The sequence below is a fragment of the Pipistrellus kuhlii genome, unplaced genomic scaffold (genome assembly GCF_014108245.1).
Source record: "Pipistrellus kuhlii isolate mPipKuh1 unplaced genomic scaffold, mPipKuh1.p scaffold_m20_p_7, whole genome shotgun sequence".
Taxonomy (NCBI): domain Eukaryota; kingdom Metazoa; phylum Chordata; class Mammalia; order Chiroptera; family Vespertilionidae; genus Pipistrellus; species Pipistrellus kuhlii.
The window spans coordinates 6,883,751-7,027,929 of record NW_023425573.1 but is presented as its reverse complement, the minus strand read 5'-3'; the positions used below and the strand labels follow the sequence as shown (position 1 = coordinate 7,027,929).

Genomic DNA, 144,179 nt, shown 5'->3' with positions numbered 1-144,179 from the left:
GTTTAGCCCAAATGAAAAATTACTGAAGCAGAAAGTTCATCTTTTTTTCTTTTCCATTTTACATAAACACCATCAGCAAATTCAATAGCATCGCAGTCCGGGTGTTACAGGGAATGAAAAGATGAATAAGGCAAGTTATCTTCCTAAAGGGGTTTCCAGGTTAGTTGGGGAGAATACGCGTCCATGGAAGGGAAAACAGAGCTGCAGGGCAGGTGAGCTCCAATGGAGAGACGGCTGCAGCTGTGTTCTGGCTGGGGCCCCGCTCCCGAGGATGGCTGCACAGAAACTCATCCTTCCCAAGGAGACGCTTCCACTGTGGAGCGACTGAATGAATAATAGCCTTGACCACTTAATCATCACAGACACTTCCTCCGTGAAGATGTGTTTCGTACAAGTTACAAATAGACTCACAGGAGTGAAAGTAAGAATTTGTTGGAAGAACCCATATGGATCTCATAAAACTCAACAAGCCATAGGCTCCAGGAAAAGGGACATAGGGATTGAACAATTCATAAGGACCAGGGGGCTGCTGCCAATTTTCTCTGTGCCTGTGGGGACACTTATCTCTCCTTCTCTCCAGGTGCCTACTTTATGTATATATATTTTTTATCTCTTAACACCAGCTTCTTTGGCACATCCTGGAATATTCTGGGCTCAGCCCTAGAACCACAGCATTTCCTGGCATGAAGGCTTCCAACTAATCGATTACCAACCTAGGTCCAAACCCTGGGCCAAGAGAAAATCTCACTGGCCCAGATTGGGTCCACTGTCCATCTCTGACCCAATGAGCTCTGACAAATATAAGAAGGGGTGTTATTTGGGTGATTGGATTGTCCCTAAAAAGGCGTCAAAATGGAGGCGGGACAGTCACATCAAAAGATTTTCTACTACAAAAGCTGGTTGCAATTCGTTATGTTAATTTTTGGCAGGTTACTGAATATTTCCACTGATGATCATTTCTGTGGCCACAAGCCCCTAAAAGACATCCTTATCTTTAACTGCAATTTATGATTTATCATTGACATGTACAACTCAACCTCTTGGAACTCTGTTTCTTGTTTCCAAAACCTGACAGCATGGCTGACACAAGCATGTACCAAAGGCTATAACCTCAGAGGAAGGGCCTATATAATAATCTGTATTCTTTTCAACTATTTTCTCTTTAAACCCCATATACTAGTACAGACTATACAGTAGCAATATCAAAGTTAGGCAGGGCCAAATTTTATCTGAAGGCTTAAATAGGGAAGCTTGGCAGGGATTGAAGCCATATTCTGCCAATAAGAATATCTGAAAAGTCACAAAAAGAGGGAAGCAGATGCCTGTGCCATGGAGAAGTCTGGTCAGGGACCACACTGCAGTCTGGTTAGGTACTTCTGCTGACACCTGATTATACCCAACCACTTACAGATCTTTTGTTCTGATTACTCTTGAATGTTTTGAGTGTTGCCAGAGGATATTGAAGAGAGCGAACGCTAACATTTCTGAACATTCAGGACATGAAGACTATGTCCTGAATGTTCATGCAACGTAAGAATAACCATGCAAGCCTCACATTAGTCCCATGAGGAAGCTGTTATTGTTATTTTGCAGGCAAGAAAACTAAAACTTAAAGAAGTTGAGTGACTGACCATAGTCCTACAGCTAGTCAGCCTATATTTGTCTAAGCTGACCACATCTTTTTCTTCCTTTCTTCCTTCCTTCCTTCCTTCCTTCCTTCCTTTCTTCCTTCCTTCCTTCCTTCCTCCCTTCCTTCCTTCCTTCTTTCCTTCCTTTAAATGTATTTTTGTTGATTTCAGAGAGAAAAGGAGAGGGAGAGAGAGACAGAAACATCAGTGATGAGAGAGAAACATTGATTGGTTGCCTTCTGTGGCCACCCAGGCATGTGCCCTGACTGGGAATTGAACTGTGACCTCCTGGGCCACCGTTCGATGCTCAGCCACTGAGCCACACCAACTGGGCTGGCTGACACATCTCTAAGTTTGCCTTCCTATCTTGATGTCTCCCTGAAGTTTAGATATGTTATATTTGATGGTCGCACATACAACAGAAGGAATGACAGAAAATGCAGAGGGCCTAGGCCCTATTTCTGAACTTAGTGGATATTCAGCTAGAAAAATGAGTTTACATCTCAAGCCCACTTTCCTCACTTATGACAACTGGACACTCACTGTGTGTGAAAGAGTCTCGGGTTGTAAGCACCATGCCAAAGCGCTGAAACAAGAGAGGTATTAATCAGTGTGCCCTCCTCAGGAACATCACAATTTTCATTCCTCTGCTTCCTTGTACTAATCATCAGAGAAGGAACCAATAATATAAAACAAAATCCTCCATTTCCCTTTACTTCCAGTCTCTTGGGAGACAATTTGGAAATTTCTATGCAAGTTTGGGTGGTAATGGAAGGGGGAATTTTAGCCCTATTTTTAGTAACTAGGTATTTTGGTTCTTGATGAAATCACCACTGTTTTCCCACTGCCAGCTCCTTCTTCAATATACCATATTTTTCGGACCATAAGACGCACTTTTTTCCCCCCAGAAGTGGGGGGAAAAAGTCCCTGTGTCTTATGGTCCAAATATAGCCTACACATATACTTTAAAAAAAAAAGTTTTTTTACTTGCCCGGCTCTGTGTGGTCTCTGTGTGCTTGCCCGGCTCTAAAATGGTTCTAAATGCTGCTGTTTACTTTACAGGGTTGATTACATGTGTTTATGACTGTGATGTTGGGTTTTAATGCACATAAAATACTTTAGGACACTATTTGTTTCAGAATCTTTTTTTCTTCATTTCCCTTCTCTAAAAACTGGTGCGTCTTATGGTCCGGAGCGTCTTATGGTCCGAAAAATACGGTACATGCTCTCCCTAAGCTCCTGCTGGAAGAAGGTGGAGTGGAGCCCAAGCTCTGCCTGCGGAGGCACTGTGATGCTGTGCAAAGAGCACTGTTGAAGAGCCATGTGGCCTGGATTCCACACTCCAGTCTCCCATCTCCAACTTAGCTGCTGAGAAGAGAGGCCCCATCTCTGGACTTCCATGGCCCCATCTGTAAGAAAAAAGGGCTGGAGAACATTATCTCCCTGGGCCCTTTCCAGCTCCAGTGTTTCATGACCCCGAGAGAGAAGACAGAACACTCCACAAAGTTTACTTGGTCTCCTCAGACCAGTCATTCCAGGGCATAAGGGCCACGAGAACACTAAAGTGAGTTTGCTCAAGCCCCTGTACTGCCTGCTTTCCAAACCTAAGAGCTGTGAGGTCAATGCAGAGTGGATGCATAGCACACTGAGTGATATTCACTTCCGGTGTGGTGTGCACATTTCATTGTGACATTTTGAGGCATGTTTTGCTGACTTCTACTCTACAGAGGCGTGCACTTTCCCAGGCTCCTTTTCATAGTGAACACTTGAGTCAGCAGGGCCACCGTGCAGCTGAACTCTAGGTCTGAACCACCTCTCTGGGTTGTGCAACTCAGGGACTTGCTGAAATGGTGGTGGGTGACTCTGTGACAGGACTCTGTCACCTTCGTTCATAACCATCACACTCAGGGAGACAAGGGGCACAACTGGTTCAGATATTTTATTTTTAATTCAGTGATTTCAAATTCCAACTTCACTACTTACTTGCCACTTTATCCAGGCCAGGTGTTTAACCTCTCCGTGACTCACTTTTTCATCTGTAAAATGAAGGGAACATTCATTCCTATTTTACAGAAATCTATACTAATAAAAGGGTAATATGCTAATTAGTTTGACTCAACCAGACAAAGCCATGGTGGTGGGGTCTGAGGCAGAGGCTGTTAGGGGTGATAAGGCTGACAGGGGAGCAGTTGAGGGCAATCAGGCCTGCAGGCAGAGGCAGTTAGAGGCAATCAGGCAGGCAGGCAGAGGGCTTAGGGGCAATCAGGAAGGCAGGCAGGTGAGCAGTTATGAGTCAGCAGTCCGGATTGCTAGAGAGATGTCCAACTTCCAGTTTTCAGGGTTGGGCCTAAACCGACAGACAGACATCTCCTGAGGGGTCCCAAATTGGAGAGGGTGTAGGCCAGGCTGAAGGACATCCCCCAGCTTCCCGCCCTGTGTATGAATTTTGAGCACCGGGCCTCTAGTAAAATATAAAATTTTATCCTTCATATAAAATGTTTAGCAGAGTGCCTAATACACAGTAAATATCTAAAACATGTTAGTTAACATTACTATCCCTAAACACACACATACACACACATGAGAAAAAGCAATGTTTTGATTATAAAACACAAAGAACATTTCCCTGTTGCATAATCAAAGCAATTATGGTTTTTCATTTCTTTGAATTTTCAAGCAAAACTGTGAGTATAAAATTCAGAGCAGGCACAAATTGAATTTCCAGGAAAGTGATATCTGAGAAGCTTTTAAGCAAGAGAGAGGTTTGTTGGCTGGAAGGCATAAACATATCTTAACTTTGGACTCAGAATGGGAGCAGACAGTATGACTGGCCCCTTATTACTTTCTGATGAACTTTTACCTGCATGAAGACCAGGGTATGCTGGCTAAATTTAACCCCATCCCATATCTCTGTTCCTTCTTTCCTTCTTTTTTTCTTTTCTTTTTCTTTTAGAGAGCTATTCACATGTCCAGAAGGAGCTTGGGAAAACAAGTGTATTCATGGACTATTGGTAAAGCTATCATGAAGAATATGGCATCATGTTATATACTGTGGGCATGTTACTTATATGTAAGATTATTAGTTCTCATTTCTAGGTTATATAAATAGCTACAGAAATCAGACAGACAACATAACTGAGTGAAATGGACTGGCTTGCGGCTACAGAAGGCCAGGAAACAAATATCCCCTCTAAAGACGGAAACCATTCCTCTGCTCCAGGCTATTGTTGCTATACTTATTGCGTGCTACCAGATCTTCCCATTAAAAAAAAAAAAAAATAGAAACTTTAGATTTTAATGTCAAACTTCTCAATTTTTTAATTGATGAAAACTCATGAAAAACTCTAAACCACCATTAATGTCAAAGTCTTAGCAGCTTAAGAACACCCAATGGTAATCAGGTCTCGAAATTTGCAAATGGTTGTTGTATACATGTGTATGCAGGGAGGGAGGCAGTGAGAAAGAATTCAGTTTCTATTGCATTGTTTTCACCAAGCACATGTGTACTTAGTCATAAGCTCTTTACTAAGGACACAAACAACTTTCAAACGTCTGCTCCCAACCCCAAGGGAGTAACTGGTACCAGATTTGCCCTTCCATCATAAACAAGAATCAATATGGTTAAAGTATAAGAGGTAGCTGTTTTCAACCATTGAACAATAGGCAATTATAATCCCTGGCAGAAAGAGGAACATACGAGGTAAATATCCATGGCTTTCTATGGGGGTGGGGGTGGGGAGAGATTTATTTTTCATTTTTTGTTATAATGTGGAAAAATAGAGCCCAAGTTGCTGATTTGAAAAGGCAGAGATCAGAATTTCAGACATTTCAGTAGTAACCTGCTGAGTCCTTGGAATTTTCAGGGCTGGGAGCTCTAAAGGAGATGTTCCAGAAGTCTGCATGGTGCTTCACCCTGTGTCCTTGACTGATGGCTGGGCTGAGACTGCAGAGCGGGAATCGACAACGTCTAGCAGAGAGCAGCTGCTGCAGGGCTGAGAACTGAATGCAGAAGTAGGAAGTTGGGCGGTGCCAGAACACATTGGAGCTCTGGTGTATCCAGAATGGAGAGACCTCACTGAGCACCTTGAGCATTCGGTTGAGAACCCTGAAAGACCACACTTCAAAAGTAAGGATCATATTCTAGAGTAAGGGCTATCCCACAAGATAAAAACCAAAATAGGCCTGTCCTTAAAAAGTAGATAGAACAAAGGCTAACAGAACCTAAAAGGTCCTCTAGTTATTCAACTGCTTCCCAGAACAATACTTAACATTCCTTAAAAGATGATATAATTCAGGTTCCTACAACAAATCATCCACAAGGTCCATCATACCGTACAGAATGAAGAAATGGGGAGGAGACAGGAAAACTTGACCCATAATAAGGAACAAAAGCAATGAAAAATAAGTTGACCCCTTGATACCCTAGACAAGACAGACAAAAACATGAAAGCAGCTATTATAAATATATTTTTTAATTATAAATATGCTTAAATATGTTAAAGAAAAAGGTCATCATTGATTTAAAAGGGGGGGGACTTCAACAGATAAATATGAACTGTAAGAAGAATAAAATGAAATTTATATCTGAAAAGTACAAACACTAAAATGAAAAATTCACTTGATAGGTTTAATAGTATATCCAAAAGTACAAAAGAAAGAGTTAGTGAATATGAAGACAGATCAAAAGAAATTATCCAATCTGAAAAAAACAGAGAGGAAAGATGAATAAGGATTTATTGATTTGTAAGACAATGTCACACAGATTAACACATGTGTAATTGGAGATATAATAAAGAAGAGAGAATGAGGCTGATAAATATATGAAGATATATATGCAGAATTAATAACAAAAGTTTCCTCAACTTGGAGAAAAATATCGCTCTATAAATTCAACAAGCTTGGCAAATCCAAGGAAACATTTTTTAAAAAGCTCATATAAGCACATCATAGCAAACTACTGAAAACCAAAGATAAAGAGAAAATCTTAAAATCAGACAGAAGAAACAAGAGGACATCTTAAGTTCCACTGAATAATGTGAAAATGGATATCTCACAAGAAACTATTGACATAAAAAGACAATGAAATGACATCATAACTGGTGAAACTACAACAGTGACAACTGTGCAGACTAATTATATCAGCATCCCCGAGGAATTTGTTAAAAATGCAAACTCTTGGTCTCTGCCCAGACTTACTGACTGAGGAACTTGGTGGAAGAGGCCCATCAATTTTTGTTTTAACAAACAATCTAGGTGATTAGAGAATCACTGCTTTGGTGCAACAAAAAGAAAAACAAAACAATTATAAAAGATGTGTTCCGAAGGCAATGAAGAGAAATATAGGAGCAAATGCTCTTCAACTCATTTAATCATGGCAGTATATCTCTGATGTGAAAATTTGACAAAGATATTACAAGTAAAGACAATTACAGGTTAACATGTCTCATGTGTACGAGTGCAAAATTCCTTAATAAAATATTAGCAAATTGAATTTCGTGAGATATAAAAAGAATAATGCATCATGACCAAGTGAGATTTAGCCCAGAAACATGAGGCTAGTTTAATATTTTAAAAAATTAAAAACAGTCAGCCCTGGCTGGTGTGGCTCAGTTTGTTGGAGCCTCCAGAGCATTGGAAGGTTATGGGCACACACCTAGGTTGTAGGTTTGATTCCAAGTCATGGCACATACAGGAGGCAACAGATCAATGTGTCTCTCTCATATCCATCCATCTCTCTCTCTCTCATTGTTGTTTCTCTTTTTCCCTCTCTAAATATAATATAATATAATATAATATAATATAATATAATATAATATAATATAATATAATAAAACATTCAATATAGTTCACCACAGTAACAGATGGACAAAAAAAGAATGTTTAATCATCTTAATAGAGGCAGGAAACTTTGACATAATTCAGCACTCATTCATGATAAAACTATAAGGGAAATCTCACCTGATTTTCATCTGCATCTACAAAAAGCCTGAAGCTAACATCATGTGCAATGGTGAATCACTGAATCTCTTCTACAGTGGGAGCATGCAAATTCCATCACTTCTTGCATTACTCTAGAAACCAAAGAAACGAAAAATAAATAAAGCGCATAAAAAATGGGACAGAAGGCCGGGACCAGTTTGGCTCAGTGGATAGAGCGTCGGCCTGCGGACTGAAAGGTCCCGGGTTCGATTCTGGTCAAGGGCATGTACCTTGGTTGCGGACACATCCCCAGTAGGGGGTGTGCAAGAGGCAGCTGGTCGATGTTTCTTTTTCATAGACGTTTCTAACTCTCTGTCCCTCTCAATTCCTATCTGTGTAAAATCAATAAAAAATATATATATAAAAAGGAACAGAAAAAAGCAAAATTAAGTTTATTCATATATTTACATGATTGTTTATGTAAAATATTCTATTGGAAAATAAAATTTAAAAAATATCAAATAGCTAAGAATAAATTTAATGAAAAGTATAAGACCTCTACCTATGAGAAAATAAATAAAACCTACAGAAATGGAAAAATATATAATTGCTCATGGACTGGAAAAAATCACTGTAGCTAAGATGTCAATTCTCTTCAACCAAATCTAAAGCTTCTGTGCAACCTCAAAGTCTCAGTTGGATTTTCTCTGTGAAAATTGGTAGAAAAATATTTTTTAATATAAAAGAAAATCTAAAGAACTTAGAATAGTTCAAACAAGTTTGAGTAGAACAAAGTTGGAATACTTGCACTACCAGTTTTAAAACTCCCTATAAAATATATTAATCAACAGTGTGAGATTGATATCAGGATAGTAGAATGTAACAGAGTCCAGAAATAGACACACACAAAATCAGCTGATTTTGAACAAAGACAGCAAGGCAATAGGGAAAGAAAATATTTTCAATTAATGATGCTGGATATCCATATGGGAAAACAAAAAGAAAAACAAAACTGTGACACTCCCATGCCTCTCCCTACATTCAAAATTAATTTAAAATAACTATAATTTATAACACCTACAATTTCAAATTTCTAGAAAGAAACAGGCGTATCATCAAATCCTGAAGTCTGCAAAGACTTTAGACAAAACACAAAAGATACCAACCATAAAAGAAAAAAATAAAAGATCAGATGGACTTCATCAAAATTTAAATTTTTCTCCTTTTCAAACACTACAATTAAGTAAGTGAAAAGGTGATCCTGGAAAAAATATATTCGTGTTAATTTAAATGACAAAAGTCGCATCCTTATAAAAATCTCCTACAAAACCACAATGTGAAAAACAAGCATGTGAAAAAAATGCTCGGTATCAGTAATCACCAGAGAAAGGCCTGAAGGAAATTTCCAGTATGATGGAAATGTTCTACATCTTGATTGGGGTGCTGTTCACATTGGTGTATATTTTGATAAAACTGGTTGAACTTTATACCTAAGATTTATATCTCACTGTGTATATATCTAACCTCAAGTTAAAGGAGTCCAAACAGCTTGTATATTTTCTAGCTGATTTGATGCTATTCTAATATTTGCGTTTGAGAGTAGACTTGTTTTAATTTGTTGTTCATCATTCATTCATTCATTCATTCATTCAGCATTTTCTATGTGCCAGGCTTTGGGGTTTAGAGAAAACAATAGGTCATCAATTTGAGCATGACTGGAAGCATGCGAGGGTAAGATGCAGAGTAGCCAGTTCATTTAGGATTATAGCATTACCACAGAGGACAAATCACTGGGGCACAAACCAAGGAGATGGAGAAAGGGAAACTGATTTCAGAGAAATGTGGAAAGTATACTCAATTGGATTGATTAGACTTGGGGCCAGATAAAGAGACACAGTAGAGAGAGAACTACAGAAGGACTTCTAGATTGCTGTCCTACGTGACTAAAGGTGAACGGTGGTATCCAGTGATCAAGAAGGAAATATATTAGAGGGACTAGGTTAGGGCAGGAAAGGGGTGTGGGGAACGGGCTGATGGAAGATGAAGGGTTCAGCTTTGCACAGATTGAGTTCAGGTTCCTTAGGGAGGCTCAAAGGAGAGGTCAAATTGGCAATTGGGTATTCAGAACACTGAATGCTAGCTGCTTTCTCCTTTGCAGGAGAAACATTTTCAATCTCATCTATAGAATGGACTTACTCCTTCACCAAAATGCTTCAAGATTAATAGCATAATTTTGAGTTGATTTGTATTTTAGAAAAAAAAAATAATAAAAAAAATTATCCCCCAACTTAAGATCAAGCTCTATTATGAGCTATCATGGTGGGTTTTGAAATCTGGCTGACCTTGAATCCTATCCTTGCTCTGCCGTTTAGAAGCCAGGTGGTCTGGAATAAATGAATTTATTCATACCAGCTTCAGTTTCTTCCCTAGCAAAGGGGACTCAGACTCCTGCTTTGCAGCAGTGTTGTGATCATCCTGAGAGACACCGTGAGGGAAAGTACCTCTCACAGAACCTGGCGCACAGTAAGAACTTAACGCATACCAGTAGCCTTCTTGATGGAGGGCTATTCCTCCAGCAAAACAGCCGTAGGTGAAACTGTGAAGCATGGTAAACCCTGGGCCCTGTTTCCCTCCCCCCAGCCTCCTTAAGCCCCGGCTTCTCTCTCCTCTTTTCTTCATCAAAACCAGCTCTCCCGAGAGGATGTGACATCAGTCATTTGCCTCTCCTTGGCAATGAGCTTACATCATCCCCAGCCTCACCAGGGAGATTTCACATTCCCAGCCTTTTATGTCACAATAGGAGAGAATGGCTTTGTTTCTGCTTAAAGGCCCCGTGCGCTGGGTAATAAGGCAGCTGCTCAGAGCAGGTCCCCTTCCCGAGGCTCCTGAAATCCTACCCATGAAAGCAGATAATCCCCTCTTCCCTGTCTCCAGGTGAGTAGCTTATAGCAAAGGAGAACCCCATTTCACTGTGCCTAGTGTACAGGTGGCCCAGCTCACCCTGGGTAGCTTCTCTCTTCACTCTCCTTCCTTTTCTGAGCACCTCCCTGGCATTGTAACTTCATTTGGGATTTCTATTATTATATTAGCAGTGGTTGTATTGATAATTCTCCATACGAGACAAATAAGAGAAAGGGGAGTACGTGTCCAGTATTTATGACTCTTGAAGCCAAATGTCTGCAGGTTAATTGAATTGAGAAGTATTCCCCCTGGTGGTCCAGCAAGGTAATAAAATCATAGCGAAACTGGAAGCGTTGTGTGGTTCTTTATGCTCCTCTGAAATGGCAACCAAATATAAAGTTAGTCAATTATTGTGTGTTTAGAAACAGGTTTTCTGGGAATTTGTGTGGGCATGGTGGGACAAATGAGCTGAGTTGTCCAAGGGCCACTGGTCTCGTGTCCTGACTAAACACATTTACCCCGAAAGTGACTCCTGAACAAAACATTCTGCTCTGGTTTGATCAAGCAAAGTGTCCACCACAGCAGCAAACCCTGTTATGGAAGAATGTACATATTTATTGAAGTCATCTCATTTTCTGTGTCTCCAACCTCCCTCCATTAATTCATTAGCCTTTGTGAGCATCTACAATTCCTCCGAACAATAGGACAGATGTTATCAGATCCAGCAGCAGGGAAAGCAATCAGGATTTTGGGAAGGAGCAAGAAGAAAGGTATACAGGGTAATAGCAGTGCCTCTGCCTGAAAAGCAATCTAACCCATTTTTAATTTAATTTGGAGTACCATTATTTCAGGATTCCAAATGCTAAGGCCATATTAATCATGCAGACCCCATGTCTTATTGAGTTGTGGCAGAAAATTAGCCTTTTTTGTGACCCCGAGATAGCAAGGGCATGCTGGGCAGGCAGCCAAGGTGCTGAAAGCTCAATAATAATAATAATCTATACTTAAAGTTAGCGTGATGGCTATTAGCCATAGTCTGTCCTGATGGGTAGAGTGTCACCTCTTCAGATTCGATAGCTGTTGGACTTAGCACTTTCTTTAGTGAATGAGAAATATTCCAGAGAAGCTTTTTTTTCCTGGATGGGTGAAAAAGAAAGCATAAAACACAGGATATATGGAAAAGCTACCAAATAACAAAAAGTATAAAGGAGATGTTGGGTGTAAGAGTGGGGAGGAATTTGGGGGGAAAATAAAAAGAGGCTGACCTTGCAGACAAGGGCAAAAACCTCCCTTTCCTAGAATTGTCTTAGGGCGTTTGATGAAGTAGAAATTTGTTTTGAATCCATCTGCTCTTCACCAAAAGAAAAATAATTTGGTGACCGACTTCCTGTAAAAGAGCAAATGATTTTTTTAAAATATTTATTGCTAAAAGTATTACATATGTCCCCTCTTTTCCCCCATTGACCTCCTCCACCCTGCCCCACCCACCCAGGCCTTCACAACTCTATTGTCTGTATCTATGGGTTATGCATCTATGTATATGAGGTATTTGGTTAATCACCTCCCACCCCCCCTCCCCCTCCAGATATTAAATCCCAAAGCATTTTAGCTGCATACTAGTTCTCTTGTTTAATAGCTATCATTTATTGAACTCATCTTGCATGCAGGGACTTCACAAGTTCATTGCATGCATTAGCCTTTTCTCATTTTTACTGCAAAACCTGCACTATGCATGTAGTTTCCTTATTTTATAGATGAGGAAACTACACCTTTAAGAAGAAATATGTAATTTGCTCACAGCTGGCAAGACATAGGGCTGGAATTTGGATCCGGAATTCCAAGCCTCCCACTTCTTATTCTGCATTACCAGGCTTTGTTCCACAATTTGTAACAGTATTTTGTTGTTGCTATTCCAACAAAGAGTTCAATAAAGAGTTCAGTCATGGCCTTCTAATATATGTTTTCCTTGAGTTAAATCAGTATCAAGGCTCTCACTGAGATGCACTGATCATTTGCTTTCTCCGTTTTAGAGTGCCCCAAATATTTTAGTTGGATTTTGAAGGCCTAACTAGTTAAAATGGGCTTTAGAAAATTGTCATGTGACCGTTTTTAAGACAGCCTCTCCACAGGGTCTTAGACATTAGCTGCCAGGGAAAGTAGATGGTGAACTAGAGGAGACTTGGTGTATCTTATGCTGGGCCAGTTTGTGCAAAAGGGTCTATGAATATCCTGAAATATTCATGTCCTCAAAGTCAGACACTTCCCTTCTCTGTGCCCAACTAGAAAGTGGGATTAGTGATTTTGGGCATTGCCTCATTCTGCAAAATGGTCAAGGGTGGATTAAATAATACTAGCAAAATACTAATTGTTAGAAAGATGTAAACCAGTTCTTTTTTAAGAAAACGACTTCCAAAACATTAATTTCTTCAGTTTAGCTTCTAGGGAATGAAGACACAAGACAGTCAATAATTCAAATTCCCCGGTAAAGTGGGGAAATATTATTGACCCTGAAGAGCAGTGAGGTTAATTTATTTGCAAAACATCACGCTCTGGGTAGAAATGAAGTTGAGCCTTAAAACAATCGCTTCCCTCCCTCCACCCGCCCCCTTTCTGTTTGTTGGGAGTGTCAGTAAGAAGGAAGCCAAGTTGGCGTGAGTAGATCAGAGCTTGTATGTTATTAGTGTGTCCACGAGAGAAGCCACAGGGATCCAGAGGAGTACTGGCACTAAGGATCATAGCCAAACACGTGTGCAGTCCCATCAGATTTTTTGCAGGCCTATTTGTTTACTTATGGTTTGCAAGACTGGGTAAGTTAAATTACTCAGAGTTGGTTATAAAGTAGGTTAATAGACAAACTCAGCAAGTCAACTTGTTCACTCTGGCAACTACTACCCTTTATCTCTACCCAAAATTCTTCTTCAGAAAAATTCCTCCCATCTTTAATCCAATTTATAAAGATTTTGGCATTCCCTCAAGTTATTCCCAATAATTCAAATAATAAGAGAACACTAAATATAAGTCATGACTTGTTAACATTTGAACTTTAAATTCATGAATGGACTTTATATCTGAAGCTTTCTGATATAAAAGACTTCTTTTAATTGCATTTTGGAATAACATATAGTGGGTAATTGTTCTGTTTTTTATTATCCAGAATCCATCCCACTGCCTTTTGGTAATAAAATCCCAGTTCCCCACCCCAAGGTATACAGTCTGGGTGGGACTGAATGAAGGCTCCTCACCTCCCCCTAGCGTAGTGATGGAAACTTCACTAAAGCCAGGCCAATTGGAGCCTCCCTCCTAAATACCTTGAGAGTGGCACATAACCATCCTGGCCACAGAGACAGGTGAGTTGGGTGAATAAATCTCAAAACTGAGAATTCTAAAGCAGCCTGGTCCCTTTCCCCACCTTTAGTCCAGTTCCTTGGTTTTCTCTTCAATTCTTTGAGCCTGCCTCAATGATACCCTCATCCTTTATAAATTCCCATTTTGTCATGTTAGCCAGACTCTATTCATTTTGCTTACAACCGCAGGCTTTAATATACAACCTCAAGACCCTAAGATGAATTAAAGGCAATAATGTTAAGACGAAGATCTAAATGAGCAGAGGATGTGGATGACTTATTTTAAATAGTTCTGGCTTTGCTTTCATTTCTCCCTTGTATTGCTTTAGAAACATCTGGAGGAGAGAAAAAAAATTTATAGCGGAATCCTTTAATTAGCCACCAAATTGCTTAAAGAAAAGTCAAGTCTTAACCTTCTCCAGTATTTGCCTTTTTGCATTCTGTACCTTGGATGATAGTCTCAGTAACCAAGCCAATTCTGATGTCAAAAGCAAACAAGATATATCACTTAACAAAAAAGTAAGACCAGGTTAGATTCCCATCTGACATTTTTCATCAGTGTCCCTTCAAAAGGCAGCATTAGGAAATTATGAATAAAATGAATTTTGAATACTGTCTCAGACCCTGCCAATTCCTTAGCATTGCAGATTCCAAAACCTGTTCCAAATTAAGCATTTCATTAGCTTTAATGTATCTTATAACCTGATTCAGACTCTAGGATGCATTTTGTAATTTGAGTTCATTCATAATTTACTCTTTAGGAAATTATTGTATGAATAACAGCTGGAGGAAATCATCCTACTTGCTCTAAGAATAGCTAATATAGGTAATATTATGAGGTAATAACAGCAAGTTAGGACAGATTTTCTCGGGTGCCCAGATAACAAGCTACTTGGGTAACATAGTGGCTGAGACCACAAAAATGGGAAGTAGAAAAAGGAACTAATATTTATTGAACACATGCTCTTTGCCAAGCTTTATGTTAGGAATTTATTATCCCCATTTTTTAAGATGAGAAAAACTGAGGTTTAGAGATGCTAAGGACTTTTTGTTTAATACACATTTATTGAAGATTTATCATCTGCCAGAAACTGTACTAGGACCTGGAGATAAGTGGCAGATCCATAAATTAAACTCATATAAACCATAACTTATATGGAAGATCTTTAGGTCAAAATCACTTCTCCTGACATGAAAATGAGACCAAGAACCAGAATAAAACCTATTTTTCTGTTTTAACATCAAGACAACAGATTCTTGGGAATTTTAAAAATTAGGGCCATCTTTAGATGTTATAAAATCTACACTAATAAAAGAGAAACATACAAATTGACTGTACCTCTGCTACACCCACAAGCCATGCCCACCAGCCAATCAGGAGCAAATATGCAAATTAACCCAACCAAGATGGCTGCAGTCACAGAGTGAGCAGGAGGCTTGGGCTGCCCAAGGTGATGGAGGAAGCCAAGCTTCCTGCAGCCCTGGCCTGCCCTGGCCTCCGATCAAGGCTACAAAGTTTCAATTATAGAAGATAAATAAATCCCAGATAACAGGGCCTCTGCTTGGGTCGCTGGGGGGGAGGGGGGGGGCAGGCCTGCAGGGGAGAGTACTTGGGGGGAACAGGCCTGTAGGAGAGGGCAGTTAGGGGTGACCAGGCCTGCAGGGGAGGGGAGTTAGGGGCAATTAGGCTGGCAGGGGAGTGGTTTAGGGGTGATCAGGCTGGCAGGCAGAAGCAGTTAGGGGCATTCAGGAAGGCAGACAGGTGAGCAGTTGGGAGCCAGCAGTCCTGGATTGTGAGAGGGATGTCCAACTGCCCATTTCTGCCTGAAGGGGCAGTCGTTCATCCCTTGAGGAGTCCCAGATTGGAGAGGGTGCAGGCTGGGCTGAGGGACACCCTCCTCCACCATCTTGTACACGGATTTGGTATACCTGGCCTCTAGTTTAAAAATAAATGGCACCACAGACCTGGCATCAGCAAACCAACCCTCAGCCTCCCCCAAGTGGGACATACACCCTGCTACCACCCCAGAGTGGAACCCCACCGAATCGCAGCCAATGCTCCCAAAGACCCCATGGGACAAAATGTGGCCCACAGCCCAGCCCAGCCTAGAAATGGTGGCTGTGGGTGCCAGGTAATGATGTCACATAGCAACACCTGGCTTTCTTCCCCTAGTGACTAGCCTTTTTGGAGTTTCTTCAGCCCAGGAACCTGACTTGCTTTATGGCCAGTTGCAAACATTTTACAGTGTAACCAAATGTTTGTGAAGTGTTTTCCTGTGCCTTATCTCATTTGAACTTCACAGAAGTCCTGGAGTAGGTACATGGAAATTCGGTAGAATCCTATTTTCTTTTTATTAGCAAGATGCGAATAGCAATATTAAAATATTTCATCTAATTAATTTCCTTTCAATGTGCATGAATCCATGCACTGGGACACTAGTAAAATAATAAAACAAAATAGTGGCCTTGCTAAGTTTATTTTGTAGTGTTTTGTGAATTGTCTCAATTTTGTATACTTAAGATAAAAAATAAACAGCAATTGGAGTTCCTCTCTACTTTAAAAAGTGCTGTGATCAGAGGGCATATTTTTAAGTTCTTATAGTTATGCAGGAAGAAGCAAACTAGAATTGAAAAAAAAAAAACAATGCCACTTATAAATTCTCCTGGTTAGTCATTCATTTATATGCAGCAATGGGATAGTGCTAATCTAGATGGATAATTATTCTACTGGTTTTGAAACAAGTTTGCAGAAGATGAGTGATTGCCGTGAGATATTCAGACTAAAAGTATCCCTACACAAATCAGGCAGCTCCAAATCTCTCTTAGTCTTCTTTTAAAACAAATAGGGACCCTGAGAAGGGCAAATAGGAAGTTCAGACTGAGCATCAAAGGCGGCACCTCATATAATTTTAATTAGTCATCTTCCGACTCTTCATAGGAAACAATTAGTGTAATGGGATGGCATTGCCCTCTTTATTTGGAACTTGTAAATGTGCTGTTTATTAATGAAGATAAAGGAGACCTATGCTGCAAATAGTGTTATGATGTGGTTCTCTCCCAAGCAGATCTTTAACATGAGTAAGAGCCTCTTCCGCCCTTGCTCAGGTTCTAATAATAATGAGATGAGGCCCTTTACATCTGGCTCCATTCTATTCTAGACTGCTTAAAGTACCAGCGCCAGCTGTTTGCCACTAGAAGTATATTTAGCATATTGGAAGGAAAACCAAAAGCAAGGATTTTACATAGGAGCTAATCTGATAATTACATGGGTATACAAAAGCCAGACAGTAAGGGAGAGTGAAGACAAAGTAATTATATAACTTGAATGAGGCAGGAAGGCTATAGAAGAGAAGACTGGATCCTGAAGACATTTTATCAAAGAAGGAAATTGAGCCCTGACCTGTATGGCTCAGTTGGCTGGGCATCATCCCATACACTGAAAGGTCCCCAGTTCTATTCCCAGTCAGAGCACAGGCCCTGGTTGCAGGCTCCATCCCTGGTAGGATCATCAGTGTTTATCTCTCTCCCTCTCCTTTCCTCTCTCTCTAAAAAATCAATAAAAATATTTTTAAAACAGGAAGTTGAAAGAATTTGATGCGGAAGTTGGATAGTAGTTAATAATCCCACGCCTCCTTCTTGACCTAATGTTTACTTTCAGAGAGAACTCAAACTGTGATTCTAACTGAAAACAGAACGGTAAGGAAGATGAGGAGGAGTTAAATTTTAACAACATTCCAGGCCAATTCTTCCAATTCCTGAGGCTTGAGAATGGGTATTAGCCATGAGAAATTTAGGGTCCCTAAGAATGGCATCCTATAAATTATTTTTAGTTAATGTTTTTGCTGTCAATGCAGCATTTCCATTTGCCAAAGTCTTCTAGTCATGTCTGAAGGCCCCCAAATTATGTCTCCAAGGAGCCAGCCATCATGGCCTCCAGGTCCCAGGGGTCGAGGCTAGGAGGTTAAGTGTGTCTCCCCAGGCCACACATTTCATTTTGAGGCAGCAGGTGCCAATAAAGAATTCTCTCTCCATGTTTCTGAGTATTTTTACAACAAGCACTAGTTAATCTTTCCAGGGTAAAACATATCATAAAGCATCTGTTATTTATATAGGGCAGAAACTCTCCTGAGTGGCAGAAATCTCTCAGGATGCAACATCTACCTTTACAGGTAACCAGCCCGTGTTCTCTAAGACTCTCCTTGATAATATGGGGAGTACATCACGTTTATTCACCAGCAAGGACAAGAGGCTCATCCAGAGAACCAGCATTGACTAGGCACCAGGCCTTCCAGGTCACTAACAAGATTGAGACATGTCATGAAGAAACAAATTGGTTCTTAAAAAGTATCCTGTGTCACTTAAGGAGTGAAACAAATTGCTTGCTCTCCTGAGAAGGTGGAATGACATGAATAAAAAGAAAGCAGACCTTGGAATTAGACTTGATTTGATTCTTGTTCTCCACCACTTCCTAGCTGAGTGACCTTGAGCCTCATTTTCCTCATCTGCCAAAGAGAGGAGGGGGTACCAATTGAAAAAGATTGTTCTAAGTGCCCCCTCCCAAACTCATAACCCTCAAAACCTCTGAATGTGACTTTATTTAAAAAGAGGGTCTTTGCTGATGTAGACAAGTTAAGCTGAAGTCATTAGGATAGGTTCTAACCCAGTATGACTGGTGCCCTTAAAAAAGGGGGAAATTTGCACACAGACAGGCACACACAGAGGGAAGACACTGTGAAGAGACACAACACCATGGGAAGATGGAGAATTGGAGTGATGAATCTACAGGCCAAGGAAGGCCCACGATTGCTGGCAAGTCAGTAGGAGCTAGAAAAAAGCAAGGAGGTACCCTTCCCTACAGGTCAGAGAGAGGTCAGCCTGGCCATCACCTTGATTTCAGATTTCCAGCCTCCAGAACTGAGAGACAACAATTTCTATTGTTCTGAGCCACCCGGTTTGTGGTTGTTACAGCAGCCCTGGGGAAGTGATGCGTTGTGAACAGTAAATGCAATTATTTATATAAAGTGCATAGTAGGGCCTCAATAAATTCAAGGTTTTTTTTTTTTTTTTTTTCAAAGAAAATAATTTATACATTGGAAAGCAGGAAAAAACCTGTTCACTTCTCTCTTGAACCTCAGTATGGTCTGTACACATGGCAGATGGATCTCTGTCTACTAGAGCAACCTTAAATTCTGCAGCTCAGTGCCAGCAATTATTCGGTTTCCTGGGGGGTCTCTGGGTTAGAAAGGACTGAGGACTGAGCCAAAATTCCTAGGTCTGAACTGGAACGGAGGAAATTCTTAACTGGAATATAAAGTGCCCTTTATTGGGAAGAGCTAGGATGCTTTTCTCCAAGGAACACCGGGACATAGTGTCAGGCCATGCCTAACTCCTACACCCTGGGTCTCACTCACCCTCAGGCTTCTCCATACTCACCTGTAGGCTCAGCCGTGGCCACATCTCAGTCTCTATACCCTTTAAAAAGCAACTGACCTGAGGGGCCATTTGCTGTGATAGTTGAGTATGGATGCTGGAATTGGACAGCCTGGGTCCCAATCTGTTACGTGTTGTGTGTTCTTGGGCTAGTTACTCTCTAAGCCTCAGTTTCCTTCTCTGAAAAAAAAAATGGTCATAATGATTATAGTACCCAATCCATGGGCTTATTGTAAGGGCTAACATAGCTAAAGCATACAGGTTGCTGCTGGGGACCTGGTCAGTACTGTGTAAGTACTGCATTATTGCTGCTATGTTGTCATTCAGATCTAGTTTCTGCCTGCTCCCTAGGGCTGGCAGCTGGTTCCTAACCTCAGGCTGGAAACCCTAGTCTTGATAGCTTGCCTAGTATTTGGTTTCTCTAGAATTAGAATCTAGACCAGAGTCCCTATAATCTCAACCCATTGTCCTAGCAGGGAACCCAGGGTCTGTGGCCCTGCTATCTCCCCAAAGACATTCTTGCTGTCTCTTCAAACACATCCCTGATTTTGCCCACCTACCAGGATGTCCAAATGCTTTGAATTCTCTATTCCTAGGCTCCACCCTTTCACTGTGTTTTCCGATGACCCTCTGTATTAACCCTCCAGAAATGGCAAATGATTGCGCTGGTATCTGCCACCTGCCAGCCAAAATGGACTTGTTTCTTATCTCAACAGCTGGACTCACCCTGAAAAATCTGCACAGACAGCCACAGGCAGGCAGGTTACCTCATTGTTTGCTCTAACTTCCTGTAGTAAATGGAGCCATATCTAAGTCAACATTGGATGTTCCCACACCCCATTAAAATGAAGCATACTCATTTTGACCACAATTATTTGCTGAACATTAAAAATACTAGAGGCCCAATGCACAAAATTCGTACAAGGGGCTTGGCCCTGTCACCACGGCAGCTGCCTCAGTCCTCGCTCGCCATGGCGGCCACCTCAGTCTAATTAGCATATTACACATTTATTATTATAGACTAAAGGCCCAGTGCACAAAGTTCATGCACAAGAGGTGGGGGGCCCTCAGCCCAGCCTACACCCTCTCACAATCCAGGACCCTTCTGGGGATGTCTGACCTTCGGTTTAGGCCCTATCCTAAACTGGCAGTCGGACATCCCTCTCGAAATACGGGACCACTGGCTCCTAGCCGCTCACCTGCCTGCCTGCCTGATCACCCCTAACCATTCTGCCTGCCTGCCTCATCACACCTAACCTTTCTGCCTTGGCTCCCCCCACCGCAACTTCATCGGGAAGGATGTCCAGAATGACCTCCCAGAAGGTCATTCGGCTGTCCAGTCTAATTAGCATATTATGCTCTTATTATTATAGATGTGGGGACAACATTGGCACTTCAGTTATGACAAAAGCATAATTACAAAGCAGTACATTTGATTATATAAAATCATAAGGTTAAGCCAAATAGGAAAGTCAACATTTGTAAGACTCTATACAATTTTCTCTCATTTTGCAACAGTCATTTTCTCTAACTGCCTTAATGGGTGGTATTTAGAAGAAAAAAAATCAAAAACAACAAAATACAAAAGTCAAAAGCAAAATCTTTTTCTGCCCTTATTTTCCGAAGATGACTATACCTATCAGATATCAAATTCTACAAATTAAGATACAGGGTGCATGTAGGGAATGAGGCTTGTTAAACTGACATTGGCAAGTACTAATTATGTTTCAAAATTTGTGCTAATTGCTTCACACAAATAAAATAATTGAATCATCATAATAAACTTGTAAATTATGTACTAATTCTATGTGTGATTTGTGCTTTTTTGTTTTATTTAGTTTGGTTTGTTTTACAGATAAAAAAAACAACAACAACTGAGGCACAAAGGAGGTGAAATAATTTGACTGAGATTCAAAATCTACTTGAGTTGAGTTCAGACCCTGTACACTAAGTTGAAGAAATAAAACACTTCTCCTTTCTTTCTTCCTTTTCCAACTGACAGTAGTGGCCAACTAGGCCTGCTCCTTCCAAATGTATTCAGTGGCATTTGCTTGCAGAAGCCACAGCCGGCAAACACTACCCTCATTGTCCCCAGCATAATGCAAAGTCACCTTGGCCCTCGGCAGCAGAGGCTGTGAGTTCCTTTTCAGTTTCATTAACTAACCTGGGGGGAAGCTGGGATGGGAAAACACTAGGACTCCAGTTCTCTCAGCCAGCAGCCAGCCTGGCCGGTGAGCAGAGGTGGAATGTGACTGGGCTCCCTCTCAGGGGATGGTTCACCTCTGGATGAGGTAGGCCTGGAAAGGTGATCTTGGGAAATTGCAAATACATTGATGAAAATGAGAGAGGAGTGGGCAGCTTGGTGAACATTTTTAGGACCGTAGGCAGGAAACTGGTGGCCAAAGCTTCCTTCCAAATCAAAGAAAGTGGCTTTAGGACGTTGAGTCTCTACCCGTCCTGTTTCCTCCTCATCAGTCTACCCCTGAGTTAGCTTCAGGGAATTGGAGTGGTTGCTTTGGCCCAGGCTGTAACGGGAATCCCAACTGCAGGCCAATTAGAATACACTGGAACTGCCAGTAAAATGTCTCACTGGCTTTATTGGTTTCATAAAACAAGTGAAAGAAATCAGACACAATCCAGAGCCTTGTCAAGATACGAGTCTCTTTATGAAATAGATTGAAGGGAGCCATATGGCTTCTGATCTCTCCTACCCCTCCAATGTGCAGTGTTTAGTTATTGAATGCCAGCTCACCACACAGACCTGAGCTGCAGTCCTTACTTCCCTGAATATATGAGCTGTAGCACTTGATCTGTGTCCCTTGTGGAGGAAAAGGGGCCACATGCTAACATGATAAGCTCAGGGAAGGCCTTGAAAACTCAGAGACCCAAAGTAACCACAAAGGATGGTCTGAAATTAAAACTTTAACTAAAAGCAGTTAATGGTGGGTAGTCATGTCCTAGGTCCATATCATTCCTGACAAAGGTCAATCTTTACCTTAACTGAGCCTGACTATTGTCTTTCTGCATCTACAATAACATACCATTGGGATGTCAGGGTAATTTTCCTTTTTTTCTGGACCCCTCACAGCACAGGCACCCCTCTGGAGAGACCACAAATCCCCTCACTGTTACTGAATAAATAAATGGCTAATTGTTTACTGTTAACTATTCCATACCTACTTATGTAAAAGAAGAGAGTGTCTATCATTTTAACTTTAAAAAAATATATTTTATTGATTTTTTTACAGAGATGAAGAAAGAGGGATAGAGAGTTAGAAACACCAATGAGAGAGAATCATTGATCAGCTGCCTCCTGCACACCCCCCTACTGGGGATGTGCCCGCAACCAAGGTACATGCCCTTGACCGGAATCGAACCTGGGACCCTTGAGTCCACAGACCACCACTCTATCCACTGAGCCAAACCGGTTTCGGCTATCATTTTACTTTTTATCCTGTCCCAGAAGTTTCTCCACTTTGCTTCCTCCGGACTCCCTAATCTATCAGTGGATCTCATGTAACCTACTTATGTCTCCTCTTTTTATTGTAATGCATAAAACAAGGTGCACAGCTGCCATTCTCTGGAGCATTATCTCCATCGTTGAGATTCCATTTCCTGGCAATTGCCTATAGTTTGGCTCAAATAAACTCACAAACATTTCCCACAGGTTTGAATGTTTCTTACATGAGCCGCTTGGAGGATCCAGTTTGGTTTTGCTGAGCCTCAGTTTCCTCATGTGTCAGTATCTGCTACTCCTTGTATGCCTGCCTAGGGCATAAGTATAATTTAAGATCATTGAGAGTGGCACATCACTTAGAAATGCAATGAACTGTCTTCATCCCTTTTCCCTTCCCCCCAATCCACCTCTGGTTGGGTTTCCTCTCACTGTGGCAAGCCCGGGCATAAATTATCCTGGCTCCTATCGACTCCCTATTGGAAGTGCTGTGTGTGTGTATTTGCCAACGCGTGTCCAGCATGTCTGTTTCCTTGTCATTCTTTCTTTGTTCTTTCCCAAGGCTTCCAGTGAGAGCAGCCAATGGGAGGGCATGTCCTTGACCAGCCCCTCCCCCTCACCAGTCTGAGGATGGACCACCTACCACCGCCCCCTATTCACCCCTCCCCTACCGCCATCCGCATCAGTGCAGGGGGGAGAAATGAGAGCCCAGGAAGAGTGATCCGTTATGTGCCCAACCTTTGTAAGTGCCGGAAAGCATGAAGCTACACCGACGTGCTTTCCTCCAAGGCCCCTTTGGGGCTTTTCTGAATGTGTCCTCCAAGGAGCACTCCTGCTGCTCCTTCCAATCAGCCTCCAGGGCTGGCCTTGGTTCAAAACCCTGGATGGACCCTCTCCCCCACCTTAAGCCACACAAGCAGGCGTTTCTCCAGCACGGTGTTCACTGCAAACAATTACTGACAGTAATTAACTGCTCAGAATAACAAGGACGTTATCTTTGCTCAGCTTTCCTGCAAAGGCACATGAGCAAACCTTATCGCGCTTGCATCATCAAGTACATTTGAAAATCCCCCTTCAGAAGGCTAGAAAACGCCACTCTGCCCGCTTCCTTGTTAGCAGAAGCCATTTCCTCTCCATCGGGTTGGATTTTGCTTTTGGGTAGAGCACAAAAGCTTGGAGAGAAAACTTGCTTAAAGCCCTGTCGCTTTGTCCATGATTTTTGACAATCTTATTGCTGGATTAGAACCTGCTTTCGGCACACCCCATCTTCGGTACGCATTTCCCCGGTTAGAAGGCTTCAGGTGGCCTTCAATTGTCAATATTGAGACAAAAAAGCAACAATCAAGCATGAAGCTAGAAGAAGGAAAGGTTGCAACGTGAAGACTCTAAGCCACGGGAGAGGTTGAAAAGCCAACTTACCAAAATAGCAGTATTAAAAAAAAAAAATCTGAAAAACAAATTCACCACGAAACCGTTCCAACTGCTCCATTTATTTCAACGGGCGCGGTATTAATAGAACGCCTAACAGCAGGGAGTTGGGAAATAAATGTATTCTCACTCACAGGGGAATGACTAAATGACTCACAAATGCAAAAATAAATAAATGGCTCCCTATGAAAACCTGAAACTATATTACCCGGGCTGAAACAACTAAGCTTTTTAACTGTAACCTACCATGTTAAACTCAATCAGTTTTATTTGAGGCCAGAGCTAGATCGAGCGATCAATCTCCATTATCCTGGGCTTTTTTTTTCATCTCCACAGTGCAATTTTTCTTCCTACAAGACATTTCAGTTCATTTCCTTGAGCCTTCTTCAATTTAATGGCTGCTTTTGGGGGCGGGGGTGAGGGAGGGGGTAGGAGAATGCTCCTCCTTCCTCTGCAGGAAACAGGAAAAATAGAGCAATGGGGGGAAAAATGTAAGAAGGGCATGCCTTCATTCTATGTAGTAAAGAGACGGAAGGAGGACACAGTGTGAGGAAAAGATAACAGGTCGATAAATAAAGTGTTATAGGTTGCTCCAAATGCTATGTTAAATGTTAACAAGTGCTGCCTCCTGACACTATAAAAAGATCAACTTTTTGTCTCCTTTGTCATTTGTGAACAGGCTGGCCCCTAGGACTTAAATGAGGTCATGCCAATTAACTCCCCGACTCCTGCAATCAGAGTGATAATGACATCCTTAGCAACGGTCCTATCGCTATGGCACCTGCCGGCTGCTGCAAAAACCCTTTTCATCTCCACTAGTTTTAGGTTCGGTGGCTGAAGCTGTGATCCTAAAACCTGAGGACTGAGAATTTACATTATTCACCCTTCCTCTATCTCACCAAGGGGCATGACATCTTTTTTTCTCTCCAAAGAGGAGCGTTAAGAAGAAAAATTTTCACTGGCTCCAAAAAGCTGAGAATTGGGGCTTTTCCCAAACACAGTACAAATCATCATGTGGTTCTTAGGAATCACCTCCTATTAAGGGAAGCTAGTGAACTTTATCTTTCCTTTATCCACCTAATTATACAGTGCAGACTGAAAACTGCTCGATACCGGACTGCCCTTAACAATAAAAATGTTACCGTTATTTCACAGGATGACAATTGATATCCCAAACACAGCTAAACAAAAAACACTACAATATTTCAGGGTTTCTTCCCCAGGGTACTTTAAAAATGTTTAGTTCTCCGGAGATAGACTGAATACATATAACAGAAGGAGACAGATCAAGGATAGTCACAAAATATATTGGGTGGGCAAATTTATCTCAACAACCTTCTCCAGCTATAAGCATTTTAGTTTGATCTCACATTTATCATACTGTCTCTCCTATATGCCCCTTGTTATATTGGGCACTTTGGGAAATCCATAAAAATCAAAGACCCTTGAGTGTGTCCTTATTTCAAGGAACTTAAAATTTATTTGGGAAGAAAGAGAGAGGCATCTGAACAATAGCAAAACAGAAATCTATTGGAGAAGTGTTTACAGTGTAAGATATTCACGGCCCTAAGATTTCCTTAAAAGTCCTCTGACAATATAAATAATAAACTAAAAGGAGGAAAGAGAGAGAGGGATTAAGGGAATGAAGGAATGGAGGAGGAAAGGAGGGAGAAAAGTAAAAAGTAGGAACAGAGGAAAGAAAGAGCAACCAGCCTGCGAAGCAATGGGAGACTGAAGAAAAACTATACGTTCCAGAAAGTAAAGGGAAGGTGGTTCAATATGCCTCTAGGGCCTTTGCATTGCTTTCTTTTTTTCTTTCTTTTTTTTTTTAAATATATTTTATTGATTATTTTACAGAGAGAAGGGAGATAGAGAGTTAGAAACATCGACGAGAAAGAATCTTTGATCAGCTGCCTCCTGCACACCCCCCACTGGGGATATGCCTGCAACCAAGGTACATGCCCTTGACTGGAATCGAACCTGGGACCTTTCAGTCCACAGGCCAAAGCTCTATCCACTGCACCAAACCAGTCTCGGCGGCCTTCACATTTCTTGATCCCCTCAGTGAGGTGCTCTTTACTCAGATTTCCACAGGAGTGATTCACTTTTATTTTATATGAAAACCAGAGGCCTGGTGCATGAAATTCATGTATTGGGGTGAGAGGGAGGGTGGGGAAAGAGTGTCTCTCAGCCCAACCTGCACCCTCTCCAATCTGAGATATCCCTCTCACAATCCAGGACTGCTGGTTCCCAACTGCTCCCCTGCCTGCCTGCCTGGTCACCCCTACCTGCTTCTGCCTGCCAGCCTGATCTCCCCAAACCACCCTCCTCTGCCAGCCATCTTGTGGTGGCCATCTTGTGGTAACCACCTTGTGATGATGTAGTTGAATGGCTATCTTGTGATGACATGGGGGTGGCCATCTTGTAGTGGCTATCTTGTGATGACATGAGGGCACAAGGGCCACATAGGCTTTTATTAGTAGAGATGTTTTACTTTATACCCACACACTGGAACCAGAGATTCCTTCCATTCTAAAATACAGCTAGTGCAGGTAGGTTCTCAACAAATATGAAATAATGAGTGAATGAATGAATGAATGAGAAGAGGAAGTTGCAGGGAATAGAAGTTGCTAATTGGAGGAGACAGTGTCTGACAAGAGCATCTGGCTCTTACTGAAGTAATGAAGGAAGATCTGTGTTCTCAGACAGATTCCCTGCACATCAATGTCAGTGTCAGGCAAGGCCTGTGACTTCAGAGATGATTTGCAGTTCTGACGTTATCTGTAATGTCAGCCACTACCATATATTTCTCATTGGAGGATATCAATTCCCCGTTTTCCTAATTGATTCCAGTAACAGAGATACCCTGAGTGCTGTATACAGCTCACTGATTGCTAGGCAAACATTATGGAAGTGTCAATATTTGCTCTTTTATCTAGAGCTTCATTTTCAAAAAGATTGCAATGCATTTGAGGACACTTCTAGTTTATGCGTGGGGCGGGCCAATACACACTAAATCTTTATTATCCTTTACCCCAGCTCTGGTCACAGGGATGGTTTGACTTACTAGCCACCATGGCTTGTCCTTAGGCAGCTCTAGAAATGTCCCCAGAGGATGCTCATATTGGAGACGGCTGCACAGTGCTATTTCCACCTCTTCTGAGGAGCCCTGCAGTTGAGAAGCAGAGACTCTAGAGTGGATTGGACCACCGATGGTCAACATTCTTGATTCTTCTCATCTGGACCACATGAAGTATGGCAGCTGGTTTTCCTCTCTGACCTCCTGGTCCTCAGCATCTTGGGTTAACTTGAACCACACTTTAGCCAAAAAATCATGCTGGGAACAACACGGGATCATTCTTCTGTCACATGACTGCATTATTGCAAGGCTAAATACATACAACATACTTGGAAACATTCCCTTCCATCATGACAAACAAATCTGTTGTCTCTTTTTTGGCTCGTTTGTTTTGCCTTCGAGAAGAGAGAGTTGGCCTTGGTAGAGACGATGACCTTGAGGCTTGGTCCCTTATAACACATATGCAAGGTGATTTTTCCTACACTTATTTCTAGATACATACAGAGCCCTACCCCAATGCTTTCTCTCTTCTGGAAAGTTCCTGAAGCTTGCTTCTTCTGGACCATAGGCCCGGTCACATCATTAAATTAGGGTGTCCTGTTCTAGCCTCGAGAAGTCCCATTCCACATGTGGAATCACACCAGACCAAGTCATTGTTATGTGTATGGGAGTTTGGAAGTTGTTTTGACCAGGGCCTTTGATCCTGATGTCCCTGGACCTTTGTGTGCTTCAATTCCTTGATACCCAAGTGGAAGATTTTAATAACGGGCTTATTACTTACACACACACACACACACACACACACACACTCACACCTGCCATGTTAGTAATAATCGACGTGCTTCTGGACATGAAAACAACCTGTGATGATCCTGAGATATGATCCGGTGTGATGTGCCAGGCAGTAATATTTCTGATTAGTCATCACCGGGCCTCAGTGTACTTCTAATTGTGTTTCAGATAATGTTATTCCCAGTTAGGCAGATGATCATTGTAATTTCTGGTAATGAAATGGCTAGGGAGCCCATTCTGTGCTGGGAAGGGTGCCAGTGCCTGGCACTTTATAAGAAACAAGTGTGATGGCCTAGGACAGAGAGATGAAGCTGAGGTGCCAGTTGAACATTTACAGCGTGTATCAGATTGAGTCTTTATCTAGCACCCTCTCTCTTAGTTAAGATGGATACATTCTCAAAGGGACATCCCTCAGCCTGAAAGCGACTCTGCAGAAAGCAAAGACTAACAATTTTTCTTTCCCCTTTTCTCTCTCTCCTGCACCAAAGCATCCCTGTTGGCCTTTCATGCTGGCAAAGTCACTTTCTCTCCCTGGTAAACAGTGGTTTGGTCACCCGGCATTGGTAAATAATAATGGAACCTTATTGGAGAAAGTTATTGAAACAATCATGGATAAGAGCTCTCTAGATGAAAAAAAAAAAAAAAAGACATTTTAGAAAACTTCACCCAAAAGGTGTGGGATTGTCAACTCTCCTCCTTTTCTGTGATTTTAACATCGTACCCCTCAGGTACGTTCATAACAGAACAATCACCTGGCTCCAAATTTCATACCCATTAGGTATTCCAGCTAAAAGCTGAAACCCAGCATCTCAGTGGCTTCTTGTCAATATATTCAACCTCATAGGTATGAAGAGTTCATCTTCCTCCAAGGTTGATTCTGCAGCCATGAATGATTCTGCAAACCGTGTTTCCAGACAGCCTCGTCTACAGGCTGCTGGCCAAGACCCGAGGGCAGGAGGAAGGGCAAACCCTGAAGTTCTCTCTCTCTCTGCTTCAGGGACACTTCAGAGCCCTGGTTGAACTCCTCGGTGGCTTAGGCCCCTTCCTTCCAGGTCCCCGCTCTTAGCGGGTAGTCTGGCTCTGGTGTCTGTAAAGTCACCCTATCCCTGTATTGCTTCTGTCTCAGGCAGCAGCTTCTTGCTTTTGTTAATCTCTGGGTTGCTTCACTGTCTCCTGTTTGGCTTCTTGTCTCTTCTATTACTTACATCATCAATTCTTATATTTAATTCCCTCCTTTTAAAATCCTTAGAATTGTTTCTCTTTTCCTGACTTGACCCTGATATCACAGCCCTTTCTGTTTTGTTGTTGTTGTTTGTTGTTGTTGTTGTTTTTCCCCCCTGAGATGTTTCATTAGCTACAGACACAGATTACACCATTATTAAGATTTCAGGTCATCTCAGCAATCATTAAGATGAATATATAGTCACAACAAGCACAATGGCATCTCTCTCCTCTCACCAGCCTGTGGTGTCCTTAGGGTCACCAGTGCTAGATGAAGCCCATTCTTCACATTAGCTCATCTAATGCCCTCAAAGCATTCCAAGGTTAGGATTCTTACCATCCCCATTTTCTAGATGGGGAGAGTGAGGCTAAGAGAGTTTAAGCAACTTGATCAAGGTCATACAGATAATAAGTATCAAGATGTTGATTTGAAAGTATGTTCATTTCAAGCCCCCTTTACAGATCCTCTGAGCATGGTGACAGCCAATGCCACATTGAGAAGGCACAGCACTCCAAAGGGCACACATGAAGGGCTCCCAGCAGTGACTTTGAATTATACTGTCCACACCCAGCCTTATTCTTTTGGGGTTATTCCTTCTGCTTAGAGGCATTACAATGGATCTTTTCAATATGTCAGGGACACAGGGGAAATAATGAATGCCCAAAGCTTAGGGCTACTAGTAATCTCTCTCAGGGCACTTGAGGGATGAGAAAACCTTCAACACAGGGAGGGCATCCTGGGCTCCTGCTGGATGCCTGCTGGTCTCTGGCTGCTGAGCCTCTTGCAGATCTGGGCTGCCAAAAGCGCCAAGGCACCCACTCTGATCGTCCCTTATCTAAGGGTAAGAGATAAGCTGCAGAGAAAAATTAATACGAGTGAAGGAAGACAGCCCTGAGAGAGGAGGGGAGGCTTTTGAACACAAAGAGGGATTGTCTAGACACATCCTTCCTGTTGGCTTCTCCCCTTCTCTTTCCATTTTTTCCGAAGCTCTGTTTTCAGACTAATTTGCCTAAGCATTCCTTTCCGTCTTTCCTCTTCCATGTCTAACTATGGGGGAGAGGGAAGGGGCGGGAATAAGAACCAAATTAGCCAAACATTTTTACCTTGGGGACTGAGTGATAAAAATAACAGGCCGGGTTCAGCTCTGAGTCATTTCAATAGCATTGGAAGCATGTGGAGGAGCCACGATGGGGGAGCTGGGGGAGAGGGGCTCAGACTCTCCGTTGAATTAGAACTTGATTTATTGCAGGAATCAAGTTCACAGTCTTCTCAGGGTCTGGTTTTGAGCAAAAGCAATGAAGATCTGCAAAATGCAAAGTCCAAAATGGCCACACCAAGAATGAGCATGCCTCCATCTCCTTCCTGGCATCAGCGAGGACCTGCAAGCCCATTGCTTACTGTGAAGCGTGCAAATCATGTTCCATGCTTCAGTCCAAGGGGGTGTGAAGAAATAAAAATGGTCAACTTTCTATTATCTGGGGGATGTTTACTCAGTTTGTGGTTGATGCAAAACCTTTTTATTTCCCTCTTTTTCACTTGCTATTTGCCATGAACTCCCCTTCCAAAGAGGCAGGGAATGGGAAAAAATTGAGAATATCAGCAGATTGGTTGACTATTGTCATTTGCTTCAAAGCAACAATGGTGTTGCTTGTTTAGATATTTTTTTTCCTTTCTTTATGGGTTTTTATATTTCTGAATGCACGAAAGTTTGTTTTGAATATCAAAAAATTAGGAAACAGCCTAAGTGCCCATCAGCAAATGAGTGGATTAAAAAACTGTGGTACAGCCGAAACCGGTTTGGCTCAGTGGTATAGCGTTGGTCTGCAGACTGAAAGGTCCCAGGTTCGATTCCTGTCAAGGGCATGTACATTGGTTGCGGGCACATCCCAGATAGGGGGTGTGCAAGAGGCAGCTGGTCGATGTTTCTCTCTCATCGACATTTCTAGCTCTCTATTCCTCTCTCCTCCTCTCTGTGAAAAATCAATAAAATATATTTAAAAAAAAACAAAAACAAAACAAAAAAAAAACACAAAAAACTGTGGTGCAATTCTACACAATGGAATAGTATGCTGTGAATTCTTACCATTTGCAACAGCATGTATGGAACTGGAGAGCATTATGCTAAGCGAAATAAGCCAGTCAAAGAAAGAGAAATATCACATGATCTCACTCATTTGTGGAGTATAACAAACAACATAAACTGATGAACAAAAACAGATCCAGAGACAAAGAAGCATTAATCAGATCGTCAAACTTCAGAGGATAGCAGGGGAGGGCGGGGGTAAGGGAGAGAGATCAACCAAAGGACTTGTATGCATGCATATGAGCCTAACTAATGGACACAGACAACAGGGGGATAGAGGGCATGAGTGGGGGACGATGGGGCGTGGGGGAAAATGAGGAGATAAGAACACATGTGTAATACCTTAATCAATAAAGAAAAAAACAAACAAACAGGAGATGTAGGCGATCTTTCCAATGGATTCTGGTTTCGGTTTCTGGAGGAGAATTTGGCAGGGGCTGGTATGAAGGACATGGTTAGGGATGCAGCCCTGTCAACAGAAAGACTTTTCATAGAGACATCCGTGAAGGAGAACATGACCTCTGCTTACACTCCAAGGTGGGAAGGAACAACAGAGCCACCCGAGGAGCAGGTGGCAGAGATGTGATCCTTCGGGGTGCATACTTGCCAGTTCTCCCATCACCCTCTTATTCGCATTTCATTTTGAGGTTTCTGTTCACATATCTGGTCTTACCTCTCCAGGTCAATGTGTTTCTTGGTCACCAAACCATAAGATTGTGTCCAAAGTCAAGGAGTTGGGCTATGAATGGTGCTCACGTATCCTGAAAAATGTGAAATTATGTGAAAGCCAATACACTGGCTGAGAGAGTAGAAAGGAACCACATTTCACACTTGCAATGTGTTAATATGGGGCCTGTCCTGGAAAACAGACAGCTCTTAAATTGTAGACTCTCTGGGACCTGGACTTCTGGGATAGAAGGGAAAAATCCATTTTTTGCCTATAACATAGAGCCTGAAACATAGCAAGAGCTCAGCAGATATTAGCTGCTCTCATTAATATTATCATTAACAATTCTCCCCTGGGGGAGGGAGAGTAGTCAGCCTAGAACAGTATGACCAAGGGGCCATTGATCATGACTGCTCAACCCAGTGCTTTCATGGCAGGACTTTCATGGGAAGTGGAGGGGGAGAGGGGAAAGGGAGGGAAAGGAGCCAGAAAGACAAGGGCCTGGGCTTCCCACTAATGAAGAGGGTCAAATTTATACTTTAATCATTTCACCAAATGAGGTGCTATCTTCAGCCTCAGAGTCCCCATGACAGGACGGAAAGTAGCCATTCATCATACAACCTTAAACTCTGCGCCAATTTTGGATCAGACTGCCTATGTGCTTCCCAAGAATTAATATTTTCATAAACTTTTAATTATCTTGTGAGATTCAATTTTATTGCAGTTTTATATTAAGTGTTATTAGGTTAACTGTAAACACAAATTATGGGATTCAAATGCATTATTTAAATGGCTTAAAGCCTCATTTGTCTTTCTCTTTATTTATTTTTTTATTACATGGAAGCTCCAAAACATCAGAAATGAGGCTGAGAGTTCCTTGCTAGAGATTAACCATTTGAGTGATTTTTTAACCGAAAGAACCCATCTGAGTCACTGGTGGAATATCTTGAAAAATAACGCCTCACCCACCTCAAGAGTCTGATTCAGGAGGTCTGAATGTGTCCAAACCTGCACTTATTCTAAAACGCTCCCCAGCTCCCCAGTATGCTGACCACATTTCTGAGTCATGTGCAAAGATGGGGTCCGGGTGTCTCTCCTGACTCAGCATCCAGGGCTCCTCCCACCATTCACAGCCCGCATGTCTTTTACCAACAGAAGCCCTGGGCCTGGGGTGGGCGTAGAGGTAGGGTGCCTTTGCACTCCTTCAAAATGAGTAAGCGAGTCCTTTGTTTCCTCTCATCCTTATTAAATCAGAGCCCAGAAGAAGGACACGATGTGGTGCCTCCTAAAAGCTATGAGTATCTATCTGGCTTCGAAACAATAAATTTAAAAAGCCACTTCTTTCTCTCTCTCTCTCTCTCTCTCTCTCTCTCTCTCTCTCTCTCTCTCTCTCTCTCTCTCCTTTCTCAAGAAATTTGGTTTGGGAGGCATATGTCCCAAAACTTGAATGACTAGGAAGCTTGCTTTATGAACAGGACCTCGGTCCCTTTACCGCTGGGCAAGGCAATGTGCTGAATTCCCCTCTCCCAGGATCCGGACTGTGTTTCTGGTTTCTGGCCCTCGGCACGCCCCCTGAAGAGGGGCTGGAGTCAAATGTCCCGGCTCCTCCCCTCCAGGACTCCGGGGACGCTGGGACAGCTGGTCCCTGGCGCTCCAGGAAAGGACTGAGCATTTGTTGCTGTGCCTTAGACTCCTGGGGGACTGTACAGGACACAGATGCTGCCTGGAGTGGAATCGACCATGTGTCATCTTTGTGCTTCCGGAGGGTCAAGGCACATTAGCCTTGGTCTTGCTGCCTCTTGGAGGGACAGGGCGTTCGGTCTCCAAATTTCATTCAAATTCTGGACGGAAATGTCTATACATTGACACTAAATCATATCCTGCCTCACGAAATCAATGGGCTTGTCTCCCGTCGCTGTCTAACTGCCTGTGAGTGCATCTCATCTCCCCGATTAGATTGTAGGTTCCTCGGGCAGGCGCTGTAAGTTGTTCATCTGTGTCCCCACAGAACGGGTTCACTGCTTTCAGATCCAATGAGCAGCAGAGTTCAGGAAAGGAGCCCCTGTCTAACTCAATGGGGCTATTTGTATTAAGTCACAACCAGAGGTGTGATCCTCAGGCCTTGTCCCTAATTGGCAGAAAGATGAAGAGCAGTAAAGCAGATCATTGAATACGGCCCTGTGGTAAGGGTGATTCTCTGCAAATAAATGGAATCATCTGTGGACATCACCATTTCAAGTTCCTAAAGTTCCTTGAATATTGGAAACACTGAGAAGGAAGATAAAAATGATAGTGGATGGCAAATGAGGTATATGGCTTTGGACTTCTCTTAGTGGAGGTATGGTTTTTCTCAGCGACGTTTAAGTAGATGATTATCAATTGCTGAGGACTGAGGGAGTGAGCACTCTGAAACATAGCTGGTAAGAGAGCAAGGCACTCTCACCTGCTATAAGCAGGACTAACACGCTTACATAATTCATCAATTCAACTCTAGGAACTTAACCTGAGGAAGTAATACAATGTGTGCAAAGATGTAAATTAAGAAAGTTCATGAAAATTGTAAAGTATTGGAAACAACACAAATGTCTACTAATGAGAGCTTTGTTGAATAATTTATGACCTGACTATAAAATGGAATATTATGCAGTTATTAAAAGGTTAAGGAAAATTTTAATACTGTATTTCATTATTTATAAGATACCTTTTTAATTTTTTAACATTTCTGAAATTAAGATGTGTTTTATAGTCTACAGAGCATACAATTTATAGTCTGAGCATTTTTATTCTTACTAGTACATAATCTTACAATCACAAGTGTCTTTCATTCAGTGAAGTATGACATATTGACATGGATATATGGCCATTCCGCATTCAGTTAAAAAAGAACTCTATCTTACATAGATAAGATCACATTTATGTTAATACCTATGCTGATTTCTGGAAACGTATTCATTCATAATAGTTATTTGTAGGTAGTGTTGTAAGAGCTTTAACTTTATTTGTGTTTTTTTTGTAATAATAATTTGCAACATTCATGTGTTATTAAGAAAAATGGAGATATTTCAAATTAATCAGTTTCTTTGTCTTTTCCCCCCACCCATTATGAGGCCCTTACTCTGAATGAGAATTTCAGGACGGTCTGCCCACAGATGAGTCAGGTGAGCAAAATGTTTCTCTTCTTCAACCACAGTCCGCCACAAGTTTATGGTTCTCAGCTCTTAATCCAGACAGCGTTCTGTGAAGTGAACTTGCCAGGCTGAGCCCCTATGTGACCTGTATCATGCTTTGTCTGACAAGATTTATGCCATGTTTGCTTATGATGAAGGCAGAGAGATGTCAGGGAGACTTACGTGGTGAGGGAAGAAAGAACAAAGAGACAAGCCAGAGAAAGAAGGGAGATATCCTCCTTGTGGAAAAATAAGAAGCAGGAGAGGAGAAAACAAGGCATTTAGAAGCTAAGTTTGCCATTTTTCTCCTTCTGACCCAATGGCTACATAGATTTAGTAAAGATGTAGGTGTAGCCATCAGGATATTACCTCCTTTGGACTATAGGACTGAACAGCTAACTGCTTAAAAAGAGAATTCAAAACACAAGGATAATCGCTTAAAATAATTAGGGCTTTTTTTAAAAAAAAAAAAACACATTTAACTGTATTACATTATTTAAACAACTATAATTAGATAATTACCAGAGTCATTTGAATTTATTTAACGTGTGGTTTTTAAATTTATAAGCCTTGTGCTAAGTAAAATGTTATCAATTAAATTAGCATTCATACCACTTTTGCTCTCAATAACTTTTCAGCTGCTGTTTTCTGAGATTTTAGTAGCATCTCATCAGTAAAGGCTCATTGTGGCTGGCCCGTCTGTTCCATTAATAATTTCTTAATTAAATGAGATGACAGCTGTCCCTCCTTGTCCTCACTACCTGTCACTGTTTCTTTCCAAAGTAATTTTTTTCTTCTCTCCCTTATGGCCCCCGGACACACACACACACACACACACACACACACACACACACAGGCTTAGTGCCTGGTGTCTTTCACAAATGGATGTGGAATTTCTTCTCTGATCCTCCCCGCCTACCCCAATCTGTTCCCTCTCTGTCTCCTTGATTTCAGTTCTATATATTTTTCTCCCCTAAAAAGCTTTTCTCACTTCTCACCATCCCTCATCGCTAGTTCTTTTGGTTGCCTTGGGTTTCTTTTCTGCTAAGCTCTCACTTTTTACCCTCAAACAATTTAACCACTTTACTATCCTTTTCTGTGCATTTCTCTAGTCTACATACTTCAGCTAGTGCTCTAGAATACCCAGTAATGATGACACAGTCCTTACGCAAAGAGACGAAATTAGTACCAGTTATACCAAAATATAACTCCCAGGAGAATATGTTTCTGAAGTAGCCCATCTTCCAGGATTGTCTTTGATTTTTGAGTCTGTGATGTCATGGTTTGGGTAAATAAAACAGCCAGAACTTTTTTAAAAATCCAGGATTATCTTCAGCTCAAGAATAAGAGAAGTGATTCAGGATTCAGCCTTATTTTATCCAAATGGACTTACCTGTCCCTCAACCGTGTATGTAAAAATAGAGAAAGGATAGGATTAGAAAACATCTCATCAATGTAGAGATGAGGGCCCTGAAAAGATAATGCTTTGGGGCTTGAGCTGTCCAAAATAATAGCCAGTAGCCACATGTGGCTATTTACATTTAAATTGATTAAAATTTAAAAAATAAAATGCAACATTTTTTTTTTGTTACACTATTCATGTTTCAAGTGCTCAATAACCGCAATGGCTGGTGGCTCCCACACAGGACAGCACACATGCACATTCCCGTGTCAGCAGAAAGGCCTATGGGACAGCCCTGGTTTGGATGACACAAGGCAGAGGTTCGGGAATCTGGGACTCGGCCTGCCTGTAAATTGAAACCCCGGTGCCCTACAATAGAATGTATTTTGTAATGTTGTCTTACATTATAGGAACCTAAGAGGCCGAGTACAGAGGGAAACTGAATGAAATATAATTTCACCATGGTTGGTCGCTCATGAAAAGATGCTTTTCAGCTTACAAGGCATTTTCACATCCATCATTATATTTGAAGCTCACAATAGCCCCGTGGGAAGGAAGAACAGGTGTTACATCTTTATTTCCTAGAAGAGGGAACAGCAGCTCAGAGGCATTCAGACTTGTCCAAAGTCACCCTTCTTTTGAACTAGGACATAAACCCAAGTCTCCTGCTCCAAGTCCATCATGCTGAAAATCAGCAGGGGAATGAGTATTATATTTTCAAATGAAAATTAAAAAAAAAAAAATCATGTACATTAGAACATTCTAGAAGCCAGGTGCTTTGCCAAGGGTTTAAGTGCGTGATTCTCCTATAATCCTCAGACTGAGCTTTAGCCTTCAATGTCCAATTGCCTACTTGACCTCTCCCCTTGAGGGTCTGATAAGTTTTCCAACATACAGTGTCTGAGGCAGCATTGCAATAGCCTAGAGAGAGAGAGTAACCTAAGTGAAGGTGGTGTTGGTGGACATGGATAGGAAATTAGAGGTTATGTTCACTGGATTTGTTGATAGGAAAGGAGAGGGAAACTGATGAGTCAAGAAGGACTCAGTTTTTCAGCTAAGCAACTAGATGGGTGTTAATTCTCTTTACCCAAGCGGGGTACTTGTTTAAAAGTAAATCAGGTAAGGGGACCCCCTCTGTTTAACTTCCTCAGTGGATCCCCATTGCTCTCAGAGCAAAGGCCCAACCCCTGACTTTGCCCTCCAAGGAAGGCACTTGGTCATCTGACCAATTTCCTACTTCATACCCTTTGGCTCAATAAAATTTTCTACATGAAGTGCAGGTGGGACAGAGAATGAATAGAAGAGTGGTGTTTTCACCTCTATCGCTTAGCACTTTTTCGACTTTGGGCAAGCCACTCAACCTCCCTGGACTTCCGTTTCCTCAGTCAAAAGACAAAAACAGGGTAGCGAGTTGGGCTTAGACAACATCTATCCTACTTACAAATTTACGATGACTATTAAATGACATCCCTGATTAAAGCTACTGACAAGCTATTAAAACGATAACCAAAAGAGGTGTAACTTTCACTATTATCTATTGTCTCGCCAGTAAATACTTGGAGAAGTCCTTTACTCTTCATGTGGTACCTATGGAGAGTTGTTATTAAAAAACTAAATAATTAAATCAATTCCTGCAAACCCTACAGCAGCTTTACTATTGGAAATACTCAACCGGCAATCGGTTGACGAAAACCATTTTCCAAGACGGAGCCTTTTACATTCATAACAGTAAGTTAGACTTGCCTGGCATTTTATTTTGAAGGAAATCTAAATGATTCAACAAGCAAGCATTGTCCTTTTGGAAGGGCTGGGGAAACAGCCCCGGGAGATGATGCACAAGGGAAGCTGCTGGTGAGTGACAGCCAGAGGGAAAATGCTGAATCTCCTGCTCCTATCATCCAGGATCGTTAACAAAGACACTGTTCTTTCTGCACAAAAATAACCGATGCAGGAACCCCTCACAAGGCTTTCCCGCAGCTGAAGAAGCAGGCCGGACATGAGTGAGCGCTTAATCACCGCTCCCCTCTGTGCTGAACTTCCTGCCCCCTCTTCCTCCTGGTACTCTCCAAGAATTGCAGGAAATCAGACCGCAAATATGGAAAAAATAACACTCAACAAAGAAAATGGCAAACATTTCCACCGGGGTTTTGTTGTCTGAAAACATAGCCATTAGCTTTGCGGGGATGAAGTCTCTGGAGGAAGAACAGGATTGAACCTGGGAAATGCTCCCCACCCACCCCCACCCCACACCCCTAGCCTCTCTGGCCATTGCACAATTAAGGAGAATCTGAGCTGGGCAAGGAATGGGGGGCTCACAATTGGGGTGGCTGCAAGAGAGAAGGAAAAACAGAGGAGCTGAGGAGCACGAATAGAGCTGCTCTCTCCATGGTCTTCCCTTCCCTGAGCTCAAAGCAGAGGCCACGAGTCCAAGGTTTGGAAAGCGTGTGAACAGCATGCCTATTTTCTCAAGGACTGAGATGAGACTCAGACTCAGGGAGTTCTCCCCTGAGGAACCACGAGAGCCAAGGTTGTGTTTTGCTTTCCAAGGGGCAGGTGGACTAATGCTGGATGGGAAACGCCTTGGAGAAGATTACCTGCAGAAACCAGAAAGAGGACAAGACCAGCAGGCCTGCCCGGGGAGCGGGCCTGGGGAGCGGGAGACCAGGGCTGCCTTCCAGACATCCCATGGACTCCGGGCCCAGCCAGCCTCGCTCCCATCCCCATCAGCCAATCAGCTGCTCCTCGCCAGCTGCATGGGAGATCATCAAAGAGATTTAATAACGGTTGGCAAACGTCAAATTACATTGAATCTATACCAAATTCCAGACATTTAGGGCTATGTAGTCATTAACAATCAATTAGTGAACTTGCTATTCAGTCAAAGCATTTGTTATACCCTCTCCTTCCCATGACAAGATAACACATGCTTTGCTTCCCCCCCCCCCCCCCCCCAGCTTGGCCAGGGAGGGAACAATCTAGTCCCTGTTCTCATTGCACTTTCCTTCCCTCGTGTGCTCCCCCAAAGCACTTTGAGGCACAGAAGGAAACACCCAGTGGCATTTGTACATCCCATCCTGCAAGCAGGAGCTCAGGAAAGGGCCATCGGTAATTTTCCCTCTCTTTTTAGGGGGCAGCATGAAGCAATGGAAGCTAAAAGGGATGGAGAGAATCACCAGCAAGGATTTGGCCTCCTGGACCTGGAGGAGCGATGCAGCCATGCATGGCACCAGGAGGCATTAGGTGACCTCGGTTCACCTCAGACCGCTCAGGTTCTGATGCAGCAGGATTACATTGCAGCCGCAGCGCGTGTAAACATTGACCACAAAGCAAGACATCCCCCTATTGATTGCTGAGGATCTGCTTCGTCCTCCCCTTTCCAAATTAGCTCAGATTTATGGCCGTTCCCTTCCTGCTCCTTGAGCCACCCCCTCATCTCTCAGTGCTGCGGGTCAGAGGAAGGAGATAAGCAGGAATCTGTAACCGAACATGTTCAAGATGAGCTTGCACAATTGGTCTGAAGACTCGTCCTTTGTGCCTGTTTCCCTGCTGGGTCTTCCATGGCCGGGTTTTAGAGTCACTCTTCCAGACTGTAGAAAAGGCCATATTGTCCACTGCCACATGGATTTTACGGTAAGACTGAGACATAAAAAGGGCTTTGTTGACAGACAACACACTCATTTGGTCCTCCAAGCTCTTAGTCCCAGGTAACTTTTGCTTCAAAGATGAACTGCAATGGCATGAAGGGGGCAGTGAGGAAGAAGGCAAGGCTTCACAAAAACAAATAGGACTTGACACAGAGAGGGTGTCTGAAGCCAAGGGCCAGACTCAGAATGGGGGAGTCCTTCAGGCTCCGTAATAGACTGGCATCTATGCCCAGGGTAGGGCCTCAGCCAGAGGTCTTCTCAGCACAGGGTCTGAGCCACCAAGGCCAAATAAAAAGACTGAATCAAATCAAAACAAAACAAAACTCACTGCCCCAAAGAGTTCCCACCAGTAATTTTTTCTAAAAAAAAAAGAAAGAAAGAAAGAAAAGAAAAAAAAGACACAGCCTGGCTGGTGTTGCTCAGTGGTTGAGCACTGAGTCATGGTTGAATTCCTGGTCAGGGCACATGCCCAGTTGCAGGCTTGATCCCCAGTAGGGGGCATGCAGGAGGCAGCTGATCAGTGATTCTTTCTCATCATTGATGTCTCTCTCTCCCTCTTCCTTCCTCTCTGAAATCAATATATGTATCAATATAAACATATATATTTATATACACACACATACACACACACACACACACACACACACACACACAGGGACACACCCTGGGAAGGTCCATGTCAGCCCACTTTGCAACGAGAATTCCTGGGACTTCACTGGCCAGCTACCTCCTGTAGGAACTGGTGATAGAGCGGTTCACATTGTGATAGATTCCACACAAAAGCAATCTGACAATCCTCACTCTGAGCAGATCATAAGCACATCTGAAGATCCACATTTTTACAGAGTAAAAATCAGAGAACACTTATTTGCATTTTAAAATGTTACTTTGTTTTATGTATGAGTGTTTCTCACACTATAGGGTGCTCTGAAAATGTCCCCAAGAGAACCTGCTAAATGCGGACGTCTAGCTCTTACTCCCAAAGAATGAGACTCAGAACACTGCACTTTTAAAAAGAACTCGAAGATTCTGATGCATGTGGTCACTGGTCCGCACCCTGAGAAACACTGCACACTGCGTGCATTTAGACGGGAGTCACTGTCAACCTGGGGGATGATTATGTCGCATAAACCAAAACCCACCTGTATTGTAGTGGACAGGACTGAGAGCTGAGAGAGAACATTTATATTTGAGGCTTCACAAGTTGCCTGGGATTAAGATTCACCACACAGTTATTTTATTATTGCTTATAGGTCTTGGTAAGACGCATTCACATGGGTATGTATGTGGCTGACACATGGTATATGACATGCACATCCCAGTGACTGACCACTCATGCCTGGCATATGACAGTGCTTAACACAGGAGGCTGTGCTGGGAGCTGGCATGCCACCTGCTGTTTTCTGTTTCTAACAGTACCTAAGGAAACCAGAGAAACTACTCAAACCATTCTCTTAGTAGCACCATCTATAATATATCTATAAAAAGCCAGCAGCCAAATAACATAACAACCAGAATAACCAGTGGCTATGATGCCCACTGCAGCCAGTGAACGGCTCAATCTGGGGGTGGGGCCAGCCGGCCAACTTCCTGCAGCCCCTCCCCCCACCAGCCAGCTGGGTCTCCTAAGACCATCAGAAAACACAAATATTTGCATTGCAATTCATAGCAGTAGCAAAATTACAGTTATGAAGTAGCAACAAAAATAATTTTGTGGTTGAAGGTCACCACAACATGAGGAGCTGTATTAAAGGGTCGTGGCATTAGAAAGGTTGAGAACCACTGCTCTAGACCATCCTTTTGATCACATAGGAGGCTTTGTTGGCAACAAAATATTGCTTCAGTGCCTTTATGAAGTCATTTGATATCCTGTGTCCCTTCAGTAATGAGCAAAGAGCTGCCTGCCTGGCTGCTTAGCCCTCCCCACCTCCTGTCCCAAAGTTGGCCACCTGCTTCTATATATTTTTTTCTATTCATAATCCCCACATCTCTCATCCTCCTTGTACTAAAACACTTTCTTGTGAAATGATAAAATAAACTGATTCGCATTATAGTACACATGATGAATAAAACATAAAGAGTTTCCTCTTCCTGGCTAGTGGTAGTTTTAAAATAGGGAAACCTTTCAGCTATAAAGAAATATTTAATAGTAGAGTATTGGGTGCCTGAAAGCTGGCTGGAAAAACACCTTGGGGTTGAGATGTATGTATGCGTGCATGTGTAGAGGGTGGCCTGGGGATCTCAGGAAACATGTCATAAAAGTGAGCACATTTTGGAAGCCATTTTATAGTATATGAAATGCATTTTTATAGCGTGTGTTCCTAGGCATTGGCCATTGATTGGGGGACATGAGGAAAAGGTGATTTCCTTGATGCAGCCTAATGGTCAGGGCTCCATTCCCAGAATAATGGCATGGCTTGGCCACATGCCCACCTACTGGGAGTGCCTTTCCCTGAGGGAAGATGGTTGTCCCAAGGATGGGAAGGCAAGGCAGAGGATGCATGCTCGCTTCACTTATGGCCACATTATCTTCTTCCTCCTGAGAGACCTCTGGGTCCTTTAAGTAACTTCCCAGTCATCAAATCAGTCTTTATTAAATTTTCACATGCACTTAGTTTTAAATTCAATTTGAAATGTGCTCCAAGGAGCATCATATGGACTAAATAATTAGCTAAAGAGAAATGGTACAGAATAGATTTTAGAGAATGGCACAGAGCAGTGCCTCTCCTGTACCACCAGTAGTAATTGATGTAATTTTAATGTAATATAAAGATAAGTATTTTTATTGTGAGTCATATATTAATTTTCCATTATATGTAAAGGAAAACCAGTCAAATGAGTGGTTTTAGGAATACATTAGCTTTGGACAAAGCTAACACAGGGTAAGTGTTTAGAAAGTAGGTCCATTTAAATAAAAATATTTTTAAAATAATGATATAAGGACTTTGCTAGAATTTTGAAGGCTATGCTCAAGTGGTTAAAGTTTAAGAAACTCATCAAAACTAGTAGATCATATCTGCATATCAATAACCCTTGGTTGATGCCTGTGATGAAGATGTACTGATGACCTTGGGCAAGTTGCAACCTCTCTAAGCCTGTTTCCTTCAGGTCATTGGTGGCCTTGAACAGGATCTCCAAGGTCCCTTCTAATGCTAGTATGTGGTGGTTTATCTATATTATAGGTTACCTTCTGTGGGTAATGAAGAAGAGATGGAGAAATTCAGTCAGTGTGGTCAATGGTGATGTCATGGCTAGACACACATAAGCATTGAGTTAGCTCCTGGTTAACCTCCCAGAAGCAGTGAGGAACAGAGGAAGGTGCACTAAATTGGGAGTCAGGGGACCTACAGGTGAGCTCTACCACTGACTACTGGTATTTCCCCTTGGCTTCCCCGAAGTCACATGCTTTCTTTAACCCCCTGTTTCTCTATCAGTGAGGGCAAAGGGGTCATTACTGTGCAGTCTTGTTGGGCAGCTCAAATGCAGTGTGAGGAGACAAATTCTGCACAGACATAACTCTTGTTCTCCTACTCTCTTGTAACCATCTTTGTGTCATTTCATACTTTTTAAATAGAGTGTGGTGGTATGTGTAATTATATTATGATCAGACAGAATTTTTTAAAAAAAATAGGTTATATTCAAGCTAGTCAGTATTGATAGTTTCTAAGAGTTCCGATAAGATGGTTGATGTTGGAGAAGGAATGGTGAATTTTGGCTCATTGTGGAAAACCCCAGAAACCATCACCTACCAGTCACCTCTAATTCTTGTCTCAGTGAAAAGTTGTAGCCATCTCCTCTTCTAACCCTATCATCATAAGTGGAAGATGAGCTAGATATACTAAATTATTTATCAACCCCACTGAGAGCACTGCTTTTTATGAGATTCCTTTCCATTAGCCAAGAATTCCCAATTGGAGAGGCGACCTCAGATTACAGCTCTCTCAAGGTTTGTACACTTCACTCCCCTAGAATAGCCAGGTTACACTTTCAGATTACTCCTTGTTAAATTCAAATTATGGTTATTTTTATGCAACTTACCAAGCTTGATTCTCTGATATCTGCTAGTTGATGAGGAGAAAAGCACTGTTAGAATGTGACACACAGAACTTGCAACTTCCAAATAGGGACAGCGCAGCAAAGAGAGTACAGCCCCTCAGTATTAAGTGTGAAGTGGTGTAGTGTGGGGTCAAGCAACCTCACCGCTTGGAGTCATCCCTGAATTTAAATTTTATTGCATAAGTGGGTGCTCAAAAAGGTTGTGAAGTGGGTAACTTCAGTCATCTAGAATATAGTGTTCACTTATATAAACCATCTCGTTTCCTTATTCCAAATAGGTTAGAGACTTACCACCCTGTCCTCTGAATATTTCAGCACAATACAGGTTGTCCTCCTCCTAACATGTCCAATTTGACATCCTTTTACAAGTCAGGCTTAATCAGCTTTGTTCTAAGCAGTACTACAAAGCTGTCTTATACTTTCTCATGCAAAGAAATTTCTAGGCGAACGACTTTGGTTTTGAGATGGTTCCATTACTCATCTAGTCACGGATCTACTAAAAGACCAGGTGCCAGTATGTAGAACTACAAACTACGGGACCACAGGCCTTCCCACCTGATCCCATGGTTTCTCGTCAGTTAATCTTTGGTTGCCCTGTTCACTTACCTGCTCGCTCACCTGCTTGAAAGATGTGACGGCTGATATTTACAATGTTCAAAAACCATTTTCCTGGCCCCTGCGGCATCCACTGTTCTCTTCACCTTAAGTTTCATTAGAGCGAGGACACAATCCCTCCGCTTCCAGGGCAAATCCACTGCAACACTCCTTACGCCTGCTTCCCTGTGCCCAGACATGGCCGCACCAACGCAGAGAGGCAGCCACTGCAGCCAATCTTGCGTGTAAAAATCTATTGAAAAGCTTGTAAGATTCATCTGATGGCAGTTAAAAGTGATTCACCACGGTACCCTTTCCCATAAGTCCGAAGTGTGACAAGGAAGCTTGAGCGGTACTGTGTGCCATGAAAATGACAGATGCGGTTATTGCCACTTTTCTTGGGGAATCGCCCTGCAAAGGATGCTGGGATGAGAACACTAGGTAGACTCCCTACTGTCCTCCTTATTTTGATGTTCTTTCCTGGAAGTCACTTGTGGGAGAGATTTTAGCCAGTGTTCTTTTAGTTCTCAGCCTTTTCCCTACGCCTTCCCTCTTCCTCTTCTCAATGCTCTGAGACAGCTTTTATTTGCACCTAACTTCCTGTGCCATGGACAGGCACCCGGATTCCTCTGCCTCTGGTTAGTCAGCTCTTCCCCACCTGGCTACCAACTGCCTCCTGTAAAGGGACTCCTCCCACCTCTCACCTCAAGTATCACCTCACCTGTGCCTTCTTCGCACCTCCACTCATGGCTTCAAGTCATCCTTTCCAAGTATACTTCCACTCAACACTATCCCAGGACAAACTCGACCCCTTGCTCACAAAATAAATTGTTTTCAATAAGCCTCCTCTAACCCCCTAAACAAATAACATCCCATAACCCACCCCGCTCTAAAATATTGCTTTTCATAACCTCCGACAATATGCTCCTTTCCTCCCCTCGAAGAAAGAACCGTCTTCAGTGTCCCATCCTCTCTGGCACCGAGCCACCTCATCGAAACCATAAAGTACATACCTCCCTCTCCCCTCTCCCCCCACTCCCTCAACCACACAAAACCTCCCAAACAAAGAAAAACGACCTCCCATGGTCTTTTGCCTTCCCGTTCTCTGAGAAAGAAAATTCTCATGAGGTATATAAGGATCCATTTGTGTCTCTGAGGGTTTTTCCTTCCCAATTAAGGAAGCTAAGGAGAGACAGAGTAAGGCATTCCAAGGCCAAACACATTCTACTGTTTATTACACATATTACATTCTTAAATAAAAATGCGTCACATAACATCTTTTGCATAGATATCTTACAATATACCAATTTAAAAAAGAATTATGAAACAGACCAGTAACAAAAATAAATTTTTTCTTCATTAATAATTTGTAACATTAACATACCACCATCATATAATACAAATAATAGTTTTAAATCTTAAGACTTTTGTACAGCAAAAAAACTCGACAAAGTAATATATTTATATTTATATATATATATATATATATAAAAAGCTTAAAAAAAATAAAATGTCAAAAAAAGGCATAACCGAGGGCTATAAGACTGGGTACTTCTGTGATATATTATAAATACCAGAGAAGGCCTGAGAGAATGTGACCGGGGAGGTGGGTGAGGGGAGGGGCTGGGAGTAGGTCTCTCCAAACACACTTGTTAGACACATCTGGCAAAAAAGAAGATGGATAGTGCAAAAATAAATATTTTCAAGCCAACTGTTAAGAGGACAATAGAGATTTGAAAGAAAAAATGGTGGTGGCTGGGAAGTCGAGTGGTGGGAATAGGGAGGGGATGGTGAAAGAGAAGGAATTTGGGGAGATTTGTGGAAAGGAAGGGGAGGCTCCAGAAATATGAAACATTTATTTTTGCCTCTGTGTTAGCAAGGAGATCGTGGCCATAACAGGTGTACTTTTCCTCCCTGGAATGAAGCAGAAGTGGAAGATAAGAAAAAAAAAAATTAAGTCTGAGTACAGGAAATGCATGCTGGGAAAGAAAAAAATAAAATAAAATAAGGTTGAGAACCAGCCAATGAGCCCCAAAGCCTCTGAGGACCTAGATTGGCAGAACTTACTCTGTCTGGTCCAAAGGCCTAGGATGACAAGTCCCCTCTCCCCACCCTCAGCCCTTCCCCTTTATGTGGAACTCCCAGTGTGGTTTCAATAGACTGGCAATTATAAGCATCCATCCCCCCAGAAAGATATTAGGCACTGGTGGCTACTCCTCTTCAACGTCAGTAGCCTGTTTTCCTTCCGAGAAGGTACAGCAGGTACGTGGACACACATCCAGGTGTGTGCAGACATACCACCCTCAGTATTCTGACGTGGGGTCCATTTTATGGCAGTAGACAGAAGCTGGAGTCAAAGCAATTGGCGATTTCAAAGCTCACAGTTGAAAAAAATTGTATAAACAGTCCCCAACAAAGAATGGATCGACCTTCCCTCATGGCCCTTAGAGGGAGCCCTGTTTGAAAAGAGTGTATCTTGTTTGGGATATTTGTGAAGCAATGGCCTAGGATTTCTCTCTCCATGTTTGATACCTGCTTCCCCAAGGACTTGTACTTAAACGGGAAACACCTGAAGAATACAGTACTAGGTCGGAAGGGTGCACACAGCAGTTAATTGCAGCGTTAGCATCGCCCTTTCTGGGATCTATTAGGTACCAGCAGAGGAGGTTGAAGAGAGAGTGTTAAAAGCAAGAGAAAACCCTGAAGCCTCAGGCAGTTGGTCATGGGATCTCACACGGAGAAGCAGCTTTTGCTTCCTTGGACACTTTTGTGTTTGCTTGATCTCAAGTATTCCCAATGGTTCTCACTGAGGAAAGTAGGCCGTCAAAGAGGCCCTGACTAGGCGCAGGCCCTCTCGTGTTCACACGGAGGCATCACCATGTTTACCGAAATTTAATCCAGACCCAGAATGCAAATTCTCTCCTCCCAGCCCCACCCCACGCTTGGCAGGTGGCCATTTCCGGAAGATGCCAGGGGACACTTCCGCAACCGGTTCTACTTAATGAATTCTCACTTTGGCAAAGATCTGGGTGCAAAAGTGGCCAGATGTGCTGGCCCTCCTAAAAATTTTTTTAAAAAGAAACAATAAACCCGATTTTTATAAATTAAGTATGTTGCATCTCTCTGACTTTCCCCTCCCTTCTTCCTTTATCTAAAACCAACTTCTGCAACAAAGATGACAAAAGCACTTTGCACTGTATTTTCTCTTTTAGAAAGTGCCTTGCATAGAGGAAACTATTTTGAACCAATAAAACCAATCACTAGGTTTTTTTTTTGTTGTTCTTGTCATTCAAGTTTTTCTTTCTTTTTTTTTTCACTTTGCCATAGAATTCAGGGCCCTGGGTGAGTCCCCCTGAAAGTCCCATGTCCCTTCTGATGCAAACAGACATGGCTCACCTGAAAGTTTGTCCCAAACTAAAGTCCTTAAAAAATCTTCTCTGGCTTCTAGATTCAAAGATTTTTTAAAACATAGGGATCAGTTCTGCTATCATGCGTGAGGTTGGCTGTCTTTTTTTACCCTGTAAGAATCAGGCAATCAAAGATGTAAAAAGGGCACAAGAGGTGCAGGAGGAGAGAAGGTGGGGTTTAAAGGGCTTTGCAAGGGAAAGCAGGTAGAGAGGAGAAGGAAACGGTCAGCACGAAGTTCATTTTGGGGTCTCCGATCTCTTTATAAAACGCAGCTTTGTCATGGAATCCGAACGTCCGAACGCAACAGTCATCACCACCAGGCGTTAAGTTGGGCGGATTAACCGTTAATGGGGCAGGAGGCGGCCAGTAGCTAGGAGCAGCTTATCATTTCAGGTTTCCAAGTCTTTGACTTACAGCCGGGTGGTAGGAGATAGAAGCACAACTTGAAATAAAGAAAATTGTCAAAAATTGTCAGTGGCTTGGAAACACTCCTGTTCTCTACGTCGAATTCTGAACCCTGGATGAAGTGTGCTCAAGGGACCATCACAAGAAACACCTCGCCAGGTTTCTCCTTTCCAATCTGAGATCCCCTGGAATGCCAGGAGGTACCAATGGAAGGGAGAAAGCAGCGTGATGTGTTTCAAATGTCCATTGAAGCACTGTTTTAAACAACCTTCCCCTTTGGGAGCAAAACATTGTCAGGCCATTTCTTGGGAAGCCTGCTCACTCCAGCAGGCTCTTACTAACCATCTCTGCCACTCTGGAGATGATGGGCATTGTATCACCAATCAGCTTCCAAATGATAGGGGCCGTAGCCCCGCTCCCGCAGACAGGACTAGTTATCCTTCATGGGTGTCGATTCCGCTAGAGAACAGTTTCCAAGCCATACCCTTAGCACCCACCAAATTCTCAGGCCAATTCTCACAGCCAACAGATGACTCTGAAGCAAGCAAGCAAGCCCGACCATCGCGGTTCAGCGCCCCCTGCTCTGAGAAAGGTCAGGGGCAGATTACAAAGGACTTCAGTGATACAAGAGAGAGAGAGGAATTCCAGAACAGTTCAGACACTGATGAGGACCAAAGGGCCTTTGTTCCGCCACATTCAAATAAGGTCTTTTCCAGACCGCTGATGACAACAAGGGAGCAAACAAGCAATGGGGACTCGTTTGCATTCTTTAACTTTCTTTTTCATAGAGCCTTGCATTGGTTGGTTCAAAAATTAAAATATTCTAAACCCTTAGTAATAGCATTTCGAGAGGCCAGAACAGCTCCCGCTGGGGAGAGAACATTTGTAAATGGTGGCAGCCATGGCCAATGCCATCACCAGTGTGTGTGGGTGCATGTGCATTCCTGCTAGAGGCTACTATGGGGAGGGAGACCAGTGAACCAACACAATCTGGGGTGTCTAAAGTTTCATCTAGTGCACTGACTGGAGGCGCTACAGTTTAATACATCTGAGGTTCAAGCCCCCCCTCCCCCCCCCACATCCTTCATCCAGAAAGGATGCACCACACATTCAACTATAACCCCATGGCACACCCCGATGGACTGGCCACAAAACGCACTCCGATGCAGTAGAGAACTACAGGATTGTCAGCAAGCAGTGCTCCGGAAATTGTTCCTAAGTCATGTCTAGTTTTAAATCTTTGGAATAAAACTGATTTTTTTAAAATAGCCTTCAACTAACATATACATCATTGCCTCTGGCAAATGGGCAGATTTTGTGTGTGTGTGTGTTTTAGGGTGGTTTTTTATTTTATTGTCGTTATTTTGTTGTGGGTTTTTTATTTATTTTTTATTTTTTGTTTTTTGTTTTTGGTCTAAATTGAAAAAAAGAAAAAGGAGAAAGTAAAGTGTAAGGGCCAGACCTCAGAATGCCCCATGTGTCCAATTGGCAGCTACCACATCTGTGACAAAGAGGCTCCTTTACCCTCAGATGAGTAGATTCAACATTTCAGTGAAACCATAGGTTGCAGAAAGCTGAGAAACCAAATGCCAAGGATCTTGAAGGTTGCTGTCATAAATGTATTTGTGTTTCTTATATTATTATTTCCTCTTAAAGACTTCAGTGTTGCATCCCACACAGGTATGGGGTGGCATTTTAACAGTCAATGAGTCAAACAGTCAAAGGAGGGCAGGGAGGGGAGCCAGCTGGTATGAAGGAGCAGCAACCATGTGTGGACCAAGTGCCATTTTTGTGTTTTGTTTTTAGACGTGTCTTGAAGGGATGGTCCCAGAATATACAAAATATACAATCTGTCCTAATAACCACCCCTCTTGCTTGCATAGGCCATGTTATGGTCCTAAAGGCAGTCTTTGGAGTTGAGGCCAGTGCCAGCTAGCTAAGAATGCGGGTAGATAGAGATCGATATTGGATGTGTGTAGGGGATGGAAAGGAAGGAATGTAACCCCTTCGGAGTCAGTTTGCAGAGTAAACGTGAGGCCTCTGTTGATCCTGGGTGCTCTAGGTCACAAGTCATGAAGGGCCTAGCCAGAAAATAAATTAGAAATATGTCTCTCCTTTTAGACAGACGGCTAGAGAAACATCTCAACCCTTACCTTAAATGTCCACCCTTCATTCCCACAATGGCATTTTTGAATTGTGTGTCTTAACAAGTGGAGTAACAGGAGCTCAGTGGGCATGAGAGGAAGATAGATGATGTTTCTGAAGTCACTAGACTTGGGAGGCATCTTCCACTTTCCCCACTCCTGGAAAGAGTGATATTTTTTGGCTTTTGGTCAGGTCATAACCCAGAGTTAGGTTCAATATGCAGCTGCCCTTGGAGACTAGCAACATCTATGCTGAAACTGGGTACAGGGCAGCGATGACACACAGCAAGGGGTTGACCACTATGAGCTGAGGTCATGAAGCTTCAAGGGGATGAGAGAACTGTGATGTCCCATCTGATTGGTTGCTTTGAGAGCTGGACATCCAGGTGCTGAGAGAGTCCTGGTGAGGTTTAGTCCATGGAGGAAAGATAAAACATTTAAGCTTCCAAATAAGCTTTTCAAGTTTTCGTTAGCAAAAACAGAGAGATTAAAAAGAAAAAAAAATCTAGCACTGGCAATAGGTGAGGCTCAAGGGATAGACTGTGATTTATCATCAAGGACTTTATTCTCTTGGCCACTTTGCAGTCATGCTAGAAGTTTCCAGAATCCCTAGTGCATATGATGTGCAAGAGTCAAAAAAGTAAGAAAAGAAAACTCCTCCCTTACGAGTGAAGTCTAGAGAAATGCAGGCCAGAAAGGTGTAAGGTGTATTCCAGAGTCTGTCGCCGCTAAGGCCGTTGGTATCGACTGGAAAGATCTCAGTGGTGCTAAGAAGAACCAAAACCGATCAACAGTTCTTTGAGGAAGTCGGACGCACGAAATAGTAGGACTTTTCACACACAAAGGACAAATAAACCAAGAGTTAATTTTGGCTACCAAACTGCAATTTGGTTTTCTAGGTCATTTTCCCCCAACTATTTAGAAAAGAACAGTGCTACACATATGCAACTTTAAGACGCTGTGTTCTCCTATCAAGTTGCACGGAGAAGCAAGTTAGAGATAAGCCCCTCTTACGGCTGTCCACCTGCAGAAACGTCACATCCATTCGCTTTGATTTCCATTGATCGCAGCGGGAAATAATTCCAATAGCGCTGGCGTGAGCAGCCAGTCTGCCTTGCTGAGTTCACCTGGTCTCCTTCTTCTTCGTCTTCTATCATCTGGCTAGGGCAAGGCATGAAGAATAGCCGTATATATTTTAAATATAGCTGGGTGCATGATAGTGAGTGTTTGCGGGGGGAGGGGGAGGTTTCTGTGCGTGACAGCATGTGTGTAAGTGTGTGACTGTGTGTGTGTGTGTGTGTGTGTGTGTGTGTACACAGAGGTGTAGAAGTGAGAACTTTCTTCTGCGAGGCAATGGGTCCCCGCCTGAAGTCCAGCCCCCTGCCTCATGGCGTTTCCTTCAGACAATGGCCGACATCATGGCAACTCTGGCCTTTAGGGTTTTGTTTTTTTTTTAGATATGTCTCTTCATGTGGAGGGCAAGATGGTCCGATCTGGAAAAACACCTAAGAAATATAAACAACATCAAGGATATTAGTAAGGAACGCAACTGCCATCACCCCTTAGAAAATGATTAACTCTAACCCTTAGACAGAAGGTATGTTTTGAGAAACAAGGCAGTGTATTAGGAAGGTAAGCTCAGGGGTCAGATTGCTTGGGTTCAAATCCCAGCTCACCCAAAAGTTGTGTAACTCTGAGCACATTAACATCTCTGGGCCTTATTTACTCCTCTGTATAATGGTGATAATTATAGCACTCACCTCATAACTTGGTTGTATGGATTAAGTCAGACCAACTATATAAAGTGCTTAATCTATTGCCAGGCATGTAGTAAGATCTCAATGAATATTAACTATTATTATCATGATTGTCATTATTAAAAAAATATTTAAAAATATATTTGTATTTTAGAGAGGAAGGGAGAGTGAGAGTGAGATAGAAACATCAATGATGGCAGAGAATCACTGACTGGCTGCATCCTACACACCCACATTGGGGACTGAGCCCGTAACCCAGGAATGTGCCCTGACCAGGAACTGAACCGTGACCTCCAGGTTCATAGGTCAGCACTCAACCACTGAGCCATGACCTCCAGGTTCATAGGTCAGCACTCAACCACTGAGCCATGCCAGCCAGACATAACTGTCATCATTAAAGAAGAAATAAATATGCAAATGCTTTGTAAACGTGTGAGAAAGAAACAAAGCAAAGACAAGCAATCTGCCTGTTCAAAAGGGAGACATGGGGATCTGAGATGGTAAGAAGTGAAAGAGAGGACTAGGCATTGGACAAAACCTCTCTCCTTTCCTTTCTACATTCTGGGAACTTGGAGGAAAATAGTATTGTTGATAGACCACTTCATTCGAAGTAACTGTTCAGTAATGCGTATGTTCTGGACTTTTATTCTGCCTTTACCAATTGCCTACTCTGTGCTAGGTATCTAGTAATATATGTACAAGCCTTCCATTCCTTTCAGGAAAAAGAAAGTGAGAAAAACAACAGATCTTTAACATAATATGAAATGTAATTGCACCATACCAGAATCAAACTAGCGTCATTATTTGCTCAAATTCTAAGCAGCACATGATACTTAGCATTAGACTAGGTCCCTCACCATTGAGGTTTTATTTAAATGCAATACACCAGCAAAGCTACTTACTCATGATTAATTTATAATTGCTAATTTATACTTACTCCTCATAGGAGCAGTAAAAGGTAATAGATAAACTCAGCATCGAGAAATGCAGGATCAACTAACTCTAAGGGTAATAGAACCCCAGAGGGTATTTCCAAGTATATAGCAGGCAGATGACCTTAAATAAGAAGGTCCTTAAGGACTGAAATTTGTTCATTACAGAGAACCAGTCGAAGCCCTATGGTCGTTTCTCTTGCCCATGAAAACGGCACACTATGGGCATGTGGGCAGTAAGCCAACAGCAATCCTCTTGGGCACCAACGAGCTAGATATGGGCTGATAATTTCTTACCACCTATAAGTGGGCTGATTCAATGATCAAAATGCCTCCTCCCCACTGCAGAGACCTTGGAGATGCTACCCTGGGGAAGTCTCCCTGGATTATAATATGTTGTGCTGAGTCGGCATGGCCCGCCTATGGAGACTCGCAGAAGCAGAGACCTTTCACTGCCATCGGCAGCTGCATGCTCTGGGCTGAGAGACAAGATCCATCCTCTAGCAGCTGGGCACTCAATGAGCTGCACGGCTCAGTCCAATGGTTAAGGACATGGCAGAGCTGTCCCCTTTCTTTCTCCCCCAACCCAAACATGAAGCCAGAGGTCATCAAACCCAATGTCTTATGGTAAAGTGAATGTGGGCAGTGGGTCAAGTGTAAGAAACACATAGCCCACTTTGGATAAGTGGAGTGTTCCCTAGAAGACCCCACTTTGGATAAGGCGAGGAAATGTTGCTTTCTGTGAGAGCAGACAACAGAGCAGGGGTGATGATCAACGTCAACGGACCATCGGTCTGCCTTCCTGTTGGGAGACCGCAGGGAGTGGTGGGAACTTTAGGAATTAGTGACCACACGGCCAGCGCCAGTGGGTACTGTTACTACTCAGCTCCAGGATATTATGGGCACATCATCTGCTTTTCCAGACAAAGCCAGAAATACAGAAATTTTTTTAATGGCATACAGCAATTTCAACTGTTAGCAAAACAAACAAAACACGTGTCTGTTTTACTCTAGCTTATACATGAAAGTGTACATGGTCCACGCTTTCAGGAAAGGAAACCCCAATCCTAGCTTAGCTTCTAAATAAGGCAGTCTGACTGCTCACATTAGAAGAGGCAAGAAGGAGGTCTCTCATGCTCACACACCCCGTGGTGCCAACGGGACCCAGTGTCCTGTGCAGGGCCACCGATGCCCTCTGTCTCTGAAGGTAGAAGTCTTCCTGGGAAGACCCCCCCGGTCACCCCAGGCTTTCCTTTCACCTGCTTTGGGACCCCTCCACTTCCCGGTGCCACTGCCCAGACCTGCTCTATTCTTAGCACAACCCGTGCAATGGAAAGGCAAGGCCCTGCCCGTCACGAGACACCAACGGGAGTCCGGCCCCTCTTTCCCGACATCGATAAAGAGGCAGGGCGGCTGGCAGCCCCGCAGGACTTGGGGCTGTTCACAGACTCTCCCAAATACCGCGTCACAGAACCTGCACCGTCTGCTTCAAACGTTTCTAGCTCGAATGTAGAAACCATCCTACATTTGGATGAAGAAAAGAGAGCAGCGAGACGGTCCATCTCTGACATAGCCTTCCCTGAAATATCTAGTGGGTCTGAATTATTTCTCACATAAATCACCCAATCAGACTTAACCTGGATATGTCAACGGCTGCACAGTTGTAAATTCCGCAGTGAAGCCAGTTGACTTGAAGACAGAAACACTCTCTGCCCTGTTTCCAGGATGGTGGCAATCCGTAATGCGAAATCTCCAAGGAACAGCCTGGTCACCCTTCCAGGATGGGAGTGGGGTGTGTGTGTGTGTGTGTGTGTGTGTGAGAGAGAGAGAGAGAGAGAGAGAGAGAGAGAGAGAGAGCGCGCGATTCTGCCAATAGCCAGTATTCTCCTTCCTGCCCCTCCTCCCCATCACCCACCTCGCCATCTCCCTGGCTGCCTGGAACCTAGGGCCAGCCTTAGGTGGGAGTTGGGGGCAGTTGTCAAATAAGGAGAAACATGGCTAAGTATAGAGATACTTTGAAGTGCGGCTGGGACTTCTGAGCAGTGGGATGGAAGTGAGAAAACAGGCTGAGTTCTTGGGTAGCAGGAGAAAGCTAAAAGAAAAGAAGGACAATAGCTTCTCAAAGGGGACTTCCTCAGGCCTGGGGTGGGAGGTTATCTCTGGGCTCCAGAAGGAGTGGGGGCTTTATTTAGCTCTTAAAGAAGGAAGATAAGAGGAAAATAGCCTCTTCAGGAAGAGAGAAAAAAAAAAAAAGGAGGAAAAATATGAATGCTCCTTTATAAGCATCTTAAAGGAGCACGAAGCCAACTGGCCACCTGGGAGACTTGGCCACCCCTGACCTGGCCTCCAAACAAACACACAGGACTCCAGAGGAAGGTGCGGGGGGGGGGGGGGGGGCCAGCACCGGCCCGGGAGGCAGGATGCGAAAGCGCTCACATTTCCTCCCGAGGAGAGCCAGGCCTCCGTGGACATCCCGCGGCCCCTCCTGCCACCGTGTGCGCGGCTGGCCGAGCCGGGAACCCTGAGGCTCTCAGGGCTTTTATCGCATTAGAAGCATTTTTCTCATCATAACCGAGACCTTTAGGATTGCATTAAAAAGATGGTTAATTTTCTTAAGCTTCCTTCTAAACACAGAAATAGGATTAGAAGGATAACACGCTCAGATGCAAGCCCGTTATTTGATTATGTCTCAACCTAATCCTGCCTTCACCTTGGCCTGCAGAGTCTCCGTTTTGGGGTTTATTGGTTGATAATGCCAAGGCTGTCAGATACTATTACTAGGGTAGTTTGCTGCTGCTGCTGCTGCTGCGTGCTCTTTCTCCCACTGTCAAAACGCTGGGGGTTTGAGATGGAATGACGGGCTACATTCTCAAAGCCTCAGGCCTTTGTGCCTATTTTCAAAGGAGGAAGAAGGGTACAGGCCCCCAAAGGGTGGGAACCGTCTTCAGTAAATTCATGTCTAATAATACTTCAGAGGAAGGCCTTCTCCCTCACCATCCTTCCGTTCAGCTGGCTTTCTGCTCTTCGCGTTATAAAGGATGAGGGAAAATGCTACTGATGTTAATAAAAAAAAAAAAAAAAAGATCAGAAGAACCAGCTACAGGTGACCATTCTCTATCCTATTACTTTCCACTCTGTACTAAAATGATCAGTCTCCTCGTTGTCTCAGGGGTAGGAGTCATGTCGTATGGATACCCAGGGACTAACACGGTCCTGGGCCCAACGCTGATGTCCAGGTAAATGCTTGTCTGATGGAACCAAGGATTCATAGTATCTGTTGACTGCACACAAGAAGGCACCCTCATCTCGTGGGTTTTCTCAGTAAAGAAGTAAAAGGCATCCCCAGATCCGAGACTCTGAGAGAGAAGCTTGAAGCTTGTGATGAATCCAAGAGCCCTGGCAATCAGTCCGCCCACTCCAACCCCCATCTCCACCCCCAGCCCCCAACCACCACGTCCAGAAGCTTCAGCGTCTCTTTACCTGTCGCAGTGGTTGCATTTGAAGGGCTTTGCACCTGTGTGTTTCCTGTAGTGCCTCGTGAGCTCATCGCTTCGTGCAAAACGCCACTCACACCCCTCCCAGGAGCACTTGTAAGGCTTCTCACCTGCAGGGAGAGAGGGAATGGCCATGGTCAATGGCAGAAATAACGGGGCCACATTGGAGAAGGGCTGTGCCCACCCCCCTGAAAGACCATGTCCTGAGGGCAGAGGGCCATGTATTTTCTGGTCTCCTGGTGTTTGTTGCTGCTGCTTTTTTTTTTTTTTTTTTTTTTTAACTTCAAACGTGGTTTTCCAAGATCCCCAAATCTGGGGCTGTCACTGCCATTCCCAGAGTCAGAGCACTTCCTTCGACTGGGGAGGGATCAATTTTATTTATTTTCTTATCCCCTGGAGTCCTCTGACCCCTGCAGCCCCAGCAGACAGGAAATGTGCTATTTTCATCCGAACCACAAATGCTTCTAATCTATTTTTCTCCAGAACCTACAGTAATTTACCATTTCAGCCCTCTCAGCCTCCTCCCTCCTCTTCTCTCCCACCACAAACTGTGCCCAGGTAGCTGCCTGCCCAGGCACACGGCCCAGGCCTCCCAGAACCCCCGCTCCTTCCAGTAAGTGTGTGTGGACGGATGGACGGGTCAGGAGAAAGGGCCACAGTCTGAGGGTGAAGCAAAAAATCACTCGGTGATTCCCGGCACTTCTGTGGAACACGGGTCCTATTTAAGGAGCCTGTCACCAATGACTCCCGCGCGCTCCTACCAGAGAGAGGCACACGTGGTTTGCAAAATAGGTCCAAGTCCATTTGAGGAGCGGGGGTTTTAGCCACAGGGAAGCTGCTTAAAAGCACGAAATTCGAGCTCTGTACTCAAGTGACCTTTTGCACAGTAAATGCAGAGGGAGGGACGCAGGAAGGGAAGTGTGTGGTTGTTCCTGTGCCTTTCCTTTTTTTTCTTAGCCCATCCATGCCCGTCCCCCAACATGACAAATATTTACCCTTCCAACTGCATGGTTTGTTGGCTCCAATTAAGAAGAAAAATGGCCTTTAAAGCCACATGGAATCACGAGAGCTGGTGACCGAGCCCCGGAACAGAGGCAGGTGAGCGCCAGGGTCAGGAGCTCCCACGCCAACCTTCCCCGGCTCAGCCTCCAGTTCAACCCCCACATCGTCTAAGCCTGCGGTCGGCAAACTACGGCTCACGAGCCACATGCGGCTCTTGGGCCCCTTGAGTGTGGCTCTTCCACAACATACCACGGCCTGGGCGAGTCTATGTTGAAGAAGTGGCGTCAGAAGAAGCTTAAGTTTTAAAAACGTGGCTCTCCAAAGAAATGTCAATCGTCGTGCTGTGGATATTTGGCTCTGGTGACGAAGGAGTTTGCCGACCACTGGGACTGTAAGTCAAGGAGCCTCTCTTTGCTCCTGTTTTCTTAGATGTGATGGGTTCGGAGAGGATACATTCATATTATGCGAATTAATATATATAATCTATTAATTAGAACAGTGCCTGGCACGTGGGAGGTTCCTGTAAGCTGTGATCGTTATAAACTGCCACCCCCCCACACTTCAGGGCACACAAGGGGCCAGAGGACCGTGTCTGGCGGCCCCATTATCTCCCTCTTCCATAGCTCAGCCTTCCCGAGGCAGCCCCGAAAGGGCCTGGCCCCAGACGGTCCTTGACTCACTTTCTTTTCCCCACCTTTTCTCTCCCCTTTAAGCCCGACTACAAAGTGATCACAATTCTGTATTTGTATCCCCTGGAATCAAACCAGACGTGACTGAACACTGTGTTTCATTACACCGGTGCCCCAGCGAGCCGCGCTCTGTGGCCCGGCGGAGAGGGAGGAGAAGGCCGGCTCTGAGAGGGAGCCCGGGAGCCACAGGCGCGGGCGCACAGGAGGGGACCATTCAGCGCTGGGAACCGGGAACATGAATCACCGCGCGGTGTCACTGGTTCGCCTTCGGCATCCTGAGAGCCGCGTTTTTAGAAAAGGGCACCTGCCGAACAGCGGGTGGAGAGGGGAGATGTCAAACCCGCGCCGGGGCGAGCACGCCTGGGTCTGTCGGAGCTCATTGTGCCGCGGGGCCTCCGTGTCACCTGTCAGGTGCAGGGAGCGCCCGCGGTGAGGGCGAGGCTTAGGGGAGCCGTCATGGGAAAGACACGTTTCCTGAGCCTGGCACAGGTAAAGGTTCAGTGAACTTGAACTCCCTTCCTCCCCAGGTCACCTGCGCGCTCAGGGGCTGAGGAGGAGACAGGGCTCGCCGGATGCCAATAGGAACATTCAGAGTCCAGTTCCAGGCAGCTGGCAACCAGAATATTGAGAAACAGAGTCTGTGTAAGCTTTCGGGACGCTCTCCGTGTGCTGATGTAGAGGGGGTCAGGAGAAGCCAGCATCCTTTAGATCTGCTCGGGGTGAGGAGGGGGCCGAAGGGGAAAAGGGAGCCCCGCCCGCGGGAGAAGTGCCCTCTCCGAGTGGCGGGTCAGCATCCTTCTTCACGCTACTGATTGCCCACAAGGCTTTGTTACTTCAAGGAAATCTAGCACAAGAAGAACGACACAAAGAGAGCATGAGGCACCAAAGACTTCAGAAATTCAAAACGCCCTCCACCCCCAAAGGCCTTCCTTCTATTGCAAGTGAAACTGGAGGGCGCTGGAGCCCCGGGGACCCAACAGCCCAACACAGCCAGGCGCCTGGAAATCCCAGGACATTCCACTGCAAGGAGCAGCGACATCCGGTCCCCGGTCCCCGGAATCAACCCACCATCAAACCGGCCGTCCCTCACAGGCCACCACCTCCTGAAGGACAAGGAAGGACACGGAGAACATGAAAGCAGGAGGTTCCAGCGGAGGTCTTCGCGTTGTTTTTTTTGTGTGTTTTAGGGTTTTTTTCATTTCAAACCGAGTGCTTTTTTCCTGGCAAAATCTTTTAAATTAGCTCTCTTTTGTTTTATTGTGACAACTGATAGCCAGGATTTAGTTACCTCCCGTGAAAGAATGCAGGCTCTTAGTGGATTCTGGCACAGCCCCGCTGTCCTCCTCAGGAGCCATTCCAGGGTCCCCCTGGCAACTGTGGAGACAGCCACTACACAGGTGGCTTGCCTGGACGGAGTCAGGTCACCAGCACTGCTTCTGGCTCACGGCTCCGTGCTGTACGGAACCTCGCTGAGGACAGCCCCTGTCCCTGACAGCTTAGCCAAGTCACAGTATAGTGAGTCACCAAGCTATTTCCCAGGGTCAGCTCAGTTTACCTGCAAGTTTCCATGTCTGCAAATACTCACTAATAAGAAATTTAAAATTATATATTTAAAATAATCACTTTCAGCCAAAGGAAGGAGTGGTGTCTGAAACAGGCCGAGTTAAGAAAGCAGAAGAAGGAGGGGGGGAGATTAGAAATATGGCTTCATATTTAGGGTTTAGGAATAGTGGGATGAGGCTGACCTTGTTTCCGGGTTCTATACCCACTTCCTTAAGCCAAGTTCTACTCACAAGGAGGCTAGAGAAATGGAAGTGTTTTGCATAACCGAGCATCCCAGCGCCTACTGCTTCACCTTGGGGGTGGAGCCACCTATTATCCACAGTGTATGCATTTTCATCCTAACAGCCTACCTGAAGACTGTGCTCACTTCATAAAAGCTTGAGGGCTTTTTTATAAAACAAAAGAAAGTTGTTGTTTGTTTGTTTTCAGAAACAAAAGAAGGGAGGGAGGGAAGAAAGGTAGGGCGGAAGAAAGGTAGGAAGGAGGGAGGGAGGGGAAAGAAGTAGGCAATTCAGTCATAACTGGAGCAGATTTCATGCAAAATCTGCTCTTCTCCCTCACCCTCCCTTCTCTCCTTGCTCTAGTACGGATACTACTCCTGGGTATAGAACAGAGAACGTCAGACCCCTGCACAATACTAGACTGCACCGCACCTGGGGTCATGCTGCCACTCAGCTCGCACACCTCAAGAGCGAATGAAAATGTCAAAAAGACAGGCAGATGGGACAGAGGCTTAAAGCATTAGGACTGCAGTCCCGGAGTGTGTGAAGGAGGGCGGGCACACCCCCAGAGCATGCAGGAGGGAGCGTGACAGCGCCTCCGTTCACAGTGCCAGAAGCAGAACACGCTCTTCAGAGCCCCCTGAATCTTAGGAGGAATGCCAACAACGACTTCTCCCTCCTGGAAATGAGCCCCGGGAACTTGTCTCCCTGCGAGAGTCCACGTCACCGCTGCAGTGACAGCAGGTCTAAGGAGGCATTCACAGATCCATCACCAAACCAGGGCTCTTGGAGGGAGTGAAGGATGCTCGAGAAACAGGCCTGGATCATGGCAAGAATTCACGCTCTCCCACAAAATGGCCCCTGAAAGGTCACGTGGTCTAAACCAGTGTGGCCTCTATTAGTTAGTTTCCTACAGAGTAAGTCTCCCTACATCATGATCATCAAGTTTGGTTGATCAAAAACACATAAATACTTTCTGGACACACGTCCCTTTGGTACATATATAGGTTTGTTCATGAATTATATGAATACTTATGGTGCCAGTATCCATATAATTCACGAATTATATGAACATACTGGGGGAACACTCTGTAAAACATATGATTATCTGCCACTATGCTATACACCTGAAACCAACACAAGTGAAAGTGAACTGTAATTGAAAGTGAAGAATAAAAGAAACGCACTTTACACTGGAATTCGCAACACGCAAGGGAACATGTATAGCCATGTTTGTGTTTCATGAGACAAACATTACATACGTGAAACAAAACCTGCTGCCTTATGGGTTAGTGAACACACTCTGATATTTCTGTTCAATCCCAGTTCATCTACCAAAAAACAAAAAGTGCCATGACCCACTAACTAGGCTGATGTTTTAAAAAAATTGGGGTAAATTAAATATGAAGAGAAGTTATAAATGTCCCTTCCTGCATTCAGAACGCTGTGCCGTGCACCCCGCCTGGGAGACGCCTGTCCTCTGGTATAAATTCGAAGAGCTTGGCCTCACGCTGGCTGGCCTCCAAACATCCATCCTTGGTCCCTCCCGTCTGCTGTCCGCAGCAGTCGGAGCAGTCTTCTGCAAACCTAAGTCACAGCATGCTGTCCTTTGCAGGAGACCGAATTCCTTATATCCCCACATAACTGTTTCTGGGACATCCTCTGGACTTCCTGTTATGCACTTGAAAACATCCTTCTGCAGAGGGTCCCACAGGCTTCCCAAGATCACCAAATGAGCTTCAGAGCCAAGAAAGAGTAAGAAGAAATTAAAATGTAAGTGCTCCAATCCCTTCCTATCACTCTCAGAAGACATTAGAAGCATTAAAGTACCTCAGGTTTACATTTGCATCCCCAGACGTCCTTTCTAACCACATCTCCTACCCCACCCTCTCAGATTCCCCTGACCCATCTCACATGCTCCTCCCTCTTCCTGGACCACTCTGGCCCCCTCACGCCAATCAGATCACTGTTCAAATGCCTCCTCCTTAGAGAGGACCTACCTTCGCCATCCTCTCCTACAGCAGGTTCTGTCACCTTCCCCAGGTCAATCACTTGAAAATAAGATTGCTTCCTGTTTGTATGACTATTGTCTGCTGCTCCTACTAGAGCATAAGCTTCCTGCAGGCATCAGGTTTGCTCACTGTAGTGCCAAGGGCACTAAGGCGGAGCCTGACTCAATGCCGTGGAACACATTCAGTGAATAAAGCATCCTGGTTTGCAACAACCACCCAAGCACCCACAGACCGGCAGGACAGCCTGTGTGGGCTCAGCCCCTCTCATTCTAGGTGTTAAACAGGCTAAAGAGTAGGTCATTCTTGCTTGCTTGCTTCAACCTGGCCACTCTTCTGTGACAGGGGCTGCCACGTGACATTCCATCCGGGGTTTAATATTCCTTCCACCATAGGTCCCTCCCACCCCTTGCTTTTTCCTATCTGTCCAAGCCGAAAGGAGTATCCTGAACATCTTCCTGAAACCTTCTTCCCCCACCTGGGATCCCAGTATCCTGGGCAACAGCCCCTCTGGGAAACCAAGTGCGTCACTTTGTGAAACTCATTTGTAAAGGCTCTCACCGAAGATGTGTTTGGGGGAGCATAAGAGAGATGTCGGATGTATTGTGGTATAACTTGCCTTTAGGATGCAGACTGTAGCATGACATATGAGCCTGTGTGTCAGGCTCTTGCATTCCAGGTTTAAAAGTCCCTTGAAAATAAACATCACTTAATGCAAATTTTGTGCATTCATTTCCTGATCTGCAAAATTTCAAGTTCCTAATCCAATTCCTAAAGGAGACTTAGGAACTTCGGCAGGCCCAGTTTTCTGTTAGAACTACTTTTATCCATTTCTTTTACTTCTTTTTTTAATGTGGTTACTAGAGTTCTGTTATCGGGGCATGTCAAAGTCCGAGTCTCTTTAGGACTTGGATTAGAAACGTGACATTTTGCAGATCAGGAAATAGAAAAGCAAAATGGAAAGGGGGAAGAAGACTTTGTCATGGGTTTATATTGCCACTGAGTCCTTCTAGAGGAAATCAGCAAAGCCCTGGCCATTGCTTGCACAGCTCACTGAGCACTAGAGAACGTGAGCCACCTGGGGAATAAAGACGTTGAGAGAGAAAATGTCACCGAGCTTCCTTACCCCTGGAAAACGACTACGCCATAAACATCGCTCTGTCCCTCGGCAACCCCCTCCCGGTATATGGTGTCACTGAAAAGGACCTCCGGTTTAACTTTCTTTGGAAAACTATCTCAGCGTTCCTCTTCGTTTGCAGCTGAATTTTAACTATGCTCTTTTCTCAGGTTTTTAAATTAAATGACTGATGGAAAACGAGACCAGGGCTTTATTTCCCAGAATTCCAAAGGCATTTATAACTATAACATAGGATAGGAGGTACGCTCATTACTTAGGTTCCATGTTGATTTTTTTCATTTACTTATGACTTGCTCACCCCAAGGCCTACTAGGCTACTTGTTGGATTTGTACAGAGCATTCGTCACTTCTCAGGGCGTATTTGAAAGATGAAACAGAGCGGGGCTGGAGATCGAGATGCCAGGACACAGGCTTTATTGAGGAGAAAAGTACCACTGCCAGCTGCTTTCCAGAGGAGAAAGAGAGGGAGGGCCGGGGTGCAGGCACCTGTTAAGGGGAGGAAAGAGAGGGGACGGGGCTTAGGGCACTCAGCACACGCTGACTGGTGGTTTCATGTAAGGCACTTGATTAGGCACTTAGGGACTTAGGAATCAGGGGCTTAGGGTATCTGGCAGGTGCTGATTGGTGGTTCAATGTACAGTCCATATAAGGTGCCTGGTTAGGTGCTCAGGAATGTCCGGACTGCAGGTGGAGTTTACGTCATTCTCCATCCATCAGTTGGAGGAAGGGAGGATCTATCATTGACAAGCTGTATTCAAGCAACATTAGTTGTTGTTCTAATCTGTGCCGAGCAGTGACACTGCTGGAGACAGAAGGTCAGAGGTCCCTGCATCACAGGAGCTCCCAGGTGGGAGAGCCCTACGCGTGCATGCGAACAGCACAAGGCCCAGAGCGTCTGATAAATGCATGTGACTGACATGTGGAGGAGGCAATCCCTAAGACTTTGAAGGACCATAGGGCGAGACTCTGTTGATGCCTCAATGGAGCTTGAATCATTGCTTTAGTGCAGGGGGGAGAAAGGGGAACGTCCAGCCCGAGGGCTGAATAAGGCCCATGAAATCATTTGCTCTGGCCCTGCCAAGGCATTAGGGGTGAGTTAATGAAATGTTTGACCAAATATAACAGGCTTATTTTTAAGTTGATAATTTTGTGTGGCCCCGAATGATGTTATAAATATCCCCATGGCCCTTGGCAGAAAAAAGGTTCCCCACCCCTGCTCCAGGGGTGCAAAATGGATTAGTCATCAAATAACAGGCCAATCCTCCAAAAACAGATTCTTCCAGTTCTCTCTTTGCTCGGAAACAGCAACGTGGCTTTGTAGAGTCAATGAACTATTTCTTTGAGACTTTCCATCCTTCACTGTGCGGAGAAGGAATAAAAAATAATCTGCTTTTTTATAGTTAGGAAGATTCAGTGGCATCTAGCGCATAAGACTGACCGGTCAATTACAAAGCCCCAAATGGATAAACGGCGTTAGGATGATAATGACGATATCAAAGGGGAGTTCGCAGGCCTGCAGGAGGCCAGAGGTGGCCCTGGGACAGAGCTATCCATGACCTCGGGGCAGGGCAAAGGGGCTTCTCCACCAGACTTAAACAGGAACCCCGGCATCACAGTGAACCACTCCCCATGCTCCCCTGGCCTTGTGAAGGAAGCACCGTCAGGAAAGGCACAGGATTAAACAAATCTTTGGAGCCATATTCCATTTTTTTTTAGTGACTGTTAACATTTCCAAAATGTTCCTTTAGAAGTGAAGTGTTAGATTCTTGGTGAATTTGTTTGAAATGTTGAAGGAAGACTGGGCTGGTTGGTCATAAAAACTGGCAACCATCCCAGGTGCTGGAATAAGTATAGCTGTTGGCAATAGGAGGTTTTGCAACATGCGTGCGACCTGTGATTTCAATGCATGTGTTTTTAGACACCACGGCATGTTTCTCAGAAGCCAAGGAGTATTGTAATATGTTCAAAGTGGAACTGATTTTTTTATTTAAATAAAAATGTATACAGCACTCTAATATTGTTCAGTGGGCTGAGTGTGGTACAACTAGTCCCCACCCCCACAAAGCAAAACAAAGACCCACAGCTCTGTTTTTCTTTAAGATGGCAAAATTTACGTCATGTGCATTTCACCACAATTAAAAATTAAATTAAAACCCAGCACAGGGCCAGTAGAGAAAAGAATGCATCAGAACACGAGATTTCCAGGAATTCCCACAGCTCTTAAAAAGGCAATTCCCAAAATCTGTAAACTCGCTAAGAACTTCAGATGTCAACACTCATACCTGAACTATTACGTTCTCAAGTTATGACAGGTGCGTGTGACCATCAGGGGAAACAAAGGTTTTACTGGCATTGTGGGTAATTTGTTTTGAATTTTCTCCTTGTTTTGATTTTATTCTTTTTTTTTCTTTTGCTTTCATTGTTGTCCAAGATTAATTTTTTAAATTATTTCCCCTCCGCTTTTTAGGGAGAATTCTCAAGAAAGTTTAAGATCAACTTAAAAATTTAAGTATATTAAATTTGAAGGAAAAAGTTGTTAAAATATTCATCTCTTTCCTGTCAAGATAACAACTGCCCCATGTGAATCTATTTGAAAGGATTCTGTGAGACGTTTCTCCCACTTATTAGTAAAGGTGTTACTTTGTAAGCCAGGTTCACACAATTCAATTTGATGTATTGATATTTAGGGAGACATTTTATTATTAAAAATGTGAATTGTAAAGTTATAGCCAATCTGGGTTTTGCATTTAAATAGAAAAATAGCCACACTGCAGGGTACACATACAGAAATAGTCTATCATCACCACAATGGCCAAATAACTAAATTTTGAATTACTTTTAAAAATTTAACTTTAGGAATAAAGAAATGTTGCTTTAGCTTCACATATGTTCCAAGCTAAGTTACTATCGAAAGTCTCATCAAACCACTCTGAAAGTGATGGTATTCCTAATGCACAAGTACGCCCTTCAGAAATAAACCCACTCAGAATGGGGATCCTCCTCCCAAAGATGCAATCGGATTGCAGAAGTTGGCAACTCACGTGTGTAACTTCAAGCGGATAGAGCCAGAAATGTACTCTTCTGGCATGGAGACTGGTAGTACGACAAGAATAGCTGTGGAGTACACAGCTTTGAGGGAGAATAGGCTACCTGACACCGACTGGGGAGGAATTAGCAGAGCCGGAGGGCAGTGGGAGAGGACGGTACCTGTGAGTCATGGAAAGAAGGGCCTGGCAGCCCAGTACAGGGCGTGGGGAGGGGAAGCTAACTCAAACCTGCCCCAATCCAGGGCCCCCGGTAGGCATCCACTAGCTCATGTCAGATTAGTTGATGCCTGTTATCCTAGGTACACTGATTTTTTTTCTCTTTGCTAACTAAAAATTGGAAACTATCAACAAATCATTTACCATTAGGATGCAAAGTTAACTTTCTGCTACCTATCTGATATACATTAAAAAAGAAAAAGAAGAAAAGATGGATCCATGGTATAAAAAAAAATATACCAAAAACACACCATATGAGTAGATAATCCAAAACTACCTCAACATCTGATTGGGGAAGTATCAAATGATTGGCTTCAGCATCCTGAATTTGTTCTGATTAAGCTCATGCCAATCTTAATTGTTATTGCCTGATTATATAAAGGCAGATGAAGAAGTGGGCTAAGCATGTCAATATTTTATAAGGCAATTTGTCCTAAAATTAAAAAGAAAAAGAAAAAGGTAACTTTATCAACCCTCAAGAAGCCCAAACTGCATCATTTAGATAGGGATGATGGAGAGTCAGACCTATGGACCAGCTACCATTCAGCTTGAATAGGTAAGGATCCAATTCCCTAGAGATTTTTAGAGGTAAATATTAAATCAGTAAAGATTTAAAACATCAATTTGTCTACATAACTGCCTTCTAAGGTGATCAAACACTTTTTTTAAAGATTGAATTGCCCTCATTAGCTAAAGCAACCCAAATATGTACTTTACCTAGGCATGACGTCTAAAAAAATAGTAACCCCAAAGAAAAAATTTAGTTTCTTATTTTGACAAATAATAACCTAAGACAGATGCTTTTCACATATTATTGCCTATGTCCTTAGGAAAAGATGTCACAAAACCATCTTGCTTTATTTTTCTATTCTTACCCCACCCCCCTACCACCACACACACACTCACACACACACACACACACACACACACACACACACACACACACCCGGCTCCTTACACAAGCCCCTCACTCTCCAACAACCCTAATCAGCCTCCCCAGCCTTTCCCACTTACTAGGAAGTCCTCTCCTGAGAATGTATCTGTCTTCTACATGTCACATTGGTCTTGAGTATTTCCTGGTCAGAAAACTACAGCCTTGTCTGAGTTTTTACCCTTTGGCCACTTATTTACTATTTCTTAAAGATATTTATCTTTTTATGCCCAGATCCCTTGCCCTGCTTTTCTCCACCCACACTACATGGAAGGCACTTCATAAATATGAATTTGGGACATCTGACATCTCCCATTCAAAGTACAATATTATCCAGGACTTGGGCCGGATGCTTTCTCACTTGCCTCCTTGTCATCACCCACAATGCCTAGCACAGGCTCGGGCACATTCTATATACTCAATATAATGCTTACTACTTAACGTGTCAGTGAGTAATCAAAAAGCAATAGCTCAAAAAACTTTGTTACCACTTTGCCTTCCAGATTCAGAAGCCCTAACATGCATTATCTCCAAAACGCCTCATCTGTGCCCACAGGTAAGCAGACAAAGTTAAATACTCAGTCTTGCGGAATAATTCACTGAGGTGAAAATACAGCTTCCCCAGGGTGACATTAATTGTTAGTTCTAATATGTGCTGAACAGTGACCCTGCCGGAGACTGAAGGTCAGAGGAAAGCATCAAAAGAGCTCCCAGGTGGGAAAGCCCAGGCGTGCATACAAACAACACAAGACTCAATGTGCATGGACGAGTGGAGGACCTTCCCAGGTGTGGAACCATCAAGGACGGTGTTCCAGAGAAGATGAGCCTCAGAGAAACTGAAGGATGCAGGGACAAGAGCAGTGGGCATTTCAGGGAGAAAGAATAGCATATGCAAAGGCCCAGACATGAGCCAGTGCTTTGTCACAGCTGAGATGAAGGGTGAATGTATGAGAAGGAGCTTCAAGAATGGACTTGAGAGGTGGCAAGAGCCACACTCACTTCGGGGACAGAAGGCCAGGTTTAGTGACCTTAGTATTCCCAAGACTTAGAATGTTGGAGACGTGCCAAGACCTTTCATTAACTTGATCGGACCAACATATGCCCATATTACTAGTCCTTTTTCAAACCCTCTTTTAAAGCACTGTAACCTAACTCCTCCCCCATCCTCTCTCTGCTGCTCCATAATAAAAATGATCGGGAAGAAAACACAATGATTAAAACCACCCATGGAACCCACATTAGCACACACACGAGCTCCCTCTCCCCCCAAATCTGCAAACAATTCAGCACAAACATATTGACACCCACATATGCAGAAACACCCTCATGCAATCTGTCAGCCTCTATACCTCTAACCTCAAACAGCCCTAATTTTGTCAGTGCTAAACCCACAGCTATGAAATACTTTCTCTTCATGCTTCTACCAAATTTTCATCTTGCTCCCAAAATGTCAATGCAATGTGACTTTACACTTTGGAGGGGGCGAAGGAGGAGTGTGAGAGATATTAAGATGTGGTCCATTTGACCCTTGCTCTGTCAAGTTACTAATTTCCTCATCACTTCATATTATTCCCATAATGCAATATTCTCACAAAATGTAAATTGTACGTTGTTTCTATTAAAGACTTCTGGCATTCCCCAGGAATCCAGTTTTCATGTGGTTATTTCGATTTTGCAAGGAAGTAAGATTTTTCCCTTATCGTGCACACATTTAGAATTTCAGATGTCAAGTGTTTCATGTTAAAACGTCTGCATTACAGGCTAGAAAGAAACTGCTCATGAGACTAAGAGCAGAGCAGCACCCGCCACATGTCCTATATTCATTCTCTCCTTTTCTCTAATAGGAGGTCCCCCAAATTTTAGTTGGGCTCTTGGCCACCCATAATAAAGACTCTATTTCCACACTCCGTTGCTATTGTGTATTGGCACAGGACTACGTTCTAGCTGATGAGATGTGACAAGTGCAATTTCAAGCTGTGCTTTTTTATAGCTGCATGAAAACTGGGTTCCTGGAAAGTAGGCTTGGGGGTAGCCATCCTGAATTGCATGGACATGGGCAATTCCTTAAGGGTGGAAACCTTTAGGATGGGCAGCCAATGGGATGGAAAGATCTGGGCTTCTGACAATTTCTCAGAGAACCTGGACTTCCATGTGAAAGAAAAAAGTAATCGCACATCTGTTGTTGGCTTGTGTCTGTTGGCTTGTGTCTCGGTCACAAAGAGTTTCATTCATGTTCTTATCAATTCAGAGGGTAACAGAAACCGATGAGTGAAAAGGATACATGCCCAAATGGCCCAAACTGGCAATATGTAAACATTATTTCACACCTGCATCTCACCTCTTTTATTCAGAAGGGTCGCCAGAGCTTCTGTAAATGGTGTTTAGTAGAAAAACACACACAGGAATCACAATCAGGAGACCTGGGTTCTCGTCCTAGCTTTTGCTATGACTAATTGATCTTAGGAAAGTTGCATACTCTGAGCCTCACTTTCCTCCTCTGCAAAATGGGGTTTACCTCTCCTTTCACGCTGGCCTCACAGGGCAACTGTGAAGTATGAAGAGAGATGATGTCTGTGTTGGTGCTTTGTACACTGTCAAGCACTGTACAGGAAGGTGGTTAGTCAAATTCCCCAAACAAAAATCCTGCTTTTTATTCAAGCTGGCTCATATCAGACATACCTCCCTAGTGAACAAAGGGCCTGCAATCACCTATTTCTAGCTAAGATGGTTAGAGGTCAGTGTTAGGGTGTTAGGAGTGGGACACCTCTTGGGGCTGGTCTTTCATTTAATGATCGCTGATGACACCCCAACCCTCAATCAACTCAACTAGCAATGCGTCATTGTTTAGAAAGCCAAAGGATTCAAACCAAATACCACATGCAACCCAAAAGGTATAGAAAAACCGTCCAAAGCCTGTGTACCACGACAGTATGGTGTATATTTCAACATGCCCCATATTCACTGAAATATATTGGCTTTCCTACTGGATATATGTAGGGTAGAATCAAGCCCTGATGAGATGTCTATATTTGCCTTCTCCCAAAGGTATACAAAATGTCATATACAAACAAACTACATAATAAATGCATTTTTTCAGAGATTATACCTTGAATGATTATTCTCAGCCAAGATCATGGCCCAATCCCACACAACCGTGACCGATGAGAGTGTTTAACAAACCCTGGGGAAATGTGCTATTGGCTAATATTTATCAAGCATTCATGATTGCTGGGCACTGTCAGACACCGACCAACGCCGTTATGTCTATCCACTCCTTTAAACCTCTCAATAGCCCTCTGACACACATGCTATTGTCTTTTGCCATTTTATAGATGAAGAAACAGAGGTCAGAGACATTAAGCCCCTCACCCAAGTTTGCCAGCTTGTACGTGCACAGTTAAGATTTAAATGCAGGTTTAAATAGTCCACAGGCTAAACCACTACCTCACTCTGCCTCTTGCTTAACTGCCTACAATTAAAACAAAATAAATGTTTACATTTGCCTTTGGAAACATCGTCAAATAAATCTTTACTGGAAAGAAAGTCAGAACTATTGATATTTACACGCACCCAGATAATAGCTGTTGTTTTTTAAAATAAGTGAAGGGATGACATCTACTGAGACCAGAAACCAGGGGTGTGACCAACAACTCGCTCTTCCTGCCTCAGGTCCCATGCTCCCACCTTCAGCTCACGTAAGAGTCTTCCTCGCTGGGACAGGGCCTCGCTGTGGGGTAGGCAGTCGCTTTTCCTCAGAGACTGAGACCACAAATGAACGCCACCAGTGTTTTCCCATTTCATTCTCTTGGTTTTTCTAAAAAAATGATCTGTGTCACCTGACCCAGCCCTAGGCAAACAAACCAAAGATGGAAGCCCCCAAGGCCAAACTGCAAAGCAAGGGCTTCACCCCTGAATGCCCCACAGGGTAGAAGGAAGAAGGAAGATGGCTCAGGGTTGGACTACTTCCACCAACTCCTTAGCAGGGGTGGGGTTCTCCATCCTCCGCCGCATCCGCTCCCACACCTCGCCCAGAAACTGCAAAGAGGAAGATCTGGAAAGTGTGAATGCAGGGAGAGGCACACACTGTGAGGCCGGAGGGCAGGTCTCTGCACAGGCTCAGAGGCCTGCCCGGTCCAATCGGAGTTCACACATATGGCTCCCGAGCACTCGAAATGTGAGCAATCCAAACTGGGATGGGCTCCAAGTGCAAAACCCATGCCAGGTTTCAAAGACTCGGGAAAAGAAAGAATGTAAAATAGCTCATTAATCATTGTTTGTACTGGTTCCATGTTGAAATGGTAAGTTTGGATATACTGAGTTAAATAAAAGTCTAGTACCAAAATTAATTAATTAGCGCCACTAATGACTCTTTAAATAAAGCTCCTGGAAACATGTAAAATCGTGCACGTGGCTTGCATTCTATATTTCTATTGGACAGCGTTCGTAGGGACCACACTTGAGAATTTGGACGTGATCCTAAGAACAATGGGAGCCACTGTGAGCTTTCAGGCAGAGGCATGACACGACTGGGTTTAAATTCTTAAAGCTATCATTCTGGCTCCCAAATGGAGACTGGGCTGCAGAGGGTCGTGGGCTAATGTGGAGGCGACCCTCCTGGGGGCTCTACCATCATCTGGGAGAGACGAGACAGCGGCTGAAACATGGACTGAGCTGCTCCCAGCAGCAGAGATGGGGAGGAAGGAATACAAAACACAGAAGGGCTGCCCACAAGACAGGGAAATCGACTGAGTCAGGAGGAACACAAGGGTGTGTGCCCCGAATGCCTCCCCGGGTTCTGCGATGCAGCGCGAGTGGCCATTCAAGCTCCATGTGCCCCTCTAGTAACGACGACGTTCCGGTCACACGGGCCCTCCGGACACCCCGGGCCGCAGTGCAGTCCCCTGCCAGGGGCATGCAGCGCGGATGCCCGGGGTACCCTGGAGCTGGTGCCTGCTGGTCCAGAGGGCTCTCCTTCTAACGAGCCCCCAGAGCCGGTGATTCAAGATTCTGCCAAGACAGGAAACATGGTGGAAAGCCTTGGGAAATGGCGACGGTGATCACTGGGAAGACCAGGAAATGGGCTGAAAGCACAGCAAACGGGCTGGGGCTGGGGCTGGTCTTTATCACCCCAGTGCCCCTCTCCTGGCTTCCTTCCTAGGAAATCCCAGCAAAATACTGCAGGAGAAGGGGCAGACCCAGACGTAAATGTCAGCTCGGCCACTGAGTAGCTCGCACACCTGGGCATCCGTTGTCCCCTCCGAGGATGGGCACATCACCTCCTCCCTGGGAGGACTCAGTAGCTGGTGCCTCTGCTCCAGCAGGACCAGCAGTTTCTTCCTGAAAGACTCCTAACCCAAGCGTGCCAAAACCTCAAAGGGGAGCTGGTTACTCCCTCCAGTTTCCGGGAAGGACAGTGTCCGTGTGACTACTTCAGTGCCCTCACTTTGAGTGCTTATTTCCAAACCAGGGAGCGGCACAGCTCTTCCAAGCTGAGTCTGAACTTGAATGACACAGTGTGGCTGTACTTTGGAGGGCCTGCCATGTCACAGAGCCACTCAGACTGATGTTAATGGCTCAGGCACAGCAGCGGCCTGATTCGTAGAAACGGTGCCCCCACCTGGGCCTGGGACCCCTCCACCTTCTCCTCCTTCCTCCTTCGCTCAGAAAGGGACAGCACCTGAAGCACAGACCTCCCGCCCTCCAGCTCTCTGCCTCTCCCAGGGAAAACTGGGCCATCTCAGGAAAGGCTGGGCTGGCCCCTGCTCTGGACTGGGGTGGGGGGGAGAAGAGGGGAGATGATGGAAGAGGGAGCACTCTCCTTGTGGGGCAAGTGCTATCATGAATAATTAAAGGGAAGCTCTGCTCATTAAAATAAACGCACAAAGAATGCCTCTGACACAGCAGCCCCCCCCCTTTTTTTTAATTTTTTGGGGGGCGGTTGGTTTAGGAAACCCTTCTTTTCTCAATGAGGGCTCCCTTTTGATCGCCTTCAGAGGCCTCCCTATCAATTTGGGTAAATTAGCAAGCCTCTCCTCCATACGACGCTGCAGCCATCCATCATCAATACGAGCGGGTGTAAAAGTCTATCGCACGGGCCCAGCGTCATAATAAACACATTTATATTTTATCACGGCCGTTTTCTCGGGCTTCCAGCAGCCCGCTGCCTGCGCCCAGGGGGCTGGCAAGCACTCCCCGCCGGCCTGCTGGGCGTCTTGCTTTGTGTGCAGTTTTCTTGCCTCCTCTGCTTGGGCAGAGACCGAGATCTGCCAAGTGCCAGCAGCCCGTCTCTGTGGCATCAGCCCGGGAGAGACACAAGGAGCCGGTGACGTTTCAGACCGGGGCGACAAGGGGCCCTTGACCCCACGTCGGTGGCTCCGCCGAAGCCAGCCAGCCGAGGGGAACCGTGTTTGCACAGTGTGATTGTGTTTACACAAAGATTTAACGCCTCGATAGAGCAGAGGCTGTTCAGTTCATTTTAATTATTGCTTTATTCTTCTCGCAACCGATTAAAAAAATGTTTAACAGGGAGCTCGTGGTAATTGATCCCGTAAGCTCTGTGCCTAGGGTCCCTCCCAGCTCACGAGATGACAGTCCTGGGGAAGATGGATGGAAGGCTTCCTTGAGCTGAGAGGATTCTTTACCATCCCTGCCTTTGCTTATTAAGCATTCTCAGTGTGGAAGATGGACGCCAAGGAAAACCACAGGAAAACGATGCGATCTGGCCATGGGAGGGGGCAAAGGACACAAGGGAAGGGGGGTTGGGGTGGTTAAAAAGGGGCCTGAATGCTTAGCGGCAAATCCGAAGCAAGGGGAAGGCGACTCTGCCACGGGCGTGGGGCCTTGCCAATCACAGTGATTTATGACGGTGTTCCTTTGGCAGGTAGAATACATAGAAGGGGCATGTAAATCTGAAAGCACTGCGATGCACAGGAACACGAGATCGGACAAAGAAAACAATCTGTGCCTCTGAGGCAAGCCATCCTGCGAAGTCAGTCCCATGTGCTATTTCAGGAATTTGTCTTTCGGTGCTAAAACCTTCTCTTCCTCAGATCCCCGGGAGACCATGCCGATGGCCGTGGCTGGGAGGCTCAGAGTGTTAGAAGGCAGCTCCCAGGCTTTCGCGAACACGGGGGAGGGGTCGCAGCACACTGCAGCACTCTCCCCCTCAGCTCGGGTCCTTTGCTCACTGGGGAATTTGTAACTCCTGTCCCGAGCACGTGTTTTTCTCTTAGGACATGTAACACACCCATTAAAGCGGGACAGAAAGGAGATAAAACAGAATTATCTTTAACTGCACGTTTATTATATAAATTAAAAAAAAAAAAACACATCATTTTCTCAAACTCCCCTAGAAAAACTCTAGTGTACCTAAGACAGGTATACATACCTAAGAGAGCGAGGCACAACTTACACACCAAGATCCATCCACCCACAGCTTCTCACAAACACTTCTCTAAGGCACCTCCGCTTGGATTTTCCAGGTTAGTGATGAAAGAAGACTGCCTAGGCGCATTCAAAGAGAAGTTTCATCTTATAAGTTCTCTCCACAAATTCTCTAAAATATGCAATGCGCTGGGACGGAGGCATCGCTCTGAGAATCGATAGTGTGCATTGGTTTACATCTTCAAAACCAGCTTGCTTTCTTCATATAGAAAAGAAACTAAGGCCAAGGATCCTTAAGTGAAAATAGAATAGATAAGATGATCACTCGGTTTTCTTAGCTATTCTGAATTTGCTGTCACATCGGAGAAGATAACAACTCACAAATTACTTGGTGTATGTGTGAAGTAAGTAGGGAGGCAAATATTAAGCCATTTATTTTGCTGAACTATAAACACAACTAAATTAATTTCTATCCTTTTTTATTTTAAGCACCCCTAACACAGAGCTGATTTTTAAAGGAAATTCTGTTGAATGGGATAGGAACTACCGTTTGGCAGAGAAACCTTTAAAAAAAAAAATCACTCTCGAGCCTCAGTTTTCTCATTTATCAAATGGGAATAATGAGAAACTTCTCCACATAGGCAGGTGGGGGCTGTGTAAAATGAGGTACATGAAAGCAGCTGGTAAGCTATAAAGAGCAACGCAGAGGACATTATCATTACTTACTCTCTTGGATCAAGCCATTCCCAGGCTTGATACCCAATGGCCTTCTCATTCCCAAAGCCAATCTGAGTAGGAACACTTCACCGAACCCTTTCTTTAGCACAGCTGCTCTGGGGAGCTGACTAAACAGCCATTGCATCGTCAGGTCATCAAGATAAATACTACTAATTCGCCACCGGGCCTAAAGCTAAGGCCCAACAACAACTGCGATCCCAAACACGGCCCTTACCGCTCACCAACTGTACCTCCCCGAGTGGCAAGGGAGAAGCTAATCGGTGTGAAAGACACAGATGTCCCGGACTCCCTACCGCCACGTTCACATGGATGAGGAAGAACAATGTCAGCCGTACGATCTCCAAACAGTTAGGACAATGCCACGGAACTGTAATAGCATGTGGTCCACTGCATCTGCGGATGACACGTCAGACAAGGCTATTTCCTAGGCACGTGAACGTGGCGGAAAGGGCCAGTGCGCGATTCCCATCTCCTGACAAAGTCAAGCAGAAAGCCTGTGTGCATTCGATGATGCCATTTAAATCCTTTTACAGGAGACATCCCTTCTCCCTGGAACCGGACTAGGGAGTGAAGGGAAGTGCCACATCCTTCCACACCGGTTTCCCAAGAAAAGTTCTATTTTCTGACGGAAACCACTTTCCCTCAGTCTTGTTTCTGCCCTGACAGTCAATCCTCTTTTTGGCAAGAAGGAAACGCTTGTTACAGCTCAGCGAGGCTGCTGCAGGTGAGAGGACAGGTAGAAAGTGATGTCTAGTCAGTGAGGCCCATTTCCCGGCTAGAAGCCTCCTTCCACCCCCCAGCCTGGCAGCTCCTGGGATTCAAACCCCCGCCTCAGCAACATCTCACATTGCTATTGGTCAGGAGTCTCCAGCAAGAGGGGACTGTGTGGTCCCAGCCGGTTTGGCTCAGTGGAAAGAGCATCAGCCTGTGAACTGAAGGGTCCCAGATTCAATAATGGTCAAGGACACATGCCCAGCTTGCAGGCTCCATCCCTAGTAGCGGGTGTGCAGGAGGCAGCTGATCAGTGATTTTCTTTCACCATTTATGTTTCTATCTCTCTCTCTCCCTTCCGCTCTGAAATCAATAAAAATGTTTTTTGTTTTTTTGTTTTTTAAGAGAGGGAAGCCGAAGCCAGTTTGGCTCAGTGGATAGAGCATTGGCCTGAGGACTGAAAGGTCCCAGGTTCAATTCCGGTCAAGGGCATGTACCTTGGTTGCGGGCACATCCCTGGTAGGGGGTGTGCAGGAGGCAGCTGGTCGGTGTCTCTCTCTCGTTGATGTTTCTAACTATCTATCTCTCTCCCTTCCTCTCTGTAAAAAATCAATAAACTATATTTAAAAAAAGAGAGGAGCCTGTGGCTGGAGGAGAGCCGCCATCACAAATGCTACATCGAGAGAACAAAGCCTCTGACCATGTCATAGGTGAAACAGCACAGCTTCTAAGTCATGACAGAATTAACCAATCACACAGCTCTTCTATTTTGCTCATTTTAAAATGATCATAAAAAGGAAGGCAAGACCTGTCTGGCAGTCCTGGAAGAAGGAGGAAGTAGTTCGCTAGTGCAGCATAATGCAAACAGAAACAGAGAAGGGGAGCTCAGCAGGCCGGCCGGCGCGGTTCTCCTCCTGGCTGCTGACATCCGGGCCCAGTGGCTGTGTGGGGACCGTCCCGTGTTTAACAGCATCCCTGCCCTCCACTTACCAGATGCCGGGAGCAAGCTCCACTCCCCTCCAAGCTGTGACACCACACAGCGTCTCCGCACATTGGCAAATGTCCCCCCGAGGGGCAAAATTGGCCCAAGCTGAGGATCGCTGCATTAGGCAACTAATGGCCTCACATTTGGGGAGAACGGCCGGGCTGGAAGCTTTGCCTTCATGCATAACGGCCTCTTCAGCCCCTGAGCGGAGGCCCCTGCACCCCTCCGAAGGGTCCTGTGGCTTTCATGCTCCTGCTGGTCCCTCATTAGCCTCACAAGCTCTCGGGGGGTCGGGGAAGGCCCAGCGGAGTGGGTCGGCTCCTGTGGTGAGCAGAAGGCCACGGGAGGTTGTGAGCACAAGGTGTCCAGCTGAGGGGCTGATGGGGCTGGATCCCACGGAAGAGGCACCTTTATCTGGTTAGCGCAGACGCACGGTATGGGTTAGCAGCAACCCTACCGGCCAGCCAGCGGACATCGGAGTCCTCTTTCCCGGGGTTGTCCACTGGTTTCCCTCCTCTAAGAGGTAGCGGCTTGGTGTAGACATGGGAATTAGCAAAGCAGGCTTTTGGGACTGAGGAGAATCATAGGGGTGAAGCAGGTGGTGGAATATCTCCTTTCTCAGGCCTCAAAGCATGCCTGAGCTCCCACTATCACTGTAAACATGAAAACGTCCCGAGAATAAAGACCTGCCCACCAGGAAGAGCATAAGGAGAGGCAGCTTGGGAGCAGGTGCCGGTGTTCACTTATGGCTGGGCTAACCATGACTAGCCCACCTTGGGTTTCCCAGGTCTGACCAGAGCCAGAATGCAGGTATGTAACCACCCCCAGCGCCTGCTGGAGGAGTGGACAAGACGAACACCCCGGACTTCTCCGGACTGTTCACTCCATGTCCTGCTTCAGTCAACTAGGGGCAATCCGTAAAACACACTGGAACGTTGTCATTCTGACAGTCTGCCATCAACAAAGACGAAACACCGAAACAATCGAAACCACCCCCTCCCAAAGTCAGAAGATACAACTTGTCCTGCCTTCTGGCGGCTCCTCATCATCACACGGCTAATGGACACGTTCATCTGCATGATTAACAACTAGTCCTCTCCGTAGAAACAGCAGGAACAGGGCTCCGCCTGATCCCTGGTTATCCTCTGAGAGTAAGGCTTCCTCTGCAGTCTGAACGCTACCAATGGCTAGCTGGTTTCCTTGAGAACTACGGAAGGCCGCAGTATTCTCTCCATCATCCTGGCCTAGTCCGGGGCCCTCTATTTTAGGGATACTACTTTAAGCAGGAACGATTCCATAGAGCCTGATCGGATCCTAGAGTGGCAGGGCTTACTGCTCAGAATAGAGCTCCTTCTGCTTCGCTTTCCATAGAGACGATGGAACTCGTTCGCATGGGAAGCCAGGGCCAGCCATTAGCGTCAAGTAAGAGGTGCCTTTGCTAACTATTTCCCGCGCACAGTCACCAGCACGTTCCGAATTTTCTCAAGAAAACAGCGCCTTCCCAGGGGGCTGGAGTTGCCTCCTTATGGAGCCCCAATTTACATACACTTCCTCCACTATTTACCATGAGATCTGCCGGAAGCATCACTTCACCTTTAAAGAACCCTTCTCCTCACACTACCAGTGAAAATTTCAATATTGATGAAATGGAAGCCTCTACTTAGATAGGAGGTACCAGTATATGGAACATAGTTACACTATTTTATATCACAAAACTGATGTTAGGCTTATTTTGCACCACATTTGTTTGCTTGTTATAAGTTTGCAAGACGTTCATTCTTCCTCAGACACCATAGGTGAAATGGGTCACCTATGGTGTCTGAGGCATGCTGGGCGCATCAGAGGGACGAAATCTATAATGCAAAGTCCTGCGCCTAGAAGCTCCCCTTTGCTCCTTCTGAAGGAATAAAACACTTGGGAAAATCCCATACCTGCTTTTAGTCAATTTTATTTCCTACTTTATATTCTGTGTGATAATGAGAAGAATGGTGACAAAGGCATCTGGTCCATCTAAGAGATGAGTTGGTAACTATCCTTAAGCTGTTAAAGATGCTGCCTTGTGAATAAGTTAGAAGTTTTAATGTTTGCACAAATTCTATCGTGTCCACGACAGATACAGAAGTGTAATGATTTTCGGGTTCTTTCTTAAGAAGACCAAAATCCATCATCTAGGCAATACATCTGGAAATGCCTTGTTTCTTTTAAACCCTAGTCAGAAGGTGTGTGGAAAAAAGAAAGCCTTCAAGATTATAATGTTTTCGTAGCTGAAGGATTTAGTTGAGAAAGCGGGATGAGGGGACGCAGGTGCCAGACATTGTGTAGAATTTGCACTTATGCTCCATTAATTGCCAGCATATCCTCCTTTCCCTTTCCCCTCCCCTCCCCCCATTCAGTCCCCTCGGGAAAACAGTAGAGCAGCAGGCCCAGACTGGTACCCAGCAGCAACACCGGGAGCAGAGTAGCCAATTAGCCTCCAGAATACAAAGGGTGGGGGAGAGGGAAATGATGCAGTTACCTAGCAACCAGAAAGAGCAGAAACAGCTGTGTAGCAGGCCCAGGCTGGTACCCAGGCAGAAAAAGGATAGCCAATTAGCACACTGTATTTAATGCTGATGTGGTTTCCTAGTAACAGGCTGTACAAGTCTGTCTGATGCATTTTCTTTCTCCCTTCCTCACATTTCCCTCCATCATGCACAGTATTACTACTTGCCCTAATTACTGTTTCTCCATTGCTTCCAGGGGCCATTATTTTGTCCCCAGAGAAATTGGAAGAACTCAGGAAAAAAAATCTTCTGTATGATAGTATTTAGTTTCAAATTCAGATTAGTTGTAAGCTTTCAGACACTAAACAACAACAAAGAATAGGAGGAGGAGGAGGAGGAGGAGGAGGAGGAGGAGGAGGAGGAGGAGAAGAAGAAGAAGAAGAAGAAGAAGAAGAAGAAAAACAACTAGCAAATCATCCAGTCATCCAGTGCCTACATTTCTAAGTAGCCTATGCTACCTTTTCTACATGATAATTTTGCATGTGGGTGAAGCAAAAAATACTTAATAATGCATGCTGTCATTTTGCCATTCACCACATTTTCGAACAGGCTGGATCTGTGTACTTGAATTTATTCATATTGATTTCAGACACTCGCTGCTGAACACTGGGAACATAAAATGTCTATTACCTATATCAGTGCAGGAAGATGTACCTTCTGATGCTCTTTTTAAAATACCAATACTAGTTTTCAATAGGCTCATGACCAACTGAGAATTCAATATGAAGAATCATTATTTCCTTCCTACAACAGACGTTGAGTATAGGAGAAGAGTGTGTATATCCTATAGTAAGGGGGTTCAAACACCATGTTATACATTCATAATCACACTAATGAATTCCAGTGAGTTGACATTAAATCATGTGAACCCACAAAATGAAGACAGATAACTTTGAAATAGGACTATTGCACAGCTATTCTAAAATATTCCCTACTGCATCTTGCTACTCTTTTTGGGGGGTGGGGTGGGAGGGTGGGGGGCGCAGCAAGTCAGTTTAATGTACAATGTGCCGAGATTTGATGCCATATGATTGATTGATTTCTTTCCCATTTATATGATGATGAAAGACCTTTCACCACTAAAGGTTAATTTCTCACTCTGCTTGGACATTCTTGTTTATACTAGAATATGTACCAGAATCAACCTTTTTCTTGGGCTCTATTCTTCAGGGCACTGATTATGTAACTCTACACTAGACAACTAGAACCTCTCTCATAACAGTGGCTTTCATATTGGAACAATCTATAGTCCTTCTTATAAAATCTTGATAGGAACACAGCAAGGGTTCTGGAGGAAGACATTACACACCATAGCGCACCTGTCCGGGCAATACTCTTCCATGAAGGAAGAGAGCTTTGTCAACTGAGGATGGCTGCTGGCTTCTGTCCACAACAAAAGGACTGGTGGCTTTTAATCAACTTCAGCCACCTAGCGAAATGGTTGAAACTGTTCTATCCCAATAAACTTGGGATTTTTTAAATTTTTACAATGTTACCCGAAAACAGCATGCACAATATTGTTTTACTTTACTGAATTCCACAAATTAAGTCAGTTATAGTAATGTAAAGAGGTTATACTCTGAAGGTAGAAACAACAATAAAACCCTAAGTTATAGTTTATGATACCAGATATGTGGTTTTTATAACATGAGTTTTAAATTATATATGCATGTTATTCTGCAAACAAAATAAAAGGGGTCTAGCCTGAATGCAGATAGCCTTTGAAGGAAAAAAAAAAAATAATAGTTATTTTTTAAAAAAATTAGTTAAGCCCTGACAGGTTTGGTTCAGTGGATAGAGCATCAGCCTGTGGACTCAGGGGTCTCAGGTTCGATTCCGGTCAGGGGCATGTGCCTTGGTTGTGGGCACATCCAAAAGTGTGCAGGAGGCAGCTGATCAGTTTCTCTCTCATCAATGTTTCTAACTCTCTGTCCCTCTCCCTTCCTCTCTGTAAAAAATTAATGGAATATATTTTAAAACATTAGTTAAAATATAAGGACAGATAAAAAAATATTTGTAAAATATCTACATTCAGGCTAGACCCCTTTTATTTTGTTTGCAGAATAATATGCACATATAATTTAGGAGGAGCATCTGCTGAGTGGGCCTGGTTTGGGACAAAGCTGGACTGAGGTTCCATATGGAATTGGTAAAGGGGCCTGGCCTTCCAGCCCTAAAAGAACTATAACCTCCAATCCTGAGCACAGAGGATAGAGAAGGTAGGGTGCACAGAAATGTGGGACAGTCCATGACAAAGTTATTCTGACTACAGACACTCTTACATCATTTAAGTGGTTTGACTTACAATTTATAAGCTAGTCGGTCCTAACACTGACCACTGGTTGGCCAATTAACCGGCATATTCAAGTCACTAGCTTTTGATGACTTTGAACGGTCTTGCTGCTGCTAACATTTAGCTTAATAACTGCCATGACCCTACATTACTTTTTTAAAAATGATTGCAAAGAAGTTACTCTTTGAAACTGTGGAAACTCTAGTAGTGGGGGAGAGGGTCAAGGTGGGAGTAGAGGTAGTGAATGCTGCTCTGGCTCCATCACCCCTCACCCCCAGCCTGTCTCACAGAATCCTGGAATCCCATGGAGAGGCTCCCACGGTTAAACATTTAAAATAATAATGAAGAAAGATTTCCAAGTTGTACCCTGGTTGATGGATGTGTGATCTATGGACAGACCCAAAGGGCACTGCCACCAGACACTTTGTGCCACAAAGGAGGGTAAAGAAAGGCTTCAGAGGCCGGAAGTGGCTCCATGCAGGAAACAGCAGGTAGAAGGTGGGGCGTGAGAAAGGAAGGAATTGAAATTTCAGAAACAGGTTTGCCCAGGGCCAGCCACTTCGCCTCCATTAGGGTGGGGATGCATCAAAACTGTCTGGCTAGGAAGAGCCAGGCTCTCTCCGTTGGTGCCCGAGTCGCCTGGCAGAGCTCGGAGTCCCCTTTCACATGAGCCCAGGTAAGCTGTCAGTTATCAGAACCAACTTCCTTAAATAAAAAGTATGTTTGCTCATGATCCATTTTCAAGGTTTTAACGCGAATTTCTACTAATTTCAAATTGGATCATCTTCAAAGAAAAATACATCATTTGACAAATATTTTTTACCTGTCCTTATATTTTAACTAATTAAAAAATAATAATTATGATTATTGCAAGCCGATGTGGCTCTGTTGATTGTAGCATCATCCAGTACAACAGAAGGTGGTGGGTGCAATTCCCCCCATCAGGGCACATACCCAGGTTGTGGGTTTGATTCCAGTTGGGAGGGGTGCTTGCAGGAAGCAACTGATCAATGTTTCTCTCTCACATCGATGTTTCTCTCTCTCTCCCTTCCTCGCTCTAAAATCAATTTTAAAAATGTAAGAAGAAAAAAAAAAGAGATTCCTTAAAATAAATAAATAAATCATTACACAGTTTTTTGTTTTTTTAAAAAATAAAGGTTTTGCTTTTGCTTTTACTTTTACATATGGTTTCCTTAAACTCCTTTCCCCCCCGACTCAAACAGAATTACTCCATTAATGTTTCAGCTGAAGGAGACAAAAAAGATTGCCTACTACAATTAATTTTTATATAATATTAGCCTGCACTCTTTAGAAAGCCCCATTTAACTTTCCTCAAACCTCCTAATATAATATGTATTGAATGGCTATGATCATCATGGGCATTAACATTCGTATTATAATAGAAACGCTTCTGTACATCATCTAGTTATTTAAGGGGACAGTTTTCTTTAAACTTCATGCTGGCCTTCCTCATGTCATTCCTTCAACTATGCAGTCTCCTCATAACCCTCCTTCTTTATCAGAAATGACTTCATCTTTAAATCCTCACATTTATAAAAAGCTATTGCTTCCACTGCCTTTTTTGAAATGCGATTCCTCTATTCTCTTCCCTCCTCCTTACCTCCCACCCCTAACCATTCTCTGTTCTCTTTTGAGATTGGTTTCCAAATATAATGACTCGATTAAAACATATTTTAGGCTTTTGCATCGAAAAGCAAGATCCTGCCCTAATTGGTTTGGCTCAGTGGATAGAGCGTTGGCCTGCCGACTGAAGGGTCCTGGGTTCAATTCCTGTCAAGGGCAAATACCTTGGTTGCGGGCACATCCCCAGTAGTAGGTGTGCAGGAGGCAACTTATCCATGTTTCTAACTCTAGCCCTCTCCCTTCCTCTCTTTAAAAAGTCAATTAAAAAAAAATAAAAAATAAAAAAATATATATATGGCAAGGTCTTCAGAGATGAGGGAAGGAATAGTGTCTCATATAGTAGGTTTTTAATAAATAGTGACTGATGAAATATTAATTTCATGTTTTGACTTTCTCCTCCATCCTTATTTTAACATGTTCATTTACTTTGTGACTACTAATTATCCATTAAAAGGACATCTGGCTGGAATAGGAATCTCCCAAAGCCTACATTTATTACCACATTATAGTGATAAAATAAATGTGCTTGCTGTGTATATGCTGAGTGTAAGATATACCCAATGTATGTTTCGCTAAATTTATCTTCATAAATGTTAAGAGCTAGCATATTTCTAAATTATCATGGGTAAAGCTCAAAGATTTTCTGATTCATAAAATTCTCCCATCACCTCATTCACACACCCCCCCCCTTTTTTTTTTTACAAACTCTTTCTTTTGAATCTTGTGTACGCTAAATCCAAGACGCCAAGTGCCCCTATTAAACTCTCTTTATTTTGTGAACTGAACACTTGACTCGTGTTCTAGCTTCCCTCCCATCATCGGGGTTTAATGAGTTTCTGCCTCAATACATGGATAAACATTAGCAGCCCTGTGCCTCAGAATATTACAGGCTCTTTAGTGTCTTAAAATTGCCCCTTTTCCATTGCTATTGTGTAAATTCAAAGGATTCTTATCTGTGGCACCAAGGAGGTTGAAAGTGGTTGATGGGCCCCCTAGAGTTCTAGACTGAGGTATTTAATTTAGTCCTGCTGCTATGTCTGACCTTGAATTAGGGCTCCTATTTATATAAATGAGTGTTTCATCACATTGGCATCATTTAAAAACATGAACAGCATCCATAAACGCCCTGTCCAGAAAGAGAAAAGCGACTTTTTATCTCAGAACCATCCATGCTGCTTCTCACCAGTGACAGGAGCCCCACCCCCCCAAGTTAACACTTTTGTCTTCCTTTAGCCTCTCCCCCTCCCCCAATTCTGTACATCGCCTTTCCTTTCTCCTCTGCTGGTCCCCGTGGCACAGCGCCTGACATCTGCGGGTCCTTAATACCTGTTCATGGAATGACTGAGTGAACGAAGTAAATGAGAAGCAAGATGATCTACTGACCACGGTGCAAGCCTGAGGAGCAGGAGGTAGTGGTCACATTTTACTTCTGCCCGCGGCGGGTTGTGTAACTCGGGCTAAAACATACTTATATTTTTGGCCCTCAGTTTCTCCTGTAGGTGATGATGTTTGCCTTTCTTGTTTCACAGGTATAGTCTTAACATTTGTCATTTTAATGAGTGCATTGGGACTGTTATAAAAAAAAAAAAAAAAAAGTCTCTCTTGGATCCTAAGGTTAAAAAAGCGGTTTAATAGCAATGACCACATCACAGTGGCTATAGTAATAACAACAATGGGGCTGGAAATGGAAGGCCATTTCTTTGCCATTTCCTTGTTCCGGGTCTTAGTCATTTGATGAGGCACTATGTCTTAAAGACCTGCCCAACGTCTGTCTATTTAGGAGACACTTAAAGTATTTTTCATCGTCAATTTGTATTTCAGCTACTTGCTTCTCATTTCTTCTTACTAACTGGTTATTAAGGAAAAAATACCTACTTGATTTCTTTTTTCCTTCATTAGCTAGCATAACAGAGCTAGGATGGAAGCAACAGTGCTTTGTGAGAATCCTGGGCCAGCCACTTAAGAGCTATGTGAAGTTGGATGAGTTACTTGACCTCTCTGGACCTCATTTTCCTCATTTGTGAAATAAAAATAGTGCCTATGTCATTATATTAATAGGAGGATTAAAAGGGTTATATTTTTAGAAGACTTCAAAAAATGCCTTGCAAGTGCTTTGTGTTTGTTGAATAAGTAATATATATTTCACCTTCAAAGGACTTTCATTATATGTATAAAATAAGCACTTTGTTTGCCTCTTAAACACAATGCTCCTCTTTCTGTCTGTAATATTTTTAGACACCTTTTCATTTAAAAGCAAACTATTTCCCTAAATCCTAATTAAACTTAAGAGATTGTACCACATCTCAATTTGTTAAGACCTGCCCCAAAGCAGATATAAAATGCTAATTGCACACTTGTGTTACCTTTCCACCTGGAAACATCCCTTTACGCCTCCACTGCAAAATCTAGAATGTGCTCATCACCACCCATAGATTAGACTAAAGCAAGCCCACCCCCAGAGAGGCCCCTCCAGATAGCACATGTGAGAACGTGGCCTCTTTTCCCCTTCCTCCGTGGCCAACAACCACCGATTCCACCGCTGGCCTTTGTCCTGAGTACCAACTGGATTCATTCTTACTCATGTAAATGTGAACAAGCTTTCGTATGAATTTCCATACCAGAAAAGTCTGCTCATTAAACACAAAGCATCATTTTAATCAGAGGCTTTTTCCCCCCCATCTCAGACGTGATCAAGAAGAAATGTGAAAAATAATTATTTTTCTTTTTGCATAGAATCTATTAGCAGTTTAACATTGACTTTTGCTAAAAATGAGCAAAATAGTGATTTGGGGGGAAATGGAAAGTAAAGATTTTTCCTGCATCAAAATATTAGGATTCCTTAGCTGACTCCAAGAAGATGGATAAAATGATGGCCATAATGGCTGAATTACTGAGAAAGAAAAATACATTATACAAAGACCAGCGAACGGGGCGGGAGAGAAAGGTCTGTACGGCTTGGCTGCTGAAGGACATTTATCCTCATGCCAGCACTAAGTGCTCCTCCCAATGAATAAACCATATGTCCGTTTTTATGTGCTTCCTTTCACCGAGATCCTGCTACTTCACAATATTCCCTTTGTCCTGGGCTCTGCCGCATCATCTCCCACCCTACCCCCAACCCCCTGGGTCCCCCATCCATAACTTTACCTCCTTAGGTAATCAGCACTTGTGCCCAAGTTCCCAACTTGAACATCTGCTACCTGGAGGAGCAGAGGGGGGCGAGGGGGGAGGCGGGAGAATCACCTCATTGCCTAACATCCTCCAGGGCAAAAGGTTTAAAGGATTCAGCATCCTCAAAAACCAACCGAAGGGTGTGGGATAGCAAAGGTGGGGGGGGGGGGGGTACCTTTCTTTTCCAGCTCAGTAAGTTCTAAATTCTAGCTATACAAAGATTAAATGAATAACACTTTAAAAATTCCTCAGTGCAAGCAATTTCAGCTTTACTAACAAAGTACTGTCTTTCTTATGTACAGACAGGGACCCACACATTATTTTATTTCATTTTTGCCACTGTCCCCTTTTCAATAGATGAATATATAGAGAAAACAAAATGCCAATATTTCCCCTATTTCTCTTGAATAGTTTTCTCTTTTCTTTCTGTCCCAAAACACTTCCTTCACTGAAAGATAAGGAAATATTTTCACTGAGTTAAAGTGAACCCTGTGTTAAAACAATGTGCCTGAATCCAACCAGAACCCATTTTTTTAAACTTTATTTTAACCTTGGGTCAGCAGCTCTCCCAGGCCCACTCACGCCAATCAGCAGGCTCTTCCTGAACTCCCATCGCCATATACCTTTGCCCTCGGGCTTTTACTAGTCCATTTCCTTGATATGCTTGCACTTAATTTGATTCCATCCTTTATGCTTCTTCCATTATTCTTAGTTCATCCACACCACATAAATTATCGCCTTTGTTTGCAGTTCCCCATGTGCCCCATTCACACCAATTCCAAATAAATACTTCTGATTCTCATCCACTTAATCCAAATTAATTCATATTCCCGCTCCCTGTCCCTCATCCCCACCTCTGCCTCTCCTGTCTGTTTCTCTGCCTTACAGCAGCGACTCTTCCCTCCAAGGTTGGCTCCGAGGATGCCAGGCGATTTCTTCCTATGTTGTCTTAGCAAAGCCCTGGTCTGCATCAGTGACAACACCAATGGCCAGTGCTTGCATGTCCGGTCTCACCCTCCACAACCAGTGTCTAGGAACATCGTTAGCCCCACACAGAGAGTGGGGGAGTGAGGGCAGAAAAGCTCCTTGCTCTTTGCCTATATTTAACGTTGGCTAAGTGACTTAAAGTCATGGGGCTTTATTTTCATGCAGTCATCACTAATCAATATCAATAGCAATAGTAACATCTCCAACTAACCACCTGCTATCTATAATAATAAAAGCGTAATATTAATATACAAATCTACCAAATGGCCAAACAGCAGAACAACCTTCAGGACAACCTCCCAGATGAAGCCGGGGCTGTGAGGGCCTACTCTTTTATTTTATTTTTTTATTTTTTTATTATTGTCTAAAGTTTTACACTTGTCTCCTTTTTCCCCAATTGACACCTCCCAACCATTCCCACCGCCCAAGCAAGCCCCCACCGCCCCAGTGTCTGTGTCCATTGGTTATGCTAATCTGCATGAATACAAGTCCTTTGGTTGATCTCTAACCCCCCCCCCTACCATTTCTCTCTAAATCGATCCATTCTTGTTCATCAAATTATGTTGATCATTATATCCCACATATGAATGAGATCATGTGATATTTATCTTTCTCTAACTGGCTTATTTCACTTAGCATAATGTTCTCCAGCTCCATCCATGTTGTAGAAACCATAAAAATCCTACAAGACTTCATAGGCAGCAAAATAGCAGACATTTGTTGCAGCAATATCTTTACAGACACAGGTCCTAGGGCAATGGAGACTAAGGAAAAAATAAACAAATGGGATTATATCAAAATGAAGGCCTACTCTTGCACAAATTTCATGCATCGGGCCTCTAGTCTTTAAATAAGCTTTTACAATTATTTTGCATATAGTTTCTCATTTAATCTTCAAAGCAATCTAGGAGGTGAACATAGCTGTCCCTATCATACAGATAAAGAAGATGAGACTCAGTGAAGATAAATAACTTATCCAGGTCATAAATCCAGGAAGTGGTAGGGCCAGAGCTCAAACCCAAGTCTAGCTGCCTACAAAGCCCTGCTCTCAGCCATTCTGCTCCACTGCCTTTCCAATAATGCATGGTGTCTCCCTGCGCGACTCCCCAATGTGGAGGAGTCCACCACATAGCCTACATAAGTGGACATAGGTGCTGGGGAACATCGTGAGCTCCACTTTGATGATCACCAAGTACATAATGCCCCCCAAGCAAAGCACCAAATACCACAACACTCTGTCCTTTTGGAGAGAAGGGATTAAAAAAAAGGAAAACATGCTCTGGGCTCCCTCTCCCCCAGAAGGAATCTCTGCTTCCCTGGGGCTGTCCAGCCACCACTCGAGACAGGAAATAGCCTGTCTTAGTGTCAATCATTCAGAAATGTGTCCACCAGCATGCACTCCACACCCCAAACAAAACCGGACATCCTCACCTCATCCTGCCTTCTCTAGTTTCCTGTGGGGAGCGGGAGATGAGTCACTACTGAAGTATGGAACACTGCAATGTCTTGTCATTGCTTGACTCATTGAACTTGAGAAGGAAACAACCTTCAGGACAGTATCGGGGAGAAATGACGCTGACAATAGGAAGCCTTCGCCTCGGTGTACGTGGAGTGGAGAACTTGAACCCAAACTCTGACGGGCAACCGTGACTGGGACTCTGTACCTGAGTTCCCAGGGCTCAGAAGTTATGCTAGGAGACCTTCCCATGAACCAAGCAAGAGCCAAGGGGGATTAAGCACAGAACTGGAGGGGTGCATGCCCAAGTCCAGTGCTGAGAGGAAGCAATGTCAGGCCCCTCCTCCTCCCGTGGGAATACTGCAAGTCCGCGGTTCAAAACAGTGACTTCTTCTGGCCACCTTGTACATCTCTGTTCAGGAAAGTTCCTCCGAACCAAACAAAGGCATTCCACAGGCCCCGGGGCAGGAGAGCCAGATCACAGGACAGCTGTGGACAATGAGGCCCAGGAGGTAATGAGACCCATTCAAGGACACTGAGCCAGTACGTGGCAGAGTTAGAACAAGAACCCAGGTTTTCTGCTTTTCCAGCCAACGAACTTGGCGCGGCACACCCCCTTGGGGGCACAGACCACACACCAGCCAAGAGCACGGGGAAGACAAGCAGGGAGCCCAGAAAGAACTCTCGCCAGACTCCTCCTATCTTAGGTTTATCACCCGCTTCTCTCTCAACAGTACTTATTCTGTTGTTAGATGTTTGGAGGCTTCCCTATTCAGCTTATACTGTGCAAGCCCACAGGCAAAGACCATACAGGCAACACGCTCCCAGGAACTCATGTAAAAGCCACCAACAACAGTCATTGCTCCGAGGATGCTACCACTGAGAAGAGACGCCAGCCGTAAGCTTCCCTCTCAGAGCAGAGAACAAAGACCGGTTCCAAGGGAAACGCCGATGTCAGCTTTTCCTCTGTAAATCCCACTCTTCCGCAGGACCCCATTTGCTCCGAAGATCAATCCGATGCCTGGGAGTCCCTACACGCGTCCCGAGGAAAACACAGAGTCCCCACCCGCCCCCCACCACACACACAGCAATGCAATCACTCCAGCAACTCCTCAGTAACAAGCTCATTAAAAAGCCATTCCGCCATCTCGCCATAAAGCATGCGCCAGAGAACAATGCGAAAGAGGAGATGCCAATTAATTATAGAATGATCGCGTCTAATGAACTCTGAAACCCTCCTGCTGTCGGTGACTTTGATGAAAAATCAGGGATGCTGGGGGAAAGAGGGAACGGGGACACCCCGGCCTGCTTGTTTAACTGTGAATTCTTTCCAATGCACCTCCTCAGATGCAGCCTGCAGAACTACACTCACAACACAATGGCAAGTGTCAGAGAGTGACAGGCGCACGTGTCACCGAGGGCTGTGAGTCACTACCCGCTCCGGCATCCTGGGGACGGCTGGATTCTATGCTGCGGTTGGCATGGCCTCTGAACGGATCTCCCAGCCCAAGAGGGACACCCCCTTCTCTCTCAACCTTCCCATGAACCAAGCAAGAGCCACGGGGGATTAAGCACAGAACTGGAGGGGTGCTTGTGTGTGCCCAGGACATCTGCAGATCTCCAGGCGGCAAGGGAGTCATGTGCGTCCCCACCCGGGCCCCCCTGCCTCTCTGTCACCTCCCAGTTGGCAGCGGTGCCACTTCTTGGAGCAGAGAGAAGCCCTTCCCACCGGGAGGCTAAGGGAGGAGAGAGAAGCAGCCACGTGCGGCCGACTTGTACCACTACCTGTGTGAGTCCTCTGGTGGGCCTTTAGGTGGGAGCTCTTTGTGTACACTTTCCGGCACCCGTTAAACTGACAGCGGTGGACCCTCTTCTTGTTTTCGGGGCACGCCTCGGCCCCCGCCCCGCCTTGTTCGCTGTCGCTCTGGCTCTGTCCACTCTTAACCGTCCCGGCTGCCGCCACGGCTGCTGCCGCCGTGGCCACCCCTCCCACCTTCACGGAGCCGAGCGCAGCCTTCTTGGCCACCAGTTTCAACGTCACCGTGCCATCCACGGCCGAGAGGGTCTGTGAGGTTTTGACCAGATGGCGGCTGAGCTCGGGGGACGACGGGGGCGTTAGTGAGGTCACTGCGTTGAGCTGGGCCTGGTTGACGGCTGTGTAGCTGTCCAGGGAAGAGCTGGTGGGCTGGAGGCTGAGGCAGGTCTCCGAGAGCAACTTGTCCCGAGAGAGCAGAATGTCCACGGCCGAGCTCTTCTCGCAGATGGCCGCCTCCACGGGGAGCAGCAGGGGGTCCAGGCGCCGGAAGCTCTCCTCGATGCACGGGGGAGGAGAAGCCCGCAGGAAACAGTCCAGGTCCTCGCCGAAGGTCTCCGAGATCCTCCTGGGCTCCGTCTGCAGGTAGCGCTCCAATTCAAGGCATGTCTGCGGGAGGGGGGGAGAGAAACAGCTATCAGAGGCAAAGAACACCAGGAGGCCACATGTTGACAGGCACAGGAGGGAGACTCAAAGACACGGACAACGGCTTCATGGCTCGGATGTGAAGTTCTCCCAAGGAAAGGTATGGCCTTGTTATCCACTCCCTGAGTGCTCCTGACGGGTTCATAAGGTCACATTCTATGGGTTCAACTACTAGAATCGATGGGAAGCGAGGGGCCCAGAAGGGCCATCTCACACCATCAAGATCTCAGAGAACATTCAATGTCAAAATGGTCTCCTGCCCCACCATCCACCTCGGCAGGTGAGAGCCTCCCTAGGAGTTCCCATCCGAGCACGAAGCAACGGAATCAGGCAAGGTTTTCACACCAAGACAAGACTCCCCAGTGCAGCTTCCTTTCTCAACCAGCTGAGCGAATCACAAAACTAAGCCCGTTTCCAGCTTGCTCTTGAAGAACAATGCGTGTCCACCCAAACTAAGCGGTGACCTAAGGCACACGCAGCCCACATCAAGGCCTGCCTGGAGCATGGATTGCCTAACCATCAGGAACGTTCTAAAAGAATGCCTTTATAACTTTTTTAAAATTAATTTCTTTATTGATTAAGGTATCACATATTTGTTCTCAACCCCTCATTCCAATCTACCTCCCCCCCACTCATGCCTCCACCCCCTATTGTCTTTGACCACTGGTTAGGTTCATATATGTGCACATAAGTCCTTTGGTTGATCTCTCCCTTTGTACAAGACAAAACCCTGTGTTTACAGTAAGTTATTAAAAATACAATTGCTACCTACTCTGTAGCAAGGAGCACGAGTCCATTACCATGGTTTAACATCTCTATGAGATAAAAATAAGTTCAAACACAGCTATTTGACTGGTCAATGATAAAACCCAATCTAATTTCAACATAAAGCTTCCACCTGGGAGAGAAAAGGGGATGAGAAGTCCCGAGTCTCAAAGTCTGCCAGAATCTTGTACAAAAAACCATGGTGCTAACTTACACCAGTTCAATTTGTTCTAACTCCTGGACTTCAACAAAGAAATACCGACAGCAAATTTAAAAATGTGCCTTCACAGAGCTTCTCTGTTTTCAACCCATGTTTTGACTGTAGGGCTTTTATTCTGTTAAGAATATGTTTTAATGATATACCTAGTTGTGTTGTATCTGTCAAAGATTTTACTGTGGTGACATTTCAAAGGATTGGTTTTGTAATCAACCTCTGGTAAAACTCTGCATTACTGAATAAGAAAAACATATTTTTTAGCTATGATTCACCTTTGGGTCCCACTACTGGTTTTTAATCGTATAAACCAACGACTGGTTCCAGCCTTCATTCAACACTCATGTCACAAGTGTTCATTCAACTACAAGTGTCCACAGCAAGGTGCAAGGTTCTCTGTGTGTTAGAATGAGACAGTAGTAGGTCCATGTGACGCAAGGACAGAATAAACAATCACAAGCTAAAAATGACATGAGTTTACAAAGCAAGGTGATAGCAAGTAACATAATAAAGTGTGGTGATGAGTTCTTGGGGGACGAATAGGCAAGGAATGCTACACTCTATAATGTGGAGGTATTAATCAAGGAAAGCTTATTGGAGAAGTAACTTTTCATTCTATTTTATTTATTAAGTAATAGCTCTTGCCAAGTAGCTTCCAATCACTTTATATCTGAAAACAGCACTTCCACCTTCTCAGGCTAGAAATCTGCATTCTCCTCACTTGCCCCTTTTCTGAATTCCATGTCTCAGAAATTGCCCTTTCCTTTCTCTATCTCATTACTGGAAATTATAGCTTTATTCTCTCCAGTAGTAAAGCCCTCAGTGTTAGCTCTAGTCAGTTCACTTCTGAATGAAAAGATCTTACTCCTGAAAGCTCCCCTTCTCTTTTCAAGCCATCACCTCCCAAGCACAGTGTCTGGCACTCGACAGGTACATAATGACTAGCAAACATAAAATCAACTTTTACTTTAGTCATGCTACTTTACTCTGATCTACGCAAAACCATCTGCTGACATCCTATCCCGGGCCCAGCAATCCTAGGAATGGTCACCAGTGCATGTGTTCTGGGACAACTGTAGTGCTTCTTCAGCTCTGCCCAAAGGGCAGGACCAGACCTTTGAGACACAGTATCTTCCAAGTAAAAATCGGCTGAATCCTGGGTTATAAGTGGTACTTGAGGCAGTTCCCTGACTCACACACACCCCCAGTCACCACTGTCTATAGATAGAGCTTTTGTATGCCATGTGCTCTTAATATTCTTTGTAGCTCAACTATTTGAAAGTCCCTAAGAATTGCTGTGATTGTTAGAAAGCTCGTTATCTCTTGGTGTTCAGACTTCTGAGGAACTGAGATATTCTCCACACATTTACATATTCTTCTGGGAGGATTTAAAAATAACCTATCTGCCCTAGCTGGTTTGGCTCCGTGGATAGAGTGTTGGCCTGGGGACTGAAGGGTCCAGGGTTCAATTCCAGTCAAGGGTACATGCCTGGGTTGTGGGCTCGATCCCCAGTAAGGGGCATGAAGGAGGCAGCCAATCAGTGATTCTCTCTCATCATTGATGTTTCTCTCTCTCCCTCTCCCTTCCTCTCTGAAATAAATAAAAATATATTTAAAAAATAATAATAAACTATCCAGTGCGGCATAGTTTGAGTCCCAAGTGAATATGAGTCACACTAATGATCTCAATATAAAGGAAAATCTGGACCACTTATAAGAGGCTATCACTTGTAATCCTAATACAGGACATTCTTATTCCATCTAAGAATTATAAAAGCATGAGTAACCATTAGGGTATACTGATAGGCCTATGAAATCACTGTGGAATAATTTTTGTCTTAAGAAATCTACTTCTTGTAATATCTGCTAAAGATAAAGCTTAGATAGAGAAGAAGATTTGTCAATCAGAAACCCATAAAAAAATGTTGGAAATGGAAATGTTAAGAATGAGGAGGGTCTTAATTTTAGATTATTTCTAAGCCAATGAAAAAGTTTGTCTCCAATATTCTTTTTTAATTATCATAAGAACTCCCTTAAGAAATGCCTATGATGTTTAATTAGAATTTTAGGCATCATTATTTATACACAGATTTTAATACACCCACATAGAAATAAATGTATATATACATATATGAGTCTATACACTATATTGTCTAAGGGAAGAATCTACAAGCAAAGACACTCCACAAGCAATGAGAACACCTGGCACCGTGATCTTGGTTTTTAAATATCATTATCCAATAAAGGAAGCAGGACTCCTTGGAGAAATAGTTGATTCAAAGTCTGGGACAAAGAATAGGAAAGATGAGCCTAGACTATCTTTTGGTACCAGAAAGCAAGGAAGTGCTCATAAAGTGATGGAGGTATGTCAAAACCACTCGGGAGCCAGCTTGAAGGATCTCTGAATGGCCAATTCTGGACACTATGAACAACAAAAATGAATGATGGCAGTAATGGATGCTAACCCATGGAATAAAATGAATATCTATGAGTCCATGTTGATATAAATAAATAACTGGATAAATAAACAGATAAAGAAGGGCCAGCTCCTTGTTACAGTAAAATTACAATTAATAAACATAGAAGGCAGGATGGAAATAGAAAAATCTTCATTAGGCAAATGACAATGTAATAATGACTATAGGCAGGAATCAACAATGGATGTTAAAATTAGTAGACGGAAGTATAATGAGAAACAAGGTATTTGCCTCCTCTCAAAATGTATCCCCCAACAAATTATGAATTACAAAGACAAAAAATAATTTTACAGTAGAGAAACCTGGCATGTACCATCTTAACCATATGGTCAATGTTGGCAGCACTAGTAATAAGAAACATTTATATCATGCACTCTAATATGATAGGCCGACAAGGGCACAATATTTCCCTGTGTCCTTCCTGCTAAAAATAAATAACCTCAACCTAATCATGAGAAAACATCAGACCAATCCAAATTGAGGGGCATTTTACAAAGTAACTAGCCAGTATTCTTTAGAAGTACCAAGGTCATGCGAACAAGGGAAGATTGAGAAGCTGTCACAGACTGAAGGAGACTGGGGAGATATACATAACAACTAAATGCAATGGATCCTGGCCTGGATCCTGGATTTTGAAAAGGACATTGGTGGGGAAAATATGTATTTCAAATAAAGTATAGATGAGTTAATGGTATCATATCAATGTCAATTTCTTGGTTCTGATCATTATGCTTTGGTTATGTAACATGAGGGGAAGCTGAGCAAAGTGTAGATGGGAACTATATGCACTATTTTTTGCAACTTTTCTGTAAGTCTAAATGATTTCGAAAGAGAGAGAAAGGAAGAGAAGAAAACAACCCAACAGCAAACTAGGAGCATCTCCAGATTGTAAGTTTGGATATAGAATTCAAATGTTTGTCTACCAAAACCAACACTCTAAGCAAACTCCAAATCGGACTTGGCATATCTTAATGACAAATTATGTATGTCTAGTACCTCACCTTGGAGAAATTAAGCTTCCCTCAGCCTCACCTAACAATACAACTAAATGCTTGAGCCACTGGCTCAATCTTCACCCCCTCAAAATCCTTTAGAGTCAGCAATGGGAAGGAAATGTGCCCAGTACAAAGTGACCTTCTCAGTGAATCACAGATGAGCTTTTTGAAAGCTTTCTGATACCTTAACTTTGAAATGCATGGTTTCTTCTCCCAGTTTCCTAACAATATCACATGAAATTGGTTTTGAAATGATCATCCTGAAATCTTTTTAAATACCTTCTCCATTTTGTTCATAGCTTTATTACTAGTTGAATTGCTTATTAAAAGAGAAAATTCCTCTTTCCAACCCCCCCACTAACCCATCTTTATTATTTTCAACAATAAAGATAATTTTTTAAAGAGATAATCCAAGACCTAGGTGATTTTTGTTTGTTTGTTTGTTTGTTTTAAAGTTCAAACCTATTACTATCAGGCCTACTACTTCCATGATAGGTTTCAATGTCAGAAGTTGATGGAGAACAGGATATCCTAAGTCTTGTAGCACACATTAAGTTCATCAAAATCTCCTTGCTGTTGGCAAAAGGTGGTTATTGTCACGGAATCAACAGATATGTAAGAAATTTGGTTATATATGGGGCATGATGATGCCAAGACTACCAAAATGACTTTTGTTCAACCTGTCCTTATCTCATCATAAATTACTTATTACTGAAACTTGCCAGTCAGGATTACAAACATCCCTAGGCATGTTTGTCATTTCCCCTACAACTCTCCTGAAAGGATATCCTTCGCCTATTTTCCTTTCCTTTTTGTTATGCCCACATGCTTGGCACAATCTTTCATCTTCCCTCCCACTAATCATTTTCATTCCGAGTTCAAGATAAAGTCTATTTCTTGCGAGAAGCCTGGTCTAGGAAAAAAATGGAGTTAAGAAAATACACTGACTGCCAAGTGTTGAAAGCCACTCCTCTTCAATCTTGAACAAATAAACAGTATCTCCAAAATGAACCAAAGAGCCCATAAACTGGCGATATGGCAGGTTTATTAAGAGCATGATCTCCTTAAAGCAATGATCTTAATGACAAATTACGTATGTCTAGTAACTCACCTTGGAGAAATGAGGTTTCCCTCAGCCTCACCTAACAATACAACTAATAGTAAAAACACGTGAGTTCTCAAATAGTATAAACAATCATTTAGAGCTAAATTTGTACCTGTGTTATTTCGAATGGCAGAGCTGTCTGAAGTGGCATAGAGTTGTAAGAGTAAGAACTTTATGGGGGGGGGGGGGAATGAGCTGGAATCACCTCATGACCCCATTCCATCACCACCACTGTAATTATATCTACTGTATTTTTCGAACCATAAGACACTCCGGACCATAAGACGCACCAGTTTTTAGAGAAGGGAAATGAAGAAAAAAAGATTCTGAAACAAATAGTGTCCTAAAATATTTTATGTGCATTAAAACCCAACATCACAGTCATAAACACATGTAATCAACCCTGTAAAGTAAACAGCAGCATTTAGAACCATTTTAGAGCCGGGCAAGCACACAGAGACCACACAGAGCCGGGCAAGTAAAAAAACTTTTTTTTTAAAGTATATGTGTAGGCTATATTTGGACCATAAGACGCAGGGACTTTTCCCCCCCACTTCTGGGGGGGAAAAAGTGCGTCTTATGGTCCGAAAAATACGGTATGTTTGGTTGGGCAGACTAGTCCAGGTTCCTCAATGCTATTCCTTTAAAACCAAGTGCTTAGCCCTAGTCTGTTTGGCTCAGTGGATAGAGAGTCAGCCTGCGAACTGAAGGGTCCCAAGTTCAATTCCGGCCAAGGGCACATGCCCTGGTTGAGGGCTTGATCTCCAGTGGGGTCAAGCAGGAGGCAGCCAATCAATGATTCTCATCATTGATGTCTCTCTCTCTATCTCTATCTCATCATTGATGTCTGTCTGTCTGTCTCTCTCTCTCTCTCTCTCTCTCTCTCTCTCTGTCTCTGTCTCTCTCCCTCTCTCCCCTCTTCCTTCCTCTCTGAAATTAATAAAAGAAACATATTTAAAAATAAATAAATAAATAAATAAAACCAAGTGCTTAGAACACAAAATGTTCTACGGTTTAATTTCTGTGTCTTTTCATTTTATCAGAAGACAAAGTTGTTGGAAAAAATTCTAGGTTTAATTTCTGTGTCTTTTCATTTTATCAGAAGATAAAGTCACTGGTTTAATATTTTTGCCACCACTCAAACTCAATAACACTGCCCTGAGTAATTATTTGAAGTATTTGGATCCATGTATACTTGAGTTGGTGAGTCAAAAAATAAATAAATAAAAGAAACTGCATTTTGCTAATGTTTCCCCCTGCCCCAGAACACTACAGCGCCTTTGATATAAAATGCCACCCTGTTTGTAATCAATGATTAGTCATTTGTGCTTCCTTTAGCCAGCTGCCCTTAATCCCAAACATTTCACCTATGTCAGTCACCTAAAATACCCAAGAGTTAAAAGTGCAAAGAGAAAACAAACTGGAGAAAGAACGCTGATGTAAATTGATGGGGAAATACAGCTTCTAATTCAGGGAAATTTTCAAAGTCATACTTCTTCTGAAATGAGACCTTAACCTGGTGATGATGATGGCAATATTGATGATGTTCAAGATGCTTTTCCCAGTGAAGAAGGGGTGGACTTGGATTCCCAGAAAGAACGCTCACCCTAGTAACTGTACACACAGGTGAACTGCTGCACTTGGCAGCCCATGGGAGCTCCTTCCCGACATTCATTATGTGTGTTTTTGTCACGTGCTATTAACCATGGTGCCCTGGTCCCCAGAGAGCATGAGGCACAGAAACAGGGAGATGAATCTCTCACCTTTCTCCTGGGAGTGTCCCAAAGCTCAATTACTCTTTTATGCTTTGAAATCTTCATGTACATCCCAGAGTAAAAATTTCAACTGACACAAACAAACTACGGGTAGTAGGTGGTTGGGGCTCCTTTTTAAAAGTGATCTTCTAAAATACTCATCCTTTTCTAACGTAAAATCTTTCATTTCTTTGACCCCTGACACCAACGTGGAAACCTCTGTAAGGCTGCGAAGATTGACATTTATGGGAACTGTATGATTTAATTTCCCTCCCGAGGATGATATGATGTAATGGTTCTGACACATTTCTAGTCTTTTAAAATTAGATCCCATTTGAAAGATGGGAAAGGAAGTAAAATACATGGCCAGAGAGTTCTGGTACCATTTTCTCAAGGGTTGCAGGAGGGGAGAGAAGCCCTAATGATTAAAAAACTCAGTGAGCTCACAAGAGAACCTCAGACATCAGGCACTTAAACTCTGCTGCCCATCTCCTGAGGTTTCAACGTTACAAAACAGGTTTGAGAAGGAGAATCTAACACTGAACCTAATCCAGGGCAGGGAGCATATATGAACCAGTGACAACAATCAGCCTTGTAAGCTCTAGAAAGTGAGGCCTATAAAATTTTTAAATAATTATTTTCTTTTTCTTGGCTTCCGTTGCCAAAGAATATTAGGGTGGAAGGTTAGGAGAGAATGGATTCAGTCTAGAAAATGTGGGTAAGCAAGTATATGGGATAAGTGGAAATCTCTTGCTGCATTTCTTAGCTCTTAAGTTAAAAAAACACGCAACATCGACAGCAAACCCCAGAGTGCAGCAGGATTCCACGTCGCTCAGAACTGCTGCGCTCTGCACAATAACCACAGCGCTGGAGCTGCACGGGACCGCATTCCTGTACGCCACTGCTCCCACCAACCGGCACCTGGAGCTGAACCCCGATCAAATATTCTTCTCTAGTCATCTGTCAATTCTGAGAGACAGAGCCGTGAAAATTAACTGAGTTCTGAATAATCCTGAGTGTTGGGGAATTTCTACTGAAGCCTGTTCGTGGTTTCTCCTCCCCAAATTATTCCAACCTAATGGGAAATATTTGTTCGTATATTCAGGGTGTCCCCCCAAAATGTATGCACACTATGAAGGTAGTGTTTATTAAAATACATTTCATTTTCTTTTCTTTTTTACTTTTTTAGCTTTTTTTTACTGTCTAAAGTTTTATATATGTCTCCTTTTTCACTACTCGACTCCCCCTCCCCGAGGCATTCCCACCCCGGGCAAGCTCCCACAAGACTTTGTGTCCATTGGTTATGTTCATACGCATGCATACAAGTCCTTTGGTTGTTCTCTTCCCCCTCCCTCCCCTTCCATTTGTCTCTGGATCTATTCTTGTTCATCAAATTATGTTGATCAGTATATCCCACATATTTATCTTTCTCCAACTGGCTTATTTCGCTTAGCATAATGCTCTCCAGTTACATACATGTTGTTGCAAATGATGAAAGTTCCCCTTTTTTTTTTAAAGAGAGGTATAGTATTCCATTGTGTAAATGTACCACAGTTTTTTAATCCACTCATCTGCTGATGGGCACTTCAGTTGTTTCCAAATCCTAGCTATTGTAAACTGTGCTGCTATGAACATAGGGGTGCATATATCCTTTCTAATTGCTGTTTCTGGTTTCTTAGGATATAGAAAGTCCTAGAAGTGGGGTTACTGGGTCAAATGGGAGTTCCATTTTTAACTTTTTGAGGAAACTCCATACTGTCTTCCACAGTAGCTGCATCAGTCTGCATTCCCACCAGCAGTGTACGAGAGTTCCTTTTTCTCCACATCCTCACCTGCACTTGTCGTTTGTTGATTTGTTGATGATAGCCATTCTGACAGGCGTGAGATGGCATCTCATTGTTTTGATGTGCATCTTGGATGATTAGTGACTTTGAGCATGTTTTCATATGTCTGTTGGCCTTCTATATGTCCTCTTTTGAAAAGTGTCTATTGAGGTCCCTTTTCCCATTTTTTGATTGGATAGTTTATTTTCCTTGTGTTAAATTGCACGAGTTCTCTGTAAATTTTGGAGATTAAGCCCTTATCTGAAATATCATTGCCAGATATGTTCTCCCATGCACTGGCTTTTTTATTGTTTTGTTGATGGCTTCTTTTGCTGTGCAGAAGCTTTTTATTTTGATGTACTCCCATTTGTTTATTCTCTCCTTAGTCTCCATTGCCCTGGGAGCTGTATCTGTAAAGATATTGCTATGACATATGTCTGCTATTTTGCTGCCTAAGGAGTCTTGTAGGATTTTTATGGTTTCCCGTCTTACATTTATGTCCTTTAGCCATTTTGAGTTTGTTTTTGCGTATTGTGTAAGTTGGTGATCTAGTTTTTTTTGTGTGTGTGTTGTTTTTTTTTGCATGTATCTAAATTTCCCACACCATTTATTGAAGAGACTGTCTTGACTCCATTGTATGCTCTTGCCTCCTTTGTCAAATGTTACTTGAGCATAATAGCTTGGGTCGATTTCTGGGTTCTCTGTTCTGTTCCATTGGTCCATATGTCTGTTCTTAGGCTAGTACCAGGCAGTTTTGAGAACCATAGCTTGGTAATATAGCTTGATATCTGGTATTGTGGTCCCTCCAACTTCATTCTTCTTTCTCAGAATTGCTGTGGCTATTCAATGTCTTTTTATTATTATTATTATTCCAGATTAGTTTTTGGAGTTTGTTCTAGATCTTTGAAGTATGCTGTTGGTATTTTAATAGGGGTTGCATTGAATCTGTAGATTGCTTTAGGTAGTATGGACGTTTTAATGAAGTTGATTCTACCAATCCATGCACATGGTAAGTTCTTCCATTTGTTTATGTCTTCCTCTATCACTTTTTTCAACGTTCTCTAGTTTTCTGCATATAGGTTCTTTTAGCTCCTTAGTTAAGTTTATTCTTAGGTATCTTTAAATTTTTTTGGTGCAATGGTAAATAGGATTTTTTTTTTCTTTCATTTCTCTTTCTGTGAGTTCATTGTTGGTGTATAAAAAGGCCATAGATTTCTGGGTGTTAATTTTGTATACTTCTACATTGTCAAATTCATTTATTAGGTCTAATAGTTTTTTATGGAGTCTTTGGTTTTTTATGTATACTATCATGTCACCTGCGAATAAAGATAGTTTTACTTCTTCTTTCCAATTTGGATGCCTTTTATTTCTTCTTGTTGTCTGATCTCTATGGCTAGCACTTCCAGTACTATATTGAACAGGAATGGTAAAAGTGAGCATCCCTGTCTTGTTCTCATTCTCAGGGGGAATGAGTTTAGTTTTTGCCCATTGAGTATGATGTTGGCTGTAGGTTTGTCATATAAGGCTTTTATTATGTTGAGGTATGATCCCTCTATCCCCACTTTGCTGAGAGTTTTTATCAAGAAAGGATTTTGAAAAATACCTTTTATTTTTAATATGTAATTGAATCTGCAGCTATCAGCTGTTAAAGTGTACAGGTGTTTGGGGACACCCTATACATTTTTCCTTGGGGAGGTGGGGAGGTGGGGAGGCAAGGAGACAAGATTAAAGGCCTGGGAAGAGGGTGATGTCTTTGAAATAGTGGCCTCAAAAAAACCCTTAACCTCCCAGGATTCCTTACTTGCAGCACATAAAAGGAATCCCCAAAGAACTCAAATCTGAATTAAGTGTTATGGTAAGTTTTAAAGGCATATAACCTGGGCAGAGAATATATATATATATATATATATATATATACCCAGGTCTCATGCTCCTTGAAAGAAGGCAATGGGTTCCCCCTACATTTCCAACTACTTGGAAAAGTATTGTCTTCCTCCACAGTGTCTGTGATCCTTAAAATAACCAGTCTCCGCATGAGACAAGATGGCCCATGCACTCAGAGGTCTCCGTATGTTGGTCCAGGGTTGTTTTTCCAGATGTTACTTTTCAGAACATACCAATTTGAAGTCTGTCACTCTGGCCTACAATTGCTGCACCTAACCTCCATCAGCCCTGAAGAAGAGTTGTTCGCTGTTACTTGGCCAGTTACTTGACCTGTAACTAGATTCAATCTTCTGAGTGGTCAATAGATGCCACTGCTCATGTACAGCTGGTTCACACACTTGGGTCCACTATGCCTTATGTCCAAACTAATCTTCTATTCATTCCAATGGTGGGGAATCTTTTTCTGCAAAGGGCCATTTGAATATTTATAGCATCATTTGATTAATTTAATTCACTTAATATAAATGTACGTTGCTATGAAAAATGCTCCTCTACTTACTGAATTTCAAGTCCCGCCTGCGGTGGCCTTGGCAGGACCAGACCCAATGATTTCTCGGGCCGTATATGGTCCATGAGATGGACGTTCCCCACCTGATTAGGTTGGACACACACCAGAGGAAATCCCATTTATTACTTTATAACTTGAAAATAAAAAGTTTCATTAGCTGTCCCTGCTTTGGTCATTACATTTTCATAGACCAAATTAAACTCATGCCTTAAGTGTTGATGAAAAACCATCCTACACGAGAGCAAAGATCTAGGTCTGGGCAGAAAGTGAGGCTGCAGACAGAAAGCAATGTGGAAGAGACACTCCTAAAGGATAAACCCATCCCTGTGTATGAGGGTGCCAATCAATCCTTGTCCTAGCAAGTCGTGAGAGCCCGGGGACCTGGGAGAAGGCCTCCCCTCTGAGGAGTGATGGCTTCCCAAGAACAACAATGGCTGTGACAGTTTTCCAGTTTCACCATTAATTTTCCATAAAGAGCAGTTTTCATGGGAGCGCTGGTGTGTCAGGCAGGGCCTGATGCTTCAGAAACCTGTAATTATTCTTGGCTCCCCACCCCCCACAGCCTCTGCACCTGTGTCAGCTCAAGGCACCAGCTGGCCATGTCTTGCCTCCTGCCTCTTAAAAGAGTGGGGAGAGGGGGGCAGGGGACATTTCATTAAAAACCCAAACTCACGTTACTTACCACTTCTTCCAAAATGCAAAACAAAAACAATTTTAAACTCACAATCTCATCCCTGCCCCTGACAGGTCTTGCCAAAGGAAACAAACAAATATTAATTGGCTGGTGAGCCTTCATTCAAACCAAAATTACTGAAAACACAGGAACAGGGAAGGGTCTGACAAGAGGTGATTAATCCCGTTTTACAACCTGCTCTTCCTCACCCCCACCGGCTCCCGTTAACTTTGTACACACCCTCCCAGAACTCCCCGGGCCCTTTCGCACAGAGTGGCCAAGATGGGAACATGCCGAACCCATTACGTCATCTCTCCTTCCTCTCCTAAATCACTTGCACAGCCTGGCTCAGGCTATTGGGATTTTTTTTTTTTTAAGCCAACTCATTTCATTGACTCCCTTCTGAAACAATGTGCTATCCTTCTCTGCTGGGTTAATTGTTAATTAATATATACCTGCACCTCCAACTCCACATAAAAATATATACACGTGTGCAATTGCTTTTATTACCCCAAGCACACCTGCACACACATGTACAATGTACACACACACACACACACACACACACACAAACGCACATGCACGCTGACAGTTTGAATTTACCGAGAGCAATAGTTTCCAACCCCAATGGGGTCCTCAGTGGCAGATGCAATTTAGTGGCTGGTGAACCCAGAGAATATTTTCAAAACAGACAGTTTCTAGCTTCCACTGTGGAATGCGCAGCACAATGGGGGTGGGGGTTGCTCAGAGGAATGTTTGTCCTACTCCCCAGGCTGTGTAAGATGGCAGCCAAAAAATAATGAAACCAAGACCGAGGCTGCTTTTCCTGACATGGGTGTTTGTGCACTCACTTCATTTGAGGGATCTGGAATTTCCCAAAGTCTTGAAGATGACTGTGTGGGTGTGCTGCTGTGTGGCTAAGGAAAGAGACTGGTCCTGTGTACAGAGGGGCGGAAGGGTGGGGAGTAAGTTTATTGGCCCTGGAGCCACACTGCCTGGGTCCAAACTCAGGCTACAAGACTTACTCACCCCTCTGTGCCTCAGTGTCTTCACCTGTAAAATGCGATCTTAATACAACCAACCGTACAGGAGGGTGTGAGAGTTCAATCACTTGATATGCGTTAAGTGCTTGGAATAAGGCCTGCTATGCTCGCTGTGTATGTCGTAGCTAATATATAATGAGTGTAATTTTCATTACACATCCAAGAAAACAATAAGTATAAAGCAATGTATCAAGGGCACAGAGAGGGAAAATAAACAGTACCAAATAATTGTCCAAGTAAAGTTAAGTTGTTGTATATAAAAGGTTTACTGAGTAAGGAACTCTGGCTCAGTGGCTTTCCTCCCTCGGATCAGGTTTTCTCATCGACCAGGCAAACGTGTTGAACTTCGAAGGGACCTGTGAGTCTGGAGTTCTATAATGCCGTGATGTCAAAAAGCGAAGACTGAAAAGTGAGAGCAGCTCATTCAGACAGAACAAAAGAAACCGGCACATGGCTCTGGGGCCCAACTGGGTGGTGAGAGGAAGAGGCTAGAGACCTGGAAGAAGGTGGTCCATGAACCTCCCTCTGCACAGGGGCCTCCGGCCTCACTTATAAAGCCTAAGACACGCACTAATCCAAGTTAACAGGAGGCTTTAACACTAATTCTCGATTCATCGGGGATATCAGCCTTATCAGCAACTAAATGTAAATGTCACTATAATGTGGGCTCTCCAAAGACACCTAGACTTGTGGTCTGACTCAAGCATGTGTCAGATGGATGATGGGTGGATGGGTGGAGGGGGGAGAGTGGATGGATGGATGGAGCAGTGACCTAACAATCCAGTTGAAAAGCCACAGTGAGCACAACCCTAGTCAGGCAGGGGTTTAAGAGGATGATGAGAATCAAAAATTCTTTTACCAAAAGAACGTTAGAAACAATATGTATACATTTACTATCAACATTTCTTGTAGGATACATCAGTATTTTAAGATTTATTATAGGCGATATTTATCTATTATCTCTTCAGTGTTTTTCATTTGAAAAAATATATAATGCTTACTATCTGGCACAGATCCAGTCTTACAAACAGAAAGGCACATTTAGGTTCGTAAACGGCTAAGGGGCTGCCGGAGAATTTCCCGAAGTACCAAAGACGGCTGTGTGGGTGCGCCACGTCAATCCCTATGTCGGAAGTAAAGGCCATTTCCTGGCCTTCGAGAGTGACCGCCTCCCTCTGCCAGTTCCTCTGGCCCCCAGGAGCCACTGGGAATAGCAGTAATAAAGACAAGTGGACAAGATGTTATTTTCATCTCTCTAGGTCTTCATTGATTTGTGAGAATAGGAAGGGAGAAAGAGAGGAACATTGATGAAGAGAAATATAGAGGGGGTGCCTCCAGCACAGCCTCCGCCGGGGATTTAGCCCGCAACCTGGAATCGAACTGGTGACCTCTTGGTGCGTGGGTTGATGCTTATCCACTGAGTAACACCAGCCGGGATCATCTTTCTTATTTTAAATATATATTTTATTGGGTTTTTTGTTGTTTTGTTTTGTTTTGTTTTGTTTTTACAGACAGGAAGGAAGAAGGATAGAGCTAAAAACACCAATGAGAGAGAAACATTGATCAGCTGCCTCCTACACACCCCCTAATGGGGATGTGCCTGCAACCAAGATACATGTCCATGACTGGGATCCTTCAGTCTGCAGACCAACACTCTATCCACTGAGTCAAACTGGTTAGGGCTCATCTCTCATTTTTTATTGGTGAAAAGAACTGAACTGGGAATAAGGATTCTTCAACTCTTCCTCCTCTCCCACTCATACACACCCACCAAGCTCCTCTCTCTCTCTCTCTGAGCCACAGTTCTTTGTGCTCCTGCACCCCAGAATGCAGATCCCAGTTCATTGCCTACCTACTTCCTTTTCATCTGTTAAGTTTGGGCTTAATTGTCTTCAGTTCAGCATCCTTCTTTGATCTGTCTGGATAAATTAGCCTGAACATTCTATTCATTCTCTATCATATTACTTTCCTTTGCTTGCTTTTTAGTACTTACCAAGCCCTGGACAGAGCTAAATTATTTATTTGCCTGCATGTTTATTGTCTATGTTTCCCTGTCAGGGTGGAAGTTCCAGGAAAGGAGAGACTTAAGTACCCATGAATCCTCAGCACGCAACACGGTGCCTGGAAAAGGCATCCAACACCTACTTAGCTGAATTAATAAATGGATCAACTGATCCATCAATCCTGGAATTCCAGATAAGTTGTTACTTGGTCTCTCCACCAGGAAATGTATCCTAATGTGTCTTACTTCAGGAGGTCAAAAAAGGCTCAGTCATCATTTCTCCTCAGCTCAAGTTTTAGAATTGAGGATGCACTTGCTGATTCACACTCTTCAGACGGGAGGAACATGGAGCCTCTTCTCAAGACAAAAGGATTATCCTGGACCTCGAATCTGCCCATTTCAAACAGATGCAAAGAGGGTGTTTCTTCTCAGCAGTCCCTGTTGCATCATACGCTCTCCTGAGTGTCAAGGAGATTAGCAAAGCCCACCCCTCTTCCGGCCTCCACATCAGGTGCTTATTAACCGGTCTCCCGAGGGAACAGATGAAAGATAAAGGCTCAACCCACTCTATATCATTTATGGCCATTTCCATCACCCAGATGAACCTCCCTGAAAAGGCAACGCTAGCCACTGGCCTCAGAACACTTGAGGGTCCTTTCAGTTTGGTCCCCGATATTAGGATGCCTACATGCATCATCCCTCTAATGAAAAGCCCATTCAAATCCAAGTTCATCAAAAACTTGTCTTCTGTTCTCTTGAAATAGCCACACACACACTCTACTTACGGAGGTGGGGTCCTTGGGAGTTCCTGTTTGGGCGCATTTGGGGGACTTTCCTATAAATTCCTAAACACAGCAGCATTTCTTTCCTCTGCACTCCCTTTAAGAATTTTACATAAAAAGACATCTCTGCTGAGAGGCGCTATTTATTTCACAGATACTGAACCTCACACGCTGCAACTGGAAGCGAGCCAAAATCCAATTAAGAGGGGATGGCGTTTGAACTAGGCAAGAGGGAAGGTGGAAATACTGAATAGAAGCTTTGCAGGCTCCATGTGTATGTGTGTGTTCGTGTGAGTACGTATGTGTGTGGACATGTGCCTCTGACAAGTGAAATGTAGGTTCTTTGTAAGGAATTCCGGGTGCCTTTTTCTAAACCTGTCTCGGTCCCCACAGTCACAAACCTGTTCTCTCCCCTGTTCATGAGCAGGAATCTGCCACATGCCTGCTGGAAACGGTGGGGGAGAAAGGAAGAAAAGGTTTCCATCATGTAAAGAAAAGCAAAATTGTGCGCAGCTATTTCTGAGCCACGTTACAACAATGTATGTTTCAAATTGACAATGTGATCCAAGTTGCCAGGGACGAGTCAGGTGTCGAGGCCCCGGAGTTTGGATCCCAGTAGCTCTGGCTACTTAACCTTAAGTGACTCGGCTGATAGCGGGTGACATGCACTTTGAGGCACACCAGACGCTCGCTGAAGAAGAGACACTAATTTGAATCATCACTGCCATCCCCTCTCCCCTTTGTTCCTGTCTGAACCAATTTCCATACAGTTTCAAAGAAATCATCAGCCCGTGCAAAGGGGAAGTCCCCATGGAACAAGAACTACATTAGCAGCATGAGGGGGGAAATCTAATTTCCAATCCAGTTGCTTTGTTGTTTCAACCTCCAAAGAAGCTTGCTACATAGGCACGCCGTAAATTAAGATTTAAAGCGCTGCCATGATTTAAAATTGGTGAAAACACTCACGGGGAAAAGGTGGTTCTTGGTGCAAATCTCCTTACACCGTGGAGGTCGGGTCCACCCGAGCTGGTGGGTGGGCTGGATCTTTGAGGTCTCAATCATCTCGGCCATCGTAACATTTTAGAACAGCACACACTCATTGAAACCAATGCACATGCGACTTAAATAGTTTAGAGCAGTGAAAGGCAAACTCATTCGTCAACAGAGCCAAAAAGCAACAGCACAACAACTGAAATTTCTTTGAGAGCCACATTTTTTAAACTTAAATTTCTTCTAACGCCACTTCTTCAAAACAGACTCGCCCAGGCCATGGTATTTTGTGGAAGAGCCACACTCAGGGGGCCAAAGAGCTGCACATGGCTCGCGAGCCGCAGTTTGCCGACCACGGGTTTAGGGTAAAAGAATCCTCAGCCTCAGGCAGGATCCACATGAAGAACTCTTAAACTACCTTGTTGAAAGACCTCTCTCAGATATATTGTATTTTATTGGTTCAAATTAAGGATTCCTATTTGGCACGACAGGATATGCCAATGCGATTTCCTTGTGCCCTCGCTTACTGGAATAAAACTCATGGCAAGACACCAGTGTGACTACATCATTAATTAACCTGAAGCACATACCGGAACATTGCTGCTAATAAAACTCCCCTATAAAGAAAACATGTTTTCTCTGCTGAGGATCCTGGAATGTGGGCCCCGGCAGAGCCAGCGCCTTAATTAAGGAGATATTTTGATGTGTCTAGATTTGAGATTGCCACAAAATTTGGCCTTATTTGGCTTGATCTTGAACAACTTGAGCTCTTGCATGTATTTTAGGGGAAAAGAAAATGACATCCACACTCTCAGGATTTGCAAACAGCTACGTGAGCGAAAAGAGCACTTCGGCTAAGGGACAGGGTGCTTTCTGTATCTGGACTTCTCTTACTGCAAAAGCCCACTCTGAGCACTCCCCTCACACTCCCCTCAAGCAGAGCTCCCTGGAAGCCTTCCTCCCAGCTTCTCTAGAAAATAGGCTGACAGAATCAGGAACAAAGTGAACCAGAGCAGCCAGGTGAAACCTGGACTTTTCCAGTCCAAGCCATATGAAATGACATACTTTTTTTTTTTTTTACCGAGAATTCTGTTGTGAAAAGCTTCTGAAAATGCTCATCAGTATGTCGGTATGGGTCGTGTAATCTCAGAATCCCCCTGCGAGACCACGGAGGCTACAAGGATTAAAATCCTCATCCTATTTGTGGGGAACTCAATCTAGTATAGAAAATTGGGTTTTCTACAGTTCTGTAGTCATACTATCAATAATACCAGAAACACAACCACGTTTCCTGCCCACTAATAATGAAGCTTTTTCTGGCCCAACTCTAAACCTTCTACCAGAGTCTCAAAACATTCTAAAAATCCAACGAACTGTCATCTCTCAGTAGCCTTGAAGGAACAGGATTCCTGACAAAGGCTCAAGATCTTCCCAAACTGGAAACACAGCAATCAGTCCCAAACTTCATTTCACAAGCTTTCCAACTACATATCTCTACATATCTCTATGTAATTTCTTCCAGGGAGACTGGGCAAGAGCTCTTGGTTCAGCCAACACCCTTTATTAGGAGATTTCTGAGTTCTCCCTGGCTGTTCCATATCTTGTTGGATTTTTAGAAGTAAGTAGAATTTCAGTCATTCCAACCTGTCAACATCAAGTGTAATCACTGAGACAGAAAAAAATAGAACTGGTGTTTTTGTTTTTGTTTTAAAGATAGGAACTGAGAAAATTTATAAGCACAGTGAAAATTTAACTTTATTTATTCATTGGATTAATGCCAAATATATAGAAACTAGAAGTGATACATTTTTTACAGAGAGGAAGGGAGAGAGATAGAGAGCTAGAAATGTCAATGAGAGAGAAACATTGACCAGCTGCCTCTTGCACACCCCTTACCGGGGATGTGCCTGCAACCAATGTACATGCCCGTGACCGGAATTGAACCTGGGACCTTTCAGTCCGCAGACCGACGCTCTACCACTGAGCCAAACCGGTTTCAGCTAGAAGGGATATATTTTTTAAGAAGCATGATTTGAATCTTTTATACAACACTTTTTAAATTTTCCTAACTTTAATAATCATAAAAATACAATACCAATTTGATCAAACCAGATTCAATATTCCTCCCCCTCCTTCCCCATGTTCTTCAGAGGAGTAGTGGTTCTTGGCTCATTTTCAACACCTGTATTATCAATTACTCATCGCTTTGTTCCAATTCAAATGGAAAATTCAGCTAAAAAAGGGACATGGAAGGAAAAGCAGTAACAAGAGGAAAAAGATGGGGAGAGCACAGCATGGAAACAGGTGAATTGTAAGCATCTCACGCCTGTGGAAAAATCCTGGATACAACAGCTGGCTCTTATCAGGTAACACACCTCCAACAAAGGGAATCCATCAAATTCTGGGCAGCCGATCAGCTCACGGGCAAAATTGACACTTGGCCCTGTTCTCTACATGGAGCATAAACATTAATTTTAAAGTGGTTTTGTCTATAATCATCTGGTAGTAACAACCGAAAAGGAGTGACGGCCAGTGGGTGCAGATTATTGTGATTCAGAAAGGTGTGGTGTGGAAGACCATCTTTGTTAAAAACTAAGCAATTAGGCATTCCTTAGCCAAAGTGATTCAACTCTGTCTAGTCCACCATCTTGGATAGTAAAGTCCTTCCATTTTGGGTACATGGGTATATAAAATCAAAGGCAATGTGATGTCATGGAGACCCCACAGACCAACGTCAAGGGGACTTTTTACCAGCTCCTCCTACGTATTAGCTTTGTGGCCTTCCTCCAGCCACTTCCTCTTTGGTCCTAGTTTCTTATGACCAAATCCTACTTGCCTAAGGGGAGCGAAGCATGAAAAGACAGAGTTGAGTTGACTACCTGGATCGCTCTGCTTATTATAGAAGTGCCATGCCTCCGGGTATCTCAGTTTCAGACTGCGGACTGCGCTTGCTGTCTAGTCTCCAAGACACAAGGCCACATGGTTGTCCTTGTGGTAGACAGGAGGGTGATTTCCTCCAGACGTTCACAATGCCCTCCCTGATAAAACGAGGTTAGGATCCACAAACTCAAATTCCTACAGGGACTAGATAACATGCATGAGTAACACAGTCCAGGAATATGACAGTAGAGACTGGTGGGGTTGGTGAGAAACACATCCCACAGTTTTCCTATGACATTCCTTATGTGAGACATTCCAGCTGGAGGCAATCTTACATGACCTGCACTGTCATTCGTCTTCTGCTCAGCTATGCTAGCCCAGTGCCATCCAGTGTGGATCCCTGCTCTGAAGAAGGATCTCAAACAAGAAAGGGAAATTTGCAGGGATGGCACCACGAAATGTCAAGGAGGAGGAAGTGAGCGCGCTGACAAATATACAAGAGCCTGGAGGTTCTGACACCAAGTTTCAAACTTCCCCTGGGCTGAGCACACTGCCTGTCATAATCACGAGCTTCTCAATAAATACTTCCTAAGTGAATTTTTTAAGTATCTCAATTAGGAGCCACTATTACCTCTCACCGCACGCTCTTCTCTGCGGCAACTGGACCAGAGCAGTGGATTTGCCCCATAGGTAATGGCCAGGGAGAAAAAACTCTGTCAGGAGAATTCTGTTGGCCTTTCAGGGACAGGTACTGTATCTTATACTTGTTTTCAATCCATGTAACAACTATTTTCTGAGCTTCTTCTTTATACCAGACACTTTGCTTGACACTTCAGGGAATCCTGGGGCTCAGTGTCTGCCTATAAGTTGCATTGTCATATATATATGTGTGTGTGTGTGTGTGTGTGTGTGTGTGTGTGTATTTATGTATACACACACATACATGCCTATATCTATACTAACAAAAGCAAAACCTAATATGCTAATTAGACCGGACATCCTCCCAAGACAAAGCCAGGGCTGCAGCCATGGATTGAGACAGCGGCTGTGGCTGTGAGGGAAGGATCCAGGCAGCCGTGGCTAAGAAGGCCTACTTTTGCACGAATTTCATGCATCAGGCCTCTAATACACACACACACACACACACACACACACACACACCACACACTCACACACACACACACACACACACACACACACAGGGATAGAAATATATCCAATGAAAAATAGCAGAGTATGTGTATAACTAATAACTAGAGTGAATAAAGTATTATGGCAACACACAGAAAGAGCCAACTCACTGTCCTGGACAGGTCCGTGAAGGCCATGTGAAGACATCACCTTTGGGCTAGGCTTTTGCCTGCTGGAGAAAGGGAGCAGTCACGTGCCAGAAAGAGCACGTGACATGAGCAGTGGTGTCCACACAGGAAAGCCGGGCTGTGTGCCTGGAAAGGTGGTGTTCTGCTGCACTGGACACATGTTAAAGCGCATCAAGAAATGTGTCCCCAGGGCCCAAAAAACGCCAGCTATGTCTGGCTGACAATAATGTCGTTGGCTTGCTCTCCGCTCAGCTTTACAAATACACTTACTAAACAGAACTCGCTTGTTTTTCTGGATAACAATAATAATAATTCAGGGGAAGATTAACAGCTTAAAAGACACTAGTGAGGCCCAGGGGTCAGTTCATGTTGCCAAGTAATATACCTGAACCTGTGTGTTCTAGAAAATCATCTAAGGTACTTTCCTTTTCACATCTATTCTCCTAATTTAAAGCATGCATACAACAAACTTAGAAATGAGATAAATATAGATGAGATAAAATGAGATTTAAAAAAAAAAAAAGTAGAGAAAAATATAACTCCCCCCAAAAAAATCTTAGCAAAAACAATACTACCAAATCAAGCACAGAATTAAACCTGGTCCTGAGTTTCCTAGTAGCCAGGGCAAAAAGCTCAATGAATTAAGAAATTCTCACCATCAAATAAAACAGTTCCTCAGAAACGGGGAGACCTGGGCACACCAAGTTTAAAGCAAAAAGAGGAGGAGGAAAAATCATAGAAGAGAAGAACAAAAGGAGGAAGGAAGGTGATTGGAAAAACAATATCTCCCACTTAAAAAAAAAAAAAGTGAAATTCCCTCACTAAAAACAGGGCCTGGGTATGTTTCTCTCCTTCGTAGCCTCTCTCTGTGGATGTCTCTCTGGCTTTCCAAGCAGAGGAGAAACCTCACTCAATCCTGTAGACATGCATTTACGACCACATTCTCCCGGCCAATGGCCCTCCATGGCTCCTCAAGGGTGCGTGTCAAGCAATTGGATCTGGTTCTGAAGCTGCTGCTGCTGCTGCTGCTGCTCGGGATGAACAGGGCTGAGCTCAGGGAGGGCTCCAGGGCAAAGCCAATTCATTAAGGACAAGATGTGCAGGCACACTGACCTTTGGAAACCCAGCCCCGGTCGGAAGCTTCCAGATTCAAAACAAAAGCGCCAGGGCTGGAAAGAGAGCTGGTCGAAGCACACAGGAGCGCTGGGCCCATCCCCCCCACTCATTCCCAGACACTGGGGGGCTCATGAAACCAATAGAGCAGCATTAACTCTGCAACCTCACAAGAGAGAGGGCTCTGCTCTCTGCCTGGGTGGAGAGGGAGGACAGGGACAGGCGGGTTGGCTCCAAGGGAAATAGATGCTTCCTTAAAGTCTTAGCTCTGGGAAGACCACTGCCATGTGAGCTCGCCCAGGGGAAGCTGCTGTGATAGCCTCCCATAAAAACCATGCCCCTGGTCCAGGCGTTGTCAGTGGAAGAAAAGTAAAGCTCAACCAAGCAAGGTCTGGAGGGCAGAGACTGGTTGTTCATTGTGCCAGGGGCTGACCCAAGGCAGACGTTTTAAAGACATCACACAGATCTGGCACGATCACTGGTAGTCACAAGTATCCTGTTGTTGCAAATTGTCCCTCTGCTTTCCTGAGTCCCCCACCGGTGGTACAAGTACCAAAATGAACGTCTGCGAATGTTTTCACTCCAGAACAAGATACCAGTGCTATTGCTCCCTGCAGGAAGCCTGGCAATGAAACCATCACCCTCACCCTGTGACCCTTCTGATGTGCCTAGGTCTCCTCCCTCCCTCCCCTTCCAGCTGAGTCAAGGCTTCCCTCTTCTAGGTCCTATGACCCAATCCCATTGCTTCTATCACCAAATCAGCACCACCAACGCCCACACACACACAGGAACAGCCAGGGGTTCGCTGCATCTTGCCCATCTTCTGAAGATAAGTCGTGGTCTCTCTAGCATCCTGCCACCATCTCTCTGTGGTGCCAGCAGCTCCCCGCCAGGCTGTAAATCGGTAGGTGTTAACGGTAGACAGAGTCAGTTTTCAGATACATCTTAATCCCAAAACCTTTCCTCTAATCATACAAATCAAGCAATAGTCTTAGCTTTATAAAATCCACATTGTATTCTGGCATTTGATTCTAGATAGGTGAAGCATCCCTGTGTAAATCACACTTACACCAATTCAATCCATTTGCTGTTAAAAAATAAATAATTAATTTTAAAAAAAAAAAAAGCAAGTACAGTTCTTCCAAGAAAGTCTTTTTCTCTAGCCACATACCAAGCCAGAATCAAAGAAACTCGGCCAGATAAATGTATTAATCTTATTTACATCTCTCAGTAGGAAACAAGGACGACTCACCAATCAATCCTGGGGCAGAATTAAGAAAATTCTGCTCATATATGTCTATTTTTAAAAATTGCCACCACTGATGAGGATAAACTACCTACTGCTTTTACATAGACAGGCTTTGTTAGGGAGTGCTACACAGCAGCATATCATTACGGTCTTAGCGGACAGACTTAGTCAAATCTCTTGCCCGCGATGATTTGCTATGTGACAGGGGAAGACCATTAACTTTTCCTTTTCTTTAATTCCCTCATTATTTTTCCCAATGGAAGGAATATTACAAATTTTTTAAATGAAGCTGAGGTTAAAAACAGACCTTTAAACAATAGGACTTTTACTCAATGCCAACAATACATATAGGATATGAAGTGTAACAAGTGTTTTGCTTAGCAGGATTAAAACTCCAGCCTCTTATATATCACACGTAGCAGGAAAGATCTAAACCCGAGAGACTCATAAGAAATGGTGTCTACCCCTTGTAAGTGTTCTCTATTTCAAATGTCTGTTCCACTTTAGATTCCTTTTGAGCAGTAACTGTAAACTTCCAGGAAGAAGTTCTGAAAACATGCTGGGGAAGTATATAAAATAGCTGTGAGATGAACAGGAAATTCCTGGATTCTTTCAGAGGTGGCTGGGAAAATCACTAAAGAAATACACTCTCCTGGCACCCTGCTCTTTTCCTTATATCCCAGGCCACAATGCACATTTCTGCATGTATTTATTGATGTTCTGGGTCCCCTTCTAGACTCTAAGCTCCATGAGAGCAGAGACAAGGTCTGTTTGAGTCACCACGGCAACCTCAGACCTAGCTCAGTCCTTGGCTTACAGAAAGCCCTCGAAAAAGGAAGTGAGGAAGGAAGGGAAGGAGAAAAAGAGAGGGGAATTAAATGGAGAAATTTTTAAAAAAAGAGAGAGAGAGAGAGAGAGAGAGAGAGAACCAAGAGAGTGATGTCACCAAGATGTTGACATAGGTCATTGCTGACTTCATTTCCCCTCCCAAGAAGAGCAACTAACAATTACGCACGGACAGGGCACCACTGAGAAAACAAAGAGAACTAGGAATAGAAATCACAGAATGGACATGGAGCATGGCTCCAAAATGAAGCATTCTCTACTTCCTTCTCAATAACGCCAATGGTTTACTAGGACCAAGGGTGTTTATTCCAATGTCTTCATCCCCTGCTGACACATGACATACCCTGATCAGCAAACGCTGGCTGACTTCAGACACAGGGGGTGAGTTCTGCTCTGACATGAAGTGGCCAAGAGTGGACAGGTGGGAAGGTAAAGGACAAAGCAGTTTCCAAAACAGAGTATTCTAGAGACAGGGGAGTCTTCCATTCTCACCTTTCCACCTATACCGTGGTCCCCTCCACCCCCGCAGTGTCACGTTCTGCCATTTTAGTTCCCTGTGGTCAACCATGGTCTGAAAACATTAAATGGGAAAATCCAGAAATAAACAATTCATACGCTTTTTAAACTGCACGCCTTCCCGAGAACTGTGATGAAATCTCACGCCGTCCTGCTCAGTCCCACCGCAGACATGAATCATCCCTTTGTCCAGTTATCATCTCTTTGTCCAGCGCATCCATGCTGTATAGATTCCCCAGCCATTAACCACTCAGTAGCCTTCTTGGTTACCCAATGGATTATGAGAGAGAGAGAGAGAGAGAGAGAGAGAGAGAGAGAGAGAGAGAGAGAGAGAGGGAGAGGGAGAGGACACATAACTTTCATTACAATATATTGCTGTAATTGTTCTATTTTATTATTAGCCACTGTCCATTTATTACTGTTTCTCATTTAAAAATTAAATGTTATCGTAGGTATGTATGTATAGGGGGAAACATTGTACATCCAGGGTTCAGTACTATCTGCCGCTTCAGGAATCAACTGGAGGTCTTAGAATGTAACCCCCGCAGATAAGCAGCGACTACTACTGTACCCCTCTCCCTGTAAGGCTATGGGTGTACGGTGCTCAAATTCTTTCCATTTTCACTTGCTTCCAGTCCCTTTCTGGCCAATGTTCCTCAAGTACCAGGGCCTAGGACAATGTGCCCAGGCCCCCTCCACTGACAGCAAGGCAATACCATCACTGCTGCTTCCTGTCCTCTCCTCCACCAGTACCCCCCTCCCCCCCCACACACACACACTCTGCTGGGCAACTCTGCCCCTTCCTGGGGCATCCCTCATGGACACTTGCTCCCTCTTCCTCAGTCTTCATTCTGCACGGGGACTGGGGGGCTGGGGGGCGGGGGGAGGGGAGGGAGAGCCTTTCCCTTCTCTCATGTTTCCCTGGGGGCCTCCTCTCCCAGAGTAAATCCCTCCAAGAAAACCCTGGAAGTAACCCTTCCTTTTACTTTCCTCACTCACTCCTGCCCAAGAGAGAAAGCCGTCAGTGATACTGAGAGAAACGCAGAAAGAAAACAACACAGTGCAATGCTCACGCATCTCTCAGCACCCTGACCCCTGCGTGCTTTACATCGCCCTCTTCCATGGGGGGCGCCCTTCCCTCTTCCATGGGGGGAGCACTCCCGCTGGCGGCCATGGGAATCCCAGAGACTGGCTTTCTGTGAAGACCCTTTCCCACACAGGGGTCAGCTCATAAGCCAGCGGGGGGGGGGGATGGGGTAAACACTGGGAAGCCAGAATGAAATGGCACTTCCCGACTGGGTCTACATGCAGCTTTGTCAGGATAAATAAACCTGGTTTTTAACCTCTGTCTCTGGTTCCTGTATGTATTTTCTCTAATGGGGAGAGAATGGGGTTCACTTACTGGCCCCACTAAAAGAACAACTGTTAGCAGTCCAAATTATTGACTGTCTCAAGAAGCTTGGTATATATTTAATTAGCATATATTTAATAAAACCATATTGAAGAAAATATAAGTGCCCTATTATTCCATCATCTGGATTGCACTTCTAAAAAATAAAAGTAATGAACACACATGAAGGCCAAAAACATTTAAATGGAACAAAAAAAATGTATACAAAGTTAAAATCTCCCTTTCCTCTTTCCCAGCAGTCTCTCCTCTTTCCCCCCTTCCCAAAAACAGTCAACTGTACTCATCTATCCTTTTATTTGAATGTTATGTGTATGCCATATAGAAGAGATATTTTTATTCCTTTTTCTCATTTAAACAAGAGATAATTAGCTTTTCATTTTATTTATTTTTTAATATATTTTTTATTGATTTTGTACAGAGAGGGAGGGAGAGAGATAGTTAGAAACATAGATGAGAGAGTCATCGATCAGCTGCCTCTTGCACACCCCCTACTGGGGATATGCCCACAACTAAGGTACATGCCCTTGACCGGAATCGAACCCGGGACCCTTCAGTCCCCAAGCCGATGCTCTATCCATTGAGCCAAACCAGTCACGGCTAGCTTTTCATTTTAAACAGCTGAGATGCCTCAGGTACAAAAGGGTGGGGTTCCTTCTTGGGCTCCTCTTTCTTCCTACCCACAGCTCCCTTTGCCCTTCCATAGCTTCTGGTCGATGATTCTCCTCATCAACGTTTCTAGCTCTCTATCTCTCTCCCTTCCTGTCTGTAAAAAATCAATAAAATATATATTTTAAAAAATAATAAATTAAAAAAATAAAAGAGAAACATGCAAATTGACTGTACCTCTGCTATATCTAGAAGCCACACCCATCAGCCAATCAGGAGAGAGTATTCAAATTAACCCAACCAAGATGGCAGTTAATTTACATGTCCAGGCACAGAGGACTTTGCGTGAAGACTGAAGACAGTGCAGAAGGAAGCCAAACACTGCCAAAGGGAGTGAAGCTGCTGAGAAGCAAGCGGAGAAGGAGGGAAGCAGGCAGGGTGGTGGAGATGGCGGCAGAAAGCCCTATTCTTGCAGGATTTTCCTGCAACGGGCCTCTAGTAGCTATAGAAGATGTCACCATTGGGGGAAGCTGAATGGAGGGTACAGGGGATTCTGTGTATTATTTCAAAGTAGAAGTGTTTTTAAAATGATGGATACAGAGACACAGAAGCATAGAACAGACTGATGAATCTCAGAGGAGAAGCAGGGATGAGGGATGGAGGGGGGAGATTAACCAAAGAACTAATATGCATACATACATAACCCATGGATACAGTCAACAGTGTGGTGAAGGCCTGGTGGGAGGGAGGGGGCAGGTGGAGGGGTTCAATGGGAATAAAAGGGAGTCACTGCCAGATGGGGAAAGTCACAGTGGAGGAACCCTGAAGTGAGAGAAGAGGAATGGATGATGGCAAAGCTCTCTGATAACAACGTGAAGGCCAGCATCAGCCCCTGGCCTCTGCCATTTCCCTGGTGACCACTGGCCAGGACCGTAGCGTCAGTTCTGAAATGTTTTAGTACCGGGTTTGATTTTCTTTAAAGAACAAAGCAATGTTTTCCCAATAAAGCCATTTGTTACGAACTTGGAAATGTTTCCCCTTGATCCTAAACATTTCATGGTGGTTGGTTTTTTGTTTTGTTTTTTAACAGTTGAGTGAGTTTCTATCTTCTTTTAAAAAATCAAAACTGAACCTTAAAAGTACATAAATATTTAATTTTGCAGAGAAAGGTATGGCTCTCCAGATGGGGAGCCCGTCCAACTCATGATCTCAAGCATTTTATGGCCACACTTCCCTGCAAATCACATTGATGGCAAAAACCCAGCTGCATACTCAAGTGTTTTGTCACATTCCTGATTCCAGAATCAAATTTCTCTTGTGGGAGGTTGAGCCAAAGGTATGTCCTGACAAATCCCTACAGAAGTGGGTCAAAAGGCTGACATTCCTGCCCCTCTCCATTTCTATTTCCCCCTTGAAAGTCTGGAGCCAGGGCAAACTGGAAGCTGTGAGCTTCAAGGACCCCATCCAACTCTACTGAGAATGAGGGGAGAGCCACGTCTGTGTTTTGATCCAGGCAGACAGAGCAAGAGAGGCCTGCACTTCTCAGACCACATGGACTGCACCCCAGGGCCATCCTAGATGCAAATTTTCACTTCAAATGGATGTATACGGAGCTATTCAGCTCACAATAACAGAGGTGGACTAAAAGCCCTTTCTTAGAGATCCAGATGTGCCCTCATTTCTCCCTGTGCCTCAGGTGAAGCTGCATGAGAGTGGACCTTTGGACCTGACACTGTCGGATCCCAAATCCTTGTCAATATGGCACCTGTCTTAAGTAGCATGGAGATCTGAGCATGCACAGTGGAAGAGTTCATGGGACTTGACCAACACAGGCAGTGTGGTCTTCATATCAGAAAGTTCAGCCTCCCCTTTATCTAGTCGCCTCCTATCAGAGTTGTCCTGGGATGGATGAGTCCATGTCCCCCATGACCCCTGTGGGGCATAAGCTGGGTTCCCCTGGAAGTCAGGCTGACGGGTCCTGGTAAGTCTAGGACTTCCTACCCAGGTAAGTCCCCGTTTCATCATCAAATGACATGTGACAGTGCATTGTTTGTGAGACATTTTAAGCACCAAAAACTTCCACTTTCAGAAGCGAAATGTCCTCAGGTTTTCACTTCTATATAAAACACAAACTTCCTTCAGCCCTGGGTACCAACACACACACACACACACACACACACACACACACACACACACACACACACACAGTGTATCATGAGTGTGATAAAATATTTTAATTTTTTAAAATGTAAAAAAAAAAAAAAAAAGTATAATTTTTTTTCAGTGTATTTAGCCCAGCCAGCATGGCTCAACGGTTGAGCATCAACCTATAAACCAGGAGGTTATGGTTCGATTCCCAGTCAGGGTATATGCCCAGGTTGTAGGCTCGGACCCTATTGTGGGACTGGCAGGATGCAGCCAATCAGTGATTCTCGCTCATCATTGATGTTTCTATCTCTCTCCCCCCACTCCCTTCCTCTCTGAAGTCAATAAACATATATTTTTCAACAAACAAACAAGCAAATAAATAAAATTTATCTAAAAATAATTAAGCAAAATATATTATCTTTAGCCCAAAGTTTTGACACACTTCACATACTATGGACTAATTTTACTTTTTGAAAATTTCAAAGCTAACACATGCACACCCATAATAACAAATCAGGAAGTTTTATGCCCCCACTTTTCGACCACCAGTAGGAAAACTTTTTCCAAGTTCCATGAGTCAAGCACAAAAACAGCCCCATATAAACAAATAAGAAGCTATTATGTTTTTGCTCAGAAAAATGAATATAAATCATGAGGAAGAAAGCCAACAAAAAGCACTAGCTTAAGGCTAGAAACAAAAGCCTTCCCTACCACAGAATAGAAAACAATAACACTATATACCATGTGACAGTTTACAAAGCATTTTCACATCCACATATCATTTGAACATAACAACCCTATTATTATAATCCCCTCATTACAGATGGGAAAATGCAGCTTAGCAATTTGCCCTAGTTTATATGCCAACAAAGTCAGGACTAAATCCCAGGTTTTCTGACTCCAAACCCCCTGAATTTTTCTACCACATCAGTATTTCTCGAACTTCATTTTCATTCCACCATCATTCATGTTTTTATCAAATCAGCATTTCATAGGCACAATCATTTCACTATTATTTTTATTTTGTAATTGCCTCACTGAGCCATTATGTATTAAGGCTGCATATTTTTAAAATACTTTTCCTGTAAATGTCCATCAATACAACATCATCATAAAATTAAAAACAACAAAACCAAAATTATATTAACATTTTGCTGGATGTTTGCCTGTCAAAAGTTCTCAGTCTGTCCCAGCTGATGTGGCTCAGTGATTGAGCGTCGACCCATGAACCAGGAGGTCACGGTACGTACGATTCCTGGTCAGAGCACATGCCAGGATTTCGGGCTCAATCCCCATGCAGGAGGCAGCCGATCATGATTCTCTCATCACTGATGTTCCTCTCTCTCTCTCTACCTCTCCTTTCCTCTCTCTGAAGTCAATAAAAACATTTTTTTTTTTTAAGTTCTGGGTCTGAGATAAATCTGTTTCCTCTTCATTAGAAAACAAAGAAAAAGAAATCTCGAATAAAGAGGAGGAAGAGAAGGAAAGATTATAAAGCCTTAGGTATTATAAAGCCTTAGGTGTTATACTGTCATAAGGCTCCCTGAATCAATCAGAAGGTTTTGGGGAAAACAACTGAAAGGGTCATAATATTGCCTCCCAAGGTGATTCTGGTGGTATTTAACCACCAGGGAGTGTTGGGGACACCCTTCAAGAAGCATTGCATTGTGCACTGTGTCAACAGGCAAATTCATTTAAAACATTAAAAAGGGGCCCCCAATTCTTGAAAGTCTACTACTGACTTAGACTTAATGCTCTCTAACTTTCAGGAAGGTTATCTACAAACTGAGGAAGGACTGCCATGAGATGTCAAGTGGTCCTCAAAATTCACCATTTGTGAAACCCCCATCTCTATGAATAGGGAGCATAAAAAAGAAATCACAGATGGAAAATAGGAGGAAAAGTATGCAGGCACATGCTGGGCTGGAAAACAAATGCTTGGCATTCTGCTTCTCTTTCACAGGAAAACTGCAAGGACATTCAAGTCCACATAATATCTGCCTTCCTTTCCTTTTCCTTCCTTCCTTCCTTCCTAGAAGTACGTTTTGAGAAATATTTTAATAATGATAATTCATATAGTAAGATAAACAGTTAATTAGTTTAAAAAGCAATTAAGATATATGTTAACAAGACAGTGAGCCTGGATCTTTACTTAGCACTCACATGTATTTAAAAAGCGGGGGAGGGGGAGTAATTGCCTATTGGAGAAAACCGGGAGGGATGCCCAGCACCAAGTCATTCAAAGGAATGGCCTTTTTTAACAGGAAAGGAATGACCCTGAGAATCACCATCTGGTCTACCTAAATGATATCCTTAGTAATATAAGGTAGCCAATAAAAAAGAATACTTAAAAAAAAACAAAAACAAAAAAACACGCCTAATGTAGAATAGCATCCTGAACGCATGAGAATATAAAGGCCAAGTATCTTGCTGGCGGTATGTGAGTGCCGAGGGTGGGAAGAAAGCAAATTACTTGAGTCTCAGGAAAGTACTTTAATTCTAATGCCCTGGAGTTCTTCACGCAAAAAGCATCACTTCCTCTGTGAAACGAGTCACATAAAAATCCACTTCCACAAAAAGTAAGTGGTGAAAGCTGCTAATGGGATTCTATGCCACATGCCTCCATGTCACACTAAGAGACCTCAGAACTTGTCTCATGCCTTTCCTCCATGAAAAGGAGCTTTTCTCACCGCGGACCACTTGGGTCTCTGGGAGTGAGAAAAGAAACCACAACAAACGTGGTCATTTGTTAATGAGGGCTGTCCCACCAAAAAATATATGTGTGTGTATATTTTGTTTGGTATTGTTCCATTTGCTCACATTTAGACTGAAAAGAGGCTGCCTGCTCAGGAAATGGAGAGTCTGTTTCCAAATTGGACGGTGTTGCAAATACCAGCCAATAAGGAATGAACGTGCTCTGGAGCAACTGCTCAGCCCAGGAGGGGAGAGGGGTAGACCAGATGGTCTCTTCCATCCCAGATTTCAATGATCTACAACAGAACCTGGATAACTAAGAGAAATTGATATGAAATTTGGAAGCTGCTTTATAAAACGGGGTTCTGGACAAAGACACTGAACAAGGCAGAGAAATCTAAAAAGAAGGGAAAAACAGATTCTGGGTGAGAGTAGAAAGCAAGTCAGCTTGAGATGGAGAAATGAAGGGTGTCCTCGAACCACAGCGTTCTGGAGAAGAAGGGGCCTGAGAGGGTTGCCAGCCTGAGGGTCACAAACTCCAGTGTGTGCTCACCAGGCCAGAGATCAGAAACGAAGCAAGGTGGAAATAGAGGGGACAAGGTTAATTGAAGAGTGCACGATCTGTCTAAAAGCATTTAAGTTAGAAAGAAAATTGAAACATGCATGTTGGCCAAATAAAACACCTCTCCGAGCCAGTTCAGCCTCGGCGCTTCCTGTTTGTTCTCTGATCATGTAACTGTTCCCAACTCTACCCCGCAATATACACACAAGGACACTGAGGACTGGAGAAGTCATATCAGTGGATGATAAGCACAGAAGAATGAGTATACGTGACTGTACCAAAGTGCTAGGGGTATGTTGCACCCTGAGATGCTGTTAAATAGAAAAAATTAAGCATCATTAGGTAAAAATCCTCCGCATGCTTTTGGTTCAGATGTACTAAACTCACATGGTCTTTATTCCTTCAGAGAAAAAACTGAATTATCACCTAATTAAACACAAAGCGATTGAGAACAGGGGAAGATGTATGTAGGGAGAGGTTGTACTAAAAAACACACAAAAAAAGAAAAACCCTAAATAGTCATAGTCAGATATTCAAGTTTAAAAAAAAAAAGTTAAATCTGTAGTTAAATTTGTTATAATGGCCCCAAACAACAAATGGCAAATGGAGTGTCTGACTTCCATTTTACAGATAGAAGTGAAGTACTTAGAACCCTCACAGCTTTTAGGGAGAGGAACCAAGATGGCAGCCTAGGTTAACACCTGGACTTGCTGCCTCCCACAACCATATCATAATTAAAACTAAAATACAGAACTATCCTCATCCAGAACTGCTGGAAAGCTGGCTGAATGGAAGTCCTACAACTAGAGAAATAAAGAAGAAAGTACGCTAAGACTGGTAGGAGGAGCAGAGACCCAGAACCGGCTGGTCTGGCACCCACATGTGCCCCTTTTTCAATCAGGAGGGAGAATGTCTCTGTAGAGGCCATCAGGAGGAGCAAGAGATCCCAGCCCTATACCAGATCCTCAGCTCAGACTCCCAGAGCTGGGAAAAAAAGTCCCCGTAAGTACGGGCTCTAAAAACCAGTGCAGATTGGGGCTCAGTGACACAGAGGCTATTAAAGACCCAGCTGTTCCTCTTCAAAGGCCAGCATCATGAACTGAACTTACAAGGTTCTGCTTCCTTTGAGCTCCAGCACCAGGGCAAGGCTCTGGGGACACATTTGTCTGACATCTGGATAGGAACTTGGGGGTAGCTTTCTCCCAGGAGAGATGGAGCTACTCAGTATTCACAGAGATCACTGTTCTTATGTTGGCACTTCCCTGGTTGCAGGGCTGACTGTCAGCCATTTCTGTTTGCTCCACCCTGGTGATTCCCTAAGACCCCTTCCCATCCAATTTACAACCCCACCCAAAATGCCTGCAACTGCTTTTGCATATGAATAGCCTGTCCTTAAAAATCTCAAATAAGCTGCAGCTGGGTCAGGGAGCCCCAAACCAGCACCAGCCTGCCTTGTTTCATAGCTGAACCTCCTCTGGGCACTTCCAAACTCAAGACAAAGAGGAGGAATCTGCAGATCTCTCTGTAACTCATGCTGGGTGGCTCCAGGCAGTGGCTGACTTTGTACCTCCCTGGATACCCAAGAGCCAGTGTACTCAGTGGTCAGTGTCAGATCACACCAGATTACAACTCTAGCGACACATTCAAGGGTAAGACTCATTGAGCACCAAAGCCCCACTGAAGCAAGTCCTGCTCCATAGGGGTGTCTCCTGCACAGCAACTCTTCCACTGTAGTCACAATTGGTCCTCACAGCCAATTGGCCTGGACGTCAATTCCTCCAGTGACACCAATAGCAACCAAGGCTCAACTACAAGAAGACTGTGCTCACAGCCCACACAGGTGTGCACCTAGAGTTCCCAGCTCCGGTGACTGGGAAGGCTGAGCCACTGGCCCCCAAAGAATACCTCCTTCACAAGACCACTCTACCAACTCAAGGAGACCGCAGAAGCTCTATCCAATACATAAAACACAAGGAAGCAGCCAAAATGCAGAGACAAGGAAACATGTCACAAATGAAAGAAATGGAAGAAAGAAAACTGCTAGATATAGAATTCAAAAAAACAGTTCTAAGGTTACTCAAGAATCTTCTAGAAACTTAGTGAGACTTTCAAGGATCTTAGTGAGAAGGCCAAACACATAGAAATGGACCAAACAGTCAGAAATTAAGCAAACACTGACTGAAATAAAGGATAACATACAGGGATTCAACAGTAGAGGATTCTGAGAATCAAGTCAATGAGGAAGCAAAAAACACCCAACCAGAAGAGCAAAAAGAAATAATGTTCCAGAAATATAAAGGTAATATAAGAAGCCTCTGGGACAATTTCAAGCATACCAATATTGATATTATGGGGGTGCCAGAAGAAGAGAGACAGCAAGATATGGAAAACCTATTTGAAGAAATAATGACAGAAAACTTCCTCTACCTGATGAAAGAAATAGACTTACAAGTCCAGGAAGCACCAAGAGTCCCAAACAAGAGGAACCCAAAGAGGACCATACCAAGACACATCATAATTAAAATGCCAAAGGCTAAAGACAAAGAGATAGTCTTAAAAGCATCAAGAGAAAAGCAGTTAGTTACCTACAAGGGAATGCCCATATGACTACTAACAGATTTTTCAACCAAAACTATGCAGGCTAGAAGGGAGTGGCAAGAAATATTCAAAGCGATGAATAGGAAGGACCTACAATCAAGATTACTCTACCCAGCAAAGCTCTCCTTTAGAATTGAGGGCCAGATAAAGATCTTCACAGACAAGAAAAAGCTAAAGGAGTTCATTACCACCAAACCAGTATTATATAAAATGGTGAAGGGTATTCTTTAAGAAGAAGAAGAAGAAAAAGGAAAAGATAAAAAATATGAACAACAAAATGGCAACAAATACACACCTATCAACAACTGGGTCTAAAAATCAAAATAAACGAATAAGAAATCTAATGAACAGAATAAACTGATGAATAAAAAAGAAGCAGAGGCAGGCATGGAAATGGAACAGACTAACGATTCTCAGAGAGAAGGGGGTAGGAGGGCAGGAAGAGATTAAACAAAGATCTTATATGCATATATGCATTACCTATGGACACAGACAATAGGGTGGTGAAGGCGGGGCGGGGACCGGGTGGAGGGAGGCAATGGGGGGAAATAGAGAGGCATCTGTAATAAACGCGACAATAAAGATTTTAAAAAAATAAAATAGTTCCATCAGTCTTTTAAATGTATCCAATGAAATCTAAATGCCATAATGATTGAAGGCCATTTATTATTTTTAAATATAAAAAACACTTTTTAAATTTACAAGTTCAGGGTTCCTTGTAAATAACCCTCAACGAGCAAGATTTTAAAAATTTTATTTTTGGTATTGGTTAATGTGTGTGTGTTTTAAAATTGTATAAGCTTAAGACTTTTTTTTTTTTTTTTTTGAGAAAAAAAAAATCTCATTGCAATTTATTAAGTGGTGTGAAATCTTCCCAGGTAATCCAGGAAGTGGGGAGAATGATGAAAACATCTATCCATGGGACAAGTGAAAAATTCTTTCCTGGAGCCCTCCACCCTCCCCCCAGCCAGCCAATAGGTACCTATGTGTCTAAGGAAACACAAATGCATACCCCTGAGAAGGAGGGAATGCAGCCTGCACACAGGGCTGGCATCTCTGAAATAAATCTCTCCATAGGTGCTGGGCTAAACCTTCGATACGAGGAAATAATCTTTGAGTTTTATAGCAACATATGCATGATTCTGCCCCCTCCCCCACAGAACTCCCATCACGAACAGACACATCAAATTATTGCTTCTCAGAGGCCAATTCGAAAACACCCTACTTTATCACAGAAAAAATATTCCTTGTGTATGTGAGTGCTTCCATTATGTCTTATTTGAAGGGGGAAAATGAAATAAAAATCCTATCTGAGATATTTATAGATCTCATAAAACCTCATTCACTCTCATAAACTGCTGTAAGCTCAGTCATCAGGTAAGGCAGAAATGGCAGGTATAGTAACCAGTACTGTATTATGTTATATGTGCCTAATTCTGGCCTTTAAAAAAAATAACTGTATGCTGGAAAAACTTAGCAGTAAGTCATAAGTAAAACTGGAGAGCAAGAAAGGGGAACGGGTTGGGTATTTGCATGAGCAGACCAAGCAAATTCTAAGGATGTCAAACTAAGGTCAGTCCTGGGGATAATGAGTATTGCTTGTTTTTCCCCAGTTCTAAGTACAAGTAACTTCACGAGAGCCTCTCCTGTGGATGGATAAAAGAATACCATGTCCCATGCTCAGCACACCCCCTTGCCTAGCCTCCATCATTCACCTTCTCTTAGATATGCCAGGATCACTGGGACCTTAGAGCAGGGGGGAAGGGGGGAGGGGCGGAGGCGGGGGGCGCCACCTTTTTAATGCTAGGAGCCATTTGGATATTTACAACATCAATCCTGGGCCATACAAAATTATCAACTTAAAATTTAAACCTGCTAACTTTTGGTCAAACATTTAATTTATTCACCCCGAATGCCTTGGGAGGGCCAGACCAAAGGATTTCCTGGGCCTTAGGACAGCCCACGGTCTGGATGTTCCCCCACCCTTATCTTAGAGAGTCAAGTGATGCTATTTTAAAGAAGACCATGGAGGAGAGGAAAAAGAGCTGAAAATAGGGGAAAAGAGAGCATCTGTTGAGTGGATGCTAGGTGCCAGACACAGGACCAGAGAGCTTGCCTGGCCTCTTGTAGGCGTGATTACTCCGTTCCACAGATGATGGAATGGGACTCAGAGGTGGTGTGTGGCTTTCCCAAGATCCAGCTCTGCCAGATTTCAAAGCCTCCAAGTAATTTAACGACTACAAAACACCGTGACCGTAAGGAGATTTAGCACAATCTAGGCTTTTTATAGTGAGAAAACCAAAGCCCAGTAAAAAGGCCCGAGAACCATGCAACCCCCCGCTACAGGTCCATCAGTTGCCAGGCTTAGGCTTCTGGCGTGGTGCCCACTACCCAAGGGGGAGTGAATATAAACGTAAAAATTCAGTGCTGTGCTGACTTCCCAAGTCTGGATCCCAGCCCAGCCACTTCCACGTTGTGTGACTTCAGGCAAGCCATGTAATATCGATAACCTCAAAGTCTCCATCTGCACAATGGGAATAAGCAGAATATGTAATACAAAGGGTTATGAGTTGTGAGTATTGAATGAAATGCTGCATATAAGGTGCTCAACAGATATTATCTGTTTGAAGTATTTGACATATATAATATTAGATAGTACTAATGACACTTATGATGATGATAGGAGATCAGCCAAGGGCAAAGGGGAAAGAGGGAAGGGGAAAGTGTGTTCCACCACTGGTTTTGCAAGTCATTTGCTCTGCAGCCACATTAAGACAGCTTGCTAAATCTTCCTCTGCCCTATGTTCTCACCTCCGAAAGGGAAATTCTGTAACATCTGCCTGCTCCTTAGTCACCGAAGGAATGTGCCAATGATGAGATGGTGGGCAAAAACACCCTAAGCCTTGGAGAACAAAAAGCTCAATAAAGATGTTTGTTAGACTTTCCCAAGCAAACAAGAGAAATAATCTCTTGGTCCATATTAGAGAAAAGGAGCACCTTGATGTAGAGAGGCAAAGGCACAGGCCAGGGCTGACCCTGGAACGCAGTAGGGAATTTACACTGAGTAGCACCTCAGGCAGCTCACGGGAAAATCCTATCTGCATTGGGACCTCCTCACAGAGGGCATCTTCACCCTCACGGGCAGGAGCTGTGCTCTGTGAACAGGGTCTACCGTGACCAAAGGAACCAAGAACTAAAGCTCAAAGGGTGAAAGGAGATGGAATGTCATTCTACTCCTTTGTGCCCGGAGCAAATGTGCTGCTTCTCCAAAACTCAGAGCCTGCACTGTGACCCGTCCACTAAACTCCTGCAAACGGGGCCCTGGAAGGTGAGGGTGGGAGTGGGGTCAGGAGCAGGAGCCGGCGGGCAATCCCTTCCAGAGCAATTGCTGCACAGCTAATTGCAGTTTTCACAGCTGGACTGAGCTTTCCACAAGGCATCCTTCCACCCTGAGCTCCGAGCTCCTCTCGTGATATTCTTTCTTACCCCCATCAAAGACAGTTTATAGATGAAAGGATGCAGCTTACAGTACATACATTCTGGCAAACATTACAGCTGGGAACAGAGGCCTGTCTAAGGCTTCTTTGTGAAGATCGCCACATGCCCATGGTCATTGCCACAAGAAGTAAGCCTTCACAGATGGGGAGGCAGCCTCCTTGCCTGAATGTCCTCAGTGGCAGTTCTCCCACAGTTTATTTTTGCTACCCTTACTAGAAACATGGGTCCTTTGAAATTCCTTATAAACAGAGTCCACTTTCAATTGTGAGGTCAGTAAGAAATATGGACAGCTACTACCGAATGCCTATCCGGCATCATCCAACCTATGTTCATACACGCATCCACTCTTTACAGCCAAAGCCCAGGCGGAGGTAAGTGGACAATCATGGTCAAGGGCATTCCAAGAATGAATTATGTGAGGCGCAGCATGGCCAGAGTTTAATGCCCAACATCACAAAGGTACCAGGAATGGAATTTGACCAGGAAATGGGTCACAGGAAATGGGAGCCAAATGAGCATTAGATACTACAAGGTGAGGAAAACCAAAAACAAAAAGGATGAAATAACACTTAAGCAGTCACTGTTCATCAATGAGCTGCGTGAACTATGTCCACCAGTACTGCCCTGCTTTAGTATAAACCTGTTACACCTACATTCAATGACATAAGAAATGAACTATTTCCATACATAGAGTAGGCGCCTACAACTCTGATATATATATTAGCCCTATGAGCATTGGCTACATATTAGAATCACCTAGAAGCTTTCAAAAACACTGATGCCTATCCATTCTACCAAATGGATACTGACTTAGTTGGTCTGGGTTGCCCCACCGTTGAAAAGCATTGCTATAGACACAGGCAAATCTTCAGTCAAGTCATATGATAATCCTTAAATATCCATTTAATGCCTAGCACAATGCTCTTTAAGAACTTGATCAATTCTATGCCAAAAGTATATTACCAAAATTATAACAAAGATATCAAGTCTGCTCTATGTTATACAATCCAACTGGAAAACTAAGACAAGAAGGAAAAATAAAAAATAAAATAAAAAGGAAATCTCTACTACAAGACAAAACTTAAAAGCAGCATGAGGAAGTACAAAGTTCTACACAAGAATGTAATAGTAGCAATTACTGTTGGCCAAAGAAAAGGGGTGGAGTTTCCTAGAAGGTAGGACATCATGTTAAAGGACGGGTAGAATTTGGACAAAGAGAATCGGATGTGAAGAGGAAGGAAGGAAAGGCTGACGGAAATGACATAAAAACAGAAACAGGAAGAGCACAGTCATCCATTTGGATGGCATTTACTACCCAGGAAAGGGGGAAACGTGTAACTATTCTCTAAACCTAGTCTTGGAATGTCTTGACTCTTAGAAGTTTTGCTCGATCCTCTGTGTAACAGGGTGCCACTGACAACTTGCAACCATGGTGACGGAAGTAGAAAGTCAATCCAGGGGAGGTGACAGGGGCTGCCTCCGGGCAATGGCAGAGGGAACAGAAAAAAGTTGAAGAATATGACATATGGGGGGAGTCAAATCAACAGGATTTCTCAACTGATTGGATTTAAGAGAAAGAGAGGAGCCAAAGATGACTGAAGGTTCAAACCTAGAGACAGGAGAAAGCTCATCTCAAGAAATCAGAAAGCCAGGAAATGAAGGAAAGAAGTTGATGAGTTGAAGCTAGTGATCCCGGGACAACAGCAAAAGACTGTAGTATTGCCAGTCTCATGTTTCCAATTCAGACATGTGAGCCTGAAACTCAGGGAAAATATCCAAAATTGGAGATGTAGATCATAGCTTTGAGGAAATGAAGTAACCTCCATTTGAGATGGAAATGTCACTTCTGAAGATTTTGGAGGTGAAACAGATTTGTGAGATGATTTCCAACAAAGAATGTTCACCACCATAACTACCAGAGACTGGGTCGAGAAGGGCAAACACTGACTGGACAGAGGAGTGGAAAGCAACCCTATGTTTCCTTTCCCCCGGGGGATATGGTGAGAATGAGGCCTGCTTCCACCTCTGGCCCCAAAAGGGCTTGTTGAAAAGCCTTCCAGAAGCTGACTCTTTTCTGAACTGCTTATCACAACAGTCAGTATTTTGTGTTTAAATCTGTACAACATCACAACCTCCCTGCCTATCCAATCCTCTCAAAAAGTGTAAAAACACGTCTAAAAGATTCTTCTGAATTGGCACATGATTGCTGTTAGTTTCTGGCCGTCCCTTTGTTGGAAAGGGGTCAGAGACAAAGCCATTTCACATTTGACGCTTTCTACATAAAACGCCAGTTCTGTCACCCATCCAACTCCCCACCATGTTACCTCAATTGCCCCAACCCCCCTCTATTTGTTATTATTCCAGTGACAATATTCTGTTTTGTTATTCAGGGCAACATACATTTTCCAGGTGACCACACATTATTAAAAGTGGAAACGGGATTAAGTTACATCTATAAGCCTTCTTCAAGATACTCACTTAGGGCCCAAACGGTTCTACAATTCCATGTACTAGTACTGTCCCAAAGTCAAAGCAAGATTTTTCTTGCCTCCCTTTAAAAGGAGAGAGAGAGAGCAGAGGGAAGGATGCTAAGTGAGTTTATTTAGAACAGGGTGATGAAAAGCAAGGGAGCTGATCTCGGCATCTGGAAGAGTCCTGGGCCCTTTGGCGAGAACAACAGTGGGTGACGGTGGAGGATCAATGGCTTGTCTGGCTTTCACAACCACCTGGTGCAGCCCTCGTGTTTGAAGACCCTTTTAGGATAAGAAATCCTAAGAGCCTATGCTCCTAGCTCTGGTATCAGGCCTGGGGCCTGACTTTCAATGTGACCCTCAGGAAACGTCAATAAACCCATATTCAGAAATAGATATTGCATATGGCTCCACATTAATTATGTTAATCACCCCTAATCACTTCCGAATGACACAGACATGGATGCTGTTTCCTGGCCATTACGGACAGACATGTGTTTCCATGCTGTACACTCATTTGTCCTAAGAGGGCCACCAGCCCCTGACGGACATGCCATTAGCTAAAAGAACAACCGAACGTAGTAAGACTCAGGCGTGTTTTATAAACAAGGTTGCAAGGTTGCAAGTGGTAAGTACAAACAGACACACAGTTCAGTGTTCAAACACTCAGAGGACTTAAACGGTCTTTATTTTGGCATTTGTGTTCTCGTTTTTTATTGCTTACTTCTGAACATGCTTTTATTCCCCCCTGCAGACGTCAAGCCCATCCAGGGCAGAATCCAGATCCAGTTCAACTCTGCATCAACCAAGCAGGACTGTGCCTATAACCAGATGGAGGAATGAAGCACTTGCTGTTTAATTCTGTCCACGTGTTAGGATAAACAAAGAAACCCCCACCAGGTGTGACTGGGTGCATCCACCAGGCCCGCCAGGAGTGGTTTCACTATAAAATCAGAAGTCCCATCTGCAGCAGGCTGACCCTGGGCCCTCATCCCACCGCTGCTCAGCTGTAACCTGGACACAGCACACACGTGATGGACGAGAGCGCCGCAGACACAATACACTCAGTCCTCGGGGTCAAAACACCAAAACACCCAGTGAGGAAACCGAAAGGGACTCATGGCCATAAAAATAGTTCTCCACATCAGCAGCAGAGAATAAAGGCAAAGTAGGGGGAGGAGCAAGACCGTGACCAGCGTTAGGTGAAAACGTGTCCTATTAACACCAATGCCTGGTTTATTTCGGGGACTCTGTTTTTTAATGGTTGACAGTATTACAGATGTCCCTCATCAACCCCCCTCCTTCTCCCTCCTCCACCCAATCCTTTCCCCTCCGCAGGCCTTCCCCACACTAGTGTGTGTGTCCATGGGTTATGCCTCTATGCATGTAAATTCTTTGGTTAATCTCTTTCCCCCTCCCCTCTGAGATCTGTAAGTCTGTTCCATGTACCCAAGCCTCTGGACCGATTTTGTTTGTCAGTTTATTCTGTTCATTAGATTCCACATGGAAGTGAGATCCTGTGACCATGTGCCTTTCTCTGACTGGCTTATCCTGCTCAGCATAATAACCTCTTACCCTACGTTGCATAAGGACGTTTTCTCCTGTGGAGGTTCTAAGATAACACATCGCTGGGGGAAGAAGCGTTTCTTCCCTCATCCGCGTGGCCTGGGCCTTTAAAAGATCAGATACCAGCAGAAGTGGCTGTGGAACTCCCTAATCCCTGTGCTTGGCAAGACTTGATAATTTGGGTTAAAATGTCTCCACCCGCGTATGCAAAGCAAGCATTCCCTTACTGGTCCGGGAAAGCCAAGGGATTTCTCTGTAGAGACTGAATCTCCACCCCTCTCACCCTCCTGGCACAGCTCAGGTTAGGCTGGGGAGCTGTCCTAAACTTTCAGCAAGTCGCAGGCCCAGCACACAGGCTAGCAGCTGCTCTAACGGAGGGAACCAGGATCGCAGAGGCGCTTCCCGCATGTGCCAGTCTTGGGGTTCAGCAAAGGTGGCTTAACACACACACACACACACACACACACACACACACACACACACACACAAAACCCTCACGCATGCTGCGAATGGCAGAGAGAGGGGGCATCTGCTAACCCGCATGGCCGGCTATCCCTCCAGCACCAGCCAGCTGGGACCAGCTGGAGGAGGCTGCACTCTCCTTCCCCCAATAGGCACGGAGTGATTAAAGAAGACTGCAGTGCCTCCTGGTACTCAAAATGTAAAACACGGGCACTCTCCGAAGGGAGAAGAACCTGAAGATTTATAAGAGAACGGCTCCTAAAAGCCCCATTAGGACCCTCTCTACACTCTTCCCGTTTAAGTGGACAGGCAAACAGGCCCCACAGGCACTTATATTGAGAATGGGCAGGGAGGCAGCAAGAGCCCCATTTGGAGGCTGGAGGTCTCGGGCATGCCCGTCCATAAATCACGCCAGGGTGCGGCTGTCACAGCGCATCTCCTGTCCTGCCCTTTAAACGGACCGGACCCCACCATCCCATCCTCCATCGGGATAAGAAGTGGGGCGGGGGGGGGGGGGGGAGTTTCATGGAGAACAAAGCAGTCGCCACTTCGTGTATGGCCCCCCCAAACACACACACACACACACACACACACACACACTGCCCACTAAAGACAGAGGTAGCAGGAAAATCTGCACTGTAACATTCACCCACTTGCAGACACCAAACAACAAGTTGAGCGAACGGTAATGGCTGAGAACGCCTACCCCTCCACGAAGATGTATCTGTTGCTAAGAACATGGGAGTGCATCTATTCAAGAAAGGCTAAGTGGGTGATGGATTGCGTTCGCACGTGCTTTCATTTGTAAAGCCACCTTTTCTTTAGGAAACTGCCTCCTTCCGCAGGCATTCTAGAGAACGGCAATTCTAACCCCCCCCCCCAATCTACCAAGACAGTTTCAAATAAGAATAACATACAGACTTATGGTAACTGAAGAGCACACCAATCACTTTTTTTTTCCTTTCTTTCTTTCTTTTTACAAAGCAGCAGCTATGTTATCCTTTCCGTGTGGTTAGTAAGGCTCCTTTGTGTCTACACATTTCCCTGGGTGGTGCTGTTGCCAAGAAATTCTAATTCATGACGAGGGTTCCTGCAAACTGGGGACAGAGGCAAACCTGCGGAGGCAGGGACCCTCCGGCTGGCTTTGTCTTTCTGGCTGAGACAGCACCCGGCTGCTCGGGCCCAGAGAAGGCGGCCTGCAGAGGCCAGGTCACCTGCGAGAGGGAGAAGCGGCACAGCTCACAGATCTCAGCCCATCCCTCGCACCACGAGGCTGTTCTTGGAAGGCAACCATTTTTGGAGGTTGTCCCCCAGAGACGCCTCGTGCAGAAGGCCCTTGCAAGAGTGCTTCAGGATGTCTGAAGCCGAGCTGAAATTGCAGCGCTACGGGGACGTTAGAGTCCGCACAGTAGCCAAGTATGCCATTAGTTTAAAACAATGGGGAAATGGGGGAGGAGGGAGGAATGTTCTATGATTTATTTATTTGTTTCCAGTAGCAGTGGAAAATTTTTCTCTGAGCAAAAGGGAGGCCTGAAGCTGACCCCATCTGCCAATTATGAATCAGCATTAACAACAAGCATAATTCCATAAGAGACGGCAAGTAAACATGCCATGCTCCTCAATGGCATGAAGCACAGCTAAGTGCAGCTAAGACTCAGACAGCACAGCTAAGTGCACATCGTTGCTTGACCTGCACGGATGGAAGAGCAGGCTGGGGATAAAGAATATATCCAAATTCTAAAAGTCTCTGTAGCTTCCCGCAGGCAAACAACCCAGAAAATTTTTATCAAATCCTTTTTATTTATAACTCAACAGTGGGTCCAGAAAAGAAACTTGTTTTCTATTGCCAACAAAACTCATGAATGGCTCTTCTTTCATCTATCACCAAGTGGTACCCTATAAGCTACTCTTGCATCTGTCATACTTTTGACTTTTTCCCTACTTTTGCCCAGACAGCTCCTGGAAAATTTTCCTGCAAATTTCCAAAGAGGTGAAGGCTGGTAGCCTTAAGACTTGTGCGTCAGCTGAATTCCATAAAATAAAAGACCACATAAGCACAGTGTAATTTATAGTTATATGACAGGCAGGGATGATGTTACTTGGGCCAAGTGCTTAAGTGTGCAGCCAGAGCCCAGGAGTGGAGAGCAGTTAATGTAGGAAGTCCATCTGGGTTTTAAAATTACGCCCGCAATGATTTTCAGAGTTGGGGTTGCATGTGGACACGGTATCACTGACTGAAAACTCAGTGTCAAAATATGAATCCGTGGCAGGAGGGCCGTCGTAGGCTCACTGACTATTAAGCAGGACGGTTATCTCAGACCATGTGTTTAAAATAAAACCCTCCAATAGTTCATCCTCAATTTCCAAATGCACAGATGTTCCTGGGTTTATCATCCAAGCCATTCCTTCTCCATAAACGAAGTCAAATCAGATTATTCGGACTCTCTGCACTTCACTCATCTCCTCAAAACCAGGTACACTGCTCACTTTCAGGAGAACATCTCATAATTGCTCCTTATTTGACCTCTGCAATCTGATTACTCCAGGGCGTGGGGAAACTTCCTCCTGCCCGGGGTTCTTGAGCCTTTTTTTGAGCAAAGGAGTCTCAACCAACATTTCACCATCTGATGGTTGATTTGGAACCAACAGTGCATATAAGCACCCCCCTCTCCCCGCCTTACACTCAGAAGAGGGAATGGGAGTAGGAAGAAAAGGGAAGGAAGAGGTAGAGGTTGGAGGTTTTGTCGTCAGTGTGAAGTTAAAGAGTCAGAGTCACCTTTATGTAGAGCAGCTGTGACTACAGAGTCCACAGCAGCCAGCTTCTCGGAGCCATATGTTCCTTAGCAGTGCTTCCCCACAAGTTATGCTTCGGTATGTGTGTGCTCTGGCACAGCTTGGCAACAGCTCTTAAGAGGAGGTTAGTTGGCAGTTGGAGAGGGTTAAGGCAAGGCAGTTGGAGGGAGGTGGGGGGGGGGGCGGTGAAAGAGGTTCCTGGAAGGGGGGTGGGAGGAGGGGGGAGGGAGGACTGGGGGTAAGGAAAAGCTGAGAAGGCTTCTGAGCAAACAATAGATGGAACACATCCCCGAATTATCGAGCCAGTGATGTTTGTTTACAGATCTAGACTTTCTCAGGGACGTCTAAGCCGATCTAGAAAAGCCAGTTTCCTCCAGAGAGGCCTTCCCCCAAAAGCAGGCTTTACTACTGTGAACACTTGAACCAAAACAAAGTTGTGTGATTCATCTGGAGGGAACGCTGAAACAAATAGAGCCAACTTTTTTCTTCCCTCTGTTCGTCACAAACAAGAGCTGCCTTAGGCAGGCTGACTAACCCAGCAGATTCCCTTCCTAACCTGTCTAGACAGCTGCTAATACCCAACCATTTGACACCAGCGGGGCTGACCGTGTGAAAGGAAGGCTAGTTCAGAAAATGGAATTCCGGCACTTCGGTTTCATTAGGATGTGAACTAAGAGGAGGGAAGAGAGGTGCAGTTTTATTACGGATGGGGGGAAGGATGCCCTGAAGAAACACACCTTCTGCTAAAAAAAAAAAAAACGTGCGAGTTGTGTGTGCATTCAGAGGGAGAAAAGTCAGGCATCCTCGGGCCTGTGTGGACACCCAGAATGCCTGTGTGGACACCCAGACGCTGGAGGCCAATGCCTGGAGGGGAGCTGACTGGCAGGCTCTAGTCAGGGTCCGCAGTGGCTGGTAACAATAGTACAGTCAGGATCGGCTCAGCTGCTGCGCTGGTGGTACCGAGAGCCAAACCTCACCCGCTAAAGCAGCCACTGTTGCAGCCCAGCCTCAGCCTGGCAGTCCTGCCCTGGATCCTGGCAGAGGAAAATCAGCCGTTCATTAGCCCTAACAAGCCGCTGTCACACAGCGAAGTTACAAGAGCAGCCACACACCGAGCCTCCCTCCGCAGCCCTCCCTCCCCAAGGGCGAGCGGGCTTTCTCCGAGAGGAACTGGGCAAGTTCACACTTTTCCCATGTGCACATCCAAGCCGTGCCCTCGCCCTTTCCTTCGTGCACGTTGCAGAATTTAAAAAATAATAATAATAAATAATACCCAGGGCCCCCCACCTCCCACCCACCATCTTTCCTGCAGAATGCCCCCCCCCCCCCCCCGGGGCAGCCCCTTATCCTTGCTGTGTCCGCAGCAGATCGCTGGTACTTGTCACTGACCAGCACTGGATTCCGCTCCACCGAGCCCAGTGAACTTGTCACCAGCCCTGCTCTGCCCTCCCGGGGACGCCCGGCCAACTTGGCACCGGTGCCCTTCAGCATCCTCGGAGTTTAACTAGTCCTCCAAGACCCAGTCAGAGGCACGGGAGCACAGGCTGTCCCTTTGTCGGAGGTTGCGCTGTCTAACCCCACACAAAACAGAACAACAAAACAAAACAAAAAGAGAGAGAAACAAGGACACCGGCAGGCATGCCGTGGGGAAACCTACAATGCACGGTCAGCGTTACGCGCAGCTTCCCCGTATCCTGGAGTCTCTTTTGTCACCAGGCTCCTCTCTCTCTCTGTGGCTGCTGCCCACCTTCCCATCCCAAAATCAACTTCCCTTTCTCTATGGATACTATCTCCCTTCGCCCCCCCCCCTCCACCCCCATCGGATGGCTGTCAGCACACAAAAATGAACAGGATTGAAGGCTCCAAGCTCGTGCATGTAGGGACGCGGTATCCTGTCCGCCACCACCGCTCGTAAAAACCCCTGAAAACCCACATTCCCACTCGCTGGCTCCCCCGAACCCCACAAGTGAGCGGAGGCAGGTCCCTGCCAGGGGACAGCCAGCCCGGCGACGTGCGCGCAGGGACGCGTGCTGGAGACTGAGGCGCAGGCAGCTCCCGCTGCTCCGCTCGCCCCGCACGGTCTGGGGTGACGGGGTGGGTGCAGAGGTAAACGCAGATGACTGTCTCCAAAAAAAACCATTTAAACAACAAACAGCCCCCCTATAAAAAAAAAGGGGGGGGTGGAGAGGGGTGGAAGACAAACCAAAAAACTCAAACCCCGAAGCCCACACCAACGCAGCTGCCCCTGCGCCTCCGCCGCCGCCGCCGCCGCCGCTACACGGTTCACACAAGTAATTTAAATGGTTCACCTGCTGCCAGGTCTCCTCCAGGGACGGCAACGCGGAGAAGTAGCCGGTGTCGTGGACAAGTTGCAGCTCCTGGAATATACTATAGCTAGCCAACACGTCCATGCTGCCGCCGCCGCCGCCGCCGCGCCGAGCGGGAGGCGAAGCCCTCCCCGGAGCACCGCGGGGTCTGCGCGCGTGTCAGTCTGTCTGGCTCACCCCCCAAGGAGGCAGACATCCAGCGGCCCTTTTGTTTTGTTTTTGTTTCAAGTCAACTAAAAAAAAAAAAAAAAAAAAAAAAAAAAAAAAAAGGAAGGGGGAGAAAAAAAATCAATGCAGAAGAGGCGGTGAGAGCGGAGAGCGTGAGCGGGGCGGTGGACGGAGAGGAGGCATCCGGCGGGTACAGTGCGGGCGGCTGCCAGGCGCGGGGACTGCTCCCCGGGAGCCACAGTTCCCTGCCAGGGCTCCGGCCACTCCGGCGCGTGGACCAGGAAGGGGGACGCGAACTCACTGACACGGAGCTGCCATCTATTTCTGCAGCGCTGTTTCGCTCCTAATGCAATCTTTGCTCTTTATTTTGGAAGGCTGCTGCTTTTTTTTTTTTTTTTTTTTTTTCCTCTCTCTCTCTCGCGATCGCTTCTCTCCCCACCCCCCTTCCCTTCTTGCCTCCCCACCCCCACCCCATCCTTGCTAGTTTGTAGTCTCCCCTCCTCCCCCCCTCCCTCCTCCTCCTTTTTCTCCTCCTCCTGCTCTCCCCCCCCCCCTCCCTCCCCAAACTCCCTCCCTCCCTCCCTCCCTCCCTCCCTCCGCCCGGCTCCGCGCGCAGCCGTGGGATCTCGGAGGAGGAGGGCGTCCTTTCGGCCGCGTGTGACCATGTACGGTAAACAGGGGGCTCATGAAGTCACTGAGGACCAATGGGCGGCGCGGAGCGGGGCCCGGGGCGGGGCCCGGCCCCGGCGGCGGGCGCGGATTGGCGCGCGGAGCGGCTGCCGCCGCCTCACTGGGCGGTGCGCGGCGGGCTATTTTTAGAGGCCTATATAAGGGGGCGCGGCCCGCTCCGCGGCCCGGAGCGCCGGCGAGCGCGGGGGACGGGGCGGGCCTCCGGGCGGCCATCGCTCCGGCTCCAGGGCGCCTTGGGCTCCACCGGCGCCGAGGCTCGGCTCGGACAGCCGGTGCTCGGCCGAGCCGGCCGCCCGGGCGCCCCGGAGCCGGCGCCCCTCGGAGAGGAGGGGAGGAGGAAGTGGGGGATCCCGCGTCGCCATCCCGGTGGCCGGGGCGGGTCCGGAGGAGGCCGCCGGACGGCGGGGTCGGGATGCCTCCCGGAGGAGGAGCGGGCGGCGGAGGGCAGTGTCCCTTCCCGCCCCGCCTCGCTCCCAGGCGCGGGGACCCCCGGCACCGCGAGGGGGAGAGAGGCCCTGCCGGGGAGGTCTAAAAAGTAAAACGGAAAAGCAAGGAAAGAAAAAGGCACCAAAAACCCCTTCCTAAACAATTCCCCCCACCCCACCCCACCCCACCCCCGGGCTGCCCGGGTGAGCGCGGGGCGGCCCCGGAGGAAGTGCGGGCTGCGGGGGCCTGCGAACAAAGGGGAGCGGCGCCGGCAGCCGCCCGCCCCGCCGCGCGGCCCCGCGTCCCCGCCCCACGGGCTGTGCGCGCCGCCGCCGGGCTCCGGACCCCCGCGGGGGCCGGGCGGGGCGCCCCACTCCCCGGGCGTTTGCCCTAAGTGTGTTAAGAAGAGAGGGGACCTGGGCGCAGGCGGGAGCCCGCAGCTTGGGAGGCTCCCCGGTGGCTTGGGGAGGGGTGTCTGCGCCTGGCTCCGGAGCTGGAATAACAAAGAGAGGTGCAGATGGAGGTCCTGTCGCCTCCGAGCTGGAAACCCTGCCCCGCACGGGTGCTTAGGGTTGACCGGTGGCTTTCTTGACCTTAAATGGTTAGTGCACTTCAAGCTTCCCCCTCAAATGCGCTGTGCGCTGAACTTCCACTTTTGGAATGATTGCCGAATTCGGTACTTATTCAGAGATGAGAAACTTAATTCTTCCCGTAATGGGAGAAACACATCCCCCTTCTCAGCTGTCCCTCCTTCCGAGAGACAGTGTGGGACTCCGCATCACAATATCTGGAAGATTCTGCTTTCTAGAACGAGCGCAGTTTGAAATGCAGTTATTTGCTAGGGGAAATGGAATAGAAATGACAGGGATGGAGGAAAGGGTCGTTTATTTACTTCTCTGATATCTGGAGTTGTGTTTATCAGATCTACAACATCCACTGTATAGTATAGTGGGTGCATGTATTGCCGTGTGTCTGCATAAGGATTTAGTATTCCGTATACACGTTGGTACATTTAGTATTCTGTATACACGTTGGTGGTGCCGGGCCATAAAATGGTATAAAAAGGTTAAATGTGCCCCGCTGGCGTGAGCCCATGAACCACGAGGTCACCATTCGATTCCCAGTCGGGGTACACTCCTGGGTTGGGGCTTGATCCCCCTGTGGGGTGTGCAGGAGGCAGCTGATCGATGACTCTCTCTCATCGTTGATGTTTCTCCCTGTCCCTTCTCTCCGAAATTAATAAAACTAGTTTTTTAAAAAAGGTTAAAAGTCACACATGAATGAGATGGTGTGATGGCACAGATAGGCGTTAGCGCCAGCATGAGCGGGCCGCTGGCCTCTCTGGAAGACAGGACAGGCCTTTCCCAGAAGTATTGTAGAAAAGCCCTGAGAGCCATGGCAAGCCGATGAATGCATCAACTTGATCCTTATGGCCACTGGTGCTGCCATCACCAGAGCTGTGGGACTTTGAGCAACTTACCAGCTCACACCTTCGGCCTTCCCGTCTTAAAAATAGGGAAGGTGGTATCTACCTTGCCTAACTGTTATGAAGCGTCAAAATAATGTTTGTAACTCACCTAGTGTGTAGTCTCTGGTGCTGTTAGGCAAATACCAAATGTCAACCATTGTTACCTCCTGGCCTTAGCTGAGTAAACAGAATAATATCTGACTTAATCGGACCCATGGAAGTACATACCAGAGTCTCAGAGAAGGAGGGGATGGAGAATCTCCTTGCCAATTTGTAATAAGATCTCCTCACCCCCACTGCCCCCTCCCCTCGCTGTTCTTGGGGGAGGGGGTAGGGAGGCCATTGAGAAGCACTGGGGCAGAAATGAAGTTCCTGGGGGAAGTAACAGAGGAAGGCTCAGATATAGGAAACTCCAGGGGCAAAAGACCAAAGCCTATAATTTGATGTTTGAACCTCAAGTGAACTTAATTTTTGTTTTTGTGTTAAACTTTTACTATTTTTGAACAAAACATGACATACCTGTTAACTTGTGAATTCGAAGATTTTATAAAAAATAGTCAATAATTATTAAGCACCTTTTATGTGCTGGGCTGTATGGACACGTGAATGTTTTATATGAAACTAGAGGCCCAGTGCACGAAATTCATTCATAGGGCGGGGCAGGGGGAGTTCCCTCAGCCCAGCCTGCACATTCTCCAATTCAGGACCCCTCGGGGGATGTTCAACTTTTGGTTTAGATCCAATCTGTGTGGACATCCCTCTCGCAATCCAGGACCACTGGCTCCTAAGTGCTCGCCTGCCTGCCTGCCTGATCGCCCCTAACCACCTCTGCCTGCTGGCCTGATTGCTCCCTAACTGCTTCCCTGCTGGCCTGATTGCTCCCTAACTGCTTCCCTGCTGGCCAGATTGCCCCCTAACTGCTTCTCTGTTGGTCTGATCACTCCGTAACCGTTCCCCTGCTGGCCTGATCACCCCTAACCACCTCTGCCTTGGCTTTGTGCAGAAGGTCGTAGGACCAGAAGATGTCCAGTCTAATTAGCATATTACTCTTTTATTAGTATAGATGTCCTCATGACAACCCCGACATAGGCATTATCATCATCTCCAACTTCACGGATGAAGATACCCAGCTTAGAAATATTATGTAGATCAAGTGGG

General features: G+C 44.4%; 1 protein-coding gene and 1 long non-coding RNA gene across 4 annotated transcripts; both read right to left on the bottom strand.

Moving 5' to 3' along the window:
• Window positions 1-46,028: 46,028 nt before the first annotated feature.
• Window positions 46,029-140,868, bottom strand: KLF7 (Kruppel like factor 7). 3 transcript variants are annotated; one of them, XM_036420852.2, is made up of 5 exons: window positions 140,739-140,868; window positions 140,252-140,502; window positions 91,460-92,099; window positions 56,937-57,060; window positions 46,029-52,272 (listed from the first exon to the last, which is right to left on the bottom strand). In XM_036420852.2, the coding sequence occupies exons 2-5, from the start codon at window positions 140,351-140,353 to the stop codon at window positions 52,221-52,223; spliced, it is 918 nt and encodes a 305-aa protein (XP_036276745.1). In that variant the 5' UTR covers window positions 140,354-140,502; window positions 140,739-140,868; the 3' UTR covers window positions 46,029-52,220. The 3 variants fall into 3 exon arrangements, with proteins under 3 accessions (XP_036276745.1, XP_036276746.1, XP_036276747.1); XM_036420853.2 differs by having other exon boundaries at window positions 91,463-92,099; XM_036420854.2 differs by lacking the exons at window positions 46,029-52,272; window positions 56,937-57,060 and adding an exon at window positions 78,707-78,744.
• Window positions 122,780-136,092, bottom strand: LOC123651669. The gene is made up of 3 exons (XR_006740545.1): window positions 136,081-136,092; window positions 125,513-125,518; window positions 122,780-123,865 (listed from the first exon to the last, which is right to left on the bottom strand). It is a non-coding gene; the product is annotated as an uncharacterized LOC123651669 (long non-coding RNA).
• Window positions 140,869-144,179: the final 3,311 nt, after the last annotated feature.

What these genes read in the sequence shown, in the direction of transcription:
- KLF7 (XM_036420852.2), bottom strand. Translation starts at nt 140,353, where the DNA reads ATGGACGTGTTGGCTAGCTATAGTATATTCCAGGAGCTGCAACTTGTC. An exon ending in TGGAGGAGACCTGGCAGCAG is followed by an intron (nt 92,100 to 140,251) that starts GTGAACCATTTA and finishes CCCCTCCCGCAG; the next exon opens with ACATGCCTTGAATTGGAGCG. An exon ending in AAATGCAACCACTGCGACAG is followed by an intron (nt 52,273 to 56,936) that starts GTAAAGAGACGC and finishes TATATTTCTTAG; the next exon opens with GTGTTTTTCCAGATCGGACC.